Genomic DNA, 144,179 nt, shown 5'->3' on the forward strand with positions numbered 1-144,179 from the left:
AAATATCCACTTGCAGACGTTGGAAACAGAGTGTTTCCAAACTGCTCTATGAAAAGAAAGGTTAAACTCTGTGAGCTGAATGCACACATCACAAAGCAGTTTCTCAGAATGATTCTGTCTTGTTTTTGTACGAAGATATTTCCTTTTCTACCATTGACCTCGAAGCGCTTGAAATCTCCACTTGCAAAATCCACAGAAAGAGAGTTTCAAATCTGCTCTGTCTAAAGAAAGTTCAACTCTGTGAGTTGAATACACACAACCCAAAAGTGTTACTGAGAATTCTTCTGTCTAGCATTCTATGAAGAAATCCCGTTTCCAACGAAGGCCTCAAAGAGGTCCAAATATCCACTTGCAGACTTTACAAACTGAGTGTTTCCAAACTGCTCTATGAAAAGAAAGGTTAAACTCTGTGAGTTGAACGCACACATAAGAAATTAGTTTCTGAGAAGGATTCTGTCTAGTTTTTATTGGAAGATATTTCCTTTTCTATGAACGGCCTCAAATCGCTTGAAATCTCCACAAGCAAATTACACAAAAAGAGTCTTTCAAAACTGCTGTGTCTAAAGGAAGGTTCAACACTGTGAGTTGAATACACACAACACAAAGAAGTTACTGAGAATTCTTCTGTCTAGCATTATATGAAGAAATCCCGTTTCCAACGAAGGCCTCAAACAGGTCCAAATATCCACTTGCAGACCTTACAAACAGAGTTTTTCCAAACTGCTCTGTGAAAAGAAAGGTTAAACTCTGTGAGTTGAACGCACACATAAGAAATTAGTTTCTGAGAATGATTCTGTCTAGTTTTTATTGGAAGATATTTCCTTTTCTATGAATGGACTAAAATCGCTTGAAATCTCCACAAGCAAATTACACAAAAAGAGTCTTTCAAAACTGCTGTGTCTAAAGGAAGGTTAAACACTGTGAGTTGAATACACACAACACAAAGAAGTTACTGAGAATTCTTATGTCTAGCATTCTATGAAGAAATCCCGTTTCCAACGAAGGCCTCAAAGAGGTCCAAATATCCACTTGCAGACTTTACAAACAGAGTGTTTCCAAACTGCTCTATGAAGAGTAAGGTTAAACTCCGTGAGGTGAATGCACACATCACAATGTGGTTTCTCAGAATCATTCTGTCTTCTTTTTATACGAAGATATTTCCTTTTCTACCATTGGCCTCATTTCGCTTGAAATCTCCACACGCAAATTCCAGAAAAAGAGTGTTTCAAATCGGCTCTGTCTAAAAGATGGTTCAACTCTGTGAGTTGAATAAACAGAACAGAAAGAAGTTACTGAGAATTCTTCTGTCTAGCATTATATGAAAAAATCCCGTTTCCAAGGAAGGCCTCAAAGAGATCCAAATATCCACTTGCAGACGTTAGAAACAGAGTGTTTTCAAACTGCTCTATGAAAAGAAAGGTTAAAATCTGTGAGCTGAATGCACACACCACAAAGCAGTTTCACAGAATGATTCTGTCTTGTTTTTGTACGAAGATATTTCCTTTTCTACCACTGACCTCGAAGCGCTTGAAATCTCCACTTGCAAAATCCACAAAAAGAGAGTTTCAAATCTGCTCTGTCTAAAGAAAGTTCAACTCTGTGAGTTGAATACACACAACCCAAAAGTGTTACTGAGAATTCTTCTGTCTAGCATTCTATGAAGAAATCCCGTTTCCAACGAAGGCCTCAAAGAGGTCCAAATATCCACTTGCAGACTTTACAAACTGAGTGTTTCCAAACTGCTCTATGAAAAGAAAGGTTAAACTCTGTGAGTTGAACGCACACATAAGAAATTAGTTTCTGAGAATGATTCTGTCTAGTTTTTATTGGAAGATATCTCCTTTTCTATGAACGGCCTCAAATCGCTTGAAATCTCCACAAGCAAATTACACAAAAAGAGTCTTTCAAAACTGCTGTGTCTAAAGGAAGGTTCAACACTGTGAGTTGAATACACAAAACACAAAGAAGTTACTGAGAATTCTTCTGTCTAGCATTATATGAAGTAATCCCGTTTCCAACGAAGGCCTCAAACAGGTCCAAATATCCACTTGCAGACCTTACAAACAGAGTGTTTCCAAGTGCTCTGTGAAAAGAAAGGTTAAACTCTGTGAGTTGAACGCACACATAAGAAATTAGTTTCTGAGAATGATTCTGTCTAATTTTTATTTGAAGATATTTCCTTTTCTATGAACGGACTAAAATCGCTTGAAATCTCCACAAGCAAATTACACAAAAAGAGTCTTTCAAAACTGCTGTGTCTAAAGGAAGGTTAAACACTGTGAGTTGAATACACACAACACAAAGAAGTAACTGAGAATTCTTATGTCTAGCATTCTATGAAGAAATCCCGTTTCCAACGAAGGCCTCAAAGAGGTCCAAATATCCACTTGCAGACTTTACAAACAGAGTGTTTCCAAACTGCTCTATGAAGAGTAAGGTTAAACTCCGTGAGGTGAATGCACACATCACAATGTGGTTTCTCAGAATCATTCTGTCTTCTTTTTATACGAAGATATTTCCTTTTCTACCATTGGCCTCATTTCGCATGAAATCTCCACACGCAAATTCCAGAAAAAGAGTGTTTCAAATCGGCTCTGTCTAAAAGATGGTTCAACTCTGTGAGTTGAATAAACAGAACACAAAGAAGTTACTTAGAATTCTTCTGTCTAGCATTATATGAAAAAATCCCGTTTCCTACGAATGCCTCAAAGAGGTCCAAATATCCACTTGCAGACGTTGGAAACAGAGTGTTTCCAAACTGCTCTATGAAAAGAAAGGTTAAACTCTGTGAGCTGAATGCACACATCACAAAGCAGTTTCTCAGAATGATTCTGTCTTGTTTTTGTACGAAGATATTTCCTTTTCTACCATTGACCTCGAAGCGCTTGAAATCTCCACTGGCAAAATCCACAGAAAGAGAGTTTCAAATCTGCTCTGTCTAAAGAAAGTTCAACTCTGTGAGTTGAATACACACAACCCAAAAGTGTTACTGAGAATTCTTCTGTCTAGCATTCTATGAAGAAATCCCGTTTCCAACGAAGGCCTCAAAGAGGTCCAAATATCCACTTGCAGACTTTACAAACTGAGTGTTTCCAAACTGCTCTATGAAAAGAAAGGTTAAACTCTGTGAGTTGAACGCACACATAAGAAATTAGTTTCTGAGAAGGATTCTGTCTAGTTTTTATTGGAAGATATTTCCTTTTCTATGAACGGCCTCAAATCGCTTGAAATCTCCACAAGCAAATTACACAAAAAGAGTCTTTCAAAACTGCTGTGTCTAAAGGAAGGTTCAACACTGTGAGTTGAATACACACAACACAAAGAAGTTACTGAGAATTCTTCTGTCTAGCATTATATGAAGAAATCCCGTTTCCAACGAAGGCCTCAAACAGGTCCAAATATCCACTTGCAGACCTTACAAACAGAGTTTTTCCAAACTGCTCTGTGAAAAGAAAGGTTAAACTCTGTGAGTTGAACGCACACATAAGAAATTAGTTTCTGAGAATGATTCTGTCTAGTTTTTATTGGAAGATATTTCCTTTTCTATGAACGGACTAAAATCGCTTGAAATCTCCACAAGCAAATTACACAAAAAGAGTCTTTCAAAACTGCTGTGTCTAAAGGAAGGTTAAACACTGTGAGTTGAATACACACAACACAAAGAAGTAACTGAGAATTCTTATGTCTAGCATTCTATGAAGAAATCCCGTTTCCAACGAAGGCCTCAAAGAGGTCCAAATATCCACTTGCAGACTTTACAAACAGAGTGTTTCCAAACTGCTCTATGAAGAGTAAGGTTAAACTCCGTGAGGTGAATGCACACATCACAATGTGGTTTCTCAGAATCATTCTGTCTTCTTTTTATACGAAGATATTTCCTTTTCTACCATTGGCCTCATTTCGCTTGAAATCTCCACACGCAAATTCCAGAAAAAGAGTGTTTCAAATCGGCTCTGTCTAAAAGATGGTTCAACTCTGTGAGTTGAATAAACAGAACAGAAAGAAGTTACTGAGAATTCTTCTGTCTAGCATTATATGAAAAAATCCCGTTTCCAACGAAGGCCTCAAAGAGATCCAAATATCCACTTGCAGACGTTAGAAACAGTGTTTTCAAACTGCTCTATGAAAAGAAAGGTTAAAATCTGTGAGCTGAATGCACACATCACAAAGCAGTTTCACAGAATGATTCTGTCTTGTTTTTGTACGAAGATATTTCCTTTTCTACCATTGACCTCGAAGCGCTTGAAATCTCCACTTGCAAAATCCACAAAAAGAGAGTTTCAAATCTGCTCTGTCTAAAGAAAGTTCAACTCTGTGGGTTGAATACACACAACCCAAAAGTGTTACTGAGAATTCTTCTGTCTAGCATTCTATGAAGAAATCCCGTTTCCAACGAAGGCCTCAAAGAGGTCCAAATATCCACTTGCAGACTTTACAAACTGAGTGTTTCCAAACTGCTCTATGAAAAGAAAGGTTAAACTCTGTGTGCTGAACGCACACATAAGAAATTAGTTTCTGAGAAGGATTCTGTCTAGTTTTTATTGGAAGATATCGCCTTTTCTATGAACGGCCTCAAATCGCTTGAAATCTCCACAAGCAAATTACACAAAAAGAGTCTTTCAAAACTGCTGTGTCTAAAGGAAGGTTCAACACTGTGAGTTGAATACACACAACACAAAGAAGTTACTGAGAATTCTTCTGTCTAGCATTATATGAAGTAATCCCGTTTCCAACGAAGGCCTCAAACAGGTCCAAATATCCACTTGCAGACCTTACAAACAGAGTGTTTCCAAACTGCTCTGTGAAGTGTAAGGTTAAACTCCGTGAGGTGAATGCACACATCACAATGTGGTTTCTCAGAATCATTCTGTCTTCTTTTTATACGAAGATATTTGCTTTTCTACCATTGGCCTCATTTCGCTTGAAATCTCCACACGCAAATTCCAGAAAAAGAGTGTTTCAAATCGGCTCTGTCTAAAAGATGGTTCAACTCTGTGAGTTGAATAAACAGAACAGAAAGAAGTTACTGAGAATTCTTCTGTCTAGCATTCTATGAAAAAATCCCGTTTCCAACGAAGGCCTCAAATAGATCCAAATATCCACTTGCAGACGTTAGAAACAGAGTGTTTTCAAACTGCTCTATGAAAAGAAAGGTTAAAATCTGTGAGCTGAATGCACACATCACAAAGCAGTTTCACAGAATGATTCTGTCTTGTTTTTGTACGAAGATATTTCCTTTTCTACCATTGACCTCGAAGCGCTTGAAATCTCCACTTGCAAAATCCACAAAAAGAGAGTTTCAAATCTGCTCTGTCTAAAGAAAGTTCAACTCTGTGAGTTGAATACACACAACCCAAAAGTGTTACTGAGAATTCTTCTGTCTAGCATTCTATGAAGAAGTCCCGTTTCCAACGAAGGCCTCAAAGAGGTCCAAATATCCACTTGCAGACTTTACAAACTGAGTGTTTCCAAACTGCTCTATGAAAAGAAAAGTTAAACTCTGTGAGTTGAACGCACACATAAGAAATTAGTTTCTGAGAATGATTCTGTCTAGTTTTTATTGGAAGATATCTCCTTTTCTATGAACGGCCTCAAATCGCTTGAAATCTCCACAAGCAAATTACACAAAAAGAATCTTTCAAAACTGCTGTGTCTAAAGGAAGGTTCAACACTGTGAGTTGAATACACACAATACAAAGAAGTTACTGAGAATTCTTCTGTCTAGCATTATATGAAGTAATCCCGTTTCCAACGAAGGCCTCAAACAGGTCCAAATATCCACTTGCAGACCTTACAAACAGAGTGTTTCCAAACTGCTCTGTGAAAAGAAAGGTTAAACTCTGTGAGTTGAATGCACACATAAGAAATTAGTTTCTGAGAATGATTCTGTTTAGTTTTTATTGGAAGATATTTCCTTTTCTATGAACGGCCTCAAATCGCTTGAAATCTCCACAAGCAAATTACACAAAAAGAGTGTTTCAAAACTGCTGTGTCTAAAGGAAAGTTCAACACTGTGAGTTGAATACACACAACACAAAGAAGTTACTGAGAATTCTTCTGTCTAGCATTATATGAAGAAATCCCGTTTCCAACGAAGGCCTCAAACAGGTCCAAATATCCACTTGCAGACCTTACAAACAGAGTTTTTCCAAACTGCTCTGTGAAAAGAAAGGTTAAACTCTGTGAGTTGAACGCACACATAAGAAATTAGTTTCTGAGAATGATTCTGTCTAGTTTTTATTGGAAGATATTTCCTTTTCTATGAACGGCCTCAAATCGCTTGAAATCTCCACAAGCAAATTACACAAAAAGAGTCTTTCAAAACTGCTGTGTCTAAAGGAAGGTTAAACACTGTGAGTTGAATACACACAACACAAAGAAGTTACAGAGAATTCTTCTGTCTAGCATTCTATGAAGAAATCCCGTTTCCAACGAAGGCCTCAAAGAGGTCCAAATATCCACTTGGAGACTTTACAAACAGAGTGTTTCCAAACTGCTCTGTGAAGAGAAAGGTTAAACTCCATGAGCTGAATGGACACATCACAAAGTAGTTTCTCAGAATCATTCTGTCTTCTTATTATACGAAGATATTTCCTTTTCTACCATTGGCCTCAATTCGCTGGAAATCTCCACACGCAAATTCCAGAAAAAGAGTGATTCAAATCGGTTCACTCTAAAAGATGGTTCAACTCTGTGAGTTGAATAAACAGAACACAAAGAAGTTACTTAGAATTCTTCTGTCTAGCATTATATGAAAAAATCCCGTTTCCAACGAATGCCTCAAAGAGGTCCAAATATCCACTTGCAGACGTTAGAAACAGAGTGTTTCCAAACTGCTCTATGAAAAGAAAGGTTAAACTCTGTGAGCTGAATGCACACATCACAAAGCAGTTTCTCAGAATGATTCTGTCTTGTTTTTGTACGAAGATATTTCCTTTTCTACCATTGACCTCGAAGCGCTTGAAATCTCCACTTGCAAAATCCACAGAAAGAGAGTTTCAAATCTGCTCTGTCTAAAGAAAGTTCAACTCTGTGAGTTGAATACACACAACCCAAAAGTGTTACTGAGAATTCTTCTGTCTAGCATTCTATGAAGAAATCCCGTTTCCAACGAAGGCCTCAAAGAGGTCCAAATATCCACTTGCAGACTTTACAAACTGAGTGTTTCCAAACTGCTCTATGAAAAGAAAGGTTAAACTCTGTGAGTTGAACGCACACATAAGAAATTAGTTTCTGAGAAGGATTCTGTCTAGTTTTGATTGGAAGATATCTCCTTTTCTATGAACGGCCTCAAATCGCTTGAAATCTCCACAAGCAAATTACACAAAAAGAGTCTTTCAAAACTGCTGTGTCTAAAGGAAGGTTCAACACTGTGAGATGAATGCACACAACACAAAGAAGTTACTGAGAATTCTTCTGTCTAGCATTTTATGAAGAAACCCTGTTTCCAAAGAATGCCTCAAAGAGGTCCAAATATCCACTTGCAGACTTTACAAACAGAGTGTTTCCAAACTGCTCTATGAAGAGAAAGGTTAAACTCTGTGAGATGAACGCACACATAAGAAATTAGTTTCTGAGAATGATTCTCTCTAGTTTTTATTGGAAGATATTTCCTTTTCTATGAACGGCCTCAAATCGCTTGAAATCTCCATAAGCAAATTACACAAAAAGACTCTTTCAAAACTGCTGTGTCTAAAGGAAGGTTCAACACTGTGAGTTGAATACACACAACACAAAGAAGTTACTGAGAATTCTTCTGTCTAGCATTATATGAAGAAATCCCGTTTCCAACGAAGGCCTCAAACAGGTCCAAATATCCACTTGCAGACCTTACAAACAGAGTTTTTCCAAACTGCTCTGTGAAAAGAAAGGTTAAACTCTGTGAGTCGAACGCACACATAAGAAATTAGTTTCTGAGAATGATTCTGTCTAGCTTTTATTGGAAGATATTTCCTTTTCTATGAACGGCCTCAAATCGCTTGAAATCTCCACAAGCAAATTACACAAAAAGAGTCTTTCAAAACTGCTGTGTCTAAAGGAAGGTTAAACACTGTGAGTTGAATACACACAACACAAAGAAGTTACTGAGAATTCTTATGTCTAGCATTCTATGAAGAAATCCCGTTTCCAACGAAGGCCTCAAAGAGGTCGAAATATCCACTTGCAGACTTTACAAACAGAGTGTTTCCAAACTGCTCTATGAAGAGTAAGGTTAAACTCCGTGAGGTGAATGCACACATCACAATGTGGTTTCTCAGAATCATTCTGTCTTCTTTTTATACGAAGATATTTCCTTTTCTACCATTGGCCTCATTTCGCTTGAAATCTCCACACGCAAATTCCAGAAAAAGAGTGTTTCAAATCGGCTCTGTCTAAAAGATGGTTCAACTCTGTGAGTTGAATAAACAGAACAGAAAGAAGTTACTGAGAATTCTTCTGTCTAGCATTATATGAAAATATCCCGTTTCGAACGAAGGCCTCAAAGAGATCCAAATATCCACTTGCAGACGTTAGAAACAGAGTGTTTTCAAACTGCTCTATGAAAAGAAAGGTTAAAATCTGTGAGCTGAATGCACACACCACAAAGCAGTTTCACAGAATGATTCTGTCTTGTTTTTGTACGAAGATATTTCCTTTTCTACCATTGACCTCGAAGCGCTTGAAATCTCCACTTGCAAAATCCACAAAAAGAGAGTTTCAAATCTGCTCTGTCTAAAGAAAGTTCAACTCTGTGAGTTGAATACACACAACCCAAAAGTGTTACTGAGAATTCTTCTGTCTAGCATTCTATGAAGAAATCCCGTTTCCAACGAAGGCCTCAAAGAGGTCCAAATATCCACTTGCAGACTTTACAAACTGAGTGTTTCCAAACTGCTCTATGAAAAGAAAGGTTAAACTCTGTGAGTTGAACGCACACATAAGAAATTAGTTTCTGAGAATGATTCTGTCTAGTTTTTATTGGAAGATATCTCCTTTTCTATGAACGGCCTCAAATCGCTTGAAATCTCCACAAGCAAATTACACAAAAAGAGTCTTTCAAAACTGCTGTGTCTAAAGGAAGGTTCAACACTGTGAGATGAATGCACACAACACAAAGAAGTTACTGAGAATTCTTCTGTCTAGCATTTTATGAAGAAACCCTGTTTCCAACGAAGGCCTCAAAGAGGTCCAAATATCCACTTGCAGACTTTACAAACAGAGTGTTTCCAAACTGCTCTATGAAGAGAAAGGTTAAACTCTGTGAGATGAACGCACACATAAGAAATTAGTTTCTGAGAATGATTCTGTCTAGTTTTTATTTGAAGATATTTCCTTTTCTATGAACGGACTAAAATCGCTTGAAATCTCCACAAGCAAATTACACAAAAAGAGTCTTTCAAAACTGCTGTGTCTAAAGGAAGGTTCAACACTGTGAGTTGAATACACACAACACAAAGAAGTTACTGAGAATTCTTATGTCTAGCATTCTATGAAGTAATCCCGTTTCCAACGAAGGCCTCAAACAGGTCCAAATATCCACTTGCAGACCTTACAAACAGAGTGTTTCCAAACTGCTCTGTGAAAAGAAAGGTTAAACTCTGTGAGTTGAACGCACACATAAGAAATTAGTTTCTGAGAATGATTCTGTTTAGTTTTTATTGGAAGATATTTCCTTTTCTATGAACGGCCTCAAATCGCTTGAAATCTCCACAAGCAAATTACACAAAAAGAGTGTTTCAAAACTGCTGTGTCTAAAGGAAGGTTAAACACTGTGAGTTGAATACACACAACACAAAGAAGTTACTGAGAATTCTTATGTCTAGCATTCTATGAAGAAATCCCGTTTCCAACCAAGGCCTCAAAGAGGTCCAAATATCTACTTGCAGACTTTACAAACAGAGTGTTTCCAAACTGCTCTATGAAGAGTAAGGATAAACTCCGTGAGGTGAATGCACACATCACAATGTGGTTTCTCAGAATCATTCTGTCTTCTTTTTATACGAAGATATTTCCTTTTCTACCATTGGCCTCATTTCGCTTGAAATCTCCACACGCAAATTCCAGAAAAAGAGTGTTTCAAATCGGCTCTGTCTAAAAGATGGTTCAACTCTGTGAGTTTAATAAACAGAACAGAAAGAAGTTACTGAGAAGTCTTCTGTCTAGCATTATATGAAAAAATCCCGTTTCCAACGAAGGCCTCAAAGAGATCCAAATATCCTCTTGCAGACGTTAGAAACAGAGTGTTTTCAAACTGCTCTATGAAAAGAAAGGTTAAAATCTGTGAGCTGAATGCACACATCACAAAGCAGTTTCACAGAATGATTCTGTCTTGTTTTTGTACGAAGATATTTCCTTTTCTACCATTGACCTCGAAGCGCTTGAAATCTCCACTTGCAAAATCCACAAAAAGAGAGTTTCAAATCTGCTCTGTCTAAAGAAAGTTCAACTCTGTTAGTTGAATACACACAACACAAAAGTGTTACTGAGAATTCTTCTGTCTAGCATTCTATGAAGAAATCCCGTTTCCAACGAAGGCCTCAAAGAGGTCCAAATATCCACTTGCAGACTTTACAAACTGAGTGTTTCCAAACTGCTCTGTGAAAAGAAAGGTTAAACTCTGTGAGTTGAACGCACACATAAGAAATTAGTTTCTGAGAATGATTCTGTCTAGTTTTTATTGGAAGATATCTCCTTTTCTATGAACGGCCTCAAATCGCTTGAAATCTCCACAAGCAAATTACACAAAAAGAGTTTTTCAAAACTGCTGTGTCTAAAGGAAGGTTCAACACTGTGAGTTGAATACACACAACACAAAGAAGTTACTGAGAATTCTTCTGTCTAGCATTTTATGAAGAAATCCCGTTTCCAACGAAGGCCTCAAACCGGTCCAAATATCCACTTGCAGACCTTACAAACAGAGTTTTTCCAAACTGCTCTGTGAAAAGAAAGGTTAAACTCTGTGAGTTGAACGCACACATAAGAAATTAGTTTCTGAGAATGATTCTGTCTAGTTTTTATTGGAAGATATTTCCTTTTCTATGAACGGACTAAAATCGCTTGAAATCTCCACAAGCAAATTACACAAAAAGAGTCTTTCAAAACTGCTGTGTCTAAAGGAAGGTTAAACACTGTGAGTTGAATACACACAACACAAAGAAGTTACTGAGAATTCTTATGTCTAGCATTCTATGAAGAAATCCCGTTTCCAACGAAGGCCTCAAAGAGGTCCAAATATCCACTTGCAGACTTTACAAACAGAGTGTTTCCAAACTGCTCTATGAAGTGTAAGGTTAAACTCCGTGAGGTGAATGCACACATCACAATGTGGTTTCTCAGAATCATTCTGTCTTCTTATTATACGAAGATATTTCCTTTTCTACCATTGGCCTCAATTCGCTTGAAATCTCCACACGCAAATTCCAGAAAAAGAGTGATTCAAATCGGTTCACTCTAAAAGATGGTTCAACTCTGTGAGTTGAATAAACAGAACACAAAGAAGTTACTTAGAATTCTTCTGTCTAGCATTATATGAAAAAATCCCGTTTCCAACGAATGCCTCAAAGAGGTCCAAATATCCACTTGCAGACGTTAGAAACAGAGTGTTTCCAAACTGCTCTATGAAAAGAAAGGTTAAACTCTGTGAGCTGAATGCACACATCACAAAGCAGTTTCTCAGAATGATTCTGTCTTGTTTTTGTACGAAGATATTTCCTTTTCTACCATTGACCTCGAAGCGCTTGAAATCTCCACTTGCAAAATCCACAGAAAGAGAGTTTCAAATCTGCTCTGTCTAAAGAAAGTTCAACTCTGTGAGTTGAATACACACAACCCAAAAGTGTTACTGAGAATTCTTCTGTCTAGCATTCTATGAAGAAATCCCGTTTCCAACGAAGGCCTCAAAGAGGTCCAAATATCCACTTGCAGACTTTACAAACTGAGTGTTTCCAAACTGCTCTATGAAAAGAAAGGTTAAACTCTGTGAGTTGAACGCACACATAAGAAATTAGTTTCTGAGAAGGATTCTGTCTAGTTTTTATTGGAAGATATCTCCTTTTCTATGAACGGCCTCAAATCGCTTGAAATCTCCACAAGCAAATTACACAAAAAGAGTCTTTCAAAACTGCTGTGTCTAAAGGAAGGTTCAACACTGTGAGATGAATGCACACAACACAAAGAAGTTACTGAGAATTCTTCTGTCTAGCATTTTATGAAGAAACCCTGTTTCCAAAGAAGGCCTCAAAGAGGTCCAAATATCCACTTGCAGACTTTACAAACAGAGTGTTTCCAAACTGCTCTTTGAAGAGAAAGGTTAAACTCTGTGAGATGAACGCACACATAAGAAATTAGTTTCTGAGAATGATTCTCTCTAGTTTTTATTGGAAGATATTTCCTTTTCTATGAACGGCCTCAAATCGCTTGAAATCTCCATAAGCAAATTACACAAAAAGACTCTTTCAAAACTGCTGTGTCTAAAGGAAGGTTAAACACTGTGAGTTGAATACACACAACACAAAGAAGTTACTGAGAATTCTTCTGTCTAGCATTATATGAAGAAATCCCGTTTCCAACGAAGGCCTCAAACAGGTCCAAATATCCACTTGCAGACCTTACAAACAGAGTTTTTCCAAACTGCTCTGTGAAAAGAAAGGTTAAACTCTGTGAGTCGAACGCACACATAAGAAATTAGTTTCTGAGAATGATTCTGTCTAGCTTTTATTGGAAGATATTTCCTTTTCTATGAACGGCCTCAAATCGCTTGAAATCTCCACAAGCAAATTACACAAAAAGAGTCTTTCAAAACTGCTGTGTCTAAAGGAAGGTTAAACACTGTGAGTTGAATACACACAACACAAAGAAGTTACTGAGAATTCTTATGTCTAGCATTCTATGAAGAAATCCCGTTTCCAACGAAGGCCTCAAAGAGGTCGAAATATCCACTTGCAGACTTTAGAAACAGAGTGTTTCCAAACTGCTCTATGAAGAGTAAGGTTAAACTCCGTGAGGTGAATGCACACATCACAATGTGGTTTCTCAGAATCATTCTGTCTTCTTTTTATACGAAGATATTTCCTTTTCTACCATTGGCCTCATTTCGCTTGAAATCTCCACACGGAAATTCCAGAAAAAGAGTGTTTCAAATCGGCTCTGTCTAAAAGATGGTTCAACTCTGTGAGTTGAATAAACAGAACAGAAAGAAGTTACTGAGAATTCTTCTGTCTAGCATTATATGAAAATATCCCGTTTCCAACGAAGGCCTCAAAGAGATCCAAATATCCACTTGCAGACGTTAGAAACAGAGTGTTTTCAAACTGCTCTATGAAAAGAAAGGTTAAAATCTGTGAGCTGAATGCACACACCACAAAGCAGTTTCACAGAATGATTCTGTCTTGTTTTTGTACGAAGATATTTCCTTTTCTACCATTGACCTCGAAGCGCTTGAAATCTCCACTTGCAAAATCCACAAAAAGAGAGTTTCAAATCTGCTCTGTCTAAAGAAAGTTCAACTCTGTGAGTTGAATACACACAACCCAAAAGTGTTACTGAGAATTCTTCTGTCTAGCATTCTATGAAGAAATCCCGTTTCCAACGAAGGCCTCAAAGAGGTCCAAATATCCACTTGCAGACTTTACAAACTGAGTGTTTCCAAACTGCTCTATGAAAAGAAAGGTTAAACTCTGTGAGTTGAACGCACACATAAGAAATTAGTTTCTGAGAATGATTCTGTCTAGTTTTTATTGGAAGATATCTCCTTTTCTATGAACGGCCTCAAATCGCTTGAAATCTCCACAAGCAAATTACACAAAAAGAGTCTTTCAAAACTGCTGTGTCTAAAGGAAGGTTCAACACTGTGAGATGAATGCACACAACACAAAGAAGTTACTGAGAATTCTTATGTCTAGCATTCTATGAAGAAACCCTGTTTCCAACGAAGGCCTCAAAGAGGTCCAAATATCCACTTGCAGACTTTACAAACAGAGTGTTTCCAAACTGCTCTATGAAGAGAAAGGTTAAACTCTGTGAGATGAACGCACACATAAGAAATTAGTTTCTGAGAATGATTCTGTCTAGTTTTTATTTGAAGATATTTCCTTTTCTATGAACGGACTAAAATCGCTTGAAATCTCCACAAGCAAATTACACAAAAAGAGTCTTTCAAAACTGCTGTGTCTAAAGGAAGGTTCAACACTGTGAGTTGAATACACACAACACAAAGAAGTTACTGAGAATTCTTATGTCTAGCATTCTATGAAGTAATCCCGTTTCCAACGAAGGCCTCAAACAGGTCCAAATATCCACTTGCAGACCTTACAAACAGAGTGTTTCCAAACTGCTCTGTGAAAAGAAAGGTTAAACTCTGTGAGTTGAACGCACACATAAGAAATTAGTTTCTGAGAATGATTCTGTTTAGTTTTTATTGGAAGATATTTCCTTTTCTATGAACGGCCTCAAATCGCTTGAAATCTCCACAAGCAAATTACACAAAAAGAGTGTTTCAAAACTGCTGTGTCTAAAGGAAGGTTAAACACTGTGAGTTGAATACACACAACACAAAGAAGTTACTGAGAATTCTTATGTCTAGCATTCTATGAAGAAATCCCGTTTCCAACCAAGGCCTCAAAGAGGTCCAAATATCTACTTGCAGACTTTACAAACAGAGTGTTTCCAAACTGCTCTATGAAGAGTAAGGATAAACTCCGTGAGGTGAATGCACACATCACAATGTGGTTTCTCAGAATCATTCTGTCTTCTTTTTATACGAAGATATTTCCTTTTCTACCATTGGCCTCATTTCGCTTGAAATCTCCACACGCAAATTCCAGAAAAAGAGTGTTTCAAATCGGCTCTGTCTAAAAGATGGTTCAACTCTGTGAGTTTAATAAACAGAACAGAAAGAAGTTACTGAGAAGTCTTCTGTCTAGCATTATATGAAAAAATCCCGTTTCCAACGAAGGCCTCAAAGAGATCCAAATATCCTCTTGCAGACGTTAGAAACAGAGTGTTTTCAAACTGCTCTATGAAAAGAAAGGTTAAAATCTGTGAGCTGAATGCACACATCACAAAGCAGTTTCACAGAATGATTCTGTCTTGTTTTTGTACGAAGATATTTCCTTTTCTACCATTGACCTCGAAGCGCTTGAAATCTCCACTTGCAAAATCCACAAAAAGAGAGTTTCAAATCTGCTCTGTCTAAAGAAAGTTCAACTCTGTTAGTTGAATACACACAACACAAAAGTGTTACTGAGAATTCTTCTGTCTAGCATTCTATGAAGAAATCCCGTTTCCAACGAAGGCCTCAAAGAGGTCCAAATATCCACTTGCAGACTTTACAAACTGAGTGTTTCCAAACTGCTCTGTGAAAAGAAAGGTTAAACTCTGTGAGTTGAACGCACACATAAGAAATTAGTTTCTGAGAATGATTCTGTCTAGTTTTTATTGGAAGATATCTCCTTTTCTATGAACGGCCTCAAATCGCTTGAAATCTCCACAAGCAAATTACACAAAAAGAGTCTTTCAAAACTGCTGTGTCTAAAGGAAGGTTCAACACTGTGAGTTGAATACACACAACACAAAGAAGTTACTGAGAATTCTTCTGTCTAGCATTTTATGAAGAAATCCCGTTTCCAACGAAGGCCTCAAACCGGTCCAAATATCCACTTGCAGACCTTACAAACAGAGTTTTTCCAAACTGCTCTGTGAAAAGAAAGGTTAAACTCTGTGAGTTGAACGCACACATAAGAAATTAGTTTCTGAGAATGATTCTGTCTAGTTTTTATTGGAAGATATTTCCTTTTCTATGAACGGACTAAAATCGCTTGAAATCTCCACAAGCAAATTACACAAAAAGAGTCTTTCAAAACTGCTGTGTCTAAAGGAAGGTTCAACACTGTGAGTTGAATACACACAACACAAAGAAGTTACTGAGAATTCTTATGTCTAGCATTCTATGAAGAAATCCCGTTTCCAACGAAGGCCTCAAAGAGGTCCAAATATCCACTTGCAGACTTTACAAACAGAGTGTTTCCAAACTGCTCTATGAAGTGTAAGGTTAAACTCCGTGAGGTGAATGCACACATCACAATGTGGTTTCTCAGAATCATTCTGTCTTCTTTTTATACGAAGATATTTCCTTTTCTACCATTGGCCTCATTTCGCTTGAAATCTCCACACGCAAATTCCAGAAAAAGAGTGTTTCAAATCGGCTCTGTCTAAAAGATGGTTCAACTCTGTGAGTTGAATAAACAGAACAGAAAGAAGTTACTGAGAATTCTTCTGTCTAGCATTATATGAAAAAATCACGTTTCCAACGAAGGCCTCAAAGAGATCCAAATATCCACTTGCAGACGTTAGAAACAGAGTGTTTTCAAACTGCTCTATGAAAAGAAAGGTTAAAATCTGTGAGCTGAATGCACACATCACAAAGCAGTTTCACAGAATGATTCTGTCTTGTTTTTGTACGAAGATATTTCCTTTTCTACCATTGACCTCGAAGCGCTTGAAATCTCCACTTGCAAAATCCACAAAAAGAGAGTTTCAAAACTGCTCTGTCTATAGAAAGTTCAACTCTGTGAGTTGAATACACACAACCCAAAAGTGTTACTGAGAATTCTTCTGTCTAGCATTCTATGAAGAAATCCCGTTTCCAACGAAGCCCTCAAACATTTCCAAATATCCACTTGCAGACTTTACAAACAGAGTGTTTCCAAACTGCTCTATGAAAAGAAAGGTTAAACTCTGTGAGTTGAACGCACACATAAGAAATTGGTTTCTGAGAATGATTCTGTCTAGTTTTTATTGGAAGATATTTCCTTTTCTATGAACGGCCTCAAATCGCTTGAAATCTCCACAAGCAAATTACACAAAAAGAGTCTTTCAAAACTGCTGTGTCTAAAGGAAGGTTCAACACTGTGAGTTGAATACACATAACACAAAGAAGTTACTGAGAATTCTTCTGTCTAGCATTATATGAAGAAATCCCGTTTCCAACGAAGGCCTCAAACAGGTCCAAATATCCACTTGCAGACTTTACAAACAGTGTGTTTCCAAACAGCTCTATGAAAAGAAAGGTTAAACACTGTGAGTTAAGTGCACACATAAGAAATTAGTTTCTGAGAATGATTCTGTCTAGTTTTTATTGGAAGATATTTCCTTTTCTATGAACGGCCTCAAATCGCTTGAAATCTCCACAAGCAAATTACACAAAAAGAGTGTTTCAAAACTGCTGTGTCTAAAGCAAGGTTCAACCTTGTAAGTTGAATACGCACAACACAAAGAAGTTACTGAGAATTCTTCTGTCTAGCATTCTATGAAGAAATACCGTTTCCAACGAAGGCCTCAAAGAGGTCCAAATATCCACTTGCAGACTTTACAAACTGAGTGTTTCCAAACTGCTCTATGAAAAGAAAGGTTAAACTCTGTGAGTTGAACGCACACATAAGAAATTAGTTTCTGAGAATGATTCCGTCTAGTATTTATTGGAAGATATTTCCTTTTCTATGAACGGCCTCAAATCGCTTGAATTCTCCGCAAGCAAATTACACAAAAAGAGTCTTTCAAAACTGCTGTGTCTAAAGGAAGGTTCAACACTGTGAGTTGAATACACACAACACAAAGAAGTTACTGAGAATTCTTCTGTCTAGCATTATATGAAGAAATCCTGTTTCCAACGAAGGCCTCAAACAGGTCCAAATATACACTTGCAGACTTTACAAACAGAGTGTTTCCAAACTGCTCTATGAAAAGAAAGGTTAAACTCTGTGAGTTGAACGCACACATAAGAAATTAGTTTCTGAGAATGATTCTGTCTAGTTTTTATTGGAAGATATTTCCTTTCCTATGAACGGCCTCAAATCGCTTGAAATCTCCACAAGCAAATTACACAAAAAGAGTCTTTCAAAACTGCTGTGTCTAAAGGAAGGTTAAACACTGTGAGTTGAATACACACAACACAAAGAAGTTACTGAGAATTCTTCTGTCTAGCATTATATGAAGAAATCCCGTTTCCAACGAAGGCCTCAAAGAGGTCCAAATATCCACTTGCAGACTTTACAAACAGAGTGTTTCCAAACTGCTCTATGAAGAGAAAGGTTAAACTCTGTGAGGCGAATGCACACATCACAATGTGGTTTCTCAGAATCATTCTGTCTTCTTTTTATACTTAGATATTTCCTTTTCTACCATGGGCCTCATTTCGCTTGAAATCTCCCCACGCAAATTCCAGAAAAAGAGTGTTTCAAATCGGCTCTGTCTAAAAGATGGTTCAACTCTGTGAGTTGAATAAACAGAACACAAAGAAGTTACTTAGAATTCTTCTGTCTAGCATTATATGAAAAAATCCCGTTTCCAACGAATGCCTCAAAGAGGTCGAAATATCCACTTGCAGACGTTAGAAACAGAGTGTTTTCAAACTGCTCTATGAAAAGAAAGGTTAAACTCTGTGAGATGAATGCACACATCACAAAGCAGTTTCTCAGAACGATTCTGTCTTGTTTTTATACGAAGATATTTCCTTTTCTACCATTGACCTCGAAGCGCTTGATATCTCCACTTGCAAAATGCACAAAAAGAGAGTTTCAAATCTGCTCTGTCTAAAGAAAGTTCAACTCTGTGAGTTGAATACAGAGAACCCAAAAATGATACTGAGAATTCTTCTGTCTAGCATTCTATGAAGAAATCCCGTTTCCAACGAAGGCCTCAAACAGTTCCAAATATCCACTTGCAGACTTTACAAACAGAGTGTTTCCAAACTGCTCTATGAAAAGAAAGGTTAAACTCTGTGAGTTGAACGCACACATAAGAAATTGGTTTCTGAGAATGATTCTGTCTAGTTTTTATTGGAAGATATCTCCTTTTCTATGAACGGACTGAAATCGCTTGAAATCTCCACAAGCAAATTACACAAAAAGAGTCTTTCAAAACTGCTGTGTCTAAAGGAAGGTTCAACACTGTGAGTTGAATACACACAACACAAAGAAGTTACTGAGAATTCTTCTGTCTAGCATTATATGAAGTAATCCCGTTTCCATCGAAGGCCTCAAACGGGTCCAAATATCCACTTGCAGACATTACAAACAGAGTGTTTCCAAACCGCTCTGTGAAAAGAAAGGTGAAATTCTGTGAGTTGAACGCACACATAAGAAATTAGTTTTTGAGAATGATTCTGTCTAGTTTTTATTGGAAGATATTTCCTTTTCTATGAACGGACTCAAATCGCTTGAAATCTCCACAAGCAAATTACACAAAAAGAGTGTTTCAAAACTGCTGTGTCTAAAGCAAGGTTCAACATTGTAAGTTGAATACGCACAACACAAAGAAGTTACTGAGAATTCTTCTGTCTACCATTCTATGAAGAAATACCGTTTCCAACGAAGGCCTCAAAGAGGTCCAAATATACACTTGCAGACTTTACAAACAGGGTGTTTCCAAACTGCTCTATGAAAAGAAAGGTTAAACTCTGTGAGTTGAACGCACACATAAGAAATTAGTTTCTGAGAATGATTCGGTCTAGTATTTATTGGAAGATATTTCCTTTTCTATGAACGGCCTCAAATCGCTTGAAATCTCCACAAGCAAATTACACAAAAAGAGTCTTTCAAAACTGCTGTGTCTAAAGGAAGGTTCAACACTGTGAGTTGAATACACACAACACAAAGAAGTTACTGAGAATTCTTCTGTCTAGCATTATATGAAGAAATCCTGTTTCCAACGAAGGCCTCAAACAGGTCCAAATATACACTTGCAGACTTTACAAACAGAGTGTTTCCAAACTGCTCTATGAAAAGAAAGGTTAAACTCTGTGAGTTGAACGCACACATAAGAAATTAGTTTCTGAGAATGATTCTGTCTAGTTTTTATTGGAAGATATTTCCTTTTCTATGAACGGCCTCAAATCGCTTGAAATCTCCACAAGCAAATTACACAAAAAGAGTCTTTCAAAACTGCTGTGTCTAAAGGAAGGTTAAAGACTGTGAGTTGAATACACACAACACAAAGAAGTTACTGAGAATTCTTCTGTCTAGCATTATATGAAGAAATCCCGTTTCCAACGAAGGCCTCAAAGAGGTCCAAATATCCACTTGCAGACTTTACAAACAGAGTGTTTCCAAACTGCTCTATGAAGAGAAAGGTCAAACTCTGTGAGGTGAATTCACACATCACAATGTGGTTTCTCAGAATCTTTCTGTCTTCTTTTTATACGAAGATATTTCCTTTTCTACCATTGGCCTCATTTCGCTTGAAATCTCCCCACGCAAATTCCAGAAAAAGAGTGTTTCAAATCGGCTCTGTCTAAAAGATGGTTCAACTCTGTGAGTTGAATAAACAGAACACAAAGAAGTTACTTAGAATTCTTCTGTATAGCATTATATGAAAAAATCCCGTTTCCAACGAATGCCTCAAAGAGGTCGAAATATCCACTTGCAGACGTTAGAAACAGAGTGTTTTCAAACTGCTCTATGAAAAGAAAGGTTAAACTCTGTGAGATGAATGCACACATCACAAAGCAGTTTCTCAGAACGATTCTGTCTTGTTTTTATACGAAGATATTTCCTTTTCTACCATTGACCTCGAAGCGCTTGATATCTCCACTTGCAAAATGCACAAAAAGAGAGTTTCAAATCTGCTCTGTCTAAAGAAAGTTCAACTCTGTGAGTTGAATACACACAACCCAAAAGTGTTACTGAGAATTCTTCTGTCTAGCATTCTATGAAGAAATCCCGTTTCCAACGAAGGCCTCAAACAGTTCCAAATATCCACTTGCAGACATTACAAACAGAGTGTTTCCAAACTGCTCTATGAAAAGAAAGGTTAAACTCTGTGAGTTGAACGCACACATAAGGAATTGGTTTCTGAGAATGATTCTGTCTAGTTTTTATTGGAAGATATCTCCTTTTCTATGAACGGACTGAAATCGCTTGAAATCTCCACAAGCAAATTACACAAAAAGAGTCTTTCAAAACTGCTGTGTCTAAAGGAAAGTTCAGCACTGTGAGTTGAATACACACAACACAAAGAAGTTACTGAGAATTCTTCTGTCTAGCATTATATGAAGTAATCCCGTTTCCATCGAAGGCCTCAAACAGGTCCAAATATCCACTTGCAGACATTACAAACAGAGTGTTTCCAAAATGCTCTGTGAAAAGAAAGGTTAAATTCTGTGAGTTGAACGCACACATAAGAAATTAGTTTCTGAGAATGATTCTGTCTAGTTTTTATTGGAAGATATTTCCTTTTCTATGAACGGACTCAAATCGCTTGAAATCTCCACAAGCAAATTACACAAAAAGAGTTTTTCAAAACTGCTGTGTCTAAAGCAAGGTTCAACATTGTAAGTTGAATACGCACAACACAAAGAAGTTACTGAGAATTCTTCTGTCTAGCATTCTATGAAGAAATACCGTTTCCAACGAAGGCCTCAAAGAGGTCCAAATATCCACTTGCAGACTTTGCAAACAGAGTGTTTCCAAACTGCTCTACGAAGAGTAAGGTTAAATTCCTTGAGGTGAATGCAGACATCACAATGTGTTTTCTCAGAATCATTCTGTCTTCTTTTTATACGAAGATATTTCCTTTTCTACCATTGGCCTCATTTCGCTTGAAATCTCCACACGCAAATTCCAGAAAAAGAGTGTTTCAAATCGGCTCTGTCTAAAAGATGGTTCAACTCTGTGAGTTGAATAAACAGAACAGAAAGAAGTTACTGAGAATTCTTCTGTCTAGCATTATATGAAAAAATCCCGTTTCCAATGAAGGCCTCAAGGAGATCCAAATATCCACTTGAAGACGTTAGAAACAGAGTGTTTTCAAACTGCTCTATGAAAAGAATGGTTGAACTCTGTGAGATCAATGCACACATCACAAAGCAGTTTCTCAGAATGATTCTGTCTTGTTTTTATACGAAGATATTTCCTTTTCTACCATTGACCTCGAAGCGCTTGATATCTCCACTTGCAAAATCCACAAAAAGAGAGTTTCAAATCTGCTCTATCTAAAGAAAGTTCAACTCTGTGAGTTGAATACACACAACCCAAAAGTGTTACTGAGAATTCTTCTGTCTAGCATTCTATGAAGAAAACCCGTTTCCAAAGAAGGCCTCAACCAGTTCCAAATATCCACTTGCAGACTTTACAAACAGAGTGTTTCCAAACTGCTCTATGAAAAGAAAGGTTAAACTCTGTGAGTTGAACGCACACATAAGAAATTAGTTTCTGAGAATGATTCTGTCTAGTTTTTATTGGAAGATATTTCCTTTTCTATGAACGGACTAATATCGCTTGAAATCTCCACAAGCAAATTACACAAAAAGAGTCTTTCAAAACTGCTGTGTCTAAAGGAAGGTTAAACACTGTGAGTTGAATACACACAACACAAAGAAGTTACTGAGAATTCTTCTGTCTAGCATTCTATGAAGAAATCTCGTTTCCAACGAAGGCCTCAAAGAGGTCCAAATATCCACTTGCAGACTTTACAAACAGAGTGTTTCCGAACTGCTTTGTGAAGAGAAAGGTTAAACTCCATGAGCTGAATGCACACATCACAAAGTAGTTTCTCAGAATCATTCTGTCTTCTTATTATACGAAGATATTTCCTTTTCTACCATTGGCCTCAATTCGCTTGAAATCTCCACATGCAAATTCCAGAAAAAGAGTGATTCAAATCGGTTCAGTCTAAAAGATGGTTCAACTCTGTGAGTTGAATAAACAGAACACAAAGAAGTTACTTAGAATTCTTCTGTCTAGCATTATATGAAAAAATCCCGTTTCCAACGCATGCCTCAAAGAGGTCCAAATATCCACTTGCAGACGTTGGAAACAGAGTGTTTCCAAACTGCTCTATGAAAAGAAAGGTTAAACTCTGTGAGCTGAATGCACACATCACAAAGCAGTTTCTCAGAATGATTCTGTCTTGTTTTTGTACGAAGATATTTCCTTTTCTACCATTGACCTCGAAGCGCTTGAAATCTCCACTGGCAAAATCCACAGAAAGAGAGTTTCAAATCTGCTCTGTCTAAAGAAAGTTCAACTCTGTGAGTTGAATACACACAACCCAAAAGTGTTACTGAGAATTCTTCTGTCTAGCATTCTATGAAGAAATCCCGTTTCCAACGAAGGCCTCAAAGAGGTCCAAATATCCACTTGCAGACTTTACAAACTGAGTGTTTCCAAACTGCTCTATGAAAAGAAAGGTTAAACTCTGTGAGTTGAACGCACACATAAGAAATTAGTTTCTGAGAAGGATTCTGTCTAGTTTTTATTGGAAGATATTTCCTTTTCTATGAACGGCCTCAAATCGCTTGAAATCTCCACAAGCAAATTACACAAAAAGAGTCTTTCAAAACTGCTGTGTCTAAAGGAAGGTTCAACACTGTGAGTTGAATACACACAACATAAAAAAGTTACTGAGAATTCTTCTGTCTAGCATTATATGAAGAAATCCCGTTTCCAACGAAGGCCTCAAACAGGTCCAAATATCCACTTGCAGACCTTACAAACAGAGTTTTTCCAAACTGCTCTGTGAAAAGAAAGGTTAAACTCTGTGAGTTGAACGCACACATAAGAAATTAGTTTCTGAGAATGATTCTGTCTAGTTTTTATTGGAAGATATTTCCTTTTCTATGAACGGCCTCAAATCGCTTGAAATCTCCACAAGCAAATTACACAAAAAGAGTCTTTCAAAACTGCTGTGTCTAAAGCAAGGTTCAACATTGTAAGTTGAATACGCACAACACAAAGAAGTTACTGAGAATTCTTATGTCTAGCATTCTATGAAGAAATCCCGTTTCCAACGAAGGCCTCAAAGAGGTCCAAATATCCACTTGCAGACTTTGCAAACAGAGTGTTTCCAAACTGCTCTATGAAGAGTAAGGTTAAATTCCGTTAGGTGAATGCACACATCACAATGCGTTTTCTCAGAATCATTCTGTCTTCTTTTTATACGAAGATATTTCCTTTTCTACCATTGGCCTCATTTCGCTTGAAATCTCCACACGCAAATTCCAGAAAAAGAGTGTTTCAAATCGGCTCTGTCTAAAAGATGGTTCAACTCTGTGAGTTGAATGAACAGAACAGAAAGAAGGTACTGAGAATTCTTCTGTCTAGCATTATATGAAAAAATCCCGTTCCAATGAAGGCCTCAAAGAGATCCAAATATCCACTTGCAGACGTTAGAAACAGAGTGTTTTCAAACTGCTCTATGAAAAGAAAGGTTAAACTCTGTGAGATGAATGCACACATCACAAAGCAGTTTCTCAGAACGATTCTGTCTTGTTTTTATACGAAGATACTTCCTTTTCTACCATTGACCTCGAAGTGCTTGATATCTCCACTTGCAAAATGCACAAAAAGAGAGTTTCAAATCTGCTCTGTCTAAAGAAAGTTCAACTCTGTGAGTTGAATACACACAACCCAAAAATGTTACTGAGAATTCTTCTGTCTAGCATTCTATGAAGAAATCCCGTTTCCAACGAAGGCCTCAAACAGGTCCAAAAATCCACTTGCAGACTTTACAAACAGAGTGTTTCCAAACTGCTCTATGAAAAGAAAGGTTAAACTCTGTGAGTTGAACGCACACATAAGAAATTGGTTTCTGAGAATGATTCTGTCTAGTTTTTATTGGAAGATATTTCCTTTTCTATGAACGGACTCAAATCGCTTGAAATCTCCACAAGAAAATTACACAAAAAGAGTCTTTCAAAACTGCTGTGTCTAAAGGAAGGTTCAACACTGTGAGTTGAATACACACAACACAAAGAAGTTACTGAGAATTCTTCTGTCTAGCATTCTATGAAGTAATCCCGTTTCCATCGAAGGCCTCAAACAGGTCCAAATATCCACTTGCAGACATTACAAACAGAGTGTTTCCAAACTGCTCTGTGAAAAGAAAGGTTAAATTCTGTGAGTTGAACGCACACATAAGAAATTAGTTTCTGAGAATGATTCTGTCTAGTTTTTATTGGAAGATATTTCCTTTTCTATGAACGGCCTCAAATCGCTTGAAATCTCCACAAGCAAATTACACAAAAAGAGTGTTTCAAAACTGCTGTGTCTAAAGCAAGGTTCAACATTGTAAGTTGAATACGCACAACACAAAGAAGTTACTGAGAATTCTTCTGTCTAGCATTCTATGAAGAAATACCGTTTCCAACGAAGGCCTCAAAGAGGTCCAAATATCCACTTGCAGACTTTGCAAACAGAGTGTTTCCAAACTGCTCTACGAAGAGTAAGGTTAAATTCCGTGAGGTGAATGCACACATCACAAAGTAGTTTCTCAGAATCATTCTGTCTTCTTATTATACGAAGATATTTCCTTTTCTACCATTGGCCTCAATTCGCTTGAAATCTCCACATGCAAATTCCAGAAAAAGAGCGATTCAAATCGGTTCAGTCTAAAAGATGGTTCAACTCTGTGAGTTGAATAAACAGAACACAAAGAAGTTACTTAGAATTCTTCTGTCTAGCATTATATGAAAAAATCCCGTTTCCAACGAATGCCTCAAAGAGGTCCAAATATCCACTTGCAGACGTTAGAAACAGAGTGTTTCCAAACTGCTCTACGAAAAGAAAGGTTAAACTCTGTGAGCTGAATGCACACATCACAAAGCAGTTTCTCAGAATGATTCTGTCTTGTTTTTGTACGAAGATATTTCCTTTTCTACCATTGACCTCGAAGCGCTTGAAATCTCCACTGGCAAAATCCACAGAAAGAGAGTTTCAAATCTGCTCTGTCTAAAGAAAGTTCAACTCTGTGAGTTGAATACACACAACCCAAAAGTGTTACTGAGAATTCTTCTGTCTAGCATTCTATGAAGAAATCCCGTTTCCAACGAAGGCCTCAAAGAGGTCCAAATATCCACTTGCAGACTTTACAAACTGAGTGTTTCCAAACTGCTCTATGAAAAGAAAGGTTAAACTCTGTGAGTTGAACGCACACATAAGAAATTAGTTTCTGAGAAGGATTCTGTCTAGTTTTTATTGGAAGATATTTCCTTTTCTATGAACGGCCTCAAATCGCTTGAAATCTCCACAAGCAAATTACACAAAAAGAGTCTTTCAAAACTGCTGTGTCTAAAGGAAGGTTCAACACTGTGAGTTGAATACACACAACACAAAAAAGTTACTGAGAATTCTTCTGTCTAGCATTATATGAAGAAATCCCGTTTCCAACGAAGGCCTCAAACAGGTCCAAATATCCACTTGCAGACCTTACAAACAGAGTTTTTCCAAACTGCTCTGTGAAAAGAAAGGTTAAACTCTGTGAGTTGAACGCACACATAAGAAATTAGTTTCTGAGAATGATTCTGTCTAGTTTTTATTGGAAGATATTTCCTTTTCTATGAACGGCCTCAAATCGCTTGAAATCTCCACAAGCAAATTACACAAAAAGAGTCTTTCAAAACTGCTGTGTCTAAAGCAAGGTTCAACATTGTAAGTTGAATACGCACAACACAAAGAAGTTACTGAGAATTCTTCTGTCTAGCATTATATGAAGAAATCCTGTTTCCAACGAAGGCCTCAAAGAGGTCCAAATATCCACTTGCAGACTTTGCAAACAGAGTGTTTCCAAACTGCTCTATGAAGAGTAAGGTTAAATTCCGTGATGTGAATGCACACATCACAATGCGTATTCTCACAATCATTCTGTCTTCTTTTTATACGAAGATATTTCCTTTTCTACCATTGGCCTCATTTCGCTTGAAATCTCCACACGCAAATTCCCGAAAAAGAGTGTTTCAAATCGGCTCTGTCTAAAACATGGTTCAACTCTGTGAGTTGAATAAACAGAACAGAAAGAAGTTACTGAGAATTCTTCTGTCTAGCATTATATGAAAAAATCCCGTTCCAATGAAGGCCTCAAAGAGATCCAAATATCCACTTGCAGACGTTAGAAACAGAGTGTTTTCAAACTGCTCTATGAAAAGAAAGGTTAAACTCTGTGAGATGAATGCACACATCACAAAGCAGTTTCTCAGAACGATTCTGTCTTGTTTTTGTACGAAGATATTTCCTTTTCTACCATTGACCTCGAAGTGCTTGATATCTCCACTTGCAAAATGCACAAAAAGAGAGTTTCAAATCTGCTCTGTCTAAAGAAAGTTCAACTCTGTGAGTTGAATACACACAACCCAAAAATGTTACTGAGAATTCTTCTGTCTAACATTCTATGAAGAAATCCCGTTTCCAACGAAGGCCTCAAACAGGTCCAAATATCCACTTGCAGACATTACAAACAGAGTGTTTCCAAACTGCTCTGTGAAAAGAAAGGTTAAACTCTGTGAGCTGAACGCACACATAAGAAATTAGTTTCTGAGAATGATTCTGTCTAGTTTTTATTGGAAGATATTTCCTTTTCTATGAACGGCCTCAAATCGCTTGAAATCTCCACAAGCAAATTACACAAAAAGAGTGTTTCAAAACTGCTGTGTCTAAAGCAAGGTTCAACATTGTAAGTTGAATACGCACAACACAAAGAAGTTACTGCGAATTCTTATGTCTAGCATTCTATGAAGAAATCCCGTTTCCAACGAAGGCCTCAAAGAGGTCCAAATATCCACTTGCAGACTTTGCAAACAGAGTGTTTCCAAACTGCTCTATGAAGAGTAAGGTTAAATTCCGTTAGGTGAATGCACACATCACAATGCGTTTTCTCAGAATCATTCTGTCTTCTTTTTATACGAAGATATTTCCTTTTCTACCATTGGCCTCATTTCGCTTGAAATCTCCACACGCAAATTCCAGAAAAAGAGTGTTTCAAATCGGCTCTGTCTAAAAGATGGTTCAACTCTGTGAGTTGAATGAACAGAACAGAAAGAAGGTACTGAGAATTCTACTATCTAGCATTATATGAAAAATCCCGTTCCAATGAAGGCCTCAAAGAGATCCAAATATCCACTTGCAGACGTTAGAAACAGAGTGTTTTCAAACTGCTCTATGAAAAGAAAGGTTAAACTCTGTGAGATGAATGCACACATCACAAAGCAGTTTCTCAGAACGATTCTGTCTTGTTTTTATACGAAGATATTTCCTTTTCTACCATTGACCTCGAAGTGCTTGATATCTCCACTTGCAAAATGCACAAAAAGAGAGTTTCAAATCTGCTCTGTCTAAAGAAAGTTCAACTCTGTGAGTTGAATACACACAACCCAAAAATGTTACTGAGAATTCTTCTGTCTAGCATTCTATGAAGAAATCCCGTTTCCAACGAAGGCCTCAAACAGGTCCAAAAATCCACTTGCAGACTTTACAAACAGAGTGTTTCCAAACTGCTCTATGAAAAGAAAGGTTAAACTCTGTGAGTTGAACGCACACATAAGAAATTGGTTTCTGAGAATGATTCTGTCTAGTTTTTATTGGAAGATATTTCCTTTTCTATGAACGGACTCAAATCGCTTGAAATCTCCACAAGAAAATTACACAAAAAGAGTCTTTCAAAACTGCTGTGTCTAAAGGAAGGTTCAACACTGTGAGTTGAATACACACAACACAAAGAAGTTACTGAGAATTCTTCTGTCTAGCATTATATGAAGTAATCCCGTTTCCATCGAAGGCCTCAAACAGGTCCAAATATCCACTTGCAGACATTACAAACAGAGTGTTTCCAAACTGCTCTGTGAAAAGAAAGGTTAAACTCTGTGAGTTGAACGCACACATAAGAAATTAGTTTCTGAGAATGATTCTGTCTAGTTTTTATTGGAAGATATTTCCTTTTCTATGAACGGCCTCAAATCGCTTGAAATCTCCACAAGCAAATTACACAAAAAGAGTGTGTCAAAACTGCTGTGTCTAAAGCAAGGTTCAACATTGTAAGTTGAATACGCACAACACAAAGAAGTTACTGAGAATTCTTCTGTCTAGCATTCTATGAAGAAATACCGTTTCCAACGAAGGCCTCAAAGAGGTCCAAATATCCACTTGCAGACTTTACAAACAGAGTGTTTCCGAACTGCTTTGTGAAGAGAAAGGTTAAACTCCATGAGCTGAATGCACACATCACAAAGTAGTTTCTCAGAATCATTCTGTCTTCTTATTATACGAAGATATTTCCTTTTCTACCATTGGCCTCAATTCGCTTGAAATCTCCACATGCAAATTCCAGAAAAAGAGTGATTCAAATCGGTTCAGTCTAAAAGATGGTTCAACTCTGTGAGTTGAATAAACAGAACACAAAGAAGTTACTTAGAATTCTTCTGTCTAGCATTATATGAAAAAATCCCGTTTCCAACGAATGCCTCAAAGAGGTCCAAATATCCACTTGCAGACGTTAGAAACAGAGTGTTTCCAAACTGCTCTACGAAAAGAAAGGTTAAACTCTGTGAGCTGAATGCACACATCACAAAGCAGTTTCTCAGAATGATTCTGTCTTGTTTTTGTACGAAGATATTTCCTTTTCTACCATTGACCTCGAAGCGCTTGAAATCTCCACTGGCAAAATCCACAGAAAGAGAGTTTCAAATCTGCTCTGTCTAAAGAAAGTTCAACTCTGTGAGTTGAATACACACAACCCAAAAGTGTTACTGAGAATTCTTCTGTCTAGCATTCTATGAAGAAATCCCGTTTCCAACGAAGGCCTCAAAGAGGTCCAAAAATCCACTTGCAGACTTTACAAACTGAGTGTTTCCAAACTGCTCTATGAAAAGAAAGGTTAAACTCTGTGAGTTGAACGCACACATAAGAAATTAGTTTCTGAGAAGGATTCTGTCTAGTTTTTATTGGAAGATATTTCCTTTTCTATGAACGGACTCAAATCGCTTGAAATCTCCACAAGAAAATTACACAAAAAGAGTCTTTCAAAACTGCTGTGTCTAAAGGAAGGTTCAACACTGTGAGTTGAATACACACAACACAAAGAAGTTACTGAGAATTCTTCTGTCTAGCATTATATGAAGTAATCCCGTTTCCATCGAAGGCCTCAAACAGGTCCAAATATCCACTTGCAGACATTACAAACAGAGTGTTTCCAAACTGCTCTGTGAAAAGAAAGGTTAAACTCTGTGAGTTGAACGCACACATAAGAAATTAGTTTCTGAGAATGATTCTGTCTAGTTTTTATTGGAAGATATTTCCTTTTCTATGAACGGCCTCAAATCGCTTGAAATCTCCACAAGCAAATTACACAAAAAGAGTGTGTCAAAACTGCTGTGTCTAAAGCAAGGTTCAACATTGTAAGTTGAATACGCACAACACAAAGAAGTTACTGAGAATTCTTCTGTCTAGCATTCTATGAAGAAATACCGTTTCCAACGAAGGCCTCAAAGAGGTCCAAATATCCACTTGCAGACTTTACAAACAGAGTGTTTCCGAACTGCTTTGTGAAGAGAAAGGTTAAACTCCATGAGCTGAATGCACACATCACAAAGTAGTTTCTCAGAATCATTCTGTCTTCTTATTATACGAAGATATTTCCTTTTCTACCATTGGCCTCAATTCGCTTGAAATCTCCACATGCAAATTCCAGAAAAAGAGTGATTCAAATCGGTTCAGTCTAAAAGATGGTTCAACTCTGTGAGTTGAATAAACAGAACACAAAGAAGTTACTTAGAATTCTTCTGTCTAGCATTATATGAAAAAATCCCGTTTCCAACGAATGCCTCAAAGAGGTCCAAATATCCACTTGCAGACGTTAGAAACAGAGTGTTTCCAAACTGCTCTACGAAAAGAAAGGTTAAACTCTGTGAGCTGAATGCACACATCACAAAGCAGTTTCTCAGAATGATTCTGTCTTGTTTTTGTACGAAGATATTTCCTTTTCTACCATTGACCTCGAAGCGCTTGAAATCTCCACTGGCAAAATCCACAGAAAGAGAGTTTCAAATCTGCTCTGTCTAAAGAAAGTTCAACTCTGTGAGTTGAATACACACAACCCAAAAGTGTTACTGAGAATTCTTCTGTCTAGCATTCTATGAAGAAATCCCGTTTCCAACGAAGGCCTCAAAGAGGTCCAAATATCCACTTGCAGACTTTACAAACTGAGTGTTTCCAAACTGCTCTATGAAAAGAAAGGTTAAACTCTGTGAGTTGAACGCACACATAAGAAATTAGTTTCTGAGAAGGATTCTGTCTAGTTTTTATTGGAAGATATTTCCTTTTCTATGAACGGCCTCAAATCGCTTGAAATCTCCACAAGCAAATTACACAAAAAGAGTCTTTCAAAACTGCTGTGTCTAAAGGAAGGTTCAACACTGTGAGTTGAATACACACAACACAAAAAAGTTACTGAGAATTCTTCTGTCTAGCATTATATGAAGAAATCCCGTTTCCAACGAAGGCCTCAAACAGGTCCAAATATCCACTTGCAGACCTTACAAACAGAGTTTTTCCAAACTGCTCTGTGAAAAGAAAGGTTAAACTCTGTGAGTTGAACGCACACATAAGAAATTAGTTTCTGAGAATGATTCTGTCTAGTTTTTATTGGAAGATATTTCCTTTTCTATGAACGGCCTCAAATCGCTTGAAATCTCCACAAGCAAATTACACAAAAAGAGTCTTTCAAAACTGCTGTGTCTAAAGCGAGGTTCAACATTGTAAGTTGAATACGCACAACACAAAGAAGTTACTGAGAATTCTTCTGTCTAGCATTATATGAAGAAATCCTGTTTCCAACGAAGGCCTCAAAGAGGTCCAAATATCCACTTGCAGACTTTGCAAACAGAGTGTTTCCAAACTGCTCTATGAAGAGTAAGGTTAAATTCCGTGATGTGAATGCACACATCACAATGCGTATTCTCACAATCATTCTGTCTTCTTTTTATACGAAGATATTTCCTTTTCTACCATTGGCCTCATTTCGCTTGAAATCTCCACACGCAAATTCCCGAAAAAGAGTGTTTCAAATCGGCTCTGTCTAAAAGATGGTTCAACTCTGTGAGTTGAATAAACAGAACAGAAAGAAGTTACTGAGAATTCTTCTGTCTAGCATTATATGAAAAAATCCCGTTCCAATGAAGGCCTCAAAGAGATCCAAATATCCACTTGCAGACGTTAGAAACAGAGTGTTTTCAAACTGCTCTATGAAAAGAAAGGTTAAACTCTGTGAGATGAATGCACACATCACAAAGCAGTTTCTCAGAACGATTCTGTCTTGTTTTTGTACGAAGATATTTCCTTTTCTACCATTGACCTCGAAGTGCTTGATATCTCCACTTGCAAAATGCACAAAAAGAGAGTTTCAAATCTGCTCTGTCTAAAGAAAGTTCAACTCTGTGAGTTGAATACACACAACCCAAAAATATTACTGAGAATTCTTCTGTCTAACATTCTATGAAGAAATCCCGTTTCCAACGAAGGCCTCAAACAGGTCCAAATATCCACTTGCAGACATTACAAACAGAGTGTTTCCAAACTGCTCTGTGAAAAGAAAGGTTAAACTCTGTGAGTTGAACGCACACATAAGAAATTAGTTTCTGAGAATGATTCTGTCTAGTTTTTATTGGAAGATATTTCCTTTTCTATGAACGGCCTCAAATCGCTTGAAATCTCCACAAGCAAATTACACAAAAAGAGTGTTTCAAAACTGCTGTGTCTAAAGCAAGGTTCAACATTGTAAGTTGAATACGCACAACACAAAGAAGTTACTGCGAATTCTTATGTCTAGCATTCTATGAAGAAATCCCGTTTCCAACGAAGGCCTCAAAGAGGTCCAAATATCCACTTGCAGACTTTGCAAACAGAGTGTTTCCAAACTGCTCTATGAAGAGTAAGGTTAAATTCCGTTAGGTGAATGCACACATCACAATGCGTTTTCTCAGAATCATTCTGTCTTCTTTTTATACGAAGATATTTCCTTTTCTACCATTGGCCTCATTTCGCTTGAAATCTCCACACGCAAATTCCAGAAAAAGAGTGTTTCAAATCGGCTCTGTCTAAAAGATGGTTCAACTCTGTGAGTTGAATGAACAGAACAGAAAGAAGGTACTGAGAATTCTACTATCTAGCATTATATGAAAAAATCCCGTTCCAATGAAGGCCTCAAAGAGATCCAAATATCCACTTGCAGACGTTAGAAACAGAGTGTTTTCAAACTGCTCTATGAAAAGAAAGGTTAAACTCTGTGAGATGAATGCACACATCACAAAGCAGTTTCTCAGAACGATTCTGTCTTGTTTTTATACGAAGATATTTCCTTTTCTACCATTGACCTCGAAGTGCTTGATATCTCCACTTGCAAAATGCACAAAAAGAGAGTTTCAAATCTGCTCTGTCTAAAGAAAGTTCAACTCTGTGAGTTGAATACACACAACCCAAAAATGTTACTGAGAATTCTTCTGTCTAGCATTCTATGAAGAAATCCCGTTTCCAACGAAGGCCTCAAACAGGTCCAAAAATCCACTTGCAGACTTTACAAACAGAGTGTTTCCAAACTGCTCTATGAAAAGAAAGGTTAAACTCTGTGAGTTGAACGCACACATAAGAAATTGGTTTCTGAGAATGATTCTGTCTAGTTTTTATTGGAAGATATTTCCTTTTCTATGAACGGACTCAAATCGCTTGAAATCTCCACAAGAAAATTACACAAAAAGAGTCTTTCAAAACTGCTGTGTCTAAAGGAAGGTTCAACACTGTGAGTTGAATACACACAACACAAAGAAGTTACTGAGAATTCTTCTGTCTAGCATTATATGAAGTAATCCCGTTTCCATCGAAGGCCTCAAACAGGTCCAAATATCCACTTGCAGACATTACAAACAGAGTGTTTCCAAACTGCTCTGTGAAAAGAAAGGTTAAACTCTGTGAGTTGAACGCACACATAAGAAATTAGTTTCTGAGAATGATTCTGTCTAGTTTTTATTGGAAGATATTTCCTTTTCTATGAACGGCCTCAAATCGCTTGAAATCTCCACAAGCAAATTACACAAAAAGAGTGTGTCAAAACTGCTGTGTCTAAAGCAAGGTTCAACATTGTAAGTTGAATACGCACAACACAAAGAAGTTACTGAGAATTCTTCTGTCTAGCATTCTATGAAGAAATACCGTTTCCAACGAAGGCCTCAAAGAGGTCCAAATATCCACTTGCAGACTTTACAAACAGAGTGTTTCCGAACTGCTTTGTGAAGAGAAAGGTTAAACTCCATGAGCTGAATGCACACATCACAAAGTAGTTTCTCAGAATCATTCTGTCTTCTTATTATACGAAGATATTTCCTTTTCTACCATTGGCCTCAATTCGCTTGAAATCTCCACATGCAAATTCCAGAAAAAGAGTGATTCAAATCGGTTCAGTCTAAAAGATGGTTCAACTCTGTGAGTTGAATAAACAGAACACAAAGAAGTTACTTAGAATTCTTCTGTCTAGCATTATATGAAAAAATCCCGTTTCCAACGAATGCCTCAAAGAGGTCCAAATATCCACTTGCAGACGTTAGAAACAGAGTGTTTCCAAACTGCTCTATGAAAAGAAAGGTTAAACTCTGTGAGCTGAATGCACACATCACAAAGCAGTTTCTCAGAATGATTCTGTCTTGTTTTTGTACGAAGATATTTCCTTTTCTACCATTGACCTCGAAGCGCTTGAAATCTCCACTTGCAAAATCCACAGAAAGAGAGTTTCAAATCTGCTCTGTCTAAAGAAAGTTCAACTCTGTGAGTTGAATACACACAACCCAAAAGTGTTACTGAGAATTCTTCTGTCTAGCATTCTATGAAGAAATCCCGTTTCCAACGAAGGCCTCAAAGAGGTCCAAATATCCACTTGCAGACTTTACAAACTTAGTTTTTCCAAACTGCTCTGTGAAAAGAAAGGTTAAACTCTGTGAGTTGAACGCACACATAAGAAATTAGGTTCTGAGAATGATTCTGTCTAGTTTTTATTGGAAGATATTTCCTTTTCTATGAACGGCCTCAAATCGCTTGAAATCTCCACAAGCAAATTACACAAAAAGAGTCTTTCAAAACTGCTGTGTCTAAAGCAAGGTTCAACATTGTAAGTTGAATACGCACAACACAAAGAAGTTACTGAGAATTCTTATGTCTAGCATTCTATGAAGAAATCCCGTTTCCAACGAAGGCCTCAAAGAGGTCCAAATATCCACTTGCAGACTTTGCAAACAGAGTGTTTCCAAACTGCTCTATGAAGAGTAAGGTTAAATTCCGTTAGGTGAATGCACACATCACAATGCGTTTTCTCAGAATCATTCTGTCTTCTTTTTATACGAAGATATTTCCTTTTCTACCATTGGCCTCATTTCGCTTGAAATCTCCACACGCAAATTCCAGAAAAAGAGTGTTTCAAATCGGCTCTGTCTAAAAGATGGTTCAACTCTGTGAGTTGAATGAACAGAACAGAAAGAAGGTACTGAGAATTCTTCTATCTAGCATTATATGAAAAAATCCCGTTCCAATGAAGGCCTCAACGAGATCCAAATATCCACTTGCAGACGTTAGAAACAGAGTGTTTTCAAACTGCTCTATGAAAAGAAAGGTTAAACTCTGTGAGATGAATGCACACATCACAAAGCAGTTTCTCAGAACGATTCTGTCTTGTTTTTATACGAAGATATTTCCTTTTCTACCATTGACCTCGAAGCGCTTGATATCTCCACTTGCAAAATGCACAAAAAGAGAGTTTCAAATCTGCTCTGTCTAAAGAAAGTTCAACTCTGTGAGTTGAATACACACAACCCAAAAATGTTACTGAGAATTCTTCTGTCTAGCATTCTATGAAGAAATCCCGTTTCCAACGAAGGCCTCAAACAGGTCCAAAAATCCACTTGCAGACTTTACAAACAGAGTGTTTCCAAACTGCTCTATGAAAAGAAAGGTTAAACTCTGTGAGTTGAACGCACACATAAGAAATTGGTTTCTGAGAATGATTCTGTCTAGTTTTTATTGGAAGATATTTCCTTTTCTATGAACGGACTCAAATCGCTTGAAATCTCCACAAGAAAATTACACAAAAAGAGTCTTTCAAAACTGCTGTGTCTAAAGGAAGGTTCAACACTGTGAGTTGAATACACACAACACAAAGAAGTTACTGAGAATTCTTCTGTCTAGCATTATATGAAGTAATCCCGTTTCCATCGAAGGCCTCAAACAGGTCCAAATATCCACTTGCAGACATTACAAACAGAGTGTTTCCAAACTGCTCTGTGAAAAGAAAGGTTAAATTCTGTGAGTTGAACGCACACATAAGAAATTAGTTTCTGAGAATGATTCTGTCTAGTTTTTATTGGAAGATATTTCCTTTTCTATGAACGGCCTCAAATCGCTTGAAATCTCCACAAGCAAATTACACAAAAAGAGTGTTTCAAAACTGCTGTGTCTAAAGTAAGGTTCAACATTGTAAGTTGAATACGCACAACACAAAGAAGTTACTGAGAATTCTTCTGTCTAGAATTCTATGAAGAAATCCCGTTTCCAACGAAGGCCTCAAAGAGGTCCAAATATCCACTTGCAGACTTTGCAAACAGAGTGTTTCCAAACTGCTCTACGAAGAGTAAGGTTAAATTCCGTGAGGTGAATGCACACATCACAATGTGTTTTCTCAGAATCATTCTGTCTTCTTTTTATACGAAGATATTTCCTTTTCTACCATTGGCCTCATTTCGCTTGAAATCTCCACACGCAAATTCCAGAAAAAGAGTGTTTCAAATCGGCTCTGTCTAAAAGATGCTTCAACTCTGTGAGTTGAATAAACAGAACAGAAAGAAGTTACTGAGAAGTCTTCTGTCTAGCATTATATGAAAAAATCCCGTTTCCAATGAAGGCCTCAAAGAGATCCAAATATCCACTTGAAGACGTTAGAAACAGAGTGTTTTCAAACTGCTCTATGAAAAGAATGGTTGAACTCTGTGAGATGAATGCACACATCACAAAGCAGTTTCTCAGAATGATTCTGTCTTGTTTTTATACGAAGATATTTCCTTTTCTATCATTGACCTCGAAGCGCTTGATATCTCCACTTGCAAAATCCACAAAAAGAGAGTTTCAAATCTGCTCTGTCTAAAGAAATTTCAACTCTGTGAGTTGAATACACACAACCCAAAAATGTTACTGAGAATTCTTCTGTCTAGCATTCTATGAAGAAATCCCGTTTCCAACGAAGGCCTCAAGCAGTTCCAAATATCCACTTGCAGACTTTACAAACAGAGTGTTTCCAAACTGCTCTATGAAAAGAAAGTTTAAACTCTGTGAGTTGAACGCACACATAAGAAATTAGTTTCTGAGAATGATTCTGTCTAGTTTTTATTGGAAGATATTTCCTTTTCTATGAACGGACTAAAATCGCTTGAAATCTCCACAAGCAAATTACACAAAAAGAGTCTTTCAAAACTGCTGTGTCTAAAGGAAGGTTAAACACTGTGAGTTGAATACACACAACACAAAGAAGTTACTGAGAATTCTTCTGTCTAGCATTCTATGAAGAAATCCCGTTTCCAACGAAGGCCTCAAAGAGGTCCAAATATCCACTTGCAGACTTTACAAACAGAGTGTTTCCGAACTGCTTTGTGAAGAGAAAGGTTAAACTCCATGAGCTGAATGCACACATCACAAAGTAGTTTCTCAGAATCATTCTGTCTTCTTATTATACGAAGATATTTCCTTTTCTACCATTGGCCTCGAAGCGCTTGAAATCTCCACATGCAAATTCCAGAAAAAGAGTGATTCAAATCGGTTCAGTCTAAAAGATGGTTCAACTCTGTGAGTTGAATAAACAGAACACAAAGAAGTTACTTAGAATTTTTCTGTCTAGCATTATATGAAAAAATCCCGTTTCCAACGAATGCCTCAAAGAGGTCCAAATATCCACTTGCAGACGTTAGAAACAGAGTGTTTCCAAACTGCTCTATGAAAAGAAAGGTTAAACTCTGTGAGCTGAATGCACACATCACAAAGCAGTTTCTCAGAATGATTCTGTCTTGTTTTTGTACGAAGATATTTCCTTTTCTACCATTGACCTCGAAGCGCTTGAAATCTCCACTGGCAAATCCACAGAAAGAGAGTTTCAAATCTGCTCTGTCTAAAGAAAGTTCAACTCTGTGAGTTGAATACACACAACCCAAAAGTGTTACTGAGAATTCCTCTGTCTACCATTCTATGAAGAAATCCCGTTTCCAACGAAGGCCTCAAAGAGGTCCAAATATCCACTTGCAGACTTTACAAACTGAGTGTTTCCAAACTGCTCTATGAAAAGAAAGGTTAAACTCTGTGAGTTGAACGCACACATAAGAAATTAGTTTCTGAGAAGGATTCTGTCTAGTTTTTATTGGAAGATATTTCCTTTTCTATGAACGGCCTCAAATCGCTTGAAATCTCCACAAGCAAATTACACAAAAAGAGTCTTTCAAAACTGCTGTTTCTAAAGGAAGGCTCAACACTGTGAGTTGAATACACACAACACAAAAAAGTTACTGAGAATTCTTCTGTCTAGCATTATATGAAGAAATCCCGTTTCCAACGAAGGCCTCAAACAGGTCCAAATATCCACTTGCAGACCTTACAAACAGAGTTTTTCCAAACTGCTCTGTGAAAAGAAAGGTTAAACTCTGTGAGTTGAACGCACACATAAGAAATTAGTTTCTGAGAATGATTCTGTCTAGTTTTTATTGGAAGATATTTCCTTTTCTATGAACGGCCTCAAATCGCTTGAAATCACCACAAGCAAATTACACAAAAAGAGTGTTTCAAAACTGCTGTGTCTAAAGCAAGGTTCAACATTGTAAGTTGAATACGCACAACACAAAGAAGTTACTGAGAATTCTTATGCCTATCATTCTATGAAGAAATACCGTTTCCAACGAATGCCTCAAAGAGGTCCAAATATCCACTTGCAGACTTTGCAAACAGAGTGTTTCCAAACTGCTCTATGAAGAGTAAGGTTAAATTCCGTGAGGTGAATGCACACTTCACAATGTGTTTTCTCAGAGTCATTCTGTCTTCTTTTTATACGAAGATATTTCCTTTTCTACCATTGGCCTCATTTCGCTTGAAATCTCCACACGCAAATTCCAGAAAAAGAGTGTTTCAAATCGGCTCTGTCTAAAAGATGCTTCAACTCTGTGAGTTGAATAAACAGAACAGAAAGAAGATACTGAGAATTCTTCTGTCTAGCATTATATGAAAAAATCCCGTTCCAATGAAGGCCTCAAAGAGATCCAAATATCCACTTGCAGACGTTAGAAACAGAGTGTTTTCAAACTGCTCTATGAAAAGAAAGGTTAAACTCTGTGAGCTGAATGCACACATCCCAAAGCAGTTTCTCAGAACGATTCTGTCTTGTTTTTATACGAAGATATTTCCTTTTCTACCATTGACTTCGAAGCGCTTGATATCTCCACTTGCAAAATGCACAAAAAGAGAGTTTCAAATCTGCTCTGTCTAAAGAAAGTTCAACTCTGTGAGTTGAATACACACAACCCAAAAATGTTACTGAGAAGTCTTCTGTCTAGCATTCTATGAAGAAACCCAGTTTCCAACGAAGGCCTCAAACAGTTCCAAATATCCACTTGCAGACTTTACAAACAGAGTGTTTCCAAACTGCTCTATGAAAAGAAAGGTTAAACTCTGTGAGTTGAACGCACACATAAGAAATTGGTTTCTGAGAATGATTCTGTCTAGTTTTTATTGGAAGATATTTCCTTTTCTATGAATGGCCTCAAATCGCTTGAAATCTCCACAAGAAAATTACACAAAAAGAGTCTTTCAAAACTGCTGTGTCTAAAGGAAGGTTCAACACTGTGAGTTGAATACACACAACACTAAGAAGTTACTGAGAATTCTTCTGTCTAGCATTATATGAAGAAATCCCGTTTCCAACGAAGGCCTCAAACAGGTCCAAATATACACTTGCAGACTTTACAAACAGGGTATTTCCAAACTGCTCTATGAAACGAAAGGTTAAACTCTGTGAGTTGAACGCACACATAAGAAATTAGTTTCTGAGAATGATTCCGTCTAGTATTTATTGGAAGATATTTCCTTTTCTATGAACGGCCTCAAATCGCTTGAAATCTCCACAAGCAAATTACACAAAAAGAGTCTTTCAAAACTGCTTTGTCTAAAGGAAGGTTCAACACTGTGAGTTGAATACACACAACACAAAGAAGTTACTGAGAATTCTTCTGTCTAGCATTATATGAAGAAATCCTGTTTCCAACGAAGGCCTCAAACAGGTCCAAATATACACTTGCAGACTATACAAACTGAGTGTTTCCAAACTGCTCTATGAAAAGAAAAGTTAAACTCTGTGAGTTGAACGCACACATAAGAAATTAGTTTCTGAGAATGATTCTGTCTAGTTTTTATTGGAAGATATTTCCTTTTCTATGAACGGCCTCAAATCGCTTGAAATCTCCACAAGCAAATTACACAAAAAGAGTCTTTCAAAACTGCTGTGTCTAAAGGAAGGTTAAACACTGTGAGTTGAATACACACAACACAAAGAAGTTACTGAGAATTCTTCTGTCTAGCATTCTATGAAGAAATCCCGTTTCCAACGAAGGCCTCAAAGAGGTCCAAATATCCACTTGCAGACTTTACAAACAGAGTGTTTCCAAACTGCTCTATGAAGAGAAAGGTTAAACTCCGTGAGGTGAATGCACACATCACAATGTGGTTTCTCAGAATCATTCTGTCTTCTTTTTATACGAAGATATTTCCTTTTCTACCATTGGCCTCATTTCGCTTGAAATCTCCACACGCAAATTCCAGGAAAAGAGTGTTTCAAATCGGCTCTGTCTAAAAGATGGTTCAAGTCTGTGAGTTGAATAAACAGAACAGAAAGAAGTTACTGAGAATTCTTCTGTCTAGCATTATATGAAGAAATCCCTTTTCCAACGAAGGCCTCAAAGAGGTCCAAATATCCGCTTGGAGACTTTACAAACAGAGTGTTTCCAAACTGCTCTGTGAAGAGAAAGGTTAAACTCCGTGAGCTGAATGCACACATCACAAAGTAGTTTCTCAGAATCATTCTGTCTTCTTATTATACGAAGATATTTCCTTTTCTACCATTGGCCTCAATTCGCTTGAAATCTCCACACGCAAATTCCAGAAAAAGAGTGATTCAAATCGGTTCAGTCTAAAAGATGGTTCAACTCTGTGAGTTGAATACACACAACACAAAGAAGTTACTTAGAATTCTTCTGTCTAGCATTATATGAAAAAATCCCGTTTCCAACGAATGCCTCAAAGAGGTCCAAATATCCACTTGCAGACGTTAGAAATAGAGTGTTTCCAAAGTGCTCTATGAAAAGAAAGGTTAAACTCTGTGAGCTGAATGCACACATCACAAAGGAGTTTCTCAGAATGATTCTGTCTTGTTTTTGTGCGAAGATATTTCCTTTTCTACCATTGACCTCGAAGCGCTTGAAATCTCCACTTGCAAAATCCACAGAAAGAGAGTTTCAAATCTGCTCTGTCTAAAGAAAGTTCAACTCTGTGAGTTGAATACACACAACCCAAAAGTGTTACTGAGAATTCTTCTGCCTAGCATTCTATGAAGAAATCCCGTTTCCAACGAAGGCATCAAAGAGGTCCAAATATCCACTTGCAGACTTTACAAACAGAGTGTTTCCAAACTGCTCTATGAAAAGAAAGGTTAAACTCTGTGAGTTGAACGCACACATAAGAAATTAGTTTCTGAGAAGGATTCTGTCTAGTTTTTATTAGAAGATATTTCCTTTTCTATGAACGGCCTCAAATCGCTTGAAATCTCCACAAGCAAATTACACAAAAAGAGTCTTTCAAAACTGCTGTGTCTAAAGGAAGGTTCAACACTGTGAGTTGAATACACACAACACAAAGAAGTTACTGAGAATTCTTCTGTCTAGCATTATATGAAGAAATCCCGTTTCCAACGAAGGCCTCAAGCAGGTCCAAATATCCACTTGCAGACCTTACAAACAGAGTTTTTCCAAACTGCTCTGTGAAAAGAAAGGTTAAACTCTGTGAGTTGAACGCACACATAAGAAATTAGTTTCTGAGAATGATTCTGTCTAGTTTTTATTGGAAGATATATCCTTTTCTATGAACGGACTAAAATCGCTTGAAATCTCCACAAGCAAATTACACAAAAAGAGTCTTTCAAAACTGCTGTGTCTAAAGGAAGGTTCAACACTGTGAGTTGAATACACACAACACAAAGAAGTTACTGAGAATTCTTCTGTCTAGCATTCTATGAAGAAATCCCGTTTCCAACGAAGGCCTCAAAGAGGTCCAAATATCCACTTGGAGACTTTACAAACAGAGTGTTTCCAAACTGCTCTATGAAGAGAAAGGTTAAACTCCGTGAGCTGAATGCACACATCACAAAGTAGTTTCTCAGAATCATTCTGTCTTCTTATTATACGAAGATATTTCCTTTTCTACCATTGGCCTCATTTCGCTTGAAATCTCCACACGCAAATTCCAGAAAAAGAGTGTTTCAAATCTGCTCTGTCAAAAAGATGGTTCAACTCTGTGAGTTGAATAAACAGAAAAGAAAGAAGTTACTTAGAATTCTTTTGTCTAGCATTATATGAAAAAATCCCGTTTCCAACGAAGGCCTCAAAGAGGTCCAAATATCCACTTGCAGACGTTAGAAACAGAGTGTTTCCAAACTGCTCTATCAAAAGAAAGGTTAAACTCTGTGAGCTGAATGCACACATCACAAAGCAGTTTCTCAGAATGATTCTGTCTTGTTTTTCTACGAAGATATTTCCTTTTCTACCATTGACCTCGAAGGGCTTGAAATCTCCACTTGCAAAATCCACAGAAAGAGAGTTTCAAATCTGCTCTGTCTAAAGAAAGTTCAACTCTGTGAGTTGAATACACACAACCCAAAAGTGTTACTGAGAATTCTTCTGTCTAGCATTCTATGAAGAAATCCCGTTTCCAAAGAAGGCCTCAAAGAAGTCCAAATATCCACTTGCAGACTTTTCAAACTGAGTGTTTCCAAACTGCTCTATGAAAAGAAAGGTTAAAGTCTGTGAGTTGAACGCACACATAAGAAATTAGTTTCTGAGAATGATTCTGTCTAGTTTTTATTGGAAGATATTTCCTTTTCTATGAAAGGCCTCAAATCGCTTGAAATCTCCACAAGCAAATTACACAAAAAGAGTCTTTCAAAACTGCTGTGTCTAAAGGAAGGTTCAACACTTTGAGTTGAATACACACAACACAAAGAAGTTACTGATAATTCTTATGTCTAGCATTCTATGAAGAAATCCCGTTTCCAACGAAGGCCTCAAAGAGGTCCAAGTATCCACTTGCAGACTTTACAAACAGAGTGATTCCAAACTGCTCTATGAAGAGAAAGGTTAAACTCCGTGAGGTGAATGCACACATCACAATGTGGTTTCTCAGAATCATTCTGTCTTCTTTTTATACGAAGATATTTCCTTTTCTACCATTGGCCTAATTTCGCTTGAAATCTCCACACGCAAATTCCAGAAAAAGAGTGTTTCAAATCGGCTCTGTCTAAAAGATGGTTCAACTCTGTGAGTTTAATCAACAGAACAGAAAGAAGTTACTGAGAATTCTTCTGTCTAGCATTATATGAAAAAATCCCGTTTCCAACGAAGGCATCAAAGAAATCCAAATATCCACTTGCAGACGTTAGAAACAGAGTTTTTCCAAACTGCTCTATGAAAAGAAAGGTTAAACTCTGTGAGCTGAATGCACACATCACAAAGCAGTTTCTCAGAATGATTCTGTCTTGTTTTTGTACGAAGATATTTCCTTTTCTACCATTGACCTCGAAGCGCTTGAAATCTCCACTTGCAAAATCCACAGAAAGAGAGTTTCAAATCTGCTCTGTCTAAAGAAAGTTCAACTCTGTGAGTTGAATACACACAACCCAAAAGTGTTACTGAGAATTCTTCTGTCTAGCATTCTATGAAGAAATCCCGTTTCCAACGAAGGCCTCAAAGAGGTCCAAATATCCACATGCAGACTTTACAAACTGAGTGTTTCCAAACTGCTCTATGAAAAGAAAGGTGAAACTCTGTGAGCTGAATGCACACATCACAAAGCAGTTTCTCAGAATGATTCTGTCTTGTTTTTCTACGAAGATATTTCCTTTTCTACCATTGACCTCGAAGGGCTTGAAATCTCCACTTGCAAAATCCACAGAAAGAGAGTTTCAAATCTGCTCTGTCTAAAGAAAGTTCAACTCTGTGAGTTGAATACACACAACCCAAAAGTGTTACTGAGAATTCTTCTGTCTAGCATTCTATGAAGAAATCCCGTTTCCAAAGAAGGCCTCAAAGAGGTCCAAATATCCACTTGCAGACTTTTCAAACTGAGTGTTTCCAAACTGCTCTATGAAAAGAAATGTTAAACTCTGTGAGTTGAACGCACACATAAGAAATTAGTTTCTGAGAATGATTCTGTCTAGTTTTTATTGGAAGATATTTCCTTTTCTATGAAAGGCCTCAAATCGCTTGAAATCTCCACAAGCAAATTACACAAAAAGAGTCTTTCAAAACTGCTGTGTCTAAAGGAAGGTTCAACACTGTGAGTTGAATACACACAACACAAAGAAGTTACTGAGAATTCTTCTGTCTAGCATTATATGAAGAAATCCCGTTTCCAAGGAAGGCCTCAAACACGTCCAAATACCACTTGCAGACCTTACAAACAGAGTGTTTCCAAACTGCTCTGTGAAAAGAAAGGTTAAAATCTGTGAGTTGAACGCACACATAAGAAATTAGTTTCTGAGAATGATTCTGTCCAGTTTTTATTGGAAGATATTTCCTTTTCTATGAACGGACTCAAATCGCTTGAAATCTCCACAAGCAAATTACACAAAAAGAGTCTCTCAAAACTGCTGTGTCTAAGGGAAGGTTCAACACTGTGAGTTGAATACACACAACACAAAGAAGTTACTGATAATTCTTATGTCTAGCATTCTATGAAGAAATCCCGTTTCCAACGAAGGCCTCAAAGAGGTCCAAATATCCACTTGCAGCCTTTACAAACAGAGTGTTTGCAAGCTGCTCTATGAAGAGTGAGGTTAAACTCCGTGAGGTGAATGCACACATCACAAAGTAGTTTCTCAGAATCATTCTGTCTTCTTATTATACGAAGATATTTCCTTTTCTACCATTGGCCTCAATTCGCTTGAAATCTCCACACGCAAATTCCAGAAAAAGAGTGATTCAAATCGGTTCAGTCTAAAAGATGGTTCAACTCTGTGAGTTGAATACACACAACACAAAGAAGTTACTTAGAATTCTTCTGTCTAGCATTATAAGAAAAAATCCCGTTTCCAACGAATGCCTCAAAAAGGTCCAAATATCCACTTGCAGACTTTACAAACTGAGTGTTTCCAAACTGCTCTATGAAAAGAAAGGTTAAACTCTGTGAGCTGAATGCACACATCACAAAGCAGTTTCTCAGAATGATTCTTTCTTGTTTTTGTACGAAGATATTTCCTTTTCTACCATTGACCTCGAAGCGCTTGAAATCTCCACTTGCAAAATCCACAAAAAGAGAGTTTCAAATCTGCTCTGTCTAAAGAAAGTTCAACTCTGTGAGTTGAATACACACAACCCAAAGATGTTACTGAGAATTCTTCTGTCTAGCATTCTATGAAGAAATCCCGTTTCCAACGAAGGCCTCAAACAGTTCCAATTATCCACATGCAGACCTTACAAACTGAGTGTTTCCAAACTGCTCTATGAAAAGAAAGGTTAAACTCTGTGAGTTGAACGCACACATAAGAAATTAGTTTCTGAGAATGATTCTGTCTAGTTTTTATTGGAAGATATTTCCTTTTCTATGAACGGCCTCAAATCGCTTGAAATCTCCACAAGCAAATTACATAAAAAGAGTCTTTCAAAACTGCTGTGTCTAAAGGAAGGTTCAACACTGTGAGTTGAATACACACAACACAAAGAAGTTACTGAGAATTCTTCTGTCTAGCATTCTATGAAGAAATCCCGTTTCCAACGAAGGCCTCAAAGAGGTTCAAATATCCACTTGCAGACTTTACAAACAGAGTGTTTCCAAACTGCTCTATGAAGAGAAAGGTTAAACTCCGTGAGGTGAATGCACACATCACAATGTGGTTTCTCAGAATCATTCTGTCTTCTTTTTATACGAAGATATTTCCTTTTCTACCATTGGCCTCATTTCGCTTGAAATCTCCACACGCAAATTCCAGAAAAAGAGTGTTTCAAATCGGCTCTGTCTAAAAGATGGTTCAACTCTGTGAGTTGAATCAACAGAACAGAAAGACGTTACTGAGAATTCTTCTGTCTAGCATTATATGAAGAAATCCCGTTTCCAACGAAGGCCTCAAAGAGGTCCAAATATCCACTTGGAGACTTTACAAACAGAGTGTTTCCAAACTGCTCTGTGAAGAGAAAGGTTAAACTCCGTGAGCTGAATGCACACATCACAATGTGGTTTCTCAGAATCATTCTGTCTTCTTATTATACGAAGATATTTCCTTTTCTACCATTGGCCTCAATTCGCTTGAAATCTCCACACGCAAATTCCAGAAAAAGAGTGATTCAAATCGGTTCAGTCTAAAAGATGGTTCAACTCTGTGAGTTGAATACACACAACACAAAGAAGTTACTTAGAATTCTTCTGTCTAGCATTATATGAAAAAATCCCGTTTCCAACGAATGCCTCAAAGAGGTCCAAATATCCACTTGGAGACGTTAGAAATAGAGTGTTTCCAAACTGCTCTATGAAAAGAATGGTTAAACTCTGTGAGCTGAATGCACACATCACAAAGCAGTTTCTCAGAATTATTCTGTCTTGTTTTTGTACGAAGATATTTCCTTTTCTACCATTGACCTCGAAGCGCTTGAAATCTCCTCTTGCAAAATCCACAGAAAGAGAGTTTCAAATCTGCTCTGTCTAAAGAAAGTTCAACTCTGTGAGTTGAATACACACAACCAAAAAGTGTTACTGAGAATTCTTCTGTCTAGCATTCTATGAAGAAATCCCGTTTCCAACGAAGGCCTCAAAGAGGTCCAAATATCCACTTGCAGACTTTACAAACTGAGTGTTTCCAAACTGCTCTATGAAAAGAAAGGTTAAACTCTGTGAGCTGAACGCACACATAAGAAATTAGTTTCTGAGTAGGATTCTGTCTAGTTTTTATTGGAAGATATTTCCTTTTCTATGAACGGCCTCAAATCGCTTGAAATCTCCACAAGCAAATTACGCAAAAAGAGTCTTTCAAAACTGCTGTGTCTAAAGGAAGGTTCAACACTGTGAGTTGAATACACACAACACAAAGAATTTGCTGAGAATTCTTCTGTCTAGCATTATATGAAGAAATCCCGTTTCCAACGAAGGCCTCAAACAGGTCCAAATATCCACTTGCAGACCTTACAAACAGAGTTTTTCCAAACTGCTCTGTGAAAAGAAAGGTTAAACTCTGTGAGTTGAACGCACACATCAGAAATTAGTTTCTGAGAATGATTCTGTCTAGTTTTTATTGGAAGATATTTCCTTTTCTATGAACGGCCTCAAATCGCTTGAAATCACCACAAGCAAATTACACAAAAAGAGTGTTTCAAAACTGCTGTGTCTAAAGCAAGGTTCAACATTGTAAGTTGAATACGCACAACACAAAGAAGTTACTGAGAATTCTTATGCCTATCATTCTATGAAGAAATACCGTTTCCAACGAATGCCTCAAAGAGGTCCAAATATCCACTTGCAGACTTTGCAAACAGAGTGTTTCCAAACTGCTCTATGAAGAGTAAGGTTAAATTCCGTGAGGTGAATGCACACTTCACAATGTGTTTTCTCAGAGTCATTCTGTCTTCTTTTTATACGAAGATATTTCCTTTTCTACCATTGGCCTCATTTCGCTTGAAATCTCCACACGCAAATTCCAGAAAAAGAGTGTTTCAAATCGGCTCTGTCTAAAAGATGCTTCAACTCTGTGAGTTGAATAAACAGAACAGAAAGAAGATACTGAGAATTCTTCTGTCTAGCATTATATGAAAAAATCCCGTTCCAATGAAGGCCTCAAAGAGATCCAAATATCCACTTGCAGACGTTAGAAACAGAGTGTTTTCAAACTGCTCTATGAAAAGAAAGGTTAAACTCTGTGAGCTGAATGCACACATCCCAAAGCAGTTTCTCAGAACGATTCTGTCTTGTTTTTATACGAAGATATTTCCTTTTCTACCATTGACTTCGAAGCGCTTGACATCTCCACTTGCAAAATGCACAAAAAGAGAGTTTCAAATCTGCTCTGTCTAAAGAAAGTTCAACTCTGTGAGTTGAATACACACAACCCAAAAATGTTACTGAGAAGTCTTCTGTCTAGCATTCTATGAAGAAACCCAGTTTCCAACGAAGGCCTCAAACAGTTCCAAATATCCACTTGCAGACTTTACAAACAGAGTGTTTCCAAACTGCTCTATGAAAAGAAAGGTTAAACTCTGTGAGTTGAACGCACACATAAGAAATTGGTTTCTGAGAATGATTCTGTCTAGTTTTTATTGGAAGATATTTCCTTTTCTATGAATGGCCTCAAATCGCTTGAAATCTCCACAAGAAAATTACACAAAAAGAGTCTTTCAAAACTGCTGTGTCTAAAGGAAGGTTCAACACTGTGAGTTGAATACACACAACACTAAGAAGTTACTGAGAATTCTTCTGTCTAGCATTATATGAAGAAATCCCGTTTCCAACGAAGGCCTCAAACAGGTCCAAATATACACTTGCAGACTTTACAAACAGGGTATTTCCAAACTGCTCTATGAAACGAAAGGTTAAACTCTGTGAGTTGAACGCACACATAAGAAATTAGTTTCTGAGAATGATTCCGTCTAGTATTTATTGGAAGATATTTCCTTTTCTATGAACGGCCTCAAATCGCTTGAAATCTCCACAAGCAAATTACACAAAAAGAGTCTTTCAAAACTGCTGTGTCTAAAGGAAGGTTCAACACTGTGAGTTGAATACACACAACACAAAGAAGTTACTGAGAATTCTTCTGTCTAGCATTATATGAAGAAATCCTGTTTCCAACGAAGGCCTCAAACAGGTCCAAATATACACTTGCAGACTATACAAACTGAGTGTTTCCAAACTGCTCTATGAAAAGAAAAGTTAAACTCTGTGAGTTGAACGCACACATAAGAAATTAGTTTCTGAGAATGATTCTGTCTAGTTTTTATTGGAAGATATTTCCTTTTCTATGAACGGCCTCAAATCGCTTGAAATCTCCACAAGCAAATTACACAAAAAGAGTCTTTCAAAACTGCTGTGTCTAAAGGAAGGTTAAACACTGTGAGTTGAATACACACAACACAAAGAAGTTACTGAGAATTCTTCTGTCTAGCATTCTATGAAGAAATCCCGTTTCCAACGAAGGCCTCAAAGAGGTCCAAATATCCACTTGCAGACTTTACAAACAGAGTGTTTCCAAACTGCTCTATGAAGAGAAAGGTTAAACTCCGTGAGGTGAATGCACACATCACAATGTGGTTTCTCAGAATCATTCTGTCTTCTTTTTATACGAAGATATTTCCTTTTCTACCATTGGCCTCATTTCGCTTGAAATCTCCACACGCAAATTCCAGGAAAAGAGTGTTTCAAATCGGCTCTGTCTAAAAGATGGTTCAAGTCTGTGAGTTGAATAAACAGAACAGAAAGAAGTTACTGAGAATTCTTCTGTCTAGCATTATATGAAGAAATCCCTTTTCCAACGAAGGCCTCAAAGAGGTCCAAATATCCGCTTGGAGACTTTACAAACAGAGTGTTTCCAAACTGCTCTGTGAAGAGAAAGGTTAAACTCCGTGAGCTGAATGCACACATCACAAAGTAGTTTCTCAGAATCATTCTGTCTTCTTATTATACGAAGATATTTCCTTTTCTACCATTGGCCTCAATTCGCTTGAAATCTCCACACGCAAATTCCAGAAAAAGAGTGATTCAAATCGGTTCAGTCTAAAAGATGGTTCAACTCTGTGAGTTGAATACACACAACACAAAGAAGTTACTTAGAATTCTTCTGTCTAGCATTATATGAAAAAATCCCGTTTCCAACGAATGCCTCAAAGAGGTCCAAATATCCACTTGGAGACGTTAGAAATAGAGTGTTTCCAAACTGCTCTATGAAAAGAATGGTTAAACTCTGTGAGCTGAATGCACACATCACAAAGCAGTTTCTCAGAATTATTCTGTCTTGTTTTTGTACGAAGATATTTCCTTTTCTACCATTGACCTCGAAGCGCTTGAAATCTCCTCTTGCAAAATCCACAGAAAGAGAGTTTCAAATCTGCTCTGTCTAAAGAAAGTTCAACTCTGTGAGTTGAATACACACAACCAAAAAGTGTTACTGAGAATTCTTCTGTCTAGCATTCTATGAAGAAATCCCGTTTCCAACGAAGGCCTCAAAGAGGTCCAAATATCCACTTGCAGACTTTACAAACTGAGTGTTTCCAAACTGCTCTATGAAAAGAAAGGTTAAACTCTGTGAGCTGAACGCACACATAAGAAATTAGTTTCTGAGTAGGATTCTGTCTAGTTTTTATTGGAAGATATTTCCTTTTCTATGAACGGCCTCAAATCGCTTGAAATCTCCACAAGCAAATTACGCAAAAAGAGTCTTTCAAAACTGCTGTGTCTAAAGGAAGGTTCAACACTGTGAGTTGAATACACACAACACAAAGAATTTGCTGAGAATTCTTCTGTCTAGCATTATATGAAGAAATCCCGTTTCCAACGAAGGCCTCAAACAGGTCCAAATATCCACTTGCAGACCTTACAAACAGAGTTTTTCCAAACTGCTCTGTGAAAAGAAAGGTTAAACTCTGTGAGTTGAACGCACACATCAGAAATTAGTTTCTGAGAATGATTCTGTCTAGTTTTTATTGGAAGATATTTCCTTTTCTATGAACGGCCTCAAATCGCTTGAAATCACCACAAGCAAATTACACAAAAAGAGTGTTTCAAAACTGCTGTGTCTAAAGCAAGGTTCAACATTGTAAGTTGAATACGCACAACACAAAGAAGTTACTGAGAATTCTTATGCCTATCATTCTATGAAGAAATACCGTTTCCAACGAATGCCTCAAAGAGGTCCAAATATCCACTTGCAGACTTTGCAAACAGAGTGTTTCCAAACTGCTCTATGAAGAGTAAGGTTAAATTCCGTGAGGTGAATGCACACTTCACAATGTGTTTTCTCAGAGTCATTCTGTCTTCTTTTTATACGAAGATATTTCCTTTTCTACCATTGGCCTCATTTCGCTTGAAATCTCCACACGCAAATTCCAGAAAAAGAGTGTTTCAAATCGGCTCTGTCTAAAAGATGCTTCAACTCTGTGAGTTGAATAAACAGAACAGAAAGAAGATACTGAGAATTCTTCTGTCTAGCATTATATGAAAAAATCCCGTTCCAATGAAGGCCTCAAAGAGATCCAAATATCCACTTGCAGACGTTAGAAACAGAGTGTTTTCAAACTGCTCTATGAAAAGAAAGGTTAAACTCTGTGAGCTGAATGCACACATCCCAAAGCAGTTTCTCAGAACGATTCTGTCTTGTTTTTATACGAAGATATTTCCTTTTCTACCATTGACTTCGAAGCGCTTGACATCTCCACTTGCAAAATGCACAAAAAGAGAGTTTCAAATCTGCTCTGTCTAAAGAAAGTTCAACTCTGTGAGTTGAATACACACAACCCAAAAATGTTACTGAGAAGTCTTCTGTCTAGCATTCTATGAAGAAACCCAGTTTCCAACGAAGGCCTCAAACAGTTCCAAATATCCACTTGCAGACTTTACAAACAGAGTGTTTCCAAACTGCTCTATGAAAAGAAAGGTTAAACTCTGTGAGTTGAACGCACACATAAGAAATTGGTTTCTGAGAATGATTCTGTCTAGTTTTTATTGGAAGATATTTCCTTTTCTATGAATGGCCTCAAATCGCTTGAAATCTCCACAAGAAAATTACACAAAAAGAGTCTTTCAAAACTGCTGTGTCTAAAGGAAGGTTCAACACTGTGAGTTGAATACACACAACACTAAGAAGTTACTGAGAATTCTTCTGTCTAGCATTATATGAAGAAATCCCGTTTCCAACGAAGGCCTCAAACAGGTCCAAATATACACTTGCAGACTTTACAAACAGGGTATTTCCAAACTGCTCTATGAAACGAAAGGTTAAACTCTGTGAGTTGAACGCACACATAAGAAATTAGTTTCTGAGAATGATTCCGTCTAGTATTTATTGGAAGATATTTCCTTTTCTATGAACGGCCTCAAATCGCTTGAAATCTCCACAAGCAAATTACACAAAAAGAGTCTTTCAAAACTGCTGTGTCTAAAGGAAGGTTCAACACTGTGAGTTGAATACACACAACACAAAGAAGTTACTGAGAATTCTTCTGTCTAGCATTATATGAAGAAATCCTGTTTCCAACGAAGGCCTCAAACAGGTCCAAATATACACTTGCAGACTATACAAACTGAGTGTTTCCAAACTGCTCTATGAAAAGAAAAGTTAAACTCTGTGAGTTGAACGCACACATAAGAAATTAGTTTCTGAGAATGATTCTGTCTAGTTTTTATTGGAAGATATTTCCTTTTCTATGAACGGCCTCAAATCGCTTGAAATCTCCACAAGCAAATTACACAAAAAGAGTCTTTCAAAACTGCTGTGTCTAAAGGAAGGTTAAACACTGTGAGTTGAATACACACAACACAAAGAAGTTACTGAGAATTCTTCTGTCTAGCATTCTATGAAGAAATCCCGTTTCCAACGAAGGCCTCAAAGAGGTCCAAATATCCACTTGCAGACTTTACAAACAGAGTGTTTCCAAACTGCTCTATGAAGAGAAAGGTTAAACTCCGTGAGGTGAATGCACACATCACAATGTGGTTTCTCAGAATCATTCTGTCTTCTTTTTATACGAAGATATTTCCTTTTCTACCATTGGCCTCATTTCGCTTGAAATCTCCACACGCAAATTCCAGGAAAAGAGTGTTTCAAATCGGCTCTGTCTAAAAGATGGTTCAAGTCTGTGAGTTGAATAAACAGAACAGAAAGAAGTTACTGAGAATTCTTCTGTCTAGCATTATATGAAGAAATCCCTTTTCCAACGAAGGCCTCAAAGAGGTCCAAATATCCGCTTGGAGACTTTACAAACAGAGTGTTTCCAAACTGCTCTGTGAAGAGAAAGGTTAAACTCCGTGAGCTGAATGCACACATCACAAAGTAGTTTCTCAGAATCATTCTGTCTTCTTATTATACGAAGATATTTCCTTTTCTACCATTGGCCTCAATTCGCTTGAAATCTCCACACGCAAATTCCAGAAAAAGAGTGATTCAAATCGGTTCAGTCTAAAAGATGGTTCAACTCTGTGAGTTGAATACACACAACACAAAGAAGTTACTTAGAATTCTTCTGTCTAGCATTATATGAAAAAATCCCGTTTCCAACGAATGCCTCAAAGAGGTCCAAATATCCACTTGCAGACGTTAGAAATAGAGTGTTTCCAAAGTGCTCTATGAAAAGAAAGGTTAAACTCTGTGAGCTGAATGCACACATCACAAAGGAGTTTCTCAGAATGATTCTGTCTTGTTTTTGTGCGAAGATATTTCCTTTTCTACCATTGACCTCGAAGCGCTTGAAATCTCCACTTGCAAAATCCACAGAAAGAGAGTTTCAAATCTGCTCTGTCTAAAGAAAGTTCAACTCTGTGAGTTGAATACACACAACCCAAAAGTGTTACTGAGAATTCTTCTGTCTAGCATTCTATGAAGAAATCCCGTTTCCAACGAAGGCATCAAAGATTTCCAAATATCCACTTGCAGACTTTACAAACAGAGTGTTTCCAAACTGCTCTATGAAAAGAAAGGTTAAACTCTGTGAGTTGAACGCACACATAAGAAATTAGTTTCTGAGAAGGATTCTGTCTAGTTTTTATTGGAAGATATTTCCTTTTCTATGAACGGCCTCAAATCGCTTGAAATCTCCACAAGCAAATTACACAAAAAGAGTCTTTCAAAACTGCTGTGTCTAAAGGAAGGTTCAACACTGTGAGTTGAATACACACAACACAAAGAAGTTACTGAGAATTCTTCTGTCTAGCATTATATGAAGAAATCCCGTTTCCAACGAAGGCCTCAAACAGGTCCAAATATCCACTTGCAGACCTTACAAACAGAGTTTTTCCAAAGTGCTCTGTGAAAAGAAAGGTTAAACTCTGTGAGTTGAACGCACACATAAGAAATTAGTTTCTGAGAATGATTCTGTCTAGTTTTTATTGGAAGATATATCCTTTTCTATGAACGGACTAAAATCGCTTGAAATCACCACAAGCAAATTACACAAAAAGAGTCTTTCAAAACTGCTGTGTCTAAAGGAAGGTTCAACACTGTGAGTTGAATACACACAACACAAAGAAGTTACTGAGAATTCTTCTGTCTAGCATTCTATGAAGAAATCCCGTTTCCAACGAAGGCCTCAAAGAGGTCCAAATATCCACTTGGAGACTTTACAAACAGAGTGTTTCCAAACTGCTCTATGAAGAGAAAGGTTAAACTCCGTGAGCTGAATGCACACATCACAAAGTAGTTTCTCAGAATCATTCTGTCTTCTTATTATACGAAGATATTTCCTTTTCTACCATTGGCCTCATTTCGCTTGAAATCTCCACACGCAAATTCCAGAAAAAGAGTGTTTCAAATCGGCTCTGTCAAAAAGATGGTTCAACTCTGTGAGTTGAATAAACAGAAAAGAAAGAAGTTACTTAGAATTCTTTTGTCTAGCATTATATGAAAAAATCCCGTTTCCAACGAAGGCCTCAAAGAGGTCCAAATATCCACTTGCAGACGTTAGAAACAGAGTGTTTCCAAACTGCTCTATGAAAAGAAAGGTTAAACTCTGTGAGCTGAATGCACACATCACAAAGCAGTTTCTCAGAATGATTCTGTCTTGTTTTTCTACGAAGATATTTCCTTTTCTACCATTGACCTCGAAGGGCTTGAAATCTCCACTTGCAAAATCCACAGAAAGAGAGTTTCAAATCTGCTCTGTCTAAAGAAAGTTCAACTCTGTGAGTTGAATACACACAACCCAAAAGTGTTACTGAGAATTCTTCTGTCTAGCATTCTATGAAGAAATCCCGTTTCCAAAGAAGGCCTCAAAGAAGTCCAAATATCCACTTGCAGACTTTTCAAACTGAGTGTTTCCAAACTGCTCTATGAAAAGAAAGGTTAAAGTCTGTGAGTTGAACGCACACATAAGAAATTAGTTTCTGAGAATGATTCTGTCTAGTTTTTATTGGAAGATATTTCCTTTTCTATGAAAGGCCTCAAATCGCTTGAAATCTCCACAAGCAAATTACACAAAAAGAGTCTTTCAAAACTGCTGTGTCTAAAGGAAGGTTCAACACTGTGAGTTGAATACACACAACACAAAGAAGTTACTGATAATTCTTATGTCTAGCATTCTATGAAGAAATCCCGTTTCCAACGAAGGCCTCAAAGAGGTCCAAGTATCCACTTGCAGACTTTACAAACAGAGTGATTCCAAACTGCTCTATGAAGAGAAAGGTTAAACTCGGTGAGGTGAATGCACACATCACAATGTGGTTTCTCAGAATCATTCTGTCTTCTTTTTATACGAAGATATTTCCTTTTCTACCATTGGCCTAATTTCGCTTGAAATCTCCACACGCAAATTCCAGAAAAAGAGTGTTTCAAATCGGCTCTGTCTAAAAGATGGTTCAACTCTGTGAGTTTAATCAACAGAACTGAAAGAAGTTACTGAGAATTCTTCTGTCTAGCATTATATGAAAAAATCCCGTTTCCAACGAAGGCATCAAAGAAATCCAAATATCCACTTGCAGACGTTAGAAACAGAGTTTTTCCAAACTGCTCTATGAAAAGAAAGGTTAAACTCTGTGAGCTGAATGCACACATCACAAAGCAGTTTCTCAGAATGATTCTGTCTTGTTTTTGTAGGAAGATATTTCCTTTTCTACCATTGACCTCGAAGCGCTTGAAATCTCCACTTGCAAAATCCACAGAAAGAGAGTTTCAAATCTGCTCTGTCTAAAGAAAGTTCAACTCTGTGAGTTGAATACACACAACACAAAAGTGTTACTGAGAATTCTTCTGTCTAGCATTCTATGAAGAAATCCCGTTTCCAACGAAGGCCTCAAAGAGGTCCAAATATCCACATGCAGACTTTACAAACTGAGTGTTTCCAAACTGCTCTATGAAAAGAAAGGTGAAACTCTGTGAGCTGAATGCACACATCACAAAGCAGTTTCTCAGAATCATTCTGTCTTGTTTTTCTACGAAGATATTTCCTTTTCTACCATTGACCTCGAAGGGCTTGAAATCTCCACTTGCAAAATCCACAGAAAGAGAGTTTCAAATCTGCTCTGTCTAAAGAAAGTTCAACTCTGTGAGTTGAATACACACAACCCAAAAGTGTTACTGAGAATTCTTCTGTCTAGCATTCTATGAAGAAATCCCGTTTCCAAAGAAGGCCTCAAAGAGGTCCAAATATCCACTTGCAGACTTTTCAAACTGAGTGTTTCCAAACTGCTCTATGAAAAGAAAGGTTAAACTCTGTGAGTTGAACGCACACATAAGAAATTAGTTTCTGAGAATGATTCTGTCTAGTTTTTATTGGAAGATATTTCCTTTTCTATGAAAGGCCTCAAATCGCTTGAAATCTCCACAAGCAAATTACACAAAAAGAGTCTTTCAAAACTGCTGTGTCTAAAGGAAGGTTCAACACTGTGAGTTGAATACACACAACACAAAGAAGTTACTGAGAATTCTTCTGTCTAGCATTATATGAAGAAATCCCGTTTCCAAGGAAGGCCTCAAACATGTCCAAATACCACTTGCAGACCTTACAAACAGAGTGTTTCCAAACTGCTCTGTGAAAAGAAAGGTTAAAATCTGTGAGTTGAACGCACACATAAGAAATTAGTTTCTGAGAATGATTCTGTCCAGTTTTTATTGGAAGATATTTCCTTTTCTATGAACGGACTCAAATCGCTTGAAATCTCCACAAGCAAATTACACAAAAAGAGTCTCTCAAAACTGCTGTGTCTAAGGGAAGGTTCAACACTGTGAGTTGAATACACACAACACAAAGAAGTTACTGATAATTCTTATGTCTAGCATTCTATGAAGAAATCCCGTTTCCAACGAAGGCCTCAAAGAGGTCCAAATATCCACTTGCAGCCTTTACAAACAGAGTGTTTGCAAACTGCTCTATGAAGAGTAAGGTTAAACTCCGTGAGGTGAATGCACACATCACAAAGTAGTTTCTCAGAATCATTCTGTCTTCTTATTATACGAAGATATTTCCTTTTCTACCATTGGCCTCAATTCGCTTGAAATCTCCACACGCAAATTCCAGAAAAAGAGTGATTCAAATCGGTTCAGTCTAAAAGATGGTTCAACTCTGTGAGTTGAATACACACAACACAAAGAAGTTACTTAGAATTCTTCTGTCTAGCATTATAAGAAAAAATCCCGTTTCCAACGAATGCCTCAAAAAGGTCCAAATATCCACTTGCAGACTTTACAAACTGAGTGTTTCCAAACTGCTCTATGAAAAGAAAGGTTAAACTCTGTGAGCTGAATGCACACATCACAAAGCAGTTTCTCAGAATGATTCTGTCTTGTTTTTGTACGAAGATATTTCCTTTTCTACCATTGACCTCGAAGCGCTTGAAATCTCCACTTGCAAAATCCACAAAAAGAGAGTTTCAAATCTGCTCTGTCTAAAGAAAGTTCAACTCTGTGAGTTGAATACACACAACCCAAAGATGTTACTGAGAATTCTTCTGTCTAGCATTCTATGAAGAAATCCCGTTTCCAACGAAGGCCTCAAACAGTTCCAATTATCCACATGCAGACCTTACAAACTGAGTGTTTCCAAACTGCTCTATGAAAAGAAAGGTTAAACTCTGTGAGTTGAACGCACACATAAGAAATTAGTTTCTGAGAATGATTCTGTCTAGTTTTTATTGGAAGATATTTCCTTTTCTATGAACGGCCTCAAATCGCTTGAAATCTCCACAAGCAAATTACATAAAAAGAGTCTTTCAAAACTGCTGTGTCTAAAGGAAGGTTCAACACTGTGAGTTGAATACACACAACACAAAGAAGTTACTGAGAATTCTTCTGTCTAGCATTCTATGAAGAAATCCCGTTTCCAACGAAGGCCTCAAAGAGGTTCAAATATCCACTTGCAGACTTTACAAACAGAGTGTTTCCAAACTGCTCTATGAAGAGAAAGGTTAAACTCCGTGAGGTGAATGCACACATCACAATGTGGTTTCTCAGAATCATTCTGTCTTCTTTTTATACGAAGATATTTCCTTTTCTACCATTGGCCTCATTTCGCTTGAAATCTCCACACGCAAATTCCAGAAAAAGAGTGTTTCAAATCGGCTCTGTCTAAAAGATGGTTCAACTCTGTGAGTTGAATCAACAGAACAGAAAGACGTTACTGAGAATTCTTCTGCCTAGCATTATATGAAGAAATCCCGTTTCCAACGAAGGCCTCAAAGAGGTCCAAATATCCACTTGGAGACTTTACAAACAGAGTGTTTCCAAACTGCTCTGTGAAGAGAAAGGTTAAACTCCGTGAGCTGAATGCACACATCACAATGTGGTTTCTCAGAATCATTCTGTCTTCTTATTATACGAAGATATTTCCTTTTCTACCATTGGCCTCAATTCGCTTGAAATCTCCACACGCAAATTCCAGAAAAAGAGTGATTCAAATCGGTTCAGTCTAAAAGATGGTTCAACTCTGTGAGTTGAATACACACAACACAAAGAAGTTACTTAGAATTCTTCTGTCTAGCATTATATGAAAAAATCCCGTTTCCAACAAATGCCTCAAAGAGGTCCAAATATCCACTTGGAGACGTTAGAAATAGAGTGTTTCCAAACTGCTCTATGAAAAGAATGGTTAAACTCTGTGAGCTGAATGCACACATCACAAAGCAGTTTCTCAGAATGATTCTGTCTTGTTTTTGTACGAAGATATTTCCTTTTCTACCATTGACCTCGAAGCGCTTGAAATCTCCTCTTGCAAAATCCACAGAAAGAGAGTTTCAAATCTGCTCTGTCTAAAGAAAGTTCAACTCTGTGAGTTGAATACACACAACCAAAAAGTGTTACTGAGAATTCTTCTGTCTAGCATTCTATGAAGAAATCCCGTTTCCAACGAAGGCCTCAAAGAGGTCCAAATATCCACTTGCAGACTTTACAAACAGAGTGTTTCCAAACTGCTCTATGAAAAGAAAGGTTAAACTCTGTGAGCTGAACGCACACATAAGAAATTAGTTTCTGAGAAGGATTCTGTCTAGTTTTTATTGGAAGATATTTCCTTTTCTATGAACGGCCTCAAATCGCTTGAAATCTCCACAAGCAAATTACACAAAAAGAGTCTTTCAAAACTGCTGTGTCTAAAGGAAGGTTCAACACTGTGAGTTGAATACACACAACACAAAGAAGTTACTGAGAATTCTTCTGTCTAGCATTATATGAAGAAATCCCGTTTCCAACGAAGGCCTCAAACAGGTCCAAATATCCACTTGCAGACCTTACAAACAGAGTTTTTCCAAACTGCTCTGTGAAAAGAAAGGTTAAACTCTGTGAGTTGAACGCACACATAAGAAATTAGTTTCTGAGAATGATTCTGTCTAGTTTTTATTGGAAGATATTTCCTTTTCTATGAACGGACTAAAATCGCTTGAAATCTCGACAAGCAAATTACACAAAAAGAGTCTTTCAAAACTGCTGTGTCTAAAGGAAGGTTCAACACTGTGAGTTGAATACACACAACACAAAGAAGTTACTGAGAATTCTTCTGTCTAGCATTCTATGAAGAAATCCCGTTTCCAACGAAGGCCTCAAAGAGGTCCAAATATCCACTTGGAGACTTTACAAACAGAGTGTTTCCAAACTGCTCTATGAAGAGAAAGGTTAAACTCCGTGAGCTGAATGCACACATCACAAAGTAGTTTCTCAGAATCATTCTGTCTTCTTATTATACGAAGATATTTCCTTTTCTACCATTGGCCTCATTTCGCTTGACATCTCCACACGCAAATTCCAGAAAAAGAGTGTTTCAAATCGGCTCTGTCTAAAACATGGTTCAAATCTGTGAGTTTAATAAACAGAACAGAAAGAAGTTACTGAGAAGTCTTCTGTCTAGCATTATATGAAAAAATCCCGTTTCCAACGAAGGCATCAAAGAAATCCAAATATCCACTTGCAGACGTTTGAAACAGAGTGTTTTCAAACTGCTCTATGAAAAGAAAGGTTAAACTCTGTGAGCTGAATGCACACATCACAAAGCAGTTTCTCAGAATGATTCTGTCTTGTTTTTGTACGAAGATATTTCCTTTTCTACCATTGACCTCGAAGCGCTTGAAATCTCCACTTGCTAAATGCACAAAAAGAGAGTTTCAAATCTGCTCTGTCTAAAGAAAGTTCAACTCTGTGAGTTGAATACACACAACCCAAAAATGTTACTGAGAATTCTTCTGTCTAGCATTCTATGAAGAAATTATGTTTCCAACGAAGGCCTCAAACAGTTCCAAATATCCACTTGCAGACTTTACAAACAGAGTGTTTCCAAACTACTCTATGAAAAGAAAGGTTAAAGTCTGTGAGTTGAACGCACACATAAGAAATTAGTTTCTGAGAATGATTCTGTCTAGTTTTTATTGGAAGATATTTCCTTTTCTATGAACGGCCTCAAATCGCTTGAAATCTCCACAAGCAAATTACACAAAAAGAGTCTTTCAAAACTGCTGTGTCTAAAGGATGGTTCAACACTGTGAGTTGAATACACACAACACAAAGAAGTTACTGAGAATTCTTCTGTCTAGCATTATATGAAGAAATCCCGTTTCCAACGAAGGCCTCAAACAGGTCCAAATATCCACTTGCAGACCTTACAAACAGAGTGTTTCCAAACTGCTCTGTGAAAAGAAAGGTTAAACTCTGTGAGTTGAACGCACACATAAGAAATTAGTTTCTGAGAATGATTCTGTCCAGTTTTTATTGGAAGATATTTCCTTTTCTATGAACGGACTCAAATCGCTAGAAATCTCCACAAGCAAATTACACAAAAAGAGTCTTTCAAAACTGCTGTGTCTAAAGGAAGGTTCAACACTGTGAGTTGAATACACACAACACAAAGAAGTTACTGATAATTCTTCTGTCTAGCATTCTATGAAGAAATCCCGTTTCCAACGAAGGCCTCAAACAGGTCCAAATATCCACTTGCAGACTTTACAAACAGAGTGTTTGCAAACTGCTCTATGAAGAGTAAGGTTAAACTCCGTGAGGTGAATGCACACATCACAATGTGGTTTCTCAGAATCATTCTGTCTTCTTTTTATACGAAGATATTTCCTTTTCTACCATTGGCCTCATTTCGCTTGAAATCTCCACACGCAAATTCCAGAAAAAGAGTGTTTCAAATCGGCTCTGTCTAAAAGATGGTTCAACTCTGTGAGTTTATTAAACAGAACAGAAAGAAGTTACTGAGAATTCTTCTGTCTAGCATTATATGAAAAAATCCCGTTTCCACCGAAGGCCTCAAAGAGATCCAAATATCCACTTGCAGACGTTAGAAACAGAGTTTTTCCAAACTGCTCTATGAAAAGAAAGGTTAACCTCTGTGAGCTGAATGCACACATCACAAAGCAGTTTCTCAGAATGATTCTGTCTTGTTTTTGTACGAAGATATTTCCTTTTCTACCATTGAACTCGAAGCGCTTGAAATCTCCACTTGCAAAATCCACAAAAAGAGAGTTTCAAATCTGCTCTGTCTAAAGAAAGTTCAACTCTGTGAGTTGAATACACACAACACAAAGATGTTACTGAGAATTCTTCTGTCTAGCATTCTATGAAGAAATCCCGTTTCCAACGAAGGCCTCAAAGAGGTCCAAATATCCACTTGCAGACTTTACAAACAGAGTGTTTCCAAACTGCTCTATGAAGAGAAAGGTTAAACTCCGTGAGGTGAATGCACACATCACAATGTGGTTTCTCAGAATCATTCTGTCTTCTTTTTATACGAAGATATTTCCTTTTCTACCATTGGCCTCATTTCGCTTGAAATCTCCACACTCAAATTCCAGAAAAAGAGTGTTTCAAATCGGCTCTCTCAAAAAGATGGTTCAACTCTGTGAGTTGAATAAACAGAACAGAAAGAAGTTACTGAGAATTCTTCTGTCTAGCATTCTATGAAAAAATCCCGTTTCCAACGAAGGCCTCAAAGAGGTCCAAATATCCACTTGCAGACGTTAGAAACAGAGTGTTTCCAAACTGCTCTATGAAAAGAAATGTTAAACTCTGTGAGCTGAATGCACACATCACAAAGCAGTTTCTCAGAATGATTCTGTCTTGTTTTTCTACGAAGATATTTCCTTTTCTACCATTGACCTCGAAGGGCTTGAAATCTCCACTTGCAAAATCGACAGAAAGAGAGTTTCAAATCTGCTCTGTCTAAAGAAAGTTCAACTCTGTGAGTTGAATACACACAACCCAAAGAAGTTACTGAGAATTCTTCTGTCTAGCATTCTATGAAGAAATCCCGTTTCCAACGAAGGCCTCAAACAGTTCCAATTATCCACATGCAGACTTTACAAACTGAGTGTTTCCAAACTGCTCTATGAAAAGAAAGGTTAAACTCTGTGAGTTGAACGCACACATAAGAAATTAGTTTCTGAGAATGATTCTGTCTAGTTTTTATTGGAAGATATTTCCTTTTCTATGAACGGCCTCAAATCACTTGAAATCTCCACAAGCAAATTACATAAAAAGAGTCTTTCAAAACTGCTGTGTCTAAAGGAAGGTTCAACCCTGTGAGTTGAATACACACAACACAAAGAAGTTATTGAGATTTCTTCTGTCTAGCATTATATGAAGAAATCCCTTTTCCAACGAAGGCCTCAAAGAGGTCCAAATATCCAATTGCAGACTTTACAAACAGAGTGTTTCCAAACTGCTCTATGAAGAGAAAGGTTAAACTCGGTGAGGTGAATGCACACATCACAATGTGGTTTCTCAGAATCATTCTGTCTTCTTTTTATACGAAGATATTTCCTTTTCTACCATTGGCCTCATTTCGCTTGACATCTCCACACGCAAATTCCAGAAAAAGAGTGTTTCAAATCGGCTCTGTCTAAAAGATGGTTCAACTCTGTGAGTTTAATAAACAGAACAGAAAGAAGTTACTGAGAAGTCTTCTGTCTAGCATTATATGAAAAAATCCCGTTTCCAACGAAGGCATCAAAGAAATCCAAATATCCACTTGCAGACGTTTGAAACAGAGTGTTTTCAAACTGCTCTATGAAAAGAAAGGTTAAACTCTGTGAGCTGAATGCACACATCACAAAGCAGTTTCTCAGAATGATTCTGTCTTGTTTTTGTACGAAGATATTTCCTTTTCTACCATTGACCTCGAAGCGCTTGAAATCTCCACTTGCTAAATGCACAAAAAGAGAGTTTCAAATCTGCTCTGTCTAAAGAAAGTTCAACTCTGTGAGTTGAATACACACAACCCAAAAGTGTTACTGAGAATTCTTCTGTCTAGCATTCTATGAAGAAATCCCGTTTCCAAAGAAGGCCTCAAAGAGGTCCAAATATCCACTTGCAGACTTTTCAAACTGAGTGTTTCCAAACTGCTCTATGAAAAGAAAGGTTAAACTCTGTGAGTTGAACGCACACATAAGAAATTAGTTTCTGAGAATGATTCTGTCTAGTTTTTATTGGAAGATATTTCCTTTTCTATGAAAGGCCTCAAATCGCTTGAAATCTCCACAAGCAAATTACACAAAAAGAGTCTTTCAAAACTGCTGTGTCTAAAGGAAGGTTCAACACTGTGAGTTGAATACACACAACACAAAGAAGTTACTGAGAATTCTTCTGTCTAGCATTATATGAAGAAATCCCGTTTCCAAGGAAGGCCTCAAACACGTCCAAATACCACTTGCAGACCTTACAAACAGAGTGTTTCCAAACTGCTCTGTGAAAAGAAAGGTTAAAATCTGTGAGTTGAACGCACACATAAGAAATTAGTTTCTGAGAATAATTCTGTCCAGTTTTTATTGGAAGATATTTCCTTTTCTATGAACGGCCTCAAATCGCTTGAAATCTCCACAAGCAAATTACACAAAAAGAGTCTTTCAAAACTGCTGTGTCTAAGGGAAGGTTCAACACTGTGAGTTGAATACACACAACACAAAGAAGTTACTGATAATTCTTATGTCTAGCATTCTATGAAGAAATCCCGTTTCCAACGAAGGCCTCAAAGAGGTCCAAATATCCACTTGCAGCCTTTACAAACAGAGTGTTTGCAAACTGCTCTATGAAGAGTAAGGTTAAACTCCGTGAGGTGAATGCACACATCACAAAGTAGTTTCTCAGAATCATTCTGTCTTCTTATTATACGAAGATATTTCCTTTTCTACCATTGGCCTCAATTCGCTTGAAATCTCCACACGCAAATTCCAGAAAAAGAGTGATTCAAATCGGTTCAGTCTAAAAGATGGTTCAACTCTGTGAGTTGAATACACACAACACAAAGAAGTTACTTAGAATTCTTCTGTCTAGCATTATAAGAAAAAATCCCGTTTCCAACGAATGCCTCAAAAAGGTCCAAATATCCACTTGCAGACTTTACAAACTGAGTGTTTCCAAACTGCTCTATGAAAAGAAAGGTTAAACTCTGTGAGCTGAATGCACACATCACAAAGCAGTTTCTCAGAATGATTCTGTCTTGTTTTTGTACGAAGATATTTCCTTTTCTACCATTGACCCCGAAGCGCTTGAAATCTCCACTTGCAAAATCCACAAAAAGAGAGTTTCAAATCTGCTCTGTCTAAAGAAAGTTCAACTCTGTGAGTTGAATACACACAACCCAAAGATGTTACTGAGAATTCTTCTGTCTAGCATTCTATGAAGAAATCCCGTTTCCAACGAAGGCCTCAAACAGTTCCAATTATCCACATGCAGACCTTACAAACTGAGTGTTTCCAAACTGCTCTATGAAAAGAAAGGTTAAACTCTGTGAGTTGAACGCACACATAAGAAATTAGTTTCTGAGAATGATTCTGTCTAGTTTTTATTGGAAGATATTTCCTTTTCTATGAACGGCCTCAAATCGCTTGAAATCTCCACAAGCAAATTACATAAAAAGAGTCTTTCAAAACTGCTGTGTCTAAAGGAAGGTTCAACACTGTGAGTTGAATACACACAACACAAAGAAGTTACTGAGAATTCTTCTGTCTAGCATTCTATGAAGAAATCCCGTTTCCAACGAAGGCCTCAAAGAGGTTCAAATATCCACTTGCAGACTTTACAAACAGAGTGTTTCCAAACTGCTCTATGAAGAGAAAGGTTAAACTCCGTGAGGTGAATGCACACATCACAATGTGGTTTCTCAGAATCATTCTGTCTTCTTTTTATACGAAGATATTTCCTTTTCTACCATTGGCCTCATTTCGCTTGAAATCTCCACACGCAAATTCCAGAAAAAGAGTGTTTCAAATCGGCTCTGTCTAAAAGATGGTTCAACTCTGTGAGTTGAATCAACAGAACAGAAAGACGTTACTGAGAATTCTTCTGTCTAGCATTATATGAAGAAATCCCGTTTCCAACGAAGGCCTCAAAGAGGTCTAAATATCCACTTGGAGACTTTACAAACAGAGTGTTTCCAAACTGCTCTGTGAAGAGAAAGGTTAAACTCCGTGAGCTGAATGCACACATCACAATGTGGTTTCTCAGAATCATTCTGTCTTCTTATTATACGAAGATATTTCCTTTTCTACCATTGGCCTCAATTCGCTTGAAATCTCCACACGCAAATTCCAGAAAAAGAGTGATTCAAATCGGTTCAGTCTAAAAGATGGTTCAACTCTGTGAGTTGAATACACACAACACAAAGAAGTTACTTAGAATTCTTCTGTCTAGCATTATATGAAAAAATCCCGTTTCCAACGAAGGCCTCAAAGAGGTCCAAATATCCACTTGGAGACGTTAGAAATAGAGTGTTTCCAAACTGCTCTATGAAAAGAATGGTTAAACTCTGTGAGCTGAATGCACACATCACAAAGCAGTTTCTCAGAATGATTCTGTCTTGTTTTTGTACGAAGATATTTCCTTTTCTACCATTGACCTCGAAGCGCTTGAAATCTCCTCTTGCAAAATCCACAGAAAGAGAGTTTCAAATCTGCTCTGTCTAAAGAAAGTTCAACTCTGTGAGTTGAATACACACAACCAAAAAGTGTTACTGAGAATTCTTCTGTCTAGCATTCTATGAAGAAATCCCGTTTCCAACGAAGGCCTCAAAGAGGTCCAAATATCCACTTGCAGACTTTACAAACTGAGTGTTTCCAAACTGCTCTATGAAAAGAAAGGTTAAACTCTGTGAGCTGAACGCACACATAAGAAATTAGTTTCTGAGAAGGATTCTGTCTAGTTTTTATTGGAAGATATTTCCTTTTCTATGAACGGCCTCAAATCGCTTGAAATCTCCACAAGCAAATTACACAAAAAGAGTCTTTCAAAACTGCTGTGTCTAAAGGAAGGTTCAACACTGTGAGTTGAATACACACAACACAAAGAAGTTACTGAGAATTCTTCTGTCTAGCATTATATGAAGAAATCCCGTTTCCAACGAAGGCCTCAAACAGGTCCAAATATCCACTTGCAGACCTTACAAACAGAGTTTTTCCAAACTGCTCTGTGAAAAGAAAGGTTAAACTCTGTGAGTTGAACGCACACATAAGAAATTAGTTTCTGAGAATGATTCTGTCTAGTTTTTATTGGAAGATATTTCCTTTTCTATGAACGGACTAAAATCGCTTGAAATCTCCACAAGCAAATTACACAAAAAGAGTCTTTCAAAACTGCTGTGTCTAAAGGAAGGTTCAACACTGTGAGTTGAATACACACAACACAAAGAAGTTACTGATAATTCTTATGTCTAGCATTCTATGAAGAAATCCCGTTTCCAACGAAGGCCTCAAAGAGGTCCAAATATCCACTTGGAGACTTTACAAACAGAGTGTTTCCAAACTGCTCTATGAAGAGAAAGGTTAAACTCCGTGAGCTGAATGCACACATCACAAAGTAGTTTCTCAGAATCATTCTGTCTTCTTATTATACGAAGATATTTCCGTTTCTACCATTGGCCTCATTTCGCTTGACATCTCCACACGCAAATTCCAGAAAAAGAGTGTTTCAAATCGGCTCTGTCTAAAACATGGTTCAAATCTGTGAGTTTAATAAACAGAACAGAAAGAAGTTACTGAGAAGTCTTCTGTCTAGCATTATATGAAAAAATCCCGTTTCCAACGAAGGCATCAAAGAAATCCAAATATCCACTTGCAGACGTTTGAAACAGAGTGTTTTCAAACTGCTCTATGAAAAGAAAGGTTAAACTCTGTGAGCTGAATGCACACATCACAAAGCAGTTTCTCAGAATGATTCTGTCTTGTTTTTGTACGAAGATATTTCCTTTTCTACCATTGACCTCGAAGCGCTTGAAATCTCCACTTGCTAAATGCACAAAAAGAGAGTTTCAAATCTGCTCTGTCTAAAGAAAGTTCAACTCTGTGAGTTGAATACACACAACCCAAAAATGTTACTGAGAATTCTTCTGTCTAGCATTCTATGAAGAAATTATGTTTCCAACGAAGGCCTCAAACAGTTCCAAATATCCACTTGCAGACTTTACAAACAGAGTGTTTCCAAACTACTCTATGAAAAGAAAGGTTAAACTCTGTGAGTTGAACGCACACATAAGAAATTAGTTTCTGAGAATGATTCTGTCTAGTTTTTATTGGAAGATATTTCCTTTTCTATGAACGGCCTCAAATCGCTTGAAATCTCCACAAGCAAATTACACAAAAAGAGTCTTTCAAAACTGCTGTGTCTAAAGGATGGTTCAACACTGTGAGTTGAATACACACAACACAAAGAAGTTACTGAGAATTCTTCTGTCTAGCATTATATGAAGAAATCCCGTTTCCAACGAAGGCCTCAAACAGGTCCAAATATCCACTTGCAGACCTTACAAACAGAGTGTTTCCAAACTGCTCTGTGAAAAGAAAGGTTAAACTCTCTGAGTTGAACGCACACATAAGAAATTAGTTTCTGAGAATGATTCTGTCCAGTTTTTATTGGAAGATATTTCCTTTTCTATGAACGGACTCAAATCGCTAGAAATCTCCACAAGCAAATTACACAAAAAGAGTCTTTCAAAACTGCTGTGTCTAAAGGAAGGTTCAACACTGTGAGTTGAATACACACAACACAAAGAAGTTACTGATAATTCTTCTGTCTAGCATTCTATGAAGAAATCCCGTTTCCAACGAAGGCCTCAAAGAGGTCCAAATATCCACTTGCAGACTTTACAAACAGAGTGTTTGCAAACTGCTCTATGAAGAGTAAGGTTAAACTCCGTGAGGTGAATGCACACATCACAATGTGGTTTCTCAGAATCATTCTGTCTTCTTTTTATACGAAGATATTTCCTTTTCTACCATTGGCCTCATTTCGCTTGAAATCTCCACACGCAAATTCCAGAAAAAGAGTGTTTCAAATCGGCTCTGTCTAAAAGATGGTTCAACTCTGTGAGTTTATTAAACAGAACAGAAAGAAGTTACTGAGAATTCTTCTGTCTAGCATTATATGAAAAAATCCCGTTTCCACCGAAGGCCTCAAAGAGATCCAAATATCCACTTGCAGACGTTAGAAACAGAGTTTTTCCAAACTGCTCTATGAAAAGAAAGGTTAACCTCTGTGAGCTGAATGCACACATCACAAAGCAGTTTCTCAGAATGATTCTGTCTTGTTTTTGTACGAAGATATTTCCTTTTCTACCATTGACCTCGAAGCGCTTGAAATCTCCTCTTGCAAAATCCACAGAAAGAGAGTTTCAAATCTGCTCTGTCTAAAGAAAGTTCAACTCTGTGAGTTGAATACACACAACCAAAAAGTGTTACTGAGAATTCTTCTGTCTAGCATTCTATGAAGAAATCCCGTTTCCAACGAAGGCCTCAAAGAGGTCCAAATATCCACTTGCAGACTTTACAAACTGAGTGTTTCCAAACTGCTCTATGAAAAGAAAGGTTAAACTCTGTGAGCTGAACGCACACATAAGAAATTAGTTTCTGAGAAGGATTCTGTCTAGTTTTTATTGGAAGATATTTCCTTTTCTATGAACGGCCTCAAATCGCTTGAAATCTCCACAAGCAAATTACACAAAAAGAGTCTTTCAAAACTGCTGTGTCTAAAGGAAGGTTCAACACTGTGAGTTGAATACACACAACACAAAGAAGTTACTGAGAATTCTTCTGTCTAGCATTATATGAAGAAATCCCGTTTCCAACGAAGGCCTCAAACAGGTCCAAATATCCACTTGCAGACCTTACAAACAGAGTTTTTCCAAACTGCTCTGTGAAAAGAAAGGTTAAACTCTGTGAGTTGAACGCACACATAAGAAATTAGTTTCTGAGAATGATTCTGTCTAGTTTTTATTGGAAGATATTTCCTTTTCTATGAACGGACTAAAATCGCTTGAAATCTCCACAAGCAAATTACACAAAAAGAGTCTTTCAAAACTGCTGTGTCTAAAGGAAGGTTCAACACTGTGAGTTGAATACACACAACACAAAGAAGTTACTGAGAATTCTTCTGTCTAGCATTCTATGAAGAAATCCCGTTTCCAACGAAGGCCTCAAAGAGGTCCAAATATCCACTTGGAGACTTTACAAACAGAGTGTTTCCAAACTGCTCTATGAAGAGAAAGGTTAAACTCCGTGAGCTGAATGCACACATCACAAAGTAGTTTCTCAGAATCATTCTGTCTTCTTATTATACGAAGATATTTCCTTTTCTACCATTGGCCTCATTTCGCTTGACATCTCCACACGCAAATTCCAGAAAAAGAGTGTTTCAAATCGGCTCTGTCTAAAACATGGTTCAAATCTGTGAGTTTAATAAACAGAACAGAAAGAAGTTACTGAGAAGTCTTCTGTCTAGCATTATATGAAAAAATCCCGTTTCCAACGAAGGCATCAAAGAAATCCAAATATCCACTTGCAGACGTTTGAAACAGAGTGTTTTCAAACTGCTCTATGAAAAGAAAGGTTAAACTCTGTGAGCTGAATGCACACATCACAAAGCAGTTTCTCAGAATGATTCTGTCTTGTTTTTGTACGAAGATATTTCCTTTTCTACCATTGACCTCGAAGCGCTTGAAATCTCCACTTGCTAAATGCACAAAAAGAGAGTTTCAAATCTGCTCTGTCTAAAGAAAGTTCAACTCTGTGAGTTGAATACACACAACCCAAAAATGTTACTGAGAATTCTTCTGTCTAGCATTCTATGAAGAAATTATGTTTCCAACGAAGGCCTCAAACAGTTCCAAATATCCACTTGCAGACTTTACAAACAGAGTGTTTCCAAACTACTCTATGAAAAGAAAGGTTAAAGTCTGTGAGTTGAACGCACACATAAGAAATTAGTTTCTGAGAATGATTCTGTCTAGTTTTTATTGGAAGATATTTCCTTTTCTATGAACGGCCTCAAATCGCTTGAAATCTCCACAAGCAAATTACACAAAAAGAGTCTTTCAAAACTGCTGTGTCTAAAGGATGGTTCAACACTGTGAGTTGAATACACACAACACAAAGAAGTTACTGAGAATTCTTCTGTCTAGCATTATATGAAGAAATCCCGTTTCCAACGAAGGCCTCAAACAGGTCCAAATATCCACTTGCAGACCTTACAAACAGAGTGTTTCCAAACTGCTCTGTGAAAAGAAAGGTTAAACTCTGTGAGTTGAACGCACACATAAGAAATTAGTTTCTGAGAATGATTCTGTCCAGTTTTTATTGGAAGATATTTCCTTTTCTATGAACGGACTCAAATCGCTAGAAATCTCCACAAGCAAATTACACAAAAAGAGTCTTTCAAAACTGCTGTGTCTAAAGGAAGGTTCAACACTGTGAGTTGAATACACACAACACAAAGAAGTTACTGATAATTCTTCTGTCTAGCATTCTATGAAGAAATCCCGTTTCCAACGAAGGCCTCAAAGAGGTCCAAATATCCACTTGCAGACTTTACAAACAGAGTGTTTGCAAACTGCTCTATGAAGAGTAAGGTTAAACTCCGTGAGGTGAATGCACACATCACAATGTGGTTTCTCAGAATCATTCTGTCTTCTTTTTATACGAAGATATTTCCTTTTCTACCATTGGCCTCATTTCGCTTGAAATCTCCACACGCAAATTCCAGAAAAAGAGTGTTTCAAATCGGCTCTGTCTAAAAGATGGTTCAACTCTGTGAGTTTATTAAACAGAACAGAAAGAAGTTACTGAGAATTCTTCTGTCTAGCATTATATGAAAAAATCCCGTTTCCACCGAAGGCCTCAAAGAGATCCAAATATCCACTTGCAGACGTTAGAAACAGAGTTTTTCCAAACTGCTCTATGAAAAGAAAGGTTAACCTCTGTGAGCTGAATGCACACATCACAAAGCAGTTTCTCAGAATGATTCTGTCTTGTTTTTGTACGAAGATATTTCCTTTTCTACCATTGAACTCGAAGCGCTTGAAATCTCCACTTGCAAAATCCACAAAAAGAGAGTTTGAAATCTGCTCTGTCTAAAGAAAGTTCAACTCTGTGAGTTGAATACACACAACACAAAGATGTTACTGAGAATTCTTCTGTCTAGCATTCTATGAAGAAATCCCGTTTCCAACGAAGGCCTCAAAGAGGTCCAAATATCCACTTGCAGACTTTACAAACAGAGTGTTTCCAAACTGCTCTATGAAGAGAAAGGTTAAACTCCGTGAGGTGAATGCACACATCACAATGTGGTTTCTCAGAATCATTCTGTCTTCTTTTTATACGAAGATATTTCCTTTTCTACCATTGGCCTCATTTCGCTTGAAATCTCCACACTCAAATTCCAGAAAAAGAGTGTTTCAAATCGGCTCTCTCAAAAAGATGGTTCAACTCTGTGAGTTGAATAAACAGAACAGAAAGAAGTTACTGAGAATTCTTCTGTCTAGCATTCTATGAAAAAATCCCGTTTCCAACGAAGGCCTCAAAGAGGTCCAAATATCCACTTGCAGACGTTAGAAACAGAGTGTTTCCAAACTGCTCTATGAAAAGAAATGTTAAACTCTGTGAGCTGAATGCACACATCACAAAGCAGTTTCTCAGAATGATTCTGTCTTGTTTTTCTACGAAGATATTTCCTTTTCTACCATTGACCTCGAAGGGCTTGAAATCTCCACTTGCAAAATCGACAGAAAGAGAGTTTCAAATCTGCTCTGTCTAAAGAAAGTTCAACTCTGTGAGTTGAATACACACAACCCAAAGAAGTTACTGAGAATTCTTCTGTCTAGCATTCTATGAAGAAATCCCGTTTCCAACGAAGGCCTCAAACAGTTCCAATTATCCACATGCAGACTTTACAAACTGAGTGTTTCCAAACTGCTCTATGAAAAGAAAGGTTAAACTCTGTGAGTTGAACGCACACATAAGAAATTAGTTTCTGAGAATGATTCTGTCTAGTTTTTATTGGAAGATATTTCCTTTTCTATGAACGGCCTCAAATCGCTTGAAATCTCCACAAGCAAATTACATAAAAAGAGTCTTTCAAAACTGCTGTGTCTAAAGGAAGGTTCAACCCTGTGAGTTGAATACACACAACACAAAGAAGTTACTGAGATTTCTTCTGTCTAGCATTATATGAAGAAATCCCTTTTCCAACGAAGGCCTCAAAGAGGTCCAAATATCCAATTGCAGACTTTACAAACAGAGTGTTTCCAAACTGCTCTATGAAGAGAAAGGTTAAACTCGGTGAGGTGAATGCACACATCACAATGTGGTTTCTCAGAATCATTCTGTCTTCTTTTTATACGAAGATATTTCCTTTTCTACCATTGGCCTCATTTCGCTTGACATCTCCACACGCAAATTCCAGAAAAAGAGTGTTTCAAATCGGCTCTGTCTAAAAGATGGTTCAACTCTGTGAGTTTAATAAACAGAACAGAAAGAAGTTACTGAGAAGTCTTCTGTCTAGCATTATATGAAAAAATCCCGTTTCCAACGAAGGCATCAAAGAAATCCAAATATCCACTTGCAGACGTTTGAAACAGAGTTTTTCCAAACTGCTCTATGAAAAGAAAGGTTAAACTCTGTGAGCTGAATGCACACATCACAAAGCAGTTTCTCAGAATGATTCTGTCTTGTTTTTGTACGAAGATATTTCCTTTTCTACCATTGACCTCGAAGCGCTTGAAATCTCCACTTGCAAAATCCACAGAAAGAGAGTTTCAAATCTGCTCTGTCTAAAGAAAGTTCAACTCTGTGAGTTGAATACACACAACCCAAAAGTGTTACTGAGAATTCTTCTGTCTAGCATTCTATGAAGAAATCCCGTTTCCAACGAAGGCCTCAAAGAGGTCCAAATATCCACATGCAGACTTTACAAACTGAGTGTTTCCAAACTGCTCTATGAAAAGAAAGGTGAAACTCTGTGAGCTGAATGCACACATCACAAAGCAGTTTCTCAGAATGATTCTGTCTTGTTTTTCTACGAAGATATTTCCTTTTCTACCATTGACCTCGAAGGGCTTGAAATCTCCACTTGCAAAATCCACAGAAAGAGAGTTTCAAATCTGCTCTGTCTAAAGAAAGTTCAACTCTGTGAGTTGAATACACACAACCCAAAAGTGTTACTGAGAATTCTTCTGTCTAGCATTCTATGAAGAAATCCCGTTTCCAAAGAAGGCCTCAAAGAGGTCCAAATATCCACTTGCAGACTTTTCAAACTGAGTGTTTCCAAACTGCTCTATGAAAAGAAAGGTTAAACTCTGTGAGTTGAACGCACACATAAGAAATTAGTTTCTGAGAATGATTCTGTCTAGTTTTTATTGGAAGATATTTCCTTTTCTATGAAAGGCCTCAAATCGCTTGAAATCTCCACAAGCAAATTACACAAAAAGAGTCTTTCAAAACTGCTGTGTCTAAAGGAAGGTTCAACACTGTGAGTTGAATACACACAACACAAAGAAGTTACTGAGAATTCTTCTGTCTAGCATTATATGAAGAAATCCCGTTTCCAAGGAAGGCCTCAAACACGTCCAAATACCACTTGCAGACCTTACAAACAGAGTGTTTCCAAACTGCTCTGTGAAAAGAAAGGTTAAAATCTGTGAGTTGAACGCACACATAAGAAATTAGTTTCTGAGAATGATTCTGTCCAGTTTTTATTGGAAGATATTTCCTTTTCTATGAACGGACACAAATCGCTTGAAATCTCCACAAGCAAATTACACAAAAAGAGTCTCTCAAAACTGCTGTGTCTAAGGGAAGGTTCAACACTGTGAGTTGAATACACACAACACAAAGAAGTTACTGATAATTCTTATGTCTAGCATTCTATGAAGAAATCCCGTTTCCAACGAAGGCCTCAAAGAGGTCCAAATATCCACTTGCAGCCTTTACAAACAGAGTGTTTGCAAACTGCTCTATGAAGAGTAAGGTTAAACTCCGTGAGGTGAATGCACACATCACAAAGTAGTTTCTCAGAATCATTCTGTCTTCTTATTATACGAAGATATTTCCTTTTCTACCATTGGCCTCAATTCGCTTGAAATCTCCACACGCAAATTCCAGAAAAAGAGTGATTCAAATCGGTTCAGTCTAAAAGATGGTTCAACTCTGTGAGTTGAATACACACAACACAAAGAAGTTACTTAGAATTCTTCTGTCTAGCATTATAAGAAAAAATCCCGTTTCCAACGAATGCCTCAAAAAGGTCCAAATATCCACTTGCAGACTTTACAAACTGAGTGTTTCCAAACTGCTCTATGAAAAGAAAGGTTAAACTCTGTGAGCTGAATGCACACATCACAAAGCAGTTTCTCAGAATGATTCTGTCTTGTTTTTGTACGAAGATATTTCCTTTTCTACCATTGACCTCGAAGCGCTTGAAATCTCCACTTGCAAAATCCACAAAAAGAGAGTTTCAAATCTGCTCTGTCTAAAGAAAGTTCAACTCTGTGAGTTGAATACACACAACCCAAAGATGTTACTGAGAATTCTTCTGTCTAGCATTCTATGAAGAAATCCCGTTTCCAACGAAGGCCTCAAACAGTTCCAATTATCCACATGCAGACCTTACAAACTGAGTGTTTCCAAACTGCTCTATGAAAAGAAAGGTTAAACTCTGTGAGTTGAACGCACACATAAGAAATTAGTTTCTGAGAATGATTCTGTCTAGTTTTTATTGGAAGATATTTCCTTTTCTATGAACGGCCTCAAATCGCTTGAAATCTCCACAAGCAAATTACATAAAAAGAGTCTTTCAAAACTGCTGTGTCTAAAGGAAGGTTCAACACTGTGAGTTGAATACACACAACACAAAGAAGTTACTGAGAATTCTTCTGTCTAGCATTCTATGAAGAAATCCCGTTTCCAACGAAGGCCTCAAAGAGGTTCAAATATCCACTTGCAGACTTTACAAACAGAGTGTTTCCAAACTGCTCTATGAAGAGAAAGGTTAAACTCCGTGAGGTGAATGCACACATCACAATGTGGTTTCTCAGAATCATTCTGTCTTCTTTTTATACGAAGATATTTCCTTTTCTACCATTGGCCTCATTTCGCTTGAAATCTCCACACGCAAATTCCAGAAAAAGAGTGTTTCAAATCGGCTCTGTCTAAAAGATGGTTCAACTCTGTGAGTTGAATCAACAGAACAGAAAGACGTTACTGAGAATTCTTCTGTCTAGCATTATATGAAGAAATCCCGTTTCCAACGAAGGCCTCAAAGAGGTCCAAATATCCACTTGGAGACTTTACAAACAGAGTGTTTCCAAACTGCTCTGTGAAGAGAAAGGTTAAACTCCGTGAGCTGAATGCACACATCACAATGTGGTTTCTCAGAATCATTCTGTCTTCTTATTATACGAAGATATTTCCTTTTCTACCATTGGCCTCAATTCGCTTGAAATCTCCACACGCAAATTCCAGAAAAAGAGTGATTCAAATCGGTTCAGTCTAAAAGATGGTTCAACTCTGTGAGTTGAATACACACAACACAAAGAAGTTACTTAGAATTCTTCTGTCTAGCATTATATGAAAAAATCCCGTTTCCAACTAATGCCTCAAAGAGGTCCAAATATCCACTTGGAGACGTTAGAAATAGAGTGTTTCCAAACTGCTCTATGAAAAGAATGGTTAAACTCTGTGAGCTGAATGCACACATCACAAAGCAGTTTCTCAGAATGATTCTGTCTTGTTTTTGTACGAAGATATTTCCTTTTCTACCATTGACCTCGAAGCGCTTGAAATCTCCTCTTGCAAAATCCACAGAAAGAGAGTTTCAAATCTGCTCTGTCTAAAGAAAGTTCAACTCTGTGAGTTGAATACACACAACCAAAAAGTGTTACTGAGAATTCTTCTGTCTAGCATTCTATGAAGAAATCCCGTTTCCAACGAAGGCCTCAAAGAGGTCCAAATATCCACTTGCAGACTTTACAAACTGAGTGTTTCCAAACTGCTCTATGAAAAGAAAGGTTAAACTCTGTGAGCTGAACGCACACATAAGAAATTAGTTTCTGAGAAGGATTCTGTCTAGTTTTTATTGGAAGATATTTCCTTTTCTATGAACGGCCTCAAATCGCTTGAAATCTCCACAAGCAAATTACACAAAAAGAGTCTTTCAAAACTGCTGTGTCTAAAGGAAGGTTCAACACTGTGAGTTGAATACACACAACACAAAGAAGTTACTGAGAATTCTTCTGTCTAGCATTATATGAAGAAATCCCGTTTCCAACGAAGGCCTCAAACAGGTCCAAATATCCACTTGCAGACCTTACAAACAGAGTTTTTCCAAACTGCTCTGTGAAAAGAAAGGTTAAACTCTGTGAGTTGAACGCACACATAAGAAATTGGTTTCTGAGAATGATTCTGTCTAGTTTTTATTGGAAGATATTTCCTTTTCTATGAACGGACTAAAATCGCTTGAAATCTCCACAAGCAAATTACACAAAAAGAGTCTTTCAAAACTGCTGTGTCTAAAGGAAGGTTCAACACTGTGAGTTGAATACACACAACACAAAGAAGTTACTGATAATTCTTATGTCTAGCATTCTATGAAGAAATCCCGTTTCCAACGAAGGCCTCAAAGAGGTCCAAATATCCACTTGGAGACTTTACAAACAGAGTGTTTCCAAACTGCTCTATGAAGAGAAAGGTTAAACTCCGTGAGCTGAATGCACACATCACAAAGTAGTTTCTCAGAATCATTCTGTCTTCTTATTATACGAAGATATTTCCTTTTCTACCATTGGCCTCATTTCGCTTGACATCTCCACACGCAAATTCCAGAAAAAGAGTGTTTCAAATCGGCTCTGTCTAAAACATGGTTCAAATCTGTGAGTTTAATAAACAGAACAGAAAGAAGTTACTGAGAAGTCTTCTGTCTAGCATTATATGAAAAAATCCCGTTTCCAACGAAGGCATCAAAGAAATCTAAATATCCACTTGCAGACGTTTGAAACAGAGTGTTTTCAAACTGCTCTATGAAAAGAAAGGTTAAACTCTGTGAGCTGAATGCACACATCACAAAGCAGTTTCTCAGAATGATTCTGTCTTGTTTTTGTACGAAGATATTTCCTTTTCTACCATTGACCTCGAAGCGCTTGAAATCTCCACTTGCTAAATGCACAAAAAGAGAGTTTCAAATCTGCTCTGTCTAAAGAAAGTTCAACTCTGTGAGTTGAATACACACAACCCAAAAATGTTACTGAGAATTCTTCTGTCTAGCATTCTATGAAGAAATTATGTTTCCAACGAAGGCCTCAAACAGTTCCAAATATCCACTTGCAGACTTTACAAACAGAGTGTTTCCAATCTACTCTATGAAAAGAAAGGTTAAAGTCTGTGAGTTGAACGCACACATAAGAAATTAGTTTCTGAGAATGATTCTGTCTAGTTTTTATTGGAAGATATTTCCTTTTCTATGAAAGGCCTCAAATCGCTTGAAATCTCCACAAGCAAATTACACAAAAAGAGTCTTTCAAAACTGCTGTGTCTAAAGGATGGTTCAACACTGTGAGTTGAATACACACAACACAAAGAAGTTACTGAGAATTCTTCTGTCTAGCATTATATGAAGAAATCCCGTTTCCAACGAAGGCCTCAAACAGGTCCAAATATCCACTTGCAGACCTTACAAACAGAGTGTTTCCAAACTGCTCTGTGAAAAGAAAGGTTAAACTCTGTGAGTTGAACGCACACATAAGAAATTAGTTTCTGAGAATGATTCTGTCCAGTTTTTATTGGAAGATATTTCCTTTTCTATGAACGGACTCAAATCGCTAGAAATCTCCACAAGCAAATTACACAAAAAGAGTCTTTCAAAACTGCTGTGTCTAAAGGAAGGTTCAACACTGTGAGTTGAATACACACAACACAAAGAAGTTACTGATAATTCTTCTGTCTAGCATTCTATGAAGAAATCCCGTTTCCAACGAAGGCCTCAAAGAGGTCCAAATATCCACTTGCAGACTTTACAAACAGAGTGTTTGCAAACTGCTCTATGAAGAGTAAGGTTAAACTCCGTGAGGTGAATGCACACATCACAATGTGGTTTCTCAGAATCATTCTGTCTTCTTTTTATACGAAGATATTTCCTTTTCTACCATTGGCCTCATTTCGCTTGAAATCTCCACACGCAAATTCCAGAAAAAGAGTGTTTCAAATCGGCTCTGTCTAAAAGATGGTTCAACTCTGTGAGTTTATTAAACAGAACAGAAAGAAGTTACTGAGAATTCTTCTGTCTAGCATTATATGAAAAAATCCCGTTTCCACCGAAGGCCTCAAAGAGATCCAAATATCCACTTGCAGACGTTAGAAACAGAGTTTTTCCAAACTGCTCTATGAAAAGAAAGGTTAACCTCTGTGAGCTGAATGCACACATCACAAAGCAGTTTCTCAGAATGATTCTGTCTTGTTTTTGTACGAAGATATTTCCTTTTCTACCATTGAACTCGAAGCGCTTGAAATCTCCACTTGCAAAATCCACAAAAAGAGAGTTTCAAATCTGCTCTGTCTAAAGAAAGTTCAACTCTGTGAGTTGAATACACACAACACAAAGATGTTACTGAGAATTCTTCTGTCTAGCATTCTATGAAGAAATCCCGTTTCCAACGAAGGCCTCAAAGAGGTCCAAATATCCACTTGCAGACTTTACAAACAGAGTGTTTCCAAACTGCTCTATGAAGAGAAAGGTTAAACTCCGTGAGGTGAATGCACACATCACAATGTGGTTTCTCAGAATCATTCTGTCTTCTTTTTATACGAAGATATTTCCTTTTCTACCATTGACCTCGAGGGGCTTGAAATCTCCACTTGCAAAATCGACAGAAAGAGAGTTTCAAATCTGCTCTGTCTAAAGAAAGTTCAACTCTGTGAGTTGAATACACACAACCCAAAGAAGTTACTGAGAATTCTTCTGTCTAGCATTCTATGAAGAAATCCCGTTTCCAACGAAGGCCTCAAACAGTTCCAATTATCCACATGCAGACTTTACAAACTGAGTGTTTCCAAACTGCTCTATGAAAAGAAAGGTTAAACTCTGTGAGTTGAACGCACACATAAGAAATTAGTTTCTGAGAATGATTCTGTCTAGTTTTTATTGGAAGATATTTCCTTTTCTATGAACGGCCTCAAATCGCTTGAAATCTCCACAAGCAAATTACATAAAAAGAGTCTTTCAAAACTGCTGTGTCTAAAGGAAGGTTCAACCCTGTGAGTTGAATACACACAACACAAAGAAGTTACTGAGATTTCTTCTGTCTAGCATTATATGAAGAAATCCCTTTTCCAACGAAGGCCTCAAAGAGGTCCAAATATCCAATTGCAGACTTTACAAACAGAGTGTTTCCAAACTGCTCTATGAAGAGAAAGGTTAAACTCGGTGAGGTGAATGCACACATCACAATGTGGTTTCTCAGAATCATTCTGTCTTCTTTTTATACGAAGATATTTCCTTTTCTACCATTGGCCTCATTTCGCTTGACATCTCCACACGCAAATTCCAGAAAAAGAGTGTTTCAAATCGGCTCTGTCTAAAAGATGGTTCAACTCTGTGAGTTTAATAAACAGAACAGAAAGAAGTTACTGAGAAGTCTTCTGTCTAGCATTATATGAAAAAATCCCGTTTCCAACGAAGGCATCAAAGAAATCCAAATATCCACTTGCAGACGTTTGAAACAGAGTGTTTTCAAACTGCTCTATGAAAAGAAAGGTTAAACTCTGTGAGCTGAATGCACACATCACAAAGCAGTTTCTCAGAATGATTCTGTCTTGTTTTTGTACGAAGATATTTCCTTTTCTACCATTGACCTCGAAGCGCTTGAAATCTCCACTTGCTAAATGCACAAAAAGAGAGTTTCAAATTTGCTCTGTCTAAAAAAAGTTCAACTCTGTGAGTTGAATACACACAACCCAAAAATGTTACTGAGAATTCTTCTGTCTAGCATTCTATAAAGAAATTCTGTTTCCAATGAAGGCCTCAAACAGTTCCAAATATCCACTTGCAGACTTTACAAACAGAGTGTTTCCAAACTGCTCTATTAAAAGAAAGGTTAAACTCTGTGAGTTGAACGCACACATAAGAAATTAGTTTCTGAGAATGATTCTGTCTAGTTTTTATTGGAAGATATTTCCTTTTCTATGAAAGGCCTCAAATCGCTTGAAATCTCCACAAGCAAATTACACAAAAAGAGTCTTTCAAAACTGCTGTGTCTAAAGGAAGGTTCAACACTGTGAGTTGAATACACACAACACAAAGAAGTTACTGAGAATTCTTCTGTCTAGCATTATATGAAGAAATCCCGTTTCCAACGAAGGCCTCAAACACGTCCAAACATCCACTTGCAGACCTTACAAACAGAGTGTTTCCAAACTGCTCTGTGAAAAAAAAGGTTAAATTCTGTGAGTTGAACGCACACATAAGAAATTAGTTTCTGAGAATGATTCTGTCTAGTTTTTATTGGAAGATATTTCCTTTTCTATGAACGGACTCAAATCGCTTGAAATCTCCACAAGCAAATTACACAAAAAGAGTCTTTCAAAACTGCTGTGTCTAAGGAAGGTTCAACACTGTGAGTTGAATACACACAACACAAAGAAGTTACTGATAATTCTTCTGTCTAGCATTATATGAAGAAATCCCGTTTCCAACGAAGGCCTCAAAGTGGTCCAAATATCCACTTGCAAACTTTACAAACAGAGTGTTTGCAAACTGCTCTATGAAGAGTAAGGTTAAACTCCGTGAGGTGAATGCACACATCACAATGTGGTTTCTCAGAATCATTCTGTCTTCTTTTTATACGAAGATATTTCCTTTTCTACCATTGGCCTCATTACGCTTGAAATCTCCACACGCAAATTCCAGAAAAGGAGTGTTTCAAATCGGCTCTGTCTAAAAGATGCTTCAACTCTGTGAGTTGAATAAACAGAACAGAAAGAAGTTACTGAGAATTCTTCTGTCTAGCATTATATGAAAAAATCCCGTTTCCAACGAAGGCCTCAAAGAGGTCCAAATATCCACTTGCAGACGTTAGAAACAGTCTTTCAAAACTGCTCTATGAAAAGAAAGGTTAAACTCTGTGAGTTGAACGCACACATAAGAAATTAGTTTCTGAGAATGATTCTGTCTAGTTTTTATTGGAAGATATTTCCTTTTCTATGAACGGCCTCAAATCGCTTGAAATCTCCACAAGCAAATTACACAAAAAGAGTCTTTCAAAACTGCTGTGTCTAAAGGAAGGTTCAACACTGTGAGTTGAATACACACAACACAAAGAAGTTACTGAGAATTCTTCTGTCTAGCATTATATGAAAAAATCCCGTTTCCAACGAATGCCTCAAAGAGGTCCAAATATCCACTTGGAGACGTTAGAAATAGAGTGTTTCCAAACTGCTCTATGAAAAGAAAGGTTAAACTCTGTGAGCTGAATGCACACATCACAAAGCAGTTTCTCAGAATGATTCTGTCTTGTTTTTGTACGAAGATATTTCCTTTTCTACCATTGACCTCGAAGCGCTTGAAATCTCCACTTGCAAAATCCACAGAAAGAGAGTTTCAAATCTGCTCTGTCTAAAGAAAGTTCAACTCTGTGAGTTGAATACACACAACCCAAAAGTGTTACTGAGAATTCTTCTGTCTAGCATTCTATGAAGAAATCCCGTTTCCAACGAAGGCCTCAAAGAGGTCCAAATATCCACTTGCAGACTTTACAAACTGAGTGTTTCCAAACTGCTCTATGAAAAGAAAGGTTAAACTCTGTGAGTTGAACGCACACATAAGAAATTAGTTTCTGAGAAGGATTCTGTCTAGTTTTTATTGGAAGATATTTCCTTTTCTATGAACGGCCTCAAATCGCTTGAAATCTCCACAAGCAAATTACGCAAAAAGAGTCTTTCAAAACTGCTGTGTCTAAAGGAAGGTTCAACACTGTGAGTTGAATACACACAACACAAAGAAGTTAGTGAGAATTCTTCTGTCTAGCATTCTATGAAGAAATCCCGTTTCCAACGAAGGCCTCAAAGAGGTCCAAATATCCACTTGGAGACTTTACAAACAGAGTGTTTCCAAACTGCTCTGTGAAGAGAAAGGTTAAACTCCGTGAGCTGAATGCACACATCACAAAGTAGTTTCTCAGAATCATTCTGTCTTCTTATTATACGAAGATATTTCCTTTTCTACCATTGGCCTCATTTCGCTTGAAATCTCCACACGCAAATTCCAGAAAAAGAGAGTTTCAAATGTGCTCTGTCTAAAGAAAGTTCAACTCTGTGAATTGAATACACACAACCCAAAGATGTTACTGAGAATTCTTCTGTCTAGCATTCTATGAAGAAATCCCGTTTCCAACGAAGTCCTCAAACAGTTCCAATTATCCACATGCAGACTTTACAAACTGAGTGTTTCCAAACTGCTCTATGAAAAGAAAGGTTAAACTCTGTGAGTTGAACGCACACATAAGAAATTAGTTTCTGAGAATGATTCTGTCTAGTTTTTATTGGAAGATATTTCCTTTTCTATGAACGGCCTCAAATCGCTTGAAATCTCCACAAGCAAATTACATAAAAAGAGTCTTTCAATACTGCTGTGTCTAAAGGAAGGTTCAACCCTGTGAGTTGAATACACACAACACAAAGAAGTTACTGAGATTTCTTCTGTCTAGCATTATATGAAGAAATCCCTTTTCCAACGAAGGCCTCAAAGAGGTCCAAATATCCAATTGCAGACTTTACAAACAGAGTGTTTCCAAACTGCTCTATGAAGAGAAAGGTTAAACTCCGTGAGGTGAATGCACACATCACAATGTGGTTTCTCAGAATCATTCTGTCTTCTTTTTATACGAAGATATTTCCTTTTCTACCATTGGCCTCATTTCGCTTGAAATCTCCACACGCAAATTCCAGAAAAAGAGTGTTTCAAATCGGCTCTGTCTAAAAGATGGTTCAACTCTGTGAGTTTAATCAACAGAACAGAAAGAAGTTACTGAGAAGTCTTCTGTCTAGCATTATATGAAAAAATCCCGTTTCCAACGAAGGCATCAAAGAAATCCAAATATCCACTTGCAGACGTTTGAAACAGAGTGTTTTCAAACTGCTCTATGAAAAGAAAGGTTAAACTCTGTGAGCTGAATGCACACATCACAAAGCAGTTTCTCAGAATGATTCTGTCTTGTTTTTGTACGAAGATATTTCCTTTTCTACCATTGACCTCGAAGCGCTTGAAATCTCCACTTGCTAAATGCACAAAAAGAGAGTTTCAAATGTGCTCTGTCTAAAGAAAGTTCAACTCTGTGAGTTGAATACACACAACCCAAAGATGTTACTGAGAATTCTTCTGTCTAGCATTCTATGAAGAAATCCCGTTTCCAACGAAGGCCTCAAACAGTTCCAATTATCCACATGCAGACTTTACAAACTGAGTGTTTCCAAACTGCTCTATGAAAAGAAAGGTTAAACTCTGTGAGTTGAACGCACACATAAGAAATTAGTTTCTGAGAATGATTCTGTCTAGTTTTTATTGGAAGATATTTCCTTTTCTATGAACGGCCTCAAATCGCTTGAAATCTCCACAAGCAAATTACATAAAAAGAGTCTTTCAAAACTGCTGTGTCTAAAGGAAGGTTCAACCCTGTGAGTTGAATACACACAACACAAAGAAGTTACTGAGATTTCTTCTGTCTAGCATTATATGAAGAAATCCCTTTTCCAACGAAGGCCTCAAAGAGGTCCAAATATCCAATTGCAGACTTTACAAACAGAGTGTTTCCAAACTGCTCTATGAAGAGAAAGGTTAAACTCCGTGAGGTGAATGCACACATCACAATGTGGTTTCTCAGAATCATTCTGTCTTCTTTTTATACGAAGATATTTCCTTTTCTACCATTGGCCTCATTTCGCTTGAAATCTCCACACGCAAATTCCAGAAAAAGAGTGTTTCAAATCGGCTCTGTCTAAAAGATGGTTCAACTCTGTGAGTTTAATCAACAGAACAGAAAGAAGTTACTGAGAAGTCTTCTGTCTAGCATTATATGAAAAAATCCCGTTTCCAACGAAGGCATCAAAGAAATCCAAATATCCACTTGCAGACGTTTGAAACAGAGTGTTTTCAAACTGCTCTATGAAAAGAAAGGTTAAACTCTGTGAGCTGAATGCACACATCACAAAGCAGTTTCTCAGAATGATTCTGTCTTGTTTTTGTACGAAGATATTTCCTTTTCTACCATTGACCTCGAAGCGCTTGAAATCTCCACTTGCTAAATGCACAAAAAGAGAGTTTCAAATCTGCTCTGTCTAAAGAAAGTTCAACTCTGTGAGTTGAATACACACAACCCAAAAATGTTACTGAGAATTCTTCTGTCTAGCATTCTATGAAGAAATTCTGTTTCCAACGAAGGCCTCAAACAGTTCCAAATATCCACTTGCAGACTTTACAAACAGAGTGTTTCCAAACTGCTCTATTAAAAGAAAGGTTAAACTCTGTGAGTTGAACGCACACATAAGAAATTGGTTTCTGAGAATGATTCTGTCTAGTTTTTATTGGAAGATATTTCCTTTTCTATGAACGGCCTCAAATCTCTTGAAATCTCCACAAGCAAATTACATAAAAAGAGTCTTTCAAAACTGCTGTGTCTAAAGGAACGTTCAACACTGTGAGTTGAATACACACAACACAAAGAAGTTACTGAGAATTCTTCTGTCTAGCATTGTATGAAGAAATCCCGTTTCCAACGAAGGCCTCAAAGAGGTCCAAATATCCACTTGCAGACTTTACAAACAGAGTGTTTCCAAACTGCTCTATGAAGAGAAAGGTTAAACTCCGTGAGGTGAATGCACACATCACAATGTGGTTTCTCAGAATCATTCTGTCTTCTTTTTATACGAAGATATTTCCTTTTCTACCATTGGCCTCATTTCGCTTGAAATCTCCACACGCAAATTCCAGAAAAAGAGTGTTTCAAATCGGCTCTGTCAAAAAGATGGTTCAACTCTGTGAGTTGAATAAACAGAACAGAAAGAAGTTACTGAGAATTCTTCTGTCTAGCATTCTATGAAAAAATCCCGTTTCCAACGAAGGCCTGAAAGAGGTCCAAATATCCACTTGCAGACGTTAGAAACAGAGTGTTTCCAAACTGCTCTATGAAAAGAAAGGTTAAACTCTCTGAGCTGAATGCACACATCTCAAAGCAGTTTCTCAGAATGATTCTGTCTTGTTTTTGTACGAAGATATTTCCTTTTCTACCATTGACCTCGAAGGGCTTGAAATCTCCACTTGCAAAATCGACAGAAAGAGAGTTTCAAATCTGCTCTGTCTAAAGAAAGTTCAAATCTGTGAGTTGAATACACACAACCCAAAGATGTTACTGAGAATTCTTCTGTCTAGCATTCTATGAAGAAATCCCGTTTCCAACGAAGGCCTCAAACAGTTCCAATTATCCACATGCAGACTTTACAAACTGAGTGTTTCCAAACTGCTCTATGAAAAGAAAGGTTAAACTCTGTGAGTTGATCGCACACATAAGAAATTAGTTTCTGAGAATGATTCTGTCTAGTTTTTATTGGAAGACATTTCCTTTTCTATGAACGGCCTCAAATCGCTTGAAATCTCCACAAGCAAATTACATAAAAAGAGTCTTTCAAAACTGCTGTGTCTAAAGGAAGGTTCAACACTGTGAGTTGAATACACACAACACAAAGAAGTTACTGAGATTTCTTCTGTCTAGCATTATATGAAGAAATCCCTTTTCCAACGAAGGCCTCAAAGAGGTCCAAATATCCAATTGCAGACTTTACAAACAGAGTGTTTCCAAACTGCTCTATGAAGAGAAAGGTTAAACTCCGTGAGGTGAATGCCCACATCACAATGTGGTTTCTCAGAATCATTCTGTCTTCTTTTTATACGAAGATATTTCCTTTTCTACCATTGGCCTCATTTCGCTTGAAATCTCCACACGCAAATTCCAGAAAAAGAGTGTTTGAAATCGGCTCTGTCTAAAAGATGGTTCAACTCTGTGAGTTGAATGAACAGAACCGAAAGAAGTTACTGAGAAGTCTTCTGTCTAGCATTATATGAAAAATCCCGTTTCCAACGAAGGCATCAAAGAAATCCAAATATCCACTTGCAGACGTTTGAAACAGAGTGTTTTCAAACAGCTCTATGAAAAGAAAGGTTAAACTCTGTGAGCTGAATGCACACATCACAAAGCAGTTTCTCAGAATGATTCTGTCTTGTTTTTGTACGAAGATATTTCCTTTTCTACCATTGACCTCGAAGCGCTTGAAATCTCCACTTGCTAAATGCACAAAAAGAGAGTTTCAAATCTGCTCTGTCTAAAGAAAGTTCAACTCTGTGAGTTGAATACACACAACCCAAAAATGTTACTGAGAATTCTTCTGTCTAGCATTCTATGAAGAAATTCTGTTTCCAACGAAGGCCTCAAACAGTTCCAAATATCCACTTGCAGACTTTACAAACAGAGTGTTTCCAAACTGCTCTATTAAAAGAAAGGTTAAACTCTGTGAGTTGAACGCACACATAAGAAATTGGTTTCTGAAAATGATTCTGTCTAGTTTTTATTGGAAGATATTTCCTTTTCTATGAACGGCCTCAAATCGCTTGAAATCTCCACAAGCAAATTACATAAAAAGAGTCTTTCAAAACTGCTGTGTCTAAAGGAAGGTTCAACACTGTGAGTTGAATACACACAACACAAAGAAGTTACTGAGAATTCTTCTGTCTAGCATTGTATGAAGAAATCCCGTTTCCAACGAAGGCCTCAAAGAGGTCCAAATATCCACTTGCAGACTTTACAAACAGAGTGTTTCCAAACTGCTCTATGAAGAGAAAGGTTAAACTCCGTGAGGTGAATGCACACATCACAATGTGGTTTCTCAGAATCATTCTGTCTTCTTTTTATACGAAGATATTTCCTTTTCTACCATTGGCCTCATTTCGCTTGAAATCTCCACACGCAAATTCCAGAAAAAGAGTGTTTCAAATCGGCTCTGTCAAAAAGATGGTTCAACTCTGTGAGTTGAATAAACAGAACAGAAAGAAGTTACTGAGAATTCTTCTGTCTAGCATTCTATGAAAAAATCCCGTTTCCAACGAAGGCCTGAAAGAGGTCCACATATCCACTTGCAGACGTTAGAAACAGAGTGTTTCCAAACTGCTCTATGAAAAGAAAGGTTAAACTCTGTGAGCTGAATGCACACATCTCAAAGCAGTTTCTCAGAATGATTCTGTCTTGTTTTTCTACGAAGATATTTCCTTTTGTACCATTGACCTCGAAGGGCTTGAAATCTCCACTTGCAAAATCGACAGAAAGAGAGTTTCAAATCTGCTCTGTCTAAAGAAAGTTCAACTCTGTGAGTTGAATACACACAACCCAAAGATGTTACTGAGAATTCTTCTGTCTAGCATTCTATGAAGAAATCCCGTTTCCAACGAAGGCCTCAAACACGTCCAAATATCCACTTGCAGACCTTACAAACAGAGTGTTTCCAAACTGCTCTGTGAAAAGAAAGGTTAAACTCTGTGAGTTGAACGCACACATAAGAAATTAGTTTCTGAGAATGATTCTGTCCAGTTTTTATTGGAAGATATTTCCTTTTCTATGAACGGACTCAAATCGCTTGAAATCTCCACAAGCAAATTACATAAAAAGAGTCTTTCAAAACTGCTGTGTCTAAAGGAAGGTTCAACACTGTGAGTTGAATACAAACAACACAAAGAAGTTACTGAGAATTCTTCTGTCTAGCATTGTATGAAGAAATCCCGTTTCCAACGAAGGCCTCAAAGAGGTCCAAATATCCACTTGCAGACTTTACCAACAGAGTGTTTCCAAACTGCTCTATGAAGAGAAAGGTTAATCTCCGTGAGGTGAATGCACACATCACAATGTGGTTTCTCAGAATCATTCTGTCTTCTTTTTATACGAAGATATTTCCTTTTCTACCATTGGCCTCATTTCGCTTGAAATCTCCACACGCAAATTCCAGAAAAAGAGTGTTTCAAATCGGCTCTGTCTAAAAGATGGTTCAACTCTGTGAGTTGAATAAACAGAACAGAAAGAAGTTACTGAGAATTATTCTGTCTAGCATTCTATGAAAAAATCCCGTTTCCAACGAAGGCCTCAAAGAGGTCCAAATATCCACTTGCAGACGTTAGAAACAGAGTGTTTCCAAACTGCTCTATGAAAAGAAAGGTTAAACTCTGTGAGCTGAATGCATACATCACAAAGCAGTTTCTCAGAATGAATCTGTCTTGTTTTTCTACGAAGATATTTCCTTTTCTACCATTGACCTCGAAGGGCTTGAAATCTCCACTTGCAAAATCCACAGAAAGAGAGTTTCAAATCTGCTCTTTCTAAAGAAAGTTCAACTCTGTGAGTTGAATACACACAACCCAAAAGTGTTACTGAGAATTCTTCTGTCTAGCATTCTACGAAGAAATTCTGTTTCCAACGAAGGCCTCAAACAGTTCCAAATATCCACTTGCAGACTTTACAAACAGAGTGTTTCCAAACTGCTCTATTAAAAGAAAGGTTAAACTCTGTGAGTTGAACGCACAGATAAGAAATTAGTTTCTGAGAATGATTCTGTCTAGTTTTTATTGGAAGATATTTCCTTTTCTATGAACGGCCTCAAATCGCTTGAAATCTCCACAAGCAAATTACACAAAAAGAGTCTTTCAAAAGTGCTGTGTCTAAAGGAAGGTTCAACACTGTGAGTTGAATACACACAACACAAAGAAGTTACTGAGAATTCTTCTGTCTAGCATTATATGAAGAAATCCCGTTTCCAACGAAGGCCTCAAAGAGGTCCAAATATCCACTTGCAGACTTTACAAACAGAGTGTTTGCAAACTGCTCTATGAAGAGTAAGGTTAAACTCCGTGAGGTGAATGCACACATCACAATGTGGTTTCTCAGAATCATTCTGTCTTCTTTTTATACGAAGATATTTCCTTTTCTACCATTGGCCTCATTTCGCTTGAAATCTCCACACGCAAATTCCAGAAAAAGAGTGTTTCAAATCGGCTCTATCTAAAAGATGGTTCAACTCTGTGAGTTGAATAAACAGAACAGAAAGAAGTTACTGAGAATTCTTCTGTCTAGCGTTATATGAAAAAATCCCGTTTCCAACGAAGGCATCAAAGAGATCCAAATATCCACTTGCAGACGTTTGAAACAGAGTGTTTTCAAACTGCTCTATGAAAAGAAAGGTTAAACTCTGTGAGCTGAATGCACACATCACAAAGCAGTTTCTCAGAATGATCTGTCTTGTTTTTGTACGAAGATATTTCCTTTTCTACCATTGACTTCGAAGCGCTTCAAATCTCCACTTGCTAAATGCACAAAAAGTGAGTTTCAAATCTGCTCTGTCTAAAGAAAGTTCAACTCTGTGAGTTGAATACACACAACCCAAAAATGTTACTGAGAATTCTTCTGTCTAGCATTCTATGAAGAAATTCTGTTTCCAACGAAGGCCTCAAACAGTTCCAAATATCCACTTGCACACTTTACAAACAGAGTGTTGCCAAACTGCTCTATTAAAAGAAAGTTTAAACTCTGTGAGTTGAACGCACACATAAGAAATTAGTTTCTGAGAATGATTCTGTCTAGTTTTTATTGGAAGATATTTCCTTTTCTATGAAAGGCCTCAAATCGCTTGAAATCTCCAGAAGCAAATTACACAAAAAGAGTCTTTCAAAACTGCTGTGTCTAAAGGAAGGTTCAACACTGTGAGTTGAATACACACAACACAAAGAAGTTACTGAGAATTCTTCTGTCTAGCATTATATGAAGAAATCCCGTTTCCAACGAAGGCCTCAAACACGTCCAAATATCCACTTGCAGACCTTACAAACAGAGTGTTTCCAAACTGCTCTATGAAGAGAAAGGTTAAACTCCGTGAGGTGAATGCACACATCACAATGTGGTTTCTCAGAATCATTCTGTCTTCTTTTTATACGAAGATATTTCCTTTTCTACCATTGGCCTCATTTCGCTTGAAATCTCCACACGCAAATTCCAGAAAAAGAGTGTTTCAAATCGGCTCTGTCTAAAAGATGGTTCAACTCTGTGAGTTGAATAAACAGAACAGAAAGAAGTTACTGAGAATTATTCTGTCTAGCATTCTATGAAAAAATCCCGTTTCCAACGAAGGCCTCAAAGAGGTCCAAATATCCACTTGCAGACGTTAGAAACAGAGTGTTTCCAAACTGCTCTATGAAAAGAAAGGTTAAACTCTGTGAGCTGAATGCACACATCACAAAGCAGTTTCTCAGAATGATTCTGTCTTGTTTTTCTACGAAGATATTTCCTTTTCTACCATTGACCTCGAGGGGCTTGAAATCTCCACTTGCAAAATCCACAGAAAGAGAGTTTCAAATCTGCTCTTTCTAAAGAAAGTTCAACTCTGTGAGTTGAATACACAAAACCCAAAAGTGTTACTGAGAATTCTTCTGTCTAGCATTCTACGAAGAAATTCTGTTTCCAACGAAGGCCTCAAACAGTTCCAAATATCCACTTGCAGACTTTACAAACAGAGTGTTTCCAAACTGCTCTATTAAAAGAAAGGTTAAACTCTGTGAGTTGAACGCACAGATAAGAAATTAGTTTCTGAGAATGATTCTGTCTAGTTTTTATTGGAAGATATTTCCTTTTCTATGAACGGCCTCAAATCGCTTGAAATCTCCACAAGCAAATTACACAAAAAGAGTCTTTCAAAAGTGCTGTGTCTAAAGGAAGGTTCAACACTGTGAGTTGAATACACACAACACAAAGAAGTTACTGAGAATTCTTCTGTCTAGCATTATATGAAGAAATCCCGTTTCCAACGAAGGCCTCAAAGAGGTCCAAATATCCACTTGCAGACTTTACAAACAGAGTGTTTGCAAACTGCTCTATGAAGAGTAAGGTTAAACTCCGTGAGGTGAATGCACACATCACAATGTGGTTTCTCAGAATCATTCTGTCTTCTTTTTATACGAAGATATTTCCTTTTCTACCATTGGCCTCATTTCGCTTGAAATCTCCACACGCAAATTCCAGAAAAAGAGTGTTTCAAATCGGCTCTATCTAAAAGATGGTTCAACTCTGTGAGTTGAATAAACAGAACAGAAAGAAGTTACTGAGAATTCTTCTGTCTAGCGTTATATGAAAAAATCCCGTTTCCAACGAAGGCATCAAAGAAATCCAAATATCCACTTGCAGACGTTTGAAACAGAGTGTTTTCAAACTGCTCTATGAAAAGAAAGGTTAAACTCTGTGAGCTGAATGCACACATCACAAAGCAGTTTCTCAGAATGATCTGTCTTGTTTTTGTACGAAGATATTTCCTTTTCTACCATTGACTTCGAAGCGCTTGAAATCTCCACTTGCTAAATGCACAAAAAGTGAGTTTCAAATCTGCTCTGTCTAAAGAAAGTTCAACTCTGTGAGTTGAATACACACAACCCAAAAATGTTACTGAGAATTCTTCTGTCTAGCATTCTATGAAGAAATTCTGTTTCCAACGAAGGCCTCAAACAGTTCCAAATATCCACTTGCACACTTTACAAACAGAGTGTTGCCAAACTGCTCTATTAAAAGAAAGTTTAAACTCTGTGAGTTGAACGCACACATAAGAAATTAGTTTCTGAGAATGATTCTGTCTAGTTTTTATTGGAAGATATTTCCTTTTCTATGAAAGGCCTCAAATCGCTTGAAATCTCCAGAAGCAAATTACACAAAAAGAGTCTTTCAAAACTGCTGTGTCTAAAGGAAGGTTCAACACTGTGAGTTGAATACACACAACACAAAGAAGTTACTGAGAATTCTTCTGTCTAGCATTATATGAAGAAATCCCGTTTCCAACGAAGGCCTCAAACACGTCCAAATATCCACTTGCAGACCTTACAAACAGAGTGTTTCCAAACTGCTCTATGAAGAGAAAGGTTAAACTCCGTGAGGTGAATGCACACATCACAATGTGGTTTCTCAGAATCATTCTGTCTTCTTTTTATACGAAGATATTTCCTTTTCTACCATTGGCCTCATTTCGCTTGAAATCTCCACACGCAAATTCCAGAAAAAGAGTGTTTCAAATCGGCTCTGTCTAAAAGATGGTTCAACTCTGTGAGTTGAATAAACAGAACAGAAAGAAGTTACTGAGAATTATTCTGTCTAGCATTCTATGAAAAAATCCCGTTTCCAACGAAGGCCTCAAAGAGGTCCAAATATCCACTTGCAGACGTTAGAAACAGAGTGTTTCCAAACTGCTCTATGAAAAGAAAGGTTAAACTCTGTGAGCTGAATGCACACATCACAAGGCAGTTTCTCAGAATGATTCTGTCTTGTTTTTCTACGAAGATATTTCCTTTTCTACCATTGACCTCGAGGGGCTTGAAATCTCCACTTGCAAAATCCACAGAAAGAGAGTTTCAAATCTGCTCTTTCTAAAGAAAGTTCAACTCTGTGAGTTGAATACACAAAACCCAAAAGTGTTACTGAGAATTCTTCTGTCTAGCATTCTACGAAGAAATTCTGTTTCCAACGAAGGCCTCAAACAGTTCCAAATATCCACTTGCAGACTTTACAAACAGAGTGTTTCCAAACTGCTCTATTAAAAGAAAGGTTAAACTCTGTGAGTTGAACGCTCACATAAGAAATTAGTTTCTGAGAATGATTCTGTCTAGTTTTTATTGGAAGATATTTCCTTTTCTATGAACGGCCTCAAATCGCTTGAAATCTCCACAAGCAAATTACACAAAAAGAGTCTTTCAAAACTGCTGTGTCTAAAGGAAGGTTCAACACTGTGAGTTGAATACACACAACACAAAGAAGTTACTGAGAATTCTTCTGTCTAGCATTCTATGAAGAAATCCCGTTTCCAACGAAGGCCTCAAAGAGGTCCAAATATCCACTTGCAGACTTTACAAACAGAGTGTTTCCAAACTGCTCTATGAAGAGAAAGGTTAAACTCTGTGAGCTGAATGCACACAGCACAAAGTAGTTTCTCAGAATCATTCTGTCTTCTTATTATACGAAGATATTTCCTTTTCTACCATAGGCCTCATTTCGCTTGAAATCTCCACACGCAAATTCCAGAAAAAGAGTGTTTCAAATCGGCTCTGTCAAAAAGATGGTTCAACTCTGTGAGTTGAATAAACAGAACACAAAGAAGTTACTGAGAAGTCTTCTGTCTAGCATTATATGAAAAAATCCCGTTTCCAACGAAGGCCTCAAAGAGGTCCAAATATCCACTTGCAGACGTTAGAAACAGAGTGTTTCCAAACTGCTCTATGAAAAGAAAGGTTAAACTCTGTGAGCTGAATGCACACATCACAAAGCAGTTTCTCAGAATGATTCTGTCTTGTTTTTCTACGAAGATATTTCCTTTTCTACCATTGACCTCGAAGGGCTTGAAATCTCCACTTGCAAAATCCACAGAAAGAGAGTTTCAAATCTGCTCTGTCTAAAGAAAGTTCAACTCTGTGAGTTGAATACACACAACCCAAAAGTGTTACTGAGAATTCTTCTGTCTAGCATTCTATGAAGAAATCCCGTTTCCAAAAAAGGCCTCAAAGAAGTCCAAATATCCACTTGCAGACTTTTCAAACTGTTTCCAAACTGCTCTATGAAAAGAAAGGTTAAAGTCTGTGAGTTGAATGCACACATAAGAAATTAGTTTCTGAGAATGATTCTGTCTAGTTTTTATTGGAAGATATTTCCTTTTCTATGAACGGCCTCAAATCGCTTGAAATCTCCACAAGCAAATTACATAAAAAGAGTCTTTCAAAACTGTTGTGTCTATAGGAAGGTTCAACACTCTGAGTTGAATACACACAACACAAAGAAGTTACTGAGAATTCTTCTGTCTAGCATTGTATGAAGAAATCCCGTTTCCAACGAAGGCCTCAAAGAGGTCCAAATATCCACTTGCAGACTTTACAAACAGAGTGTTTCCAAACTGCTCTATGAAGAGAAAGGTTAAACTCCGTGAGGTGAATGCACACATCACAATGTGGTTTCTCAGAATCATTCTGTCTTCTTTTTATACGAAGATATTTCCTTTTCTACCATTGGCCTCATTTCGCTTGAAATCTCCACACGCAAATTCCAGAAAAAGAGTGTTTCAAATCGGCTCTGTCTAAAAGATGGTTCAACTCTGTGAGTTGAATACACACAACAGAAAGAAGTTACTTAGAATTCTTCTGTCTAGCATTATATGAAGAAATCCCGTTTCCAACGAATGCCTCAAAGAGGTCCAAATATCCACTTGGAGACGTTAGAAATAGAGTGTTTCCAAACTGCTCTATGAAAAGAAAGGTTAAACTCTGTGAGCTGAATGCACACATCACAAAGCAGTTTCTCAGAATGATTCTGTCTTGTTTTTGTACGAAGATATTTCCTTTTCTACCATTGACCTCGAAGCGCTTGAAATCTCCACTTGCAAAATCCACAGAAAGAGAGTTTCAAATCTGCTCTGTCTAAAGAAAGTTCAACTCTGTGAGTTGAATACACACAACCCAAAAGTGTTACTGAGAATTCTTCTGTCTAGCATTCTATGAAGAAATCCCGTTTCCAACGAAGGCCTCAAACAGTTCCAAATATCCACTTGCAGACTTTACAAACAGAGTGTTTCCAAACTGCTCTATTAAAAGAAAGGTTAAACTCTGTGAGTTGAACGCACACATAAGAAATTGGTTTCTGAGAATGATTCTGTCTCGTTTTTATTGGAAGATATTCCCTTTTGTATGAACGGCCTCAAATCGCTTGAAATCTCCACAAGCAAATTACACAAAAAGAGTCTTTCAAAACTGCTGTGTCTAAAGGAACGTTCAACACTGTGAGTTTAATAAACAGAACAGAAAGAAGTTACTGAGAATTCTTCTGTCTAGCATTATATGAAAAAATCCCGTTTCCACCGAAGGCCTCAAAGAGATCCAAATATCCACTTGCAGACGTTAGAAACAGAGTTTTTCCAAACTGCTCTATGAAAAGAAAGGTTAACCTCTGTGAGCTGAATGCACACATTACAAAGCAGTTTCTCAGAATGATTCTGTCTTGTTTTTGTACGAAGATATTTCCTTTTCTACCATTGAACTCGAAGCGCTTGAAATCTCCACTTGCAAAATCCACAAAAAGAGAGTTTCAAATCTTCTCTGTCTAAAGAAAGTTCAACTCTGTGAGTTGAATACACACAACCCAAAGATGTTACTGAGAATTCTTCTGTCTAGCATTCTATGAAGAAATCCCGTTTCCAACGAAGGCCTCAAACAGTTCCAATTATCCACATGCAGACTTTACAAACTGAGTGATTCCAAACTGCTCTATGAAAAGAAAGGTTAAACTCTGTGAGTTGAACGCACACATAAGAAATTAGTTTCTGAGAATGATTCTGTCCAGTTTTTATTGGAAGATATTTCCTTTTCTATGAACGGCCTCAAATCGCTTGAAATCTCCACAAGCAAATTACATAAAAAGAGTCTTTCAAAACTGCTGTGTCTAAAGGAAGGTTCAACACTGTGAGTTGAATACACACAACACAAAGAAGTTACTGAGAATTCTTTTGTCTAGCATTATATGAAGAAATCCCGTTTCCAATGAAGGCCTCAAAGAGGTCCAAATATCCCCTTGCAGACTTTACAAACAGAGTGTTTCCAAACTGCTCTATGAAGAGAAAGGTTAAACTCCGTGAGTTGAATGCACACATCACAATGTGGTTTCTCAGAATCATTCTGTCTTCTTTTTATACGAAGATATTTCCTTTTCTACCATTGGCCTCATTTCGCTTGAAATCTCCACACGCAAATTCCAGAAAAAGAGTGTTTCAAATCGGCTCTGTCTAAAAGATGGTTCAACTCTGTGAGTTTAATCAACAGAACAGAAAGAAGTTACTGAGAATTCTTCTGTCTAGCATTATGTGAAAAAATCCCGTTTCCAACGAAGGCATCAAAGAAATCCAAATATCCACTTGCAGACGTTTGAAACAGAGTGTTTTCAAACTGCTCTATGAAAAGAAAGGTTAAACTCTGTGAGCTGAATGCACACATCACAAAGCAGTTTCTCAGAATGATTCTGTCTTGTTTTTGTACGAAGATATTTCCTTTTCTACCATTGACCTCGAAGCGCTTGAAATCTCCACTTGCTAAATGCACAAAAAGAGAGTTTCAAATGTGCTCTGTCTAAAGAAAGTTCAACTCTGTGAGTTGAATACACACAACCCAAAGATGTTACTGAGAATTCTTCTGTCTAGCATTCTATGAAGAAATCCCGTTTCCAACGAAGGCCTCAAACAGTTCCAATTATCCACATGCAGACTTTACAAACTGAGTGTTTCCAAACTGCTCTATGAAAAGAAAGGTTAAACTCTGTGAGTTGAACGCACACATAAGAAATTAGTTTCTGAGAATGATTCTGTCTAGTTTTTATTGGAAGATATTTCCTTTTCTATGAACGGCCTCAAATCGCTTGAAATCTCCACAAGCAAATTACATAAAAAGAGTCTTTCAAAACTGCTGTGTCTAAAGGAAGGTTCAACCCTGTGAGTTGAATACACACAACACAAAGAAGTTACTGAGAATTCTTCTGTCTAGCATTATATGAAGAAATCCCTTTTCCAACGAAGGCCTCAAAGAGGTCCAAATATCCAATTGCAGACTTTACAAACAGAGTGTTTCCAAACTGCTCTATGAAGAGAAAGGTTAAACTCCGTGAGGTGAATGCACACATCACAATGTGGTTTCTCAGAATCATTCTGTCTTCTTTTTATACGAAGATATTTCCTTTTCTACCATTGGCCTCATTTCGCTTGAAATCTCCACACGCAAATTCCAGAAAAAGAGTGTTTCAAATCGGCTCTGTCTAAAAGATGGTTCAACTCTGTGAGTTTAATCAACAGAACAGAAAGAAGTTACTGAGAAGTCTTCTGTCTAGCATTATATGAAAAAATCCCGTTTCCAACGAAGGCATCAAAGAAATCCAAATATCCACTTGCAGACGTTTGAAACAGAGTGTTTTCAAACTGCTCTATGAAAAGAAAGGTTAAACTCTGTGAGCTGAATGCACACATCACAAAGCAGTTTCTCAGAATGATTCTGTCTTGTTTTTGTACGAAGATATTTCCTTTTCTACCATTGACCTCGAAGCGCTTGAAATCTCCACTTGCTAAATGCACAAAAAGAGAGTTTCAAATCTGCTCTGTCTAAAGAAAGTTCAACTCTGTGAGTTGAATACACACAACCCAAAAATGTTACTGAGAATTCTTCTGTCTAGCATTCTATGAAGAAATTCTGTTTCCAACGAAGGCCTCAAACAGTTCCAAATATCCACTTGCAGACTTTACAAACAGAGTGTTTCCAAACTGCTCTATTAAAAGAAAGGTTAAACTCTGTGAGTTGAACGCACACATAAGAAATTGGTTTCTGAGAATGATTCTGTCTAGTTTTTATTGGAAGTTATCTCCTTTTCTATGAACGGCCTCAAATCGCTTGAAATCTCCACAAGCAAATTACATAAAAAGAGTCTTTCAAAACTGCTGTGTCTAAAGGAAGGTTCAACACTGTGAGTTGAATACACACAACACAAAGAAGTTACTGAGAATTCTTCTGTCTAGCATTGTATGAAGAAATCCCGTTTCCAACGAAGGCCTCAAAGAGGTCCAAATATCCACTTGCAGACTTTACAAACAGAGTGTTTCCAAACTGCTCTATGAAGAGAAAGGTTAAACTCCGTGAGGTGAATGCACACATCACAATGTGGTTTCTCAGAATCATTCTGTCTTCTTTTTATACGAAGATATTTCCTTTTCTACCATTGGCCTCATTTCGCTTGAAATCTCCACACGCAAATTCCAGAAAAAGAGTGTTTCAAATCGGCTCTGTCAAAAAGATGGTTCAACTCTGTGAGTTGAATAAACAGAACAGAAAGAAGTTACTGAGAATTCTTCTGTCTAGCATTCTATGAAAAAATCCCGTTTCCAACGAAGGCCTGAAAGAGGTCCAAATATCCACTTGCAGACGTTAGAAACAGAGTGTTTCCAAACTGCTCTATGAAAAGAAAGGTTAAACTCTGTGAGCTGAATGCACACATCTCAAAGCAGTTTCTCAGAATGATTCTGTCTTGTTTTTATATGAAGATATTTCCTTTTCTACCATTGACCTCGAAGGGCTTGAAATCTCCACTTGCAAAATCGACAGAAAGAGAGTTTCAAATCTGCTCTGTCTAAAGAAAGTTCAAATCTGTGAGTTGAATACACACAACCCAAAGATGTTACTGAGAATTCTTCTGTCTAGCATTCTATGAAGAAATCCCGTTTCCAACGAAGGCCTCAAACAGTTCCAATTATCCACATGCAGACTTTACAAACTGAGTGTTTCCAAACTGCTCTATGAAAAGAAAGGTTAAACTCTGTGAGTTGAACGCACACATAAGAAATTAGTTTCTGAGAATGATTCTGTCTAGTTTTTATTGGAAGATATTTCCTTTTCTATGAACGGCCTCAAATCGCTTGAAATCTCCACAAGCAAATTACATAAAAAGAGTCTTTCAAAACTGCTGTGTCTAAAGGAAGGTTCAACCCTGTGAGTTGAATACACACAACACAAAGAAGTTACTGAGATTTCTTCTGTCTAGCATTATATGAAGAAATCCCTTTTCCAACGAAGGCCTCAAAGAGGTCCAAATATCCCCTTGCAGACTTTACAAACAGAGTGTTTCCAAACTGCTCTATGAAGAGAAAGGTTAAACTCCGTGAGTTGAATGCACACATCACAATGTGGTTTCTCAGAATCATTCTGTCTTCTTTTTATACGAAGATATTTCCTTTTCTACCATTGGCCTCATTTCGCTTGAAATCTCCACACGCAAATTCCAGAAAAAGAGTGTTTCAAATCGGCTCTGTCTAAAAGATGGTTCAACTCTGTGAGTTTAATCAACAGAACAGAAAGAAGTTACTGAGAATTCTTCTGTCTAGCATTATGTGAAAAAATCCCGTTTCCAACGAAGGCATCAAAGAAATCCAAATATCCACTTGCAGACGTTTGAAACAGAGTGTTTTCAAACTGCTCTATGAAAAGAAAGGTTAAACTCTGTGAGCTGAATGCACACATCACAAAGCAGTTTCTCAGAATGATTCTGTCTTGTTTTTGTACGAAGATATTTCCTTTTCTACCATTGACCTCGAAGCGCTTGAAATCTCCACTTGCTAAATGCACAAAAAGAGAGTTTCAAATGTGCTCTGTCTAAAGAAAGTTCAACTCTGTGAGTTGAATACACACAACCCAAAGATGTTACTGAGAATTCTTCTGTCTAGCATTCTATGAAGAAATCCCGTTTCCAACGAAGGCCTCAAACAGTTCCAATTATCCACATGCAGACTTTACAAACTGAGTGTTTCCAAACTGCTCTATGAAAAGAAAGGTTAAACTCTGTGAGTTGAACGCACACATAAGAAATTAGTTTCTGAGAAGGATTCTGTCTAGTTTTTATTGGAAGATATTTCCTTTTCTATGAACGGCCTCAAATCGCTTGAAATCTCCACAAGCAAATTACATAAAAAGAGTCTTTCAAAACTGCTGTGTCTAAAGGAAGGTTCAACCCTGTGAGTTGAATACACACAACACAAAGAAGTTACTGAGATTTCTTCTGTCTAGCATTATATGAAGAAATCCCTTTTCCAACGAAGGCCTCAAAGAGGTCCAAATATCCAATTGCAGACTTTACAAACAGAGTGTTTCCAAACTGCTCTATGAAGAGAAAGGTTAAACTCCGTGAGGTGAATGCACACATCACAATGTGGTTTCACAGAATCATTCTGTCTTCTTTTTATACGAAGATATTTCCTTTTCTACCATTGGCCTCATTTCGCTTGACATCTCCACACGCAAATTCCAGAAAAAGAGTGTTTGAAATCGGCTCTGTCTAAAAGATGGTTCAACTCTGTGAGTTTAATGAACAGAACCGAAAGAAGTTACTGAGAAGTCTTCTGTCTAGCATTATATGAAAAATCCCGTTTCCAACGAAGGCATCAAAGAAATCCAAATATCCACTTGCAGACGTTTGAAACAGGGTGTTTTCAAACAGCTCTATGAAAAGAAAGGTTAAACCCTGTGAGCTGAATGCACACATCACAAAGCAGTTTCTCAGAATGATTCTGTCTTGTTTTTGTACGAAGATATTTCCTTTTCTACCATTGACCTCGAAGCGCTTGAAATCTCCACTTGCTAAATGCACAAAAAGAGAGTTTCAAATCTGCTCTGTCTAAAGAAAGTTCAACTCTGTGAGTTGAATACACACAACCCAAAAATGTTACTGAGAATTCTTCTGTCTAGCATTGTATGAAGAAATTCTGTTTCCAACGAAGGCCTCAAACAGTTCCAAATATCCACTTGCAGACTTTACAAACAGAGTGTTGCCAAACTGCTCTATTAAAAGAAAGGTTAAACTCTGTGAGTTGAACGCACACATAAGAAATTAGTTTCTGAGAATGATTCTGTCTAGTTTTTATTGGAAGATATTTCCTTTTCTATGAAAGGCCTCAAATCGCTTGAAATCTCCACAAGCAAATTACACAAAAAGAGTCTTTCAAAACTGCTGTGTCTAAAGGAAGGTTCAACACTGTGAGTTGAATACACACAACACAAAGAAGTTACTGAGAATTCTTCTGTCTAGCATTATATGAAGAAATCCCGTTTCCAACGAAGGCCTCAAACACGTCCAAATATCCACTTGCAGACCTTACAAACAGAGTGTTTCCAAACTGCTCTGTGAAAAGAAAGGTAAAACTCTGTGAGTTGAACGCACACATAAGAAATTAGTTTCTGAGAATGATTCTGTCCAGTTTTTATTGGAAGATATTTCCTTTTCTATGAACGGACTCAAATCGCTTGAAATCTCCACAAGCAAATTACATAAAAAGAGTCTTTCAAAACTGCTGTGTCTAAAGGAAGGTTCAACACTGTGAGTTGAATACACACAACACAAAGAAGTTACTGAGAATTCTTCTGTCTAGCATTGTATGAAGAAATCCCGTTTCCAACGAAGGCCTCAAAGAGGTCCAAATATCCACTTGCAGACTTTACCAACAGAGTGTTTCCAAACTGCTCTATGAAGAGAAAGGTTAAACTCCGTGAGGTGAATGCACACATCACAATGTGGTTTCTCAGAATCATTCTGTCTTCTTTTTATACGAAGATATTTCCTTTTCTACCATTGGCCTCATTTCGCTTGAAATCTCCACACGCAAATTCCAGAAAAAGAGTGTTTCAAATCGGCTCTGTCTAAAAGATGGTTCAACTCTGTGAGTTGAATAAACAGAACAGAAAGAAGTTACTGAGAATTATTCTGTCTAGCATTCTATGAAAAAATCCCGTTTCCAACGAAGGCCTCAAAGAGGTCCAAATATCCACTTGCAGACGTTAGAAACAGAGTGTTTCCAAACTGCTCTATGAAAAGAAAGGTTAAACTCTGTGAGCTGAATGCACACATCACAAAGCAGTTTCTCAGAATGAATCTGTCTTGTTTTTCTACGAAGATATTTCCTTTTCTACCATTGACCTCGAAGGGCTTGAAATCTGCACTTGCAAAATCCACAGAAAGAGAGTTTCAAATCTGCTCTTTCTAAAGAAAGTTCAACTCTGTGAGTTGAATACACACAACCCAAAAGTGTTACTGAGAATTCTTCTGTCTAGCATTCTACGAAGAAATTCTGTTTCCAACGAAGGCCTCAAACAGTTCCAAATATCCACTTGCAGACTTTACAAACAGAGTGTTTCCAAACTGCTCTATTAAAAGAAAGGTTAAACTCTGTGAGTTGAACGCACACATAAGAAATTAGTTTCTGAGAATGATTCTGTCTAGTTTTTATTGGAAGATATTTCCTTTTCTATGAACGGCCTCAAATCGCTTGAAATCTCCACAAGCAAATTACACAAAAAGAGTCTTTCAAAACGGCTGTGTCTAAAGGAAGGTTCAACACTGTGAGTTGAATACACACAACACAAAGAAGTTACTGAGAATTCTTCTGTCTAGCATTATATGAAGAAATCCCGTTTCCAACGAAGGCCTCAAAGAGGTCCAAATATCCACTTGCAGACTTTACAAACAGAGTGTTTGCAAACTGCTCTATGAAGAGTAAGGTTAAACTCCGTGAGGTGAATGCACACATCACAATGTGGTTTCTCAGAATCATTCTGTCTTCTTTTTATACGAAGATATTTCCTTTTCTACCATTGGCCTCATTTCGCTTGAAATCTCCACACGCAAATTCCAGAAAAAGAGTGTTTCAAATCGGCTCTATCTAAAAGATGGTTCAACTCTGTGAGTTGAATAAACAGAACAGAAAGAAGTTACTGAGAATTCTTCTGTCTAGCGTTATATGAAAAAATCCCGTTTCCAACGAAGGCATCAAAGAGATCCAAATATCCACTTGCAGACGTTTGAAACAGAGTGTTTTCAAACTGCTCTATGAAAAGAAAGGTTAAACTCTGTGAGCTGAATGCACACATCACAAAGCAGTTTCTCAGAATGATCTGTCTTGTTTTTGTACGAAGATATTTCCTTTTCTACCATTGACTTCGAAGCGCTTGAAATCTCCACTTGCTAAATGCACAAAAAGTGAGTTTCAAATCTGCTCTGTCTAAAGAAAGTTCAACTCTGTGAGTTGAATACACACAACCCAAAAATGTTACTGAGAATTCTTCTGTCTAGCATTCTATGAAGAAATTCTGTTTCCAACGAAGGCCTCAAACAGTTCCAAATATCCACTTGCACACTTTACAAACAGAGTGTTGCCAAACTGCTCTATTAAAAGAAAGTTTAAACTCTGTGAGTTGAACGCACACATAAGAAATTAGTTTCTGAGAATGATTCTGTCTAGTTTTTATTGGAAGATATTTTCTTTTCTATGAAAGGCCTCAAATCGCTTGAAATCTCCAGAAGCAAATTACACAAAAAGAGTCTTTCAAAACTGCTGTGTCTAAAGGAAGGTTCAACACTGTGAGTTGAATACACACAACACAAAGAAGTTACTGAGAATTCTTCTGTCTAGCATTATATGAAGAAATCCCGTTTCCAACGAAGGCCTCAAACACGTCCAAATATTCACTTGCAGACCTTACAAACAGAGTGTTACCAAACTGCTCTTTGAAAAGAAAGGTTAAACTCTGTGAGTTGAACGCACACATAAGAAATTAGTTTCTGAGAATGATTCTGTCCAGTTTTTATTGGAAGATATTTCCTTTTCTATGAACGGCCTCAAATCGCTTGAAATCTCCACAAGCAAATTACATAAAAAGAGTCTTTCAAAACTGCTGTGTCTAAAGGAAGGTTCAACACTGTGAGTTGAATACACACAACACAAAGAAGTTACTGAGAATTCTTCTGTCTAGCATTCTATGAAGAAATCCCGTTTCCAACGAAGGCCTCAAAGAGGTCCAAATATCCACTTGCAGACTTTACCAACAGAGTGTTTCCAAACTGCTCTATGAAGAGAAAGGTTAAACTCCGTGAGGTGAATGCACACATCACAATGTGGTTTCTCAGAATCATTCTGTCTTCTTTTTATACGAAGATATTTCCTTTTCTACCATTGGCCTCATTTCGCTTGAAATCTCCACACGCAAATTCCAGAAAAAGAGTGTTTCAAACCGGCTCTGTCAAAAAGATGGTTCAACTCTGTGAGTTGAATAAACAGAACAGAAAGAAGTTACTGAGAATTCTTCTGTCTAGCATTATATGAAAAAATCCCGTTTCCAAAGAAGGCCTCAAAGAGGTCCAAATATCCACTTGCAGACGTTAGAAACAGAGTGTTTCCAAACTGCTCTATGAAAAGAAAGGTTAAACTCTGTGAGCTGAATGCACACATCACAAAGCAGTTTCTCAGAATGATTCTGTCTTGTTTTTCTACGAAGATATTTCCTTTTCTACCATTGACCTCGAGGGGCTTGAAATCTCCACTTGCAAAATCCACAGAAAGAGAGTTTCAAATCTGCTCTGTCTAAAGAAAGTTCAACTCTGTGAGTTGAATACACACAACCCAAAAGTGTTACTGAGAATTCTTCTGTCTAGCATTCTATGAAGAAATCCCGTTTCCAAAAAAGGCCTCAAAGAGGTCCAAATATCCACTTGCAGACTTTTCAAACTGTTTCCAAACTGCTCTATGAAAAGAAAGGTTAAAGTCTGTGAGTTGAATGCACACATAAGAAATTAGTTTCTGAGAATGATTCTGTCTAGTTTTTATTGGAAGATATTTCCTTTTCTATGAACGGCCTCAAATCGCTTGAAATCTCCACAAGCAAATTGCATAAAAAGAGTCTTTCAAAACTGTTGTGTCTATAGGAAGGTTCAACACTCTGAGTTGAATACACACAACACAAAGAAGTTACTGAGAATTCTTCTGTCTAGCATTGTATGAAGAAATCCCGTTTCCAACGAAGGCCTCAAAGAGGTCCAAATATCCACTTGCAGACTTTACAAACAGAGTGTTTCCAAACTGCTCTATGAAGAGAAAGGTTAAACTCCGTGAGGTGAATGCACACATCACAATGTGGTTTCTCAGAATCATTCTGTCTTCTTTTTATACGAAGATATTTCCTTTTCTACCATTGGCCTCATTTCGCTTGAAATCTCCACACGCAAATTCCAGAAAAAGAGTGTTTCAAATCGGCTCTGTCTAAAAGATGGTTCAACTCTGTGAGTTGAATCAACAGAACAGAAAGAAGTTACTGAGAATTCTTCTGTCTAGCATTATATGAAGAAATCCCGTTTCCAACGAAGGCCTCAAAGAGGTCCAAATATCCACTTGGAGACGTTAGAAACAGAGTGTTTCCAAACTGCTCTATGAAAAGAAAAGTTAAACTCTGTGAGCTGAATGCACACATCACAAAGCAGTTTCTCAGAATGAATCTGTCTTGTTTTTCTACGAAGATATTTCCTTTTCTACCATTGACCTCGAAGGGCTTGAAATCTCCACTTGCAAAATCCACAGAAAGAGAGTTTCAAATCTGCTCTTTCTAAAGAAAGTTCAACTCTGTGAGTTGAATACACACAACCCAAAAGTGTTACTGAGAATTCTTCTGTCTAGCATTCTACGAAGAAATTCTGTTTCCAACGAAGGCCTCAAACAGTTCCAAATATCCACTTGCAGACTTTACAAACAGAGTGTTTCCAAACTGCTCTATTAAAAGAAAGGTTAAACTCTGTGAGTTGAACGCACACATAAGAAATTAGTTTCTGAGAATGATTCTGTCTAGTTTTTATTGGAAGATATTTCCTTTTCTATGAACGGCCTCAAATCGCTTGAAATCTCCACAAGCAAATTACACAAAAAGAGTCTTTCAAAACTGCTGTGTCTAAAGGAAGGTTCAACACTGTGAGTTGAATACACACAACACAAAGAAGTTACTGAGAATTCTTCTGTCTAGCATTATATGAAGAAATCCCGTTTCCAACGAAGGCCTCAAAGAGGTCCAAATATCCACTTGCAGACTTTACAAACAGAGTGTTTGCAAACTGCTCTATGAAGAGTAAGGTTAAACTCCGTGAGGTGAATGCACACATCACAATGTGGTTTCTCAGAATCATTCTGTCTTCTTTTTATACGAAGATATTTCCTTTTCTACCATTGGCCTCATTTCGCTTGAAATCTCCACACGCAAATTCCAGAAAAAGAGTGTTTCAAATCGGCTCTATCTAAAAGATGGTTCAACTCTGTGAGTTGAATAAACAGAACAGAAAGAAGTTACTGAGAATTCTTCTGTCTAGCGTTATATGAAAAAATCCCGTTTCCAACGAAGGCATCAAAGAGATCCAAATATCCACTTGCAGACGTTTGAAACAGAGTGTTTCCAAACTGCTCTATGAAAAGAAAGGTAAAACTCTGTGAGCTGAATGCACACATCACAAAGCAGTTTCTCAGAATGATCTGTCTTGTTTTTGTACGAAGATATTTCCTTTTCTACCATTGACTTCGAAGCGCTTGAAATCTCCACTTGCTAAATGCACAAAAAGAGAGTTTCAAATCTGCTCTGTCTAAAGAAAGTTCAACTCTGTGAGTTGAATACACACAACCCAAAAATGTTACTGAGAATTCTTCTGTCTAGCATTCTATGAAGAAATTCTGTTTCCAACGAAGGCCTCAAACAGTTCCAAATATCCACTTGCACACTTTACAAACAGAGTGTTGCCAAACTGCTCTATTAAAAGAAAGTTTAAACTCTGTGAGTTGAACGCACACATACGAAATTAGTTTCTGAGAATGATTCTGTCTAGTTTTTATTGGAAGATATTTCCTTTTCTATGAAAGGCCTCAAATCGCTTGAAATCTCCACAAGCAAATTACACAAAAAGAGTCTTTCAAAACTGCTGTGTCTAAAGGAAGGTTCAACACTGTGAGTTGAATACACACAACACAAAGAAGTTACTGAGAAATCTTCTGTCTAGCATTATATGAAGAAATCCCGTTTCCAACGAAGGCCTCAAACACGTCCAAATATCCACTTGCAGACCTTACAAACAGAGTGTTTCCAAACTGCTCTGTGAAAAGAAAGGTTAAACTCTGTGAGTTGAACGCACACATAAGAAATTAGTTTCTGAGAATGATTCTGTCCAGTTTTTATTGGAAGATATTTCCTTTTCTATGAACGGACTCAAATCGCTTGAAATCTCCACAAGCAAATTACATAAAAAGAGTCTTTCAAAACTGCTGTGTCTAAAGGAAGGTTCAACACTGTGAGTTGAATACACACAACACAAAGAAGTTACTGAGAATTCTTCTGTCTAGCATTGTATGAAGAAATCCCGTTTCCAACGAAGGCCTCAAAGAGGTCCAAATATCCACTTGCAGACTTTACCAACAGAGTGTTTCCAAACTGCTCTATGAAGAGAAAGGTTAAACTCCGTGAGGTGAATGCACACATCACAATGTGGTTTCTCAGAATCATTCTGTCTTCTTTTTATACGAAGATATTTCCTTTTCTACCATTGGCCTCATTTCGCTTGAAATCTCCACACGCAAATTCCAGAAAAAGAGTGTTTCAAATCGGCTCTGTCTAAAAGATGGTTCAACTCTGTGAGTTGAATAAACAGAACAGAAAGAAGTTACTGAGAATTATTCTGTCTAGCATTCTATGAAAAAATCCCGTTTCCAACGAAGGCCTCAAAGAGGTCCAAATATCCACTTGCAGACGTTAGAAACAGAGTGTTTCCAAACTGCTCTATGAAAAGAAAGGTTAAACTCTGTGAGCTGAATGCACACATCACAAAGCAGTTTCTCAGAATGATTCTGTCTTGTTTTTCTACGAAGATATTTCCTTTTCTACCATTGACCTCGAGGGGCTTGAAATCTCCACTTGCAAAATCCACAGAAAGAGAGTTTCAAATCTGCTCTTTCTAAAGAAAGTTCAACTCTGTGAGTTGAATACACAAAACCCAAAAGTGTTACTGAGAATTCTTCTGTCTAGCATTCTACGAAGAAATTCTGTTTCCAACGAAGGCCTCAAACAGTTCCAAATATCCACTTGCAGACTTTACAAACAGAGTGTTTCCAAACTGCTCTATTAAAAGAAAGGTTAAACTCTGTGAGTTGAACGCTCACATAAGAAATTAGTTTCTGAGAATGATTCTGTCTAGTTTTTATTGGAAGACATTTCCTTTTCTATGAACGGCCTCAAATCGCTTGAAATCTCCACAAGCAAATTACACAAAAAGAGTCTTTCAAAACTGCTGTGTCTAAAGGAAGGTTCAACACTGTGAGTTGAATACACACAACACAAAGAAGTTACTGAGAATTCTTCTGTCTAGCATTCTATGAAGAAATCCCGTTTCCAACGAAGGCCTCAAAGAGGTCCAAATATCCACTTGGAGACTTTACAAACAGAGTGTTTCCAAACTGCTCTATGAAGAGAAAGGTTAAACTCTGTGAGCTGAATGCACACAGCACAAAGTAGTTTCTCAGAATCATTCTGTCTTCTTATTATACGAAGATATTTCCTTTTCTACCATTGGCCTCATTTCGCTTGAAATCTCCACACGCAAATTCCAGAAAAAGAGTGTTTCAAATCGGCTCTGTCAAAAAGATGGTTCAACTCTGTGAGTTGAATAAACAGAACACAAAGAAGTTACTTAGAATTCTTCTGTCTAGCATTATATGAAAAAATCCCGTTTCCAACGAAGGCCTCAAAGAGGTCCAAATATCCACTTGCAGACGTTAGAAACAGAGTGTTTCCAAACTGCTCTATGAAAAGAAAGGTTAAACTCTGTGAGCTGAATGCACACATCACAAAGCAGTTTCTCAGAATGATTCTGTCTTGTTTTTCTACGAAGATATTTCCTTTTCTACCATTGACCTCGAAGGGCTTGAAATCTCCACTTGCAAAATCCACAGAAAGAGAGTTTCAAATCTGCTCTGTCTAAAGAAAGTTCAACTCCGTGAGTTGAATACACACAACCCAAAAGTGTTACTGAGAATTCTTCTGTCTAGCATTCTCTGAAGAAATCCCGTTTCCAAAAAAGGCCTCAAAGAGGTCCAAATATCCACTTGCAGACTTTTCAAACTGTTTCCAAACTGCTCTATGAAAAGAAAGGTTAAAGTCTGTGAGTTGAAAGCACACATAAGAAATTAGTTTCTGAGAATGATTCTGTCTAGTTTTTATTGGAAGATATTTCCTTTTCTATGAACGGCCTCAAATCGCTTGAAATCAACACAAGCAAATTACATAAAAAGAGTCTTTCAAAACTGTTGTGTCTATAGGAAGGTTCAACACTCTGAGTTGAATACACACAACACAAAGAAGTTACTGAGAATTCTTCTGTCTAGCATTCTATGAAGAAATCCCGTTTCCAACGAAGGCCTCAAAGAGGTCCAAATATCCACTTGCAGACTTTACAAACAGAGTGTTTCCAAACTGCTCTATGAAGAGAAAGGTTAACCTCTGTGAGCTGAATGCACACATTACAAAGCAGTTTCTCAGAATGATTCTGTCTTGTTTTTGTACGAAGATATTTCCTTTTCTACCATTGAACTCGAAGCGCTTGAAATCTCCACTTGCAAAATCCACAAAAAGAGAGTTTCAAATCTGCTCTGTCTAAAGAAAGTTCAACTCTGTGAGTTGAATACACACAACCCAAAGATGTTACTGAGAATTCTTCTGTCTAGCATTCTATGAAGAAATCCCGTTTCCAACGAAGGCCTCAAACAGTTCCAATTATCCACATGCAGACTTTACAAACTGAGTGTTTCCAAACTGCTCTATGAAAAGAAAGGTTAAACTCTGTGAGTTGAACGCACACATAAGAAATTAGTTTCTGAGAATGATTCTGTCTAGTTTTTATTGGAAGATATTTCCTTTTCTATGAACGGCCTCAAATCGCTTGAAATCTCCACAAGCAAATTACATAAAAAGAGTCTTTCAAAACTGCTGTGTCTAAAGGAAGGTTCAACCCTGTGAGTTGAATACACACAACACAAAGAAGTTACTGAGAATTCTTCTGTCTAGCATTATATGAAGAAATCCCTTTTCCAACGAAGGCCTCAAAGAGGTCCAAATATCCAATTGCAGACTTTACAAACAGAGTGTTTCCAAACTGCTCTATGAAGAGAAAGGTTAAACTCCGTGAGGTGAATGCACACATCACAATGTGGTTTCTCAGAATCATTCTGTCTTCTTTTTATACGAAGATATTTCCTTTTCTACCATTGGCCTCATTTCGCTTGAAATCTCCACACGCAAATTCCAGAAAAAGAGTGTTTCAAATCGGCTCTGTCTAAAAGATGGTTCAACTCTGTGAGTTTAATCAACAGAACAGAAAGAAGTTACTGAGAAGTCTTCTGTCTAGCATTATATGAAAAAATCCCGTTTCCAACGAAGGCATCAAAGAAATCCAAATATCCACTTGCAGACGTTTGAAACAGAGTGTTTTCAAACTGCTCTATGAAAAGAAAGGTTAAACTCTGTGAGCTGAATGCACACATCACAAAGCAGTTTCTCAGAATGGTTCTGTCTTGTTTTTGTACGAAGATATTTCCTTTTCTACCATTGACCTCGAAGCGCTTGAAATCTCCACTTGCTAAATGCACAAAAAGAGAGTTTCAAATCTGCTCTGTCTAAAGAAAGTTCAACTCTGTGAGTTGAATACACACAACCCAAAAATGTTACTGAGAATTCTTCTGTCTAGCATTCTATGAAGAAATTCTGTTTCCAACGAAGGCCTCAAACAGTTCCAAATATCCACTTGCACACTTTACAAACAGAGTGTTTCCAAACTGCTCTATTAAAAGAAAGGTTAAACTCTGTGAGTTGAACGCACACATAAGAAATTAGTTTCTGAGAATGATTCTGTCTAGTTTTTATTGGAAGATATTTCCTTTTCTATGAACGGCCTCAAATCGCTTGAAATCTCCACAAGCAAATTACATAAAAAGAGTCTTTCAAAACTGTTGTGTCTATAGGAAGGTTCAACACTGTGAGTTGAATACACACAACACAAAGAAGTTACTGAGAATTCTTCTGTCTAGCATTGTATGAAGAAATCCCGTTTCCAACGAAGGCCTCAAAGAGGTCCAAATATCCACTTGCAGACTTTACAAACAGAGTGTTTTCAAACTGCTCTATGAAAAGAAAGGTTAAACTCTGTGAGCTGAATGCACACATCACAAAGCAGTTTCTCAGAATGATCTGTCTTGTTTTTGTACGAAGATATTTCCTTTTCTACAATTGACTTCGAAGCGCTTGAAATCTCCACTTGCTAAATGCACAAAAAGTGAGTTTCAAATCTGCTCTGTCTAAAGAAAGTTCAACTCTGTGAGTTGAATACACACAACCCAAAAATGTTACTGAGAATTCTTCTGTCTAGCATTCTATGAAGAAATTCTGTTTCCAACGAAGGCCTCAAACAGTTCCAAATATCCACTTGCACACTTTACAAACAGAGTGTTGCCAAACTGCTCTATTAAAAGAAAGTTTAAACTCTGTGAGTTGAACGCACACATAAGAAATTAGTTTCTGAGAATGATTCTGTCTAGTTTTTATTGGAAGATATTTTCTTTTCTATGAAAGGCCTCAAATCGCTTGAAATCTCCAGAAGCAAATTACACAAAAAGAGTCTTTCAAAACTGCTGTGTCTAAAGGAAGGTTCAACACTGTGAGTTGAATACACACAACACAAAGAAGTTACTGAGAATTCTTCTGTCTAGCATTATATGAAGAAATCCCGTTTCCAACGAAGGCCTCAAACACGTCCAAATATCCACTTGCAGACCTTACAAACAGAGTGTTACCAAACTGCTCTGTGAAAAGAAAGTTTAAACTCTGTGAGTTGAACGCACACATAAGAAATTAGTTTCTGAGAATGATTCTGTCCAGTTTTTATTGGAAGATATTTCCTTTTCTATGAACGGACTCAAATCGCTTGAAATCTCCACAAGCAAATTACATAAAAAGAGTCTTTCAAAACTGCTGTGTCTAAAGGAAGGTTCAACACTGTGAGTTGAATACACACAACACAAAGAAGTTACTGAGAATTCTTCTGTCTAGCATTGTATGAAGAAATCCCGTTTCCAACGAAGGCCTCAAAGAGGTCCAAATATCCACTTGCAGACTTTACCAACAGAGTGTTTCCAAACTGCTCTATGAAGAGAAAGGTTAAACTCCGTGAGGTGAATGCACACATCACAATGTGGTTTCTCAGAATCATTCTGTCTTCTTTTTATACGAAGATATTTCCTTTTCTACCATTGGCCTCATTTCGCTTGAAATCTCCACACGCAAATTCCAGAAAAAGAGTGTTTCAAATCGGCTCTGTCTAAAAGATGGTTCAACTCTGTGAGTTGAATAAACAGAACACAAAGAAGTTACTGAGAATTATTCTGTCTAGCATTCTATGAAAAAATCCCGTTTCCAACGAAGGCCTCAAAGAGGTCCAAATATCCACTTGCAGACGTTAGAAACAGAGTGTTTCCAAACTGCTCTATGAAAAGAAAGGTTAAACTCTGTGAGCTGAATGCACACATCACAAAGCAGTTTCTCAGAATGATTCTGTCTTGTTTTTCTACGAAGATATTTCCTTTTCTACCATTGACCTCGAGGGGCTTGAAATCTCCACTTGCAAAATCCACAGAAAGAGAGTTTCAAATCTGCTCTTTCTAAAGAAAGTTCAACTCTGTGAGTTGAATACACAAAACCCAAAAGTGTTACTGAGAATTCTTCTGTCTAGCATTCTACGAAGAAATTCTGTTTCCAACGAAGGCCTCAAACAGTTCCAAATATCCACTTGCAGACTTTACAAACAGAGTGTTTCCAAACTGCTCTATTAAAAGAAAGGTTAAACTCTGTGAGTTGAACGCTCACATAAGAAATTAGTTTCTGAGAATGATTCTGTCTAGTTTTTATTGGAAGATATTTCCTTTTCTATGAACGGCCTCAAATCGCTTGAAATCTCCACAAGCAAATTACACAAAAAGAGTCTTTCAAAACTGCTGTGTCTAAAGGAAGGTTCAACACTGTGAGTTGAATACACACAACACAAAGAAGTTACTGAGAATTCTTCTGTCTAGCATTCTATGAAGAAATCCCGTTTCCAACGAAGGCCTCAAAGAGGTCCAAATATCCACTTGGAGACTTTACAAACAGAGTGTTTCCAAACTGCTCTATGAAGAGAAAGGTTAAACTCTGTGAGCTGAATGCACACAGCACAAAGTAGTTTCTCAGAATCATTCTGTCTTCTTATTATACGAAGATATTTCCTTTTCTACCATTGGCCTCATTTCGCTTGAAATCTCCACACGCAAATTCCAGAAAAAGAGTGTTTCAAACCGGCTCTGTCAAAAAGATGGTTCAACTCTGTGAGTTGAATAAACAGAACACAAAGAAGTTACTTAGAATTCTTCTGTCTAGCATTATATGAAAAAATCCCGTTTCCAACGAAGGCCTCAAAGAGGTCCAAATATCCACTTGCAGACGTTAGAAACAGAGTGTTTCCAAACTGCTCTATGAAAAGAAAGGTTAAACTCTGTGAGCTGAATGCACACATCACAAAGCAGTTTCTCAGAATGATTCTGTCTTGTTTTTCTACGAAGATATATCCTTTTCTACCATTGACCTCGAAGGGCTTGAAATCTCCACTTGCAAAATCCACAGAAAGAGAGTTTCAAATCTGCTCTGTCTAAAGAAAGTTCAACTCTGTGAGTTGAATACACACAACCCAAAAGTGTTACTGAGAATTCTTCTGTCTAGCATTCTATGAAGAAATCCCGTTTCCAAAAAAGGCCTCAAAGAGGTCCAAATATCCACTTGCAGACTTTTCAAACTGTTTCCAAACTGCTCTATGAAAAGAAAGGTTAAAGTCTGTGAGTTGAATGCACACATAAGAAATTAGTTTCTGAGAATGATTCTGTCTAGTTTTTATTGGAAGATATTTCCTTTTCTATGAACGGCCTCAAATCGCTTGAAATCTCCACAAGCAAATTACATAAAAAGAGTCTTTCAAAACTGTTGTGTCTATAGGAAGGTTCAACACTCTGAGTTGAATACACACAACACAAAGAAGTTACTGAGAATTCTTCTGTCTAGCATTGTATGAAGAAATCCCGTTTCCAACGAAGGCCTCAAAGAGGTCCAAATATCCACTTGCAGACTTTACAAACAGAGTGTTTCCAAACTGCTCTATGAAGAGAAAGGTTAAACTCCGTGAGGTGAATGCACACATCACAATGTGGTTTCTCAGAATCATTCTGTCTTCTTTTTATACGAAGATATTTCCTTTTCTACCATTGGCCTCATTTCGCTTGAAATCTCCACACGCAAATTCCAGAAAAAGAGTGTTTCAAATCGGCTCTGTCTAAAAGATGGTTCAACTCTGTGAGTTGAATCAACAGAACAGAAAGAAGTTACTGAGAATTCTTCTGTCTAGCATTATATGAAGAAATCCCGTTTCCAACGAAGGCCTCAAAGAGGTCCAAATATCCACTTGGAGACGTTAGAAACAGAGTGTTTCCAAACTGCTCTATGAAAAGAAAAGTTAAACTCTGTGAGCTGAATGCACACATCACAAAGCAGTTTCTCAGAATGAATCTGTCTTGTTTTTCTACGAAGATATTTCCTTTTCTACCATTGACCTCGAAGGGCTTGAAATCTCCACTTGCAAAATCCACAGAAAGAGAGTTTCAAATCTGCTCTTTCTAAAGAAAGTTCAACTCTGTGAGTTGAATACACACAACCCAAAAGTGTTACTGAGAATTCTTCTGTCTAGCATTCTACGAAGAAATTCTGTTTCCAACGAAGGCCTCAAACAGTTCCAAATATCCACTTGCAGACTTTACAAACAGAGTGTTTCCAAACTGCTCTATTAAAAGAAAGGTTAAACTCTGTGAGTTGAACGCACACATAAGAAATTAGTTTCTGAGAATGATTCTGTCTAGTTTTTATTGGAAGATATTTCCTTTTCTATGAACGGCCTCAAATCGCTTGAAATCTCCACAAGCAAATTACACAAAAAGAGTCTTTCAAAACTGCTGTGTCTAAAGGAAGGTTCAACACTGTGAGTTGAATACAGACAACACAAAGAAGTTACTGAGAATTCTTCTGTCTAGCATTATATGAAGAAATCCCGTTTCCAACGAAGGCCTCAAAGAGGTCCAAATATCCACTTGCAGACTTTACAAACAGAGTGTTTGCAAACTGCTCTATGAAGAGTAAGGTTAAACTCCGTGAGGTGAATGCACACATCACAATGTGGTTTCTCAGAATCATTCTGTCTTCTTTTTATACGAAGATATTTCCTTTTCTACCATTGGCCTCATTTCGCTTGAAATCTCCACACGCAAATTCCAGAAAAAGAGTGTTTCAAATCGGCTCTATCTAAAAGATGGTTCAACTCTGTGAGTTGAATAAACAGAACAGAAAGAAGTTACTGAGAATTCTTCTGTCTAGCGTTATATGAAAAAATCCCGTTTCCAACGAAGGCATCAAAGAGATCCAAATATCCACTTGCAGACGTTTGAAACAGAGTGTTTCCAAACTGCTCTATGAAAAGAAAGGTAAAACTCTGTGAGCTGAATGCACACATCACAAAGCAGTTTCTCAGAATGATCTGTCTTGTTTTTGTACGAAGATATTTCCTTTTCTACCATTGACTTCGAAGCGCTTGAAATCTCCACTTGCTAAATGCACAAAAAGAGAGTTTCAAATCTGCTCTGTCTAAAGAAAGTTCAACTCTGTGAGTTGAATACACACAACCCAAAAATGTTACTGAGAATTCTTCTGTCTAGCATTCTATGAAGAAATTCTGTTTCCAACGAAGGCCTCAAACAGTTCCAAATATCCACTTGCACACTTTACAAACAGAGTGTTGCCAAACTGCTCTATTAAAAGAAAGTTTAAACTCTGTGAGTTGAACGCACACATACGAAATTAGTTTCTGAGAATGATTCTGTCTAGTTTTTATTGGAAGATATTTCCTTTTCTATGAAAGGCCTCAAATCGCTTGAAATCTCCACAAGCAAATTACACAAAAAGAGTCTTTCAAAACTGCTGTGTCTAAAGGAAGGTTCAACACTGTGAGTTGAATACACACAACACAAAGAAGTTACTGAGAATTCTTCTGTCTAGCATTATATGAAGAAATCCCGTTTCCAACGAAGGCCTCAAACACGTCCAAATATCCACTTGCAGACCTTACAAACAGAGTGTTTCCAAACTGCTCTGTGAAAAGAAAGGTTAAACTCTGTGAGTTGAACGCACACATAAGAAATTAGTTTCTGAGAATGATTCTGTCCAGTTTTTATTGGAAGATATTTCCTTTTCTATGAACGGACTCAAATCGCTTGAAATCTCCACAAGCAAATTACATAAAAAGAGTCTTTCAAAACTGCTGTGTCTAAAGGAAGGTTCAACACTGTGAGTTGAATACACACAACACAAAGAAGTTACTGAGAATTCTTCTGTCTAGCATTGTATGAAGAAATCCCGTTTCCAACGAAGGCCTCAAAGAGGTCCAAATATCCACTTGCAGACTTTACCAACAGAGTGTTTCCAAACTGCTCTATGAAGAGAAAGGTTAAACTCCGTGAGGTGAATGCACACATCACAATGTGGTTTCTCAGAATCATTCTGTCTTCTTTTTATACGAAGATATTTCCTTTTCTACCATTGGCCTCATTTCGCTTGAAATCTCCACACGCAAATTCCAGAAAAAGAGTGTTTCAAATCGGCTCTGTCTAAAAGATGGTTCGACTCTGTGAGTTGAATAAACAGAACAGAAAGAAGTTACTGAGAATTATTCTGTCTAGCATTCTATGAAAAAATCCCGTTTCCAACGAAGGCCTCAAAGAGGTCCAAATATCCACTTGCAGACGTTAGAAACAGAGTGTTTCCAAACTGCTCTATGAAAAGAAAGGTTAAACTCTGTGAGCTGAATGCACACATCACAAAGCAGTTTCTCAGAATGATTCTGTCTTGTTTTTCTACGAAGATATTTCCTTTTCTACCATTGACCTCGAGGGGCTTGAAATCTCCACTTGCAAAATCCACAGAAAGAGAGTTTCAAATCTGCTCTTTCTAAAGAAAGTTCAACTCTGTGAGTTGAATACACAAAACCCAAAAGTGTTACTGAGAATTCTTCTGTCTAGCATTCTACGAAGAAATTCTGTTTCCAACGAAGGCCTCAAACAGTTCCAAATATCCACTTGCAGACTTTACAAACAGAGTGTTTCCAAACTGCTCTATTAAAAGAAAGGTTAAACTCTGTGAGTTGAACGCTCACATAAGAAATTAGTTTCTGAGAATGATTCTGACTAGTTTTTATTGGAAGACATTTCCTTTTCTAAGAACGGCCTCAAATCGCTTGAAATCTCCACAAGCAAATTACACAAAAAGAGTCTTTCAAAACTGCTGTGTCTAAAGGAAGGTTCAACACTGTGAGTTGAATACACACAACACAAAGAAGTTACTGAGAATTCTTCTGTCTAGCATTCTATGAAGAAATCCCGTTTCCAACGAAGGCCTCAAAGAGGTCCAAATATCCACTTGGAGACTTTACAAACAGAGTGTTTCCAAACTGCTCTATGAAGAGAAAGGTTAAACTCTGTGAGCTGAATGCACACAGCACAAAGTAGTTTCTCAGAATCATTCTGTCTTCTTATTATACGAAGATATTTCCTTTTCTACCATTGGCCTCATTTCGCTTGAAATCTCCACACGCAAATTCCAGAAAAAGAGTGTTTCAAATCGGCTCTGTCAAAAAGATGGTTCAACTCTGTGAGTTGAATAAACAGAACACAAAGAAGTTACTTAGAATTCTTCTGTCTAGCATTATATGAAAAAATCCCGTTTCCAACGAAGGCCTGAAAGAGGTCCAAATATCCACTTGCAGACGTTAGAAACAGAGTGTTTCCAAACTGCTCTATGAAAAGAAAGGTTAAACTCTGTGAGCTGAATGCACACATCACAAAGCAGTTTCTCAGAATGATTCTGTCTTGTTTTTCTACGAAGATATTTCCTTTTCTACCATTGACCTCGAAGGGCTTGAAATCTCCACTTGCAAAATCCACAGAAAGAGAGTTTCAAATCTGCTCTGTCTAAAGAAAGTTCAACTCCGTGAGTTGAATACACACAACCCAAAAGTGTTACTGAGAATTCTTCTGTCTAGCATTCTCTGAAGAAATCCCGTTTCCAAAAAAGGCCTCAAAGAGGTCCAAATATCCACTTGCAGACTTTTCAAACTGTTTCCAAACTGCTCTATGAAAAGAAAGGTTAAAGTCTGTGAGTTGAAAGCACACATAAGAAATTAGTTTCTGAGAATGATTCTGTCTAGTTTTTATTGGAAGATATTTCCTTTTCTATGAACGGCCTCAAATCTCTTGAAATCAACACAAGCAAATTACATAAAAAGAGTCTTTCAAAACTGTTGTGTCTATAGGAAGGTTCAACACTCTGAGTTGAATACACACAACACAAAGAAGTTACTGAGAATTCTTCTGTCTAGCATTCTATGAAGAAATCCCGTTTCCAACGAAGGCCTCAAAGAGGTCCAAATATCCACTTGCAGACTTTACAAACAGAGTGTTTCCAAACTGCTCTATGAAGAGAAAGGTTAACCTCTGTGAGCTGAATGCACACATTACAAAGCAGTTTCTCAGAATGATTCTGTCTTGTTTTTGTACGAAGATATTTCCTTTTCTACCATTGAACTCGAAGCGCTTGAAATCTCCACTTGCAAAATCCACAAAAAGAGAGTTTCAAATCTGCTCTGTCTAAAGAAAGTTCAACTCTGTGAGTTGAATACACACAACCCAAAGATGTTACTGAGAATTCTTCTGTCTAGCATTCTATGAAGAAATCCCGTTTCCAACGAAGGCCTCAAACAGTTCCAATTATCCACATGCAGACTTTACAAACTGAGTGTTTCCAAACTGCTCTATGAAAAGAAAGGTTAAACTCTGTGAGTTGAACGCACACATAAGAAATTAGTTTCTGAGAATGATTCTGTCTAGTTTTTATTGGAAGATATTTCCTTTTCTATGAACGGCCTCAAATCGCTTGAAATCTCCACAAGCAAATTACATAAAAAGAGTCTTTCAAAACTGCTGTGTCTAAAGGAAGGTTCAACCCTGTGAGTTGAATACACACAACACAAAGAAGTTACTGAGAATTCTTCTGTCTAGCATTATATGAAGAAATCCCTTTTCCAACGAAGGCCTCAAAGAGGTCCAAATATCCAATTGCAGACTTTACAAACAGAGTGTTTCCAAACTGCTCTATGAAGAGAAAGGTTAAACTCCGTGAGGTGAATGCACACATCACAATGTGGTTTCTCAGAATCATTCTGTCTTCTTTTTATACGAAGATATTTCCTTTTCTACCATTGGCCTCATTTCGCTTGAAATCTCCACACGCAAATTCCAGAAAAAGAGTGTTTCAAATCGGCTCTGTCTAAAAGATGGTTCAACTCTGTGAGTTTAATCAACAGAACAGAAAGAAGTTACTGAGAAGTCTTCTGTCTAGCATTATATGAAAAAATCCCGTTTCCAACGAAGGCATCAAAGAAATCCAAATATCCACTTGCAGACGTTTGAAACAGAGTGTTTTCAAACTGCTCTATGAAAAGAAAGGTTAAACTCTGTGAGCTGAATGCACACATCACAAAGCAGTTTCTCAGAATGATTCTGTCTTGTTTTTGTACGAAGATATTTCCTTTTCTACCATTGACCTCGAAGCGCTTGAAATCTCCACTTGCTAAATGCACAAAAAGAGAGTTTCAAATCTGCTCTGTCTAAAGAAAGTTCAACTCTGTGAGTTGAATACACACAACCCAAAAATGTTACTGAGAATTCTTCTGTCTAGCATTCTATGAAGAAATTCTGTTTCCAACGAAGGCCTCAAACAGTTCCAAATATCCACTTGCACACTTTACAAACAGAGTGTTTCCAAACTGCTCTATTAAAAGAAAGGTTAAACTCTGTGAGTTGAACGCACACATAAGAAATTAGTTTCTGAGAATGATTCTGTCTAGTTTTTATTGGAAGATATTTCCTTTTCTATGAACGGCCTCAAATCGCTTGAAATCTCCACAAGCAAATTACATAAAAAGAGTCTTTCAAAACTGCTGTGTCTAAAGGAAGGTTCAACACTGTGAGTTGAATACACACAACACAAAGAAGTTACTGAGAATTCTTCTGTCTAGCATTGTATGAAGAAATCCCGTTTCCAACGAAGGCCTCAAAGAGGTCCAAATATCCACTTGCAGACTTTACAAACAGAGTGTTTCCAAACTGCTCTATGAAGAGAAAGGTTAAACTCCGTGAGGTGAATGCACACATCACAATGTGGTTTCTCAGAATCATTCTGTCTTCTTTTTATACGAAGATATTTCCTTTTCTACCATTGGCCTCATTTCGCTTGAAATCTCCACACGCAAATTCCAGAAAAAGAGTGTTTCAAATCGGCTCTGTCAAAAAGATGGTTCAACTCTGTGAGTTGAATAAACAGAACAGAAAGAAGTTACTGAGAATTCTTCTGTCTAGCATTCTATGAAAAAATCCCGTTTCCAACGAAGGCCTGAAAGAGGTCCAAATATCCACTTGCAGACGTTAGAAACAGAGTGTTTCCAAACTGCTCTATGAAAAGAAAGGTTAAACTCTGTGAGCTGAATGCACACATCACAAAGCAGTTTCTCAGAATGATTCTGTCTTGTTTTTATACGAAGATATTTCCTTTTCTACCGTTGACCTCGAAGGGCTTGAAATCTCCACTTGCAAAATCGACAGAAAGAGAGTTTCAAATCTGCTCTGTCTAAAGAAAGTTCAAATCTGTGAGTTGAATACACACAACCCAAAGATGTTACTGAGAATTCTTCTGTCTAGCATTCTATGAAGAAATCCCGTTTCCAACGAAGGCCTCAAACAGTTCCAATTATCCACATGCAGACTTTACAAACTGAGTGTTTCCAAACTGCTCTATGAAAAGAAAGGTTAAACTCTGTGAGTTGAACGCACACATAAGAAATTAGTTTCTGAGAATGATTCTGTCCAGTTTTTATTGGAAGATATTTCCTTTTCTATGAACGGACTCAAATCGCTTGAAATCTCCACAAGCAAATTACATAAAAAGAGTCTTTCAAAACTGCTGTGTCTAAAGGAAGGTTCAACACTGTGAGTTGAATACACACAACACAAAGAAGTTACTGAGAATTCTTTTGTCTAGCATTATATGAAGAAATCCCGTTTCCAACGAAGGCCTAAAAGAGGTCCAAATATCCCCTTGCAGACTTTACAAACAGAGTGTTTCCAAACTGCTCTATGAAGAGAAAGGTTAAACTCCGTGAGTTGAATGCACACATCACAATGTGGTTTCTCAGAATCATTCTGTCTTCTTTTTATACGAAGATATTTCCTTTTCTACCATTGGCCTCATTTCGCTTGAAATCTCCACACGCAAATTCCAGAAAAAGAGTGTTTCAAATCGGCTCTGTCTAAAAGATGGTTCAACTCTGTGAGTTGAATAAACAGAACAGAAAGAAGTTACTGAGAATTCTTCTGTCTAGCATTCTATGAAAAAATCCCGTTTCCAACGAAGGCCTCAAAGAGGTCCAAATATCCACTTGCAGACGTTAGAAACAGAGTGTTTCCAAACTGCTCTATGAAAAGAAAGGTTAAACTCTGTGAGCTGAATGCACACATCACAAAGCAGTTTCTCAGAATGAATCTGTCTTGTTTTTCTACGAAGATATTTCCTTTTCTACCATTGACCTCGAAGCGCTTGAAATCTCCACTTGCAAAATCCACAGAAAGAGAGTTTCAAATCTGCTCTTTCTAAAGAAAGTTCAACTCTGTGAGTTGAATACACACAACCCAAAAGTGTTACTGAGAATTCTTCTGTCTAGCATTCTACGAAGAAATTCTGTTTCCAACGAATGCCTCAAACAATTCCAAATATCCACTTGCAGACTTTACAAACAGTGTGTTTCCAAACTGCTCTATTAAAAGAAAGGTTAAACTCTGTGAGTTGAACGCACACATAAGAAATTAGTTTCTGAGAATGATTCTGTCTAGTTTTTATTGGAAGATATTTCCTTTTCTATGAACGGCCTCAAATCGCTTGAAATCTCCACAAGCAAATTACACAAAAAGAGTCTTTCAAAACTGCTGTGTCTATAGGAAGGTTCAACACTGTGAGTTGAATACACACAACACAAAGAAGTTACTGAGAATTCTTCTGTCTAGCATTATATGAAGAAATCCCGTTTCCAACGAAGGCCTCAAAGAGGTCCAAATATCCACTTGCAGACTTTACAAACAGAGTGTTTGCAAACTGCTCTATGAAGAGTAAGGTTAAACTCCGTGAGGTGAATGCACACATCACAATGTGGTTTCTCAGAATCATTCTGTCTTCTTTTTATACGAAGATATTTCCTTTTCTACCATTGGCCTCATTTCGCTTGAAATCTCCACACGCAAATTCCAGAAAAAGAGTGTTTCAAATCGGCTCTGTCTAAAAGATGGTTCAACTCTGTGAGTTGAATAAACAGAACAGAAAGAAGTTACTGAGAATTCTTCTGTCTAGCATTCTATGAAAAAATCCCGTTTCCAACGAAGGCATCAAAGAGATCCAAATATCCACTTGCAGACGTTTGAAACAGAGTGTTTTCAAACTGCTCTATGAAAAGAAAGGTTAAACTCTGTGAGCTGAATGCACACATCACAAAGCAGTTTCTCAGAATGAAACTGTCTTGTTTTTGTACGAAGATATTTCCTTTTCTACCATTGATCTCGAAGCGCTTGAAATCTCCACTTGCTAAATGCACAAAAAGAGAGTTTCAAATCTGCTCTGTCTAAAGAAAGTTCAACTCTGTGAGTTGAATACACACAACCCAAAAATGTTACTGAGAATTCTTCTGTCTAGCATTCTATGAAGAAATTCTGTTTCCAACGAAGGCCTCAAACAGTTCCAAATATCCACTTGCAGACTTTACAAACAGAGTGTTTCCAAACTGCTCTATTAAAAGAAAGGTTAAACTCTGTGAGTTGAACGCACACATAAGAAATTAGTTTCTGAGAATGATTCTGTCTAGTTTTTATTGGAAGATATTTCCTTTTCTATGAAAGGCCTCAAATCGCTTGAAATCTCCACAAGCAAATTACACAAAAAGAGTCTTTCAAAACTGCTGTGTCTAAAGGAAGGTTCAACACTGTGAGTTGAATACACACAACACAAAGAAGTTACTGAGAATTCTTCTGTCTAGCATTATATGAAGAAATCCCGTTTCCAACAAAGGCCTCAAACACGTCCAAATATCCACTTGCAGACCTTACAAACAGAGTGTTTCCAAACTGCTCTGTGAAAAGAAAGGTTAAACTCTGTGAGTTGAACGCACACATAAGAAATTAGTTTCTGAGAATGATTCTGTCCAGTTTTTATTGGAAGATATTTCCTTTTCTATGAACGGACTCAAATCGCTTGAAATCTCCACAAGCAAATTACATAAAAAGAGTCTTTCAAAACTGCTGTGTCTAAAGGAAGGTTCAACACTGTGAGTTGAATACACACAACACAAAGAAGTTACTGAGAATTCTTCTGTCTAGCATTGTATGAAGAAATCCCGTTTCCAACGAAGGCCTCAAAGAGGTCCAAATATCCACTTGCAGACTTTACCAACAGAGTGTTTCCAAACTGCTCTATGAAGAGAAAGGTTAAACTCCGTGAGGTGAATGCACACATCACAATGTGGTTTCTCAGAATCATTCTGTCTTCTTTTTATACGAAGATATTTCCTTTTCTACCATTGGCCTCATTTCGCTTGAAATCTCCACACGCAAATTCCAGAAAAAGAGTGTTTCAAATCGGCTCTGTCTAAAAGATGGTTCAACTCTGTGAGTTGAATAAACAGAACACAAAGAAGTTACTGAGAATTCTTCTGTCTAGCATTCTATGAAAAAATCCCGTTTCCAACGAAGGCCTCAAAGAGGTCCAAATATCCACTTGCAGACGTTAGAAACAGAGTGTTTCCAAACTGCTCTATGAAAAGAAAGGTTAAACTCTGTGAGCTGAATGCACACATCACAAAGCAGTTTCCCAGAATGATTCTGTCTTGTTTTTGTACGAAGATATTTCCTTTTCTACCATTGACCTCGAAGCGCTTGAAATCTCCACTTGCTAAATGCACAAAAAGAGAGTTTCAAATCTGCTCTTTCTAAAGAAAGTTCAACTCTGTGAGTTGAATACACACAACCCAAAAGTGTTACTGAGAATTCTTCTGTCTAGCATTCTATGAAGAAATTCTGTTTCCAACGAAGGCCTCAAACAGTTCCAAATATCCACTTGCACACTTTACAAACAGAGTGTTTCCAAACTGCTCTATTAAAAGAAAGGTTAAACTCTGTGAGTTGAACGCACACATAAGAAATTAGTTTCTGAGAATGATTCTGTCTAGTTTTTATTGGAAGATATTTCCTTTTCTATGAAAGGCCTCAAATCGCTTGAAATCTCCACAAGCAAATTACACAAAAAGAGTCTTTCAAAACTGCTGTGTCTAAAGGAAGGTTCAACACTGTGAGTTGAATACACACAACACAAAGAAGTTACTGAGAATTCTTCTGTCTAGCATTATATGAAGAAATCCCGTTTCCAACAAAGGCCTCAAACACGTCCAAATATCCACTTGCAGACCTTACAAACAGAGTGTTTCCAAACTGCTCTGTGAAAAGAAAGGTTAAACTCTGTGAGTTGAACGCACACATAAGAAATTAGTTTCTGAGAATGATTCTGTCCAGTTTTTATTGGAAGATATTTCCTTTTCTATGAACGGACTCAAATCGCTTGAAATCTCCACAAGCAAATTACATAAAAAGAGTCTTTCAAAACTGCTGTGTCTAAAGGAAGGTTCAACAGTGTGAGTTGAATACACACAACACAAAGAAGTTACTGAGAATTCTTCTGTGGAGCATTGTATGAAGAAATCCCGTTTCCAACGAAGGCCTCAAAGAGGTCCAAATATCCACTTGCAGACTTTACCAACAGAGTGTTTCCAAACTGCTCTATGAAGAGAAAGGTTAAACTCCGTGAGGTGAATGCACACATCACCATGTGGTTTCTCAGAATCATTCTGTCTTCTTTTTATACGAAGATATTTCCTTTTCTACCATTGGCCTCATTTCGCTTGAAATCTCCACACGCAAATTCCAGAAAAAGAGTGTTTCCAATCGGCTCTGTCTAAAAGATGGTTCAACTCTGTGAGAAGATGGTTCAACTCTGTGAGTTGAATAAACAGAACAGAAAGAAGTTACTGAGAATTATTCTGTCTAGCATTCTATGAAAAAATCCCGTTTCCAACGAAGGCCTCAAAGAGGTCCAAATATCCACTTGCAGACGTTAGAAACAGAGTGTTTCCAAACTGCTCTATGAAAAGAAAGGTTAAACTCTGTGAGCTGAATGCACACATCACAAAGCAGTTTCTCAGAATGAATCTGTCTTGTTTTTCTACGAAGATATTTCCTTTTCTACCATTGACCTCGAAGCGCTTGAAATCTCCACTTGCAAAATCCACAGAAAGAGAGTTTCAAATCTGCTCTTTCTAAAGAAAGTTCAACTCTGTGAGTTGAATACACACAACCCAAAAGTGTTACTGAGAATTCTTCTGTCTAGCATTCTACGAAGAAATTCTGTTTCCAACGAATGCCTCAAACAATTCCAAATATCCACTTGCAGACTTTACAAACAGTGTGTTTCCAAACTGCTCTATTAAAAGAAAGGTTAAACTCTGTGAGTTGAACGCACACATAAGAAATTAGTTTCTGAGAATGATTCTGTCTAGTTTTTATTGGAAGATATTTCCTTTTCTATGAACGGCCTCAAATCGCTTGAAATCTCCACAAGCAAATTACACAAAAAGAGTCTTTCAAAACTGCTGTGTCTATAGGAAGGTTCAACACTGTGAGTTGAATACACACAACACAAAGAAGTTACTGAGAATTCTTCTGTCTAGCATTATATGAAGAAATCCCGTTTCCAACGAAGGCCTCAAAGAGGTCCAAATATCCACTTGCAGACTTTACAAACAGAGTGTTTGCAAACTGCTCTATGAAGAGTAAGGTTAAACTCCGTGAGGTGAATGCACACATCACAATGTGGTTTCTCAGAATCATTCTGTCTTCTTTTTATACGAAGATATTTCCTTTTCTACCATTGGCCTCATTTCGCTTGAAATCTCCACACGCAAATTCCAGAAAAAGAGTGTTTCAAATCGGCTCTGTCTAAAAGATGGTTCAACTCTGTGAGTTGAATAAACAGAACAGAAAGAAGTTACTGAGAATTCTTCTGTCTAGCATTATATGAAAAAATCCCGTTTCCAACGAAGGCATCAAAGAGATCCAAATATCCACTTGCAGACGTTTGAAACAGAGTGTTTTCAAACTGCTCTATGAAAAGAAAGGTTAAACTCTGTGAGCTGAATGCACACATCACAAAGCAGTTTCTCAGAATGAAACTGTCTTGTTTTTGTACGAAGATATTTCCTTTTCTACCATTGATCTCGAAGCGCTTGAAATCTCCACTTGCTAAATGCACAAAAAGAGAGTTTCAAATCTGCTCTGTCTAAAGAAAGTTCAACTCTGTGAGTTGAATACACACAACCCAAAAATGTTACTGAGAATTCTTCTGTCTAGCATTCTATGAAGAAATTCTGTTTCCAACGAAGGCCTCAAACAGTTCCAAATATCCACTTGCAGACTTTACAAACAGAGTGTTTCCAAACTGCTCTATTAAAAGAAAGGTTAAACTCTGTGAGTTGAACGCACACATAAGAAATTAGTTTCTGAGAATGATTCTGTCTAGTTTTTATTGGAAGATATTTCCTTTTCTATGAAAGGCCTCAAATCGCTTGAAATCTCCACAAGCAAATTACACAAAAAGAGTCTTTCAAAACTGCTGTGTCTAAAGGAAGGTTCAACACTGTGAGTTGAATACACACAACACAAAGAAGTTACTGAGAATTCTTCTGTCTAGCATTATATGAAGAAATCCCGTTTCCAACAAAGGCCTCAAACACGTCCAAATATCCACTTGCAGACCTTACAAACAGAGTGTTTCCAAACTGCTCTGTGAAAAGAAAGGTTAAACTCTGTGAGTTGAACGCACACATAAGAAATTAGTTTCTGAGAATGATTCTGTCCAGTTTTTATTGGAAGATATTTCCTTTTCTATGAACGGACTCAAATCGCTTGAAATCTCCACAAGCAAATTACATAAAAAGAGTCTTTCAAAACTGCTGTGTCTAAAGGAAGGTTCAACAGTGTGAGTTGAATACACACAACACAAAGAAGTTACTGAGAATTCTTCTGTGGAGCATTGTATGAAGAAATCCCGTTTCCAACGAAGGCCTCAAAGAGGTCCAAATATCCACTTGCAGACTTTACCAACAGAGTGTTTCCAAACTGCTCTATGAAGAGAAAGGTTAAACTCCGTGAGGTGAATGCACACATCACCATGTGGTTTCTCAGAATCATTCTGTCTTCTTTTTATACGAAGATATTTCCTTTTCTACCATTGGCCTCATTTCGCTTGAAATCTCCACACGCAAATTCCAGAAAAAGAGTGTTTCCAATCGGCTCTGTCTAAAAGATGGTTCAACTCTGTGAGAAGATGGTTCAACTCTGTGAGTTGAATAAACAGAACAGAAAGAAGTTACTGAGAATTATTCTGTCTAGCATTCTATGAAAAAATCCCGTTTCCAACGAAGGCCTCAAAGAGGTCCAAATATCCACTTGCAGACGTTAGAAACAGAGTGTTTCCAAACTGCTCTATGAAAAGAAAGGTTAAACTCTGTGAGCTGAATGCACACATCACAAAGCAGTTTCTCAGAATGAATCTGTCTTGTTTTTCTACGAAGATATTTCCTTTTCTACCATTGACCTCGAAGCGCTTGAAATCTCCACTTGCAAAATCCACAGAAAGAGAGTTTCAAATCTGCTCTTTTTAAAGAAAGTTCAACTCTGTGAGTTGAATACACACAACCCAAAAGTGTTACTGAGAATTCTTCTGTCTAGCATTCTACGAAGAAATTCTGTTTCCAACGAAGGCCTCAAACAGTTCCAAATATCCACTTGCAGACTTTACAAACAGAGTGTTTCCAAACTGCTCTATTAAAAGAAAGGTTAAACTCTGTGAGTTGAACGCACACATAAGAAATTAGTTTCTGAGAATGATTCTGTCTAGTTTTTATTGGAAGATATTTCCTTTTCTATGAACGGCCTCAAATCGCTTGAAATCTCCACAAGCAAATTACACAAAAAGAGTCTTTCAAAACTGCTGTGTCTATAGGAAGGTTCAACACTGTGAGTTGAATACACACAACACAAAGAAGTTACTGAGAATTCTTCTGTCTAGCATTATATGAAGAAATCCCGTTTCCAACGAAGGCCTCAAAGAGGTCCAAATATCCACTTGCAGACTTTACAAACAGAGTGTTTGCAAACTGCTCTATGAAGAGTAAGGTTAAACTCCGTGAGGTGAATGCACACATCACAATGTGGTTTCTCAGAATCATTCTGTCTTCTTTTTATACGAAGATATTTCCTTTTCTACCATTGGCCTCATTTCGCTTGAAATCTCCACACGCAAATTCCAGAAAAAGAGTGTTTCAAATCGGCTCTGTCTAAAAGATGGTTCAACTCTGTGAGTTGAATAAACAGAACAGAAAGAAGTTACTGAGAATTCTTCTGTCTAGCATTATATGAAAAAATCCCGTTTCCAACGAAGGCATCAAAGAGATCCAAATATCCACTTGCAGACGTTTGAAACAGAGTGTTTTCAAACTGCTCTATGAAAAGAAAGGTTAAACTCTGTGAGCTGAATGCACACATCACAAAGCAGTTTCTCAGAATGAATCTGTGTTGTTTTTGTACGAAGATATTTCCTTTTCTACCATTGATCTCGAAGCGCTTGAAATCTCCACTTGCTAAATGCACAAAAAGAGAGTTTCAAATCTGCTCTGTCTAAAGAAAGTTCAACTCTGTGAGTTGAATACACACAACCCAAAAATGTTACTGAGAATTCTTCTGTCTAGCATTCTATGAAGAAATTCTGTTTCCAACGAAGGCCTCAAACAGTTCCAAATATCCACTTGCAGACTGTACAAACAGAGTGTTTCCAAACTGCTCTATTAAAACAAAGGTTAAACTCTGTGAGTTGAACGCACACATAAGAAATTAGTTTCTGAGAATGATTCTGTCTAGTTTTTATTGGAAGATATTTCCTTTTCTATGAAAGGCCTCAAATCGCTTGAAATCTCCACAAGCAAATTACACAAAAAGAGTCTTTCAAAACTGCTGTGTCTAAAGGAAGGTTCAACACTGTGAGTTGAATACACACAACACAAAGAAGTTACTGAGAATTCTTCTGTCTAGCATTATATGAAGAAATCCCGTTTCCAACGAAGGCCTCAAACACGTCCAAATATCCACTTGCAGACCTTACAAACAGAGTGTTTCCAAACTGCTCTGTGAAAAGAAAGGTTAAACTCTGTGAGTTGAACGCACACATAAGAAATTAGTTTCTGAGAATGATTCTGTCCAGTTTTTATTGGAAGATATTTCCTTTTCTATGAACGGACTCAAATCGCTTGAAATCTCCACAAGCAAATTACATAAAAAGAGTCTCTCAAAACTGCTGTGTCTAAAGGAAGGTTCAACACTGTGAGTTGAATACACACAACACAAAGAAGTTACTGAGAATTCTTCTGTCTAGCATTGTATGAAGAAATCCCGTTTCCAACGAAGGCCTCAAAGAGGTCCAAATATCCACTTGCAGACTTTACCAACAGAGTGTTTCCAAACTGCTCTATGAAGAGAAAGGTTAAACTCCGTGAGGTGAATGCACACATCACAATGTGGTTTCTCAGAATCATTCTGTCTTCTTTTTATACGAAGATATTTCCTTTTCTACCATTGGCCTCATTTCGCTTGAAATCTCCACACGCAAATTCCAGAAAAAGAGTGTTTCAAATCGGCTCTGTCTAAAAGATGGTTCAACTCTGTGAGTTGAATAAACAGAACAGAAAGAAGTTACTGAGAATTATTCTGTCTAGCATTCTATGAAAAAATCCCGTTTCCAACGAAGGCCTCAAAGAGGTCCAAATATCCACTTGCAGACGTTAGAAACAGAGTGTTTCCAAACTGCTCTATGAAAAGAAAGGTTAAACTCTGTGAGCTGAATGCACACATCACAAAGCAGTTTCTCAGAATGATTCTGTCTTGTTTTTCTACGAAGATATTTCCTTTTCTACCATTGACCTCGAAGGGCTTGAAATCTCCACTTGCAAAATCCACAGAAAGAGAGTTTCAAATCTGCTCTTTCTAAGTAAGTTCAACTCTGTGAGTTGAATACACAAAACCCAAAAGTGTTACTGAGAATTCTTCTGTCTAGCATTCTACGAAGAAATTCTGTTTCCAACGAAGGCCTCAAACAGTTCCAAATATCCACTTGCAGACTTTACAAACAGAGTGTTTCCAAACTGCTCTATTAAAAGAAAGGTTAAACTCTGTGAGTTGAACGCTCACATAAGAAATTAGTTTCTGAGAATGATTCTGTCTAGTTTTTATTGGAAGATATTTCCTTTTCTATGAACGGCCTCAAATCGCTTGAAATCTCCACAAGCAAATTACACAAAAAGAGTCTTTCAAAACTGCTGTGTCTAAAGGAAGGTTCAACACTGTGAGTTGAATACACACAACACAAAGAAGTTACTGAGAATTCTTCTGTCTAGCATTATATGAAGAAATCCCGTTTCCAACGAAGGCCTCAAAGAGGTCCAAATATCCATTTGCAGACTTTACAAACAGAGTGTTTGCAAACTGCTCTATGAAGAGAAAGGTTAAACTCCGTGAGGTGAATGCACACGTCACAATGTGGTTTCTCAGAATCATTCTGCCTTCTTTTTATACGAAGATATTTCCTTTTCTACCATTGGCCTCATTTCGCTTGACATCTCCACACCCAAATTCCAGAAAAAATAGTGTTTTAAATCGGCTCTGTCTAAAAGATGGTTCAACTCTGTGAGTTTAATCAACATAACAAAAAGAAGTTACTGAGAATTCTTCTGTCTAGCATTATATGAAAAAATCCCGTTTCCAACGAAGGCATCAAAGAAATCCAAATATCCACTTGCAGACGTTTGAAACAGAGTGTTTTCAAACTGCTCTATGAAAAGAAAGTTTAAACTCTGTGAGCTGAATGCACACATCACAAAGCAGTTTCTCAGAATGATTCTGTCTTGTTTTTGTACGAAGATATTTCCTTTTCTACCATTGACCTCGAAGCGCTTGAAATCTCCACTTGCTAAATGCACAAAAAGAGAGTTTCAAATCTGCTCTGTCTAAATAAAGTTCAACTCTGTGAGTTGAATACACACAACCCAAAAATGTTACTGAGAATTCTTCTGTCTAGCATTCTATGAAGAAATTCTGTTTCCAACGAAGGCCTCAAACAGTTCCAAATATCCACTTGCAGACTTTACAAACAGAGTGTTTCCAAACTGCTCTATTAAAAGAAAGGTTAAACTCTGTGAGTTGAACGCAAACATAAGAAATTAGTTTCTGAGAATGATTCTGTCTAGTTTTTATTGGAAGATATTTCCTTTTCTATGAAAGGCCTCAAATCGCTTGAAATCTCCACAAGCAAATTACACAAGAAGAGTCTTTCAAAACTGCTGTGTCTAAAGGAAGTTTCAACACTGTGAGTTGAATACACACAACACAAAGAAGTTACTGAGAATTCTTCTGTCTAGCATTATATGAAGAAATCCCGTTTCCAACGAAGGCCTCAAACAAGTCCAAATATCCACTTGCAGACCTTACAAACAGAGTGTTTCCAAACTGCTCTGTGAAAAGAAAGGTTAAACTCTGTGAGTTGAATGCACACATAAGAAATTAGTTTCTGAGAATGATTCTGTCCAGTTTTTATTGGAAGATATTTCCTTTTCTATGAACGGACTCAAATCGCTTGAAATCTCCACAAGCAAATTACACAAAAAGATTCTTTCAAAACTGCTGTGTCTAAAGGAAGGTTCAACACTGTGAGTTGAATACACACAACACAAAGAAGTTACTGAGAATTCTTCTGTCTAGCATTATATGAAAAAATCCCGTTTCCAACGAAGGCATCAAAGAAATCCAAATATCCACTTGCAGACGTTTGAAACAGAGTGTTTTCAAACTGCTCTATGAAAAGAAAGGTTAAACTCTGTGAGCTGAATGCACACATCACAAAGCAGTTTCTCAGAATGATTCTGTCTTGTTTTTCTACGAAGATATTTCCTTTTCTACCATTGACCTCGAAGCGATTGAAATCTCCACTTGCTAAATGCACAAAAAGAGAGTATCAAATCTGCTCTGTCTAAAGAAAGTTCAACTCTGTGAGTTGAATACACACCACACAAAAATGTTACTGAGAATTCTTCTGTCTAGCATTCTATGAAGAAATTCTGTTTCCAACGAAGGCCTCAAACAGTTCCAAATATCCACTTGCAGACTTTACAAACAGAGTGTTTCCAAACTGCTCTATTAAAAGAAAGGTTAAACTCTGTGAGTTGAACGCACACATAAGAAATTCGTTTCTGAGAATGATTCTGTCTAGTTTTTATTGGAAGATATTTCCTTTTCTATGAAAGGCCTCAAATCGCTTGAAATCTCCACAAGCAAATTACACAAAAAGAGTCTTTCAAAGATGCTGTGTCTACAGGAAGGTTCAACACTGTGAGTTGAATACACACAACACAAAGAAGTTACTGAGAATTCTTCTGTCTAGCATTATATGAAGAAATCCCGTTTCCAACGAAGGCCTCAAACACGTCCAAATATCCACTTGCAGACCTTACAAACAGAGTGTTTCCAAACTGCTCTGTGAAAAGAAAGGTTAAACTCTGTGAGTTGAACGCACACATAAGAAATTAGTTTCTGAGAATGATTCTGTCCAGTTTTTATTGGAAGATATTTCCTTTTCTATGAACGGACTCAAATCGCTTGAAATCTCCACAAGCAAATTACATAAAAAGAGTCTTTCAAAACTGCTGTGTCTAAAGGAAGGTTCAACACTGTGAGTTGAATACACACAACACAAAGAAGTTACTGAGAATTCTTCTGTCTAGCATTATATGAAGAAATCCCGTTTCCAACGAAGGCCTCAAACACGTCCAAATATCCACTTGCAGACCTTACAAACAGAGTGTTTCCAAACTCCTCTGTGAAAAGAAAGGTTAAACTCTGTGAGTTGAACGCACACATAAGAAATTAGTTTCTGAGAATGATTCTGTCCAGTTTTTATTGGAAGATATTTCCTTTTCTATGAACGGACTCAAATCGCTTGAAATCTCCACAAGCAAATTACATAAAAAGAGTCTTTCAAAACTGCTGTGTCTAAAGGAAGGTTCAACACTGTGAGTTGAATACACACAACACAAAGAAGTTACTGAGAATTCTTCTGTCTAGCATTGTATGAAGAAATCCCGTTTCCAACGAAGGCCTCAAAGAGGTCCAAATATCCACTTGCAGACTTTACCAACAGAGTGTTTCCAAACTGCTCTATGAAGAGAAAGGTTAAACTCCGTGAGGTGAATGCACACATCACAATGTGGTTTCTCAGAATCATTCTGTCTTCTTTTTATACGAAGATATTTCCTTTTGTACCATTGGCCTCATTTCGCTTGAAATCTCCACACGCAAATTCCAGAAAAAGAGTGTTTCAAATCGGCTCTCTCTAAAAGATGGTTCAACTCTGTGAGTTGAATAAACAGAACAGAAAGAAGTTACTGAGAATTATTCTGTCTAGCATTATATGAAAAAATCCCGTTTCCAACGAAGGCCTCAAAGAGGTCCAAATATCCACTTGCAGACGTTAGAAACAGAGTGTTTCCAAACTGCTCTATGAAAAGAAAGGTTAAACTCTGTGAGCTGAATGCACACATCACAAAGCAGTTTCTCAGAATGATTCCGTCTTGTTTTTCTACGAAGATATTTCCTTTTCTACCATTGACCTCGAAGGGCTTGAAATCTCCACTTGCAAAATCCACAGAAAGAGAGTTTCAAATCTGCTCTTTCTAAAGAAAGTTCAACTCTGTGAGTTGAATACACACAACCCAAAAGTGTTACTGAGAATTCTTCTGTCTAGCATTCTACGAAGAAATTCTGTTTCCAACGAAGGCCTCAAACAGTTCCAAATATCCACTTGCAGACTTTACAAACAGAGTGTTTCCAAACTGCTCTATTAAAAGAAAGGTTAAACTCTGTGAGTTGAACGCTCACATAAGAAATTAGTTTCTGAGAATGATTCTGTCTCGTTTTTATTGGAAGATATTTCCTTTTCTATGAACGGACTCAAATCGCTTGAAATCTCCACAAGCAAATTACACAAAAAGAGTCTTTCAAAACTGCTGTGTCTAAAGGAAGGTTCAACACTGTGAGTTGAATACACACAACACAAAGAAGTTACTGAGAATTCTTATGTCTAGCATTCTATGAAGAAATCCCGTTTCCAACGAAGGCCTCAAAGAGGTCCAAATATCCACTTGCAGACTTTACAAACAGAGTGTTTGCAAACTGCTCTATGAAGAGAAAGGTTAAACTCCGTGAGGAGAATGCACACATCACAATGTGGTTTCTCAGAATCATTCTGTCTTCTTTTTATACGAAGATATTTCCTTTTCTACCATTGGCCTCATTTCGCTTGACATCTCCACACCCAAATTCCAGAAAAAGAGTGTTTCAAATCGGCTCTGTCTAAACGATGGTTCAACTCTGTGAGTTTAATAAACAGAACACAAAGAAGTTACTGAGAAGTCTTCTGTCTAGCATTATATGAAAAAATCCCGTTTCCAACGAAGGCATCAAAGAAATCCAAATATCCACTTGCAGACGTTTGAAACAGAGTGTTTTCAAACTGCTCTATGAAAAGAAAGGTTAAACTCTGTGAGCTGAATGCACACATCACAAAGCAGTTTCTCAGAATGATTCTGTCTTGTTTTTGTACGAAGATATTTCCTTTTCTACCATTGACCTCGAAGCGCTTGAAATCTCCACTTGCTAAATGCACAAAAAGAGAGTTTCAAATCTGCTCTTTCTAAAGAAAGTTCAACTCTGTGAGTTGAATACACACAACCCAAAAATGTTACTGAGAATTCTTCTGTCTAGCATTCTACGAAGAAATTCTGTTTCCAACGAAGGCCTCAAACAGTTCCAAATATCCACTTGCAGACTTTACAAACAGAGTGTTTCCAAACTGCTCTGTTAAAAGAAAGGTTAACCCCTGTGAGTTGAACGCACACATAAGAAATTAGTTTCTGAGAATGATTCTGTCTAGTTTTTATTGGAAGATATTTCCTTTTCTATGAACGGCCTCAAATCGCTTGAAATCTCCACAAGCAAATTACACAAAAAGAGTCTTTCAAAACTGCTGTGTCTAAAGGAAGGTTCAACACTGTGAGTTGAATACACACAACACAAAGAAGTTACTGAGAATTCTTCTGTCTAGCATTATATGAAGAAATCCCGTTTCCAACGAAGGCCTCAAAGAGGTCCAAATATCCACTTGCAGACTTTACAAACAGAGTGTTTGCAAACTGCTCTATGAAGAGTAAGGTTAAACTCCGTGAGGTGAATGCACACATCACAATGTGGTTTCTCAGAATCATTCTGTCTTCTTTTTATACGAAGATATTTCCTTTTCTACCATTGGCCTCATTTCGCTTGAAATCTCCACACGCAAATTCCAGAAAAAGAGTGTTTCAAATCGGCTCTGTCTAAAAGATGGTTCAACTCTGTGAGTTGAATAAACAGAACAGAAAGAAGTTACTGAGAATTCTTCTGTCTAGCATTATATGAAAAAATCCCGTTTCCAACGAAGGCATCAAAGAGATCCAAATATCCACTTGCAGACGTTTGAAACAGAGTGTTTTCAAACTGCTCTATGAAAAGAAAGGTTAAACTCTGTGAGCTGAATGCACACATCACAAAGCAGTTTCTCAGAATGATTCTGTCTTGTTTTTCTACGAAGATATTTCCTTTTCTACCATTGACCTCGAAGGGCTTGAAATCTCCACTTGCAAAATCCACAGAAAGAGAGTTTCAAATCTGCTCTTTCTAAAGAAAGTTCAACTCTGTGAGTTGAATACACACAACGCAAAAGTGTTACTGAGAATTCTTCTGTCTAGCATTCTACGAAGAAATTCTGTTTCCAACGAAGGCCTCAAACAGTTCCAAATATCCACTTGCAGACTTTACAAACAGAGTGTTTCCAAACTGCTCTCTTAAAAGAAAGGTTAAACTCTGTGAGTTGAACGCACACATAAGAAATTAGTTTCTGAGAATGATTCTGTCTAGTTTTTATTGGAAGATATTTCCTTTTCTATGAACGGCCTCAAATCGCTTGAAATCTCCACAAGCAAATTACACAAAAAGAGTCTTTCAAAACTGCTGTGTCTACAGGAAGGTTCAACACTGTGAGTTGAATACACACAACACAAAGAAGTTACTGAGAATTCTTCTGTCTAGCATTATATGAAGAAATCCCGTTTCCAACGAAGGCCTCAAAGAGGTCCAAATATCCACTTGCAGACTTTACAAACAGAGTGTTTGCAAACTGCTCTATGAAGAGTAAGGTTAAACTCCGTGAGGTGAATGCACACATCACAATGTGGTTTCTCAGAATCATTCTATCTTCTTTTTATACGAAGATATTTCCTTTTCTACCATTGGCCTCATTTCGCTTGAAATCTCCACACGCAAATTCCAGAAAAAGAGTGTTTCAAATCGGCTCTGTCTAAAAGATGGTTCAACTCTGTGAGTTGAATAAACAGAACAGAAAGAAGTTACTGAGAATTCTTCTGTCTAGCATTATATGAAAAAATCCCGTTTCCAACGAAGGCATCAAAGAGATCCAAATATCCACTTGCAGACGTTTGAAACAGAGTGTTTTCAAACTGCTCTATGAAAAGAAAGGTTAAACTCTGTGAGCTGAATGCACACATCACAAAGCAGTTTCTCAGAATGATTCTGTCTTGTTTTTGTACGAAGATATTTCCTTTTCTACCATTGACCTCGAAGCGCTTGAAATCTCCACTTGCTAAATGCACAAAAAGAGAGTTTCAAATCTGCTCTGTCTAAAGAAAGTTCAACTCTGTGAGTTGAATACACACAACCCAAAAATGTTATTGAGAATTATTCTGTTTAGCATCCTATGAAGAAATTCTGTTTCCAACGAAGGCCTCAAACAGTTCCAAATATCCACTTGCAGACTTTACAAACAGAGTGTTTCCAAACTGCTCTATTAAAAGAAAGGTTAAACTCTGTGAGTTGAACGCACACATAAGAAATTGGTTTCTGAGAATGATTCTGTCTCGTTTTTATTGGAAGATATTCCCTTTTCTATGAACGGCCTCAAATCGCTTGAAATCTCCACAAGCAAATTACACAAAAAGAGTCTTTCAAAACTGCTGTGTCTAAAGGAACGTTCAACACTGTGAGTTTAATAAACAGAACAGAAAGAAGTTACTGAAAATTCTTCTGTCTAGCATTATATGAAAAAATCCCGTTTCCAAGGAAGGCCTCAAAGAGATCCAAATATCCACTTGCAGACGTTAGAAACAGAGTGTTTTCAAACTGCTCTATGAAAAGAAAGGTTAAACTCTGTGAGCTGAATGCACACATCACAAAGCAGTTTCACAGAATGATTCTGTCTTGTTTTTGTACGAAGAGATTTCGTTTTCTACCATTGACCTCGAAGCGCTTGAAATCTCCACTTGCAAAATCCACAAAAAGAGAGTTTCAAATCTGCTCTGTCTAAAGAAAGTTCAACTCTGTGAGTTGAATACACACAACCCAAAAATGTTACTGAGAATTCTTCTGTCTAGCATTCTATGAAGAAATCCCGTTTCCAACGAAGGCCTCAAAGAGTTCCAAATATCCACTTGCAGACATTACAAACAGAGTGTTTCCAAACTGCACTATGAAAAGAAAGGTTAAACTCTGTGAGTTGAACGCACACATAAGAAATTAGTTTCTGAGAATGATTCTGTCTAGTTTTTATTGGAAGATATTTCCTTTTCTATGAACGGACTCAAATCGCTTGAAATCTCCTCAAGCAAATTACATAAAAAGAGTCTTTCAAAACTGCTGTGTCTAAAGGAAGGTTCAACACTGTGAGTTGAATACACACAACACAAAGAAGTTACTGAGAATTCTTCTGTCTAGCATTCTATGAAGAAATCCCGTTTCCAACGAAGGCCTCAAAGAGTTCCAAATATCCCCTTGCAGACTTTACAAACAGAGTGTTTCCAAACTGCTCTATGAAGAGAAAGGTTAAACTCCGTGAGGTGAATGCACACATCACAATGTGGTTTCTCAGAATCATTCTGTCTTCTTTTTATACGAAGATATTTCCTTTTCTACAATTGGCCTCATTACGCTTGACATCTCCACACCCAAATTCCAGAAAAAGAGTGTTTTAAATCGGCTCTGTCTAAAAGATGCTTCAACTCTGTGAGTTGAATAAACAGAACAGAAAGAAGTTACTGAGAATTCTTCTGTCTAGCATTATATGAAAAAATCCCGTTTCCAACGAAGGCCTCAAAGAGATCCAAATATCCACTTGCAGACGTTAGAAACAGAGTCTTTCCAAACTGCTCTATGAAAAGAAAGGTTAAACTCTGTGAGTTGAACGCACACATAAGAAATTAGTTTCTGAGAATGATTCTGTCTAGTTTTTATTGGAAGATATTTCCTTTTCTACCATTGACCTCTAAGCGCTTGAAATCTCCACTTGCAAAATCCACAAAAAGAGAGTTTCAAATCTGCTCTGTCTAAAGAAAGTTCCACTCTGTGAGTTGAATACACACAACACAAAGAAGTTACTGAGAATTCTTCTGTCTAGCATTGTATGAAGAAATCCCGTTTCCAACGAAGGCCTCAAACACGTCCAAATATCCACTTGCAGACATTACAAACAGAGTGTTTCCAAACTGCTCTGTGAAAAGAAAGGTTAAACTCTGTGAGTTGAACGCACACATAAGAAATTAGTTTCTGAGAATGATTCTGTCCAGTTTTTATTGGAAGATATTTCCTTTTCTATGAACGGACTCAAATCGCTTGAAATCTCCACAAGCAAATTACACAAAAAGAGTCTTTCAAAACTGCTGTGTCTAAAGGAAGGTTCAACACTGTGAGTTGAATACACACAACACAAAGAAGTTACTGATAATTCTTATGTCTAGCATTCTATGAAGAAATCCCGTTTCCAACGAAGGCCTCAAAGAGGTCCAAATATCCACATGCAGACTTTACAAACAGAGTGTTTGCAAACTGCTCTATGAAGAGTAAGGTTAAACTCCGTGAGGTGAATGCACACATCACAATGTGGTTTCTCAGAATCATTCTGTCTTCTTTTTATACGAAGATATTTCCTTTTCTACCATTGGCCTCATTTCGCTTGAAATCTCCACACGCAAATTCCAGAAAAAGAGTGTTTCAAATCGGCTCTGTCTAAAAGATGGTTCAACTCTGTGAGTTTAATAAACAGAACAGAAAGAAGTTACTGAGAATTCTTCTGTCTAGCATTATATGAGAAAATCCCGTTTCCAACGAAGGCCTCAAAGACGTCCAAATATAAAGAGTCTTTCAAAACTGCTCTGTCTAAGGGAAGGTTCAACACTGTGAGTTGAATACACACAACACAAAGAAGTTACTGAGAATTCTTCTGTCTAGCATTATATGAAGAAATCCCGTTTCCAACGAAGGCCTCAAAGAGGTCCAAATATCCACTTGCAGACTTTACAAACAGAGTGTTTCCAAACTGCTCTATGAAGAGAAAGGTTAACCTCCGCGAGGTGAATGCACACATCACAATGTGGTTTGTCAGAATCATTCTGTCTTCTTTTTATACGAAGATATTTCCTTTTCTACCATTGGCCTCATTTCGCTTGAAATCTCCACACGCAAATTCCAGAAAAAGAGTGTTTCAAATCGGCTCTGTCAAAAAGATGGTTCAACTCTGTGAGTTGAATAAACAGAACAGAAAGAAGTTACTGAGAATTCTTCTGTCTAGCATTCTATGAAAAAATCCCGTTTCCAATGAAGACCTCAAAGAGGCCCAAATATCCACTTGCAGACGTTAGAAACAGAGTGTTTCCAAACTGCTCTATGAAAAGAAAGGTTAAACTCTGTGAGCTGAATGCACACATCACAAAGCAGTTTCTCAGAATGATTCTGTCTTGCTTTTCTACGAAGATATTTCCTTTTCTACCATTGACCTCGAAGGGCTTGAAATCTCCACTTGCAAAATCGACAGAAAGAGAGTTTCAAATCTGCTCTGTCTAAAGAAAGTTCAACTCTGTGAGTTGGATACACACAACCCAAAGATGTTACTGAGAATTCTTCTGTCTAGCATTCTATGAAGAAATCCCGTTTCCAACGAAGGCCTCAAACAGTTCCAATTATCCACATGCAGACTTTACAAACTGAGTGTTTCCAAACTGCTCTATGAAAAGAAAGGTTAAACTCTGTGAGTTGAACGCACACATAAGAAATTAGTTTCTGAGAATGATTCTGTCTAGTTTTTATTGGAAGATATTTCCTTTTCTATGAACGGCCTCAAATCGCTTGAAATCTCCACAAGCAAATTACATAAAAAGAGTCTTTCAAAACTGCTGTGTCTAAAGGAAGGTTCAACCCTGTGAGTTGAATACACACAACACAAAGAAGTTACTGAGATTTCTTCTGTCTAGCATTATATGAAGAAATCCCTTTTCCAACGAAGGCCTCAAAGAGGTCCAAATATCCAATTGCAGACTTTACAAACAGAGTGTTTCCAAACTGCTCTATGAAGAGAAAGGTTAAACTCCGTGAGGTGAATGCACACATCACAATGTGGTTTCTCAGAATCATTCTGTCTTCTTTTTATACGAAGATATTTCCTTTTCTACCGTTGGCCTCATTTCGCTTGAAATCTCCACACGCAAATTCCAGAAAAAGAGTGTTTCAAATCGGCTCTGTCTAAAAGATGGTTCAACTCTGTGAGTTTAATCAACAGAACAGAAAGAAGTTACTGAGAAGTCTTCTGTCTAGCATTATATGAAAAAATCCCGTTTCCAACGAAGGCATCAAAGAAATCCAAATATCCACTTGCAGACGTTTGAAACAGAGTGTTTTCAAACTGCTCTATGAAAAGAAAGGTTAAACTCTGTGAGCTGAATGCACACATCACAAAGCAGTTTCTCAGAATGATTCTGTCTTGTTTTTGTACGAAGATATTTCCTTTTCTACCATTGACCTCGAAGCGCTTGAAATCTCCACTTGCTAAATGCACAAAAAGAGAGTTTCAAATCTGCTCTGTCTAAAGAAAGTTCAACTCTGTGAGTTGAATACACACAACCCAAAAATGTTACTGAGAATTCTTCTGTCTAGCATTCTATGAAGAAATTCTGTTTCCAACGAAGGCCTAAAACAGTTCCAAATATCCACTTGCAGACTTTACAAACAGAGTGTTTCCAAACTGCTCTATTAAAAGAAAGGTTAAACTCTGTGAGTTGAACGCACACATAAGAAATTGGTTTCTGAGAATGATTCTGTCTAGTTTTTATTGGAAGATATTTCCTTTTCTATGAACGGCCTCAAATCGCTTGAAATCTCCACAAGCAAATTACACAAAAAGAGTCTTTCAAAACTGCTGTGTCTAAAGGAAGGTTCAACACTGTGAGTTGAATACACACAACACAAAGAAGTTACTGAGAATTCTTCTGTCTAGCATTGTATGAAGAAATCCCGTTTCCAACGAAGGCCTCAAAGAGGTCCAAATATCCACTTGCAGACTTTACAAACAGAGTGTTTCCAAACTGCTCTATGAAGAGAAAGGTTAAACTCCGTGAGGTGAATGCACACATCACAATGTGGTTTCTCAGAATCATTCTGTCTTCTTTTTATTCGAAGATATTTCCTTTTCTACCATTGGCCCCATTTCACTTGAAATCTCCACACGCAAATTCCAGAAAAAGAGTGTTTCAAATCGGCTCTGTCAAAAAGATGGTTCAACTCTGTGAGTTGAATAAACAGAACAGAAAGAAGTTACTGAGAATTCTTCTGTCTAGCATTCTATGAAAAAATCCCGTTTCCAACGAAGACCTCAAAGAAATCCAAATATCCACTTGCAGACGTTTGAAACAGAGTGTTTTCAAACTGCTCTATGAAAAGAAAGGTTAAACTCTGTGAGCTGAATGCACACATCACAAAGCAGTTTCTCAGAATGATTCTGTCTTGTTTTTGTACGAAGATATTTCCTTTTCTACCATTGATCTCGAAGCGCTTGAAATCTCCACTTGCTAAATGCACAAAAAGAGAGTTTCAAATCTGCTCTGTCTAAAGAAAGTTCAACTCTGTGAGTTGAATACACACAACCCAAAAATGTTACTGAGAATTCTTCTGTCTAGCATTCTATGAAGAAATTCTGTTTCCAACGAAGGCCTCAAACAGTTCCAAATATCCACTTGCAGACTTTACAAAAAGAGTGTTGCCAAACTGCTCTATTAAAAGAAAGGTTAAACTCTGTGAGTTGAACGCACACATAAGAAATTAGTTTCTGAGAATGATTCTGTCCAGTTTTTATTGGAAGATATTTCGTTTTCTATGAACGGACTCAAATCGCTTGAAATCTCCACAAGCAAATTACATAAAAAGAGTCTTTCAAAACTGCTGTGTCTAAAGGAAGGTTCAACACTGTGAGTTGGATACACACAACACAAAGAAGTTACTGAGAATTCTTCTGTCTAGCATTGTATGAAGAAATCCCGTTTCCAATGAAGGCCTCAAAGAGGTCCAAATATCCACTTGCAGACTTTACAAACAGAGTGTTTCCAAACTGCTCTATGAAGAGAAAGGTTAAACTCCGTGAGGTGAATGCAGACATCACAATGTGGTTTCTCAGAATCATTCTGTCTTCTTTTTATACGAAGATATTTCCTTTTCTACCATTGGCCTCATTTCGCTTGAAATCTCCACACGCAAATTCCAGAAAAAGAGTGTTTCAAATCGGCTCTGTCTAAAAGAGGGTTCAACTCTGTGAGTTGAATAAACAGAACAGAAAGAAGTTACTGAGAATTATTCAGTCTAGCATTCTATGAAAAAATCCCGTTTCCAACGAAGGCCTCAAAGAGGTCCAAATATCCACTTGCAGACGTTAGAAACAGAGTGTTTCCAAACTGCTCTATGAAAAGAAAGGTTAAACTCTGTGAGCTGAATGCACACATCACAAAGCAGTTTCTCAGAATGATTCTGTCTTGTTTTTCTACGAAGATATTTCCTTTTCTACCATTGACCTCGAAGGGCTTGAAATCTCCACTTGCAAAATCCACAGAAAGAGAGTCTCAAATCTGCTCTTTCTAAAGAAAGTTCAACTCTGTGAGTTGAATACACACAACCCAAAAGTGTTACTGAGAATTCTTCTGTCTAGCATTCTACGAAGAAATTCTGTTTCCAACGAAGGCCTCAAACAGTTCCAAATATCCACTTGCAGACTTTACAAACAGAGTGTTTCCAAACTGCTCTATTAAAAGAAAGGTTAAACTCTGTGAGTTGAACGCACACATAAGAAATTAGTTTCTGAGAATGATTCTGTCTAGTTTTTATTGGAAGATATTTCCTTTTCTATGAACGGCCTCAAATCGCTTGAAATCTCCACAAGCAAATTACACAAAAAGAGACTTTCAAAACTGCTGTGTCTAAAGGAAGGTTCAACACTGTGAGTTGAATACACACAACACAAAGAAGTTACTGAGAATTCTTCTGTCTAGCATTATATGAAGAAATCCCGTTTCCAACGAAGGCCTCAAAGAGGTCCAAATATCCACTTGCAGACTTTACAAACAGAGTGTTTGCAAACTGCTCTATGAAGAGTAAGGTTAAACTCCGTGAGGTGAATGCACACATCACAATGTGGTTTCTCAGAATCATTCTGTCTTCTTTTTATACGAAGATATTTCCTTTTCTACCATTGGCCTCATTTCGCTTGAAATCTCCACACGCAAATTCCAGAAAAAGAGTGTTTCAAATCGGCTCTGTCTAAAAGATGGTTCAACTCTGTGAGTTTATTAAACAGAACAGAAAGAAGTTACTGAGAATTCTTCTGTCTAGCATTATATGAAAAAATCCCGTTTCCACCGAAGGCCTCAAAGAGAT

The sequence above is a fragment of the Pan troglodytes genome, chromosome 3 (genome assembly GCF_028858775.2).
Source record: "Pan troglodytes isolate AG18354 chromosome 3, NHGRI_mPanTro3-v2.0_pri, whole genome shotgun sequence".
NCBI classification, from domain to species: Eukaryota; Metazoa; Chordata; class Mammalia; order Primates; family Hominidae; genus Pan; species Pan troglodytes.